We start from the raw sequence: 114,843 nt of genomic DNA, 5'->3' as shown, positions 1-114,843 counted from the left end.
CGGAAGTTGAAGAATAATGAATAACCGGGAGAACTTTACGGCAAATTCCTGATATTTGAGGGAACGAGTACTAAACGAGAGCCTAGAGCGTTGCCATTGCGTTGCGCTGAATAAATTAATCTCAATGTCTTTGAAAACGGACTGCGACTTAAAAATGAACTGCAAAATAACCTTTTGAAAAGCAGCCTTTGATCCCATCACTGATTAATATGTTCATGCCCATGTGCTGGATTTGAACTTTGTGAAGAAGCAATCGGGTGATATTTACAGTTTGTCTGATGGGTTGCTATTTTCCCTAATTAAGGAAATCTCTGAGGGCTTTTGTACTTTTTGTGTGAAGATTTTTCTCACTGACCGGCCAGGGGTACTGCAGTCCCTTCCATAGCCTAACACATCACAAAATCACGTTGTCCCAGATGGAGGGACATTCGCCTTCACTATCTAGAAATGGGTATTAATTGTAGGCTAAATACAGTGTTATATATGATTTGCTACACTTGCTTACATGCTAGAAAAATTCACTTGAATGTATCTCAAAATCAGGGGGATGTTACTTGAAAACAACTTTTCTTCCTTATTTCTGCCTCTGTCAATGTCCCCACTTGGTTGCCCCAACAAACATGCTTGATGAAATCAGTAGTTTATCTACCCCAGTACTTTGTGTAGACACTACCAAATACTTCAAAAAACTCTTCAGTAGTATTCTGACTATTGAATGTTGTGATGAGCCTTATAATTTTAGATATAGCAGTTATGAAGAACTCCTTTGATGTAGCCTTACTTTCTGTGATTCATGTTGTAGTTATCATTTTGGCAGTCTGTTTTCTGTTAGATCATCCTTAAATGTAGTTGCTGTCAAATTTGTCGGGGAGAGGTCAGGGAAGGAAATCTATACCTTGGAAACTCATCAATTCTCCCTCTCCTGGTGGCCCTCTGTCTTTCTGACTGCTTTTTATATAAAAGCATCAGTTGCCGTGGCATTTCAACTGCTGTCAACCATAAGGTCACAGGCACCTTACCTTCTTGTCAAATCAAAATAATTGTATAGCATTTTGTCATTTTCCTTTATGTCTCTTGAGTTTGAGGTCAATCTCTTGAAAACATCTGCCAGGAAAAGTATACAAAACAAAAAAACACAATCCAAGAGTTTTTGTGTGGGGTTTTTTTTGTTTGCTAGCTCTTGTTCATTTTTTGTGGTTTTATTTTTTGTTTTGTTTTATTTTGTTTATTTTTGTAGGTTTTTTTCTCTGAAGCAGATTGTGTGTGAAATTGAAGATTTGGGGAAAGGGCTTCAGGAAATTATTTACCATTGTTCTTGTGTTTCAGGGTCTCTGGTTTATACTTTGATACAATTCAGATTGTTAAATCTGTAGATTTTAAAGGTTGAGATAGTCTTTAAACAGTTTCCATTTCAGATACCTGAAGATACTGGAGAGATGGAAAGCAAGTCTACAAGATTCTCACCTCTATGTGGTTGGCCATAATATTCTCTACTACAGAGATCATGTCGCAGAAAACACTTGTCTCTGCTTTTTCAAAAACAAAACAAAACAATACCAAAATAAACCTGCTTATAATTCTTTCTAGACTTTTAAAGACTTTTTTGTTTGTTTCTTTTTCTGAACATCAGTTTCCAAAATACTCAGTTTGTAGTACTCAACATACAGTGTTAGGCTGTTCTGTACAAACACATATGACAGATTTCTCATAGTCTCTTCCTTATTGTTCCTATGCTTTTTTCCACCACATAGATAATTAAAACACATAAATGTAGGTAGGCATTTTTAGAAATATCCCCCTGGTTTCTAGGCAACGCTGAGGGAATGTAGAGATTTCCATTTGTTTCCTTTCAGTCAGCAGTCACAGCATCATAGAGATATCCTGTCTCCGAAATTTTTGACCACCAGTGGCAACCCATCCCAAAGCTTTATGTAGTTCTAATTGGTCTCACCGATGGGCCTGAAGTGGTTTTTGGTCCCCTGTGGTGTGTAAGAGTGTATGTATTTTGAGTGTAATTAAAAAGTGATGCAATTTTATAATGGTGTGCACATTAAGTCCCATAACATGCATTAAAGAACAATAAAAAAACCCCACCTTAACAAAAATGGAATCAGTTCTGGATTTTGATACACAGATCACTGCAGAGATCTTACCATTGTTGAAGAGTAACATGTCAAAACCTGCAAGATTTGTCCTTTCCCAATCTGAAAACAGTACACATAGCACTCACTGTTGTTGTCTGTCAGCAGCAGGGATTTTCCCCTTTCCCTTCGGATGCATTACAATGGAACATGTTTTTTAAATGTGCCTTCAATGGGAGGGAAGGAAAGCACCAGGAATATGAGATTCACATTTGCAAGTGTAGGTGGGCATCTGTCCCCACCCTGACATGGACTTAAGGAACAATTGCCTTCTTATCTACTGCTTCTGCCCTCTGTATTATCCAGTGTAGACACCTAACTGTTGTAAAAATGTGCAGTTCATATATTCACCAACAAACCCACACAAAGAGAAATATGTCCAAAAAAAGGGAAATACCCCATAAGATGTCCACTTTCTTTTGTATGCTTAGTCCAGACAAGTTTCCATTCCTCTGGAAAAGATGGTGTGTCTGGCAGGATCTCAAACAGTTACCTGCTCACTTGGGACAGAGATCTGTTCATAATGTCAAACTTTGCTTTTGTAGGATTTCTTGGAAAGTAGTTTGTGTGTACCCTGGAAAATTAATCTGTAGTTCTTCTTTGGAGAGTCCTCCTCTTTCAAGCCATTGATTTTCATTTATGATTGCTTTTCCTTACAGCAGTCAAATGAGCATACATATGCAGGCAGGAAAGAGCCCAAGGACCAGATCTCCACACTCTATTCAGAGTATTCTAGAACAGTCCCAAATTCATCACAATATGTACTTGATCATGGAAATAAATCTCCTGGGCTTACTTGAGTGTTTATTTAGCACAAGTGCCCCATCTCAGTGCAGATTGTCACCTGCCTATGGCTCTGTGTGTCAGTGTTCCAAATCCCTCGTTGCAGCTCTCAGAGGGCTGTCACTGAGTTGCAGCAATTCCCACCTGGCACATTCAGACCACCAACCTTGAAATCTGTTCCCCTACAACTGTGTGGAAATAAAAACATTTACCTAAAAGATTAGAGAACATGGTACCTACTAAATGTATTTAAACAGACTGGCTGAGCAGTTTTCTTTTGCTGCCTACTTAGGAAATTCTTGTGTTTAAACAACTTAAGTAGTTTTCAGACAGCTGGTGTGAGGGAAAAAATGGGTTTAATAGCTACTGAAATATGTTGTTTGCTTGTTTTGGTTTGTTTTGGATTTTTTTAAAGGATTACTTTTCCAAGAGGAATGGTAGGTTCTTTTCTGCCTTTTGTTTTCTGCATGTTCTTTGGTCATATGGTTCTTCAAGTTATTTAAAATCATGTACAGTCTTGAAATATCATTGCAGCTTTCTAAATGAAGGAGAGTTATGTGTTTTGACAGGGCTGAAGACTCCTTCGCTTTTTTCATGGCAATGCATTTAGTTGTTCTGTTGTGTATGGCAGCAGTAATTGTAGATTGTTGTAAAGCTAGGGCTCCAGTGGGAAGGATGATGCAAAAAAAAAACTTCAGAGGAGATGATCCATGTCTTAAAAACTATAGTTTTTAATACCTTGTGATTTAGAATGCAATAAGGGAGCTAACCTAAAATAGGAGTGCAACTATAGGAATATGTAATGAGACAAAGTTTCTATGAACACTGTATTAAACTTCCATAAAATTTTTCAGCTTAGAATGAAAAGTCTCCTCTGCAGCATATATAGAATAACAGCTACAAAAACCCCTTTAGGAAGCTGCTGTGCAGACGTACACTATACAACTATTTTTTCTCTTTCGATCTATACAGAGTTTTATAATGCAGCTATACTGTCAGACAAGTCTATTTTTAGATGTGTCAAAGAATAAACCTGTACAAATGAGATGTTATTCTCAGCTGTAATGTAATATCTAGTAGCTGGGGTGACTCAGGATCTGCTTATTTTTCTCCTTATATTGTGTAATTTTCTGTTTATCTGCTGTTCCCATGCAAGTTTGCAGATGGAAGGCTTCTAGGTGAAAAACTGTCCTTTAGTAGTGCTGACTGCTGAGGGCTGTTCTTTTCTCATTACTTCAATTAATTTAAGTATTAAAGAATGTAGACTGGAATAACTAATGAGATATATTGGAATTTAAAGGGAAAAAAGCCCATGTAAATGTCATCATTCTGTTGTCTTGACCATAAGAATTTTTTTTTCTAATTGATTTACCTACTGTGATACATAGAAATGCTTACTCGTACTAATTAATGAGAGACAGAATGATTTTTTTAAAAAATATTTCAGTGAAGATTAGAAACTTATTACTCAGACATATAAAATTATACAATTTCAGTAAATTCAGTGAAGCTATTCCTGCTTAGGCTGGGTGGATCATCTCTGTCTAGCTAGCCCATGTCAGGCAGACAGAAGAATGTCGTTGTGGCATTTTGTGTGGCCCCTCCACTTTCTACTACAGCATGCTCAAACTTACCTGGCAATGTATTAATCCATGCACATGCTTGAATAAATGGGATCCTCTGTGCTAAAGAGTTCTTTCAGCTTTGTCAAGGTCAAGAAGAGAAATTCTCAAGGGTATCTTTAGAATTTTCTACAAAAGCAGACAGATACAGTATGATTTTCAAAATCCCTTGGATACATTTTCAATATCTGCATGAGTGTGAAAAACAATTTTACTAGAAATGGACTTAAATTCCTGCTCAGAAAATTTTGGGGGTATTATTTATCCTTAAAAAGGTACTGTAATGTTTACACATTAACTTCATTAAAGCCTGTGTGTTTATACAAATTAGAAGAAGAAGGAAACAGGTTGAGAAAACAGCTGGCATGCAAAATTTCATAAGTAATAGCAATTTTGGTCATATTAAGCACTTCTAATTATTTGTGAAAGAAAGCAATAGCCAAGAAAATGGCCAGAATCAAATGGAGTGTGTGGAGTTTAACTACTGCAATGAAATGCTTTGAGTAATTTTTCTGTGGAATAATTTTATTAATACTTCTTAGGAAAAAATCTTTGGAAGAATTACTGTCAGTACTTTCTGTTATATTCTTTAGGACTCCCTTTCATTTAAAAGTTATGTTCCAAGGAAAACATCTACTATACACTAAACTTACATGATTTTACTGACATCATAAAATTTCAGGAATATCCAATGTTCCCATTTAGACAGAACCTGAAATGTACCAGTTTAAAATTTGATATACACCCATTTTTGCCCCTCTGTCCATTAACATATTAAATGCATCAGAAAAGAAAGGAGCTTCAGTTTGATGGATGTTTCACAGGCCCAAGGGCCAGGATGCTCAGGGTCTATTTATAGCTTTGTCAGTGACACATGTGACCTTGTGTGCAGCAATTTGGGTGTCTCCGTAGGCTGCAGTCCGAATCACCTTAATTCACAGTTGGTAGTAAAATTGGAGGCATCTAGAGTTAGTGCATTTGTCTGCATTTTTGATACATGCCTTTTTGCACTGTGCTTATGATCAATAGGAACAGAAATTACATCTATCCTTTCAATAATAAATATCAGAGCAGCAGATTACATTATATGGATGAGACCTATACACAGAATAATGTTTATCCCTAGATAATGTCACAGAAGCCAGTAGGGCCTGTGATTTTTAATATTAAACATGAATATCTGTAGTGGAGTCTAGCAATTCCACATAAGACTAGGAGAAGATGAATTTAGTCTGAGCAAGCAAATCAGTTATACAATATAGAAAGAAAGAAAAACACAATTAGGATGGAAAGTCTTTTGTGTTATAATGATTTATTTAATAAAAGACAACACCATCATGTAAATCTCTTCTGTTTAATCTTTGTCTTAAATGTTGCACGTATTTCTTCTTGCAGCCCTCTTTAAAAGTTTGCTCAAAAATTCAGTTCCATAGAGGAATACAAAACCTTTATATTCCTGATCAGTGTATATGCAGTTAATGTTGTGTATTAGTCTCAGGTGGAATTAGTCTCATGCTCTTCTGTTCACTTTTCAGAAGTCAGCATTCCCATTCCCCCAGTTCATGTTTTCCTTCATATCTTCTAGTAAGATCTGCGCCAGAGCTTTCAACCTGCTTGATATAAATTTTATTTTCTAAAACTTTCCATGCCCATTTAATATTCCTATGTCTCGTTCTTACTGTGTCATCTGCTTTTCATAACGACAGGTCTTCTTTCTCATCCAAGGCATGCCTCTGCACTTAGTGCTGCTAATACCAATTGCTTTCTAATTTGTACCACACAAATCTGCAGTATTAGGAAATACTCTTCAAATTATAATATATATTGGCAATACCTGTCAGTTTCTGTCATTCCCACATCCCATAATTTGCACAACTAGGTATTTTACAGAATGTGCTATGATAGTAGCAAAAAATTTTCAGGATTGGTTTCCCAGGATCCTCACTAATAACGTCAATCCTTGCAGTTTACCTATCAAGAAAACGTGTTTTGTCTCCCTTTTAGCTAAGTGCATCTAAAAACCCCTCAGGTTCTATTTGATTTATAAACCTATTGGGTTTTATTGCATTTAATGATTACTTCTGCAAGTCCTTTGTTTTTGCTTTCTTTAAAACATATCCTTGAAGAGTACTGAGGTGAAACCAACAGGCCTCTCCCTACCTGGATAATTTTCCTCCTTTCTAAACTATACTTAGAGTGTTCAGAGTTTTCCAGCTATTTAGTATCCCCTTGAGCTTGGTTGCTTTGTTTGGGCAAGCCATGTTTCTCTCCCAAGTTTTCTCTTTTCAGTTTATTTAGTACTATGGAAGGATTTCTGGAGAATCTTCACTGTGCTATAAAACTTCATAATCTTGCTATGTCTGATAGATAAGGACATAGCTCTTCATCTGTGAAGGGCTAAGACACCTGACAACTGTAAGGCAACAAACTCTTCAAGAAGTACCCAGTGCATTAAACATTGATATCATGGATTAGAAAATATTAGGAAGTTCTTTTTACCTCAGTGAAAGTTATGGGAAAAGAATTTCTGTTCACTTTACTGCAGATGTAGTAATTTCATTCTAAACAATGTGTTCTAATCACATCTCATAAGAAAAGGGGTTTAAGAGATAGCAATTTAAGACAAAAGTTACTTGACTGATTAGAGCTTAATGCAAGTTTTAAGTAGCCCTAGTTATTCTTGATCTTAAAAAAGAATAAAAATTAGCAATTTTTTAAGTGGAATAAAATGTCTAAAAAGGATAAATAAGTTAAGAAAATTAATAATAAAGTAAATAAGAATATAGTTAATAATAAATAGTAAAGTTAATAAAGTTAATAAGTAAATAAAGTTAAATTAAAATTTAAAGTTAAAATAAGATTGGGGTTTTTTGGGGGGGCGAGTGGGCAACACTGGTAATTTTCACTTGAAGATTTGACTAGCCATTTCTGTTGAATTCCAGAAGATTTTGAGGAATACATTACTGGTAACTAACTCATGTTTTCTGTGTTATGACTGTGCAGTGTTACTGATTTGAAAACTCATTTGTCATATAATAAAATGTATAGCTATATTGGTTTTCTGTTGTCAGTTCCCATGGCAGCCTCTCCAGCTCTAAAGATGGTATCAGCTGGCAGACTGTTCTGTATCCAATGGCTGCAACTGCTGGATTTCCTCCTACCACTATGTGTTTGTTTTAATTACATCATCCCTTATGCCAAAACTGAAATATTACTCATTTTGGAAAACTTAATGACAAAGAACTGCAATCTTAGAGAATATTCAGGCACAAAGTCCTAGTCCCTGTATCTCAAAATCTCGTTTTGGTTTGTGTTCATTGCATAACTAAAGAAAAACCCCACTTGTTTAAATATCCATCCCAAGTCAGTGAAGCAAAACAAGGTTCTATGTCCCATGAATATGCTACAACTCTGAAGATGAAAAAATATGTTTAAAAGACAAATACTAAATATCACCTCATTTGTTTTAGACCTTGTCACAACTTAAGTGATTACTGCCTTCAGTGTTTTTGGCAATTTCCTACAAGAAATGGGCAAACAATAGGTTTCCAGCATTTCTGTAGTTTACCTTGAGTGAATGTCTTTACCCGGTTATGAGAAGCAATATTATGTTTAAAAGCACTGAGCATAGTGCAAAAAAATTTGCTTTCTAATTAGATAAAGTTGAAATAGGTATTTAATAATCATACCTGTGTTTAATTCAGTTTTGACCACTGCTTCTCAAGACATTGGAATGGAGATAAAAAAGACAAAGAGCATTATGGAAGTCAGAAAAAGGATGTTGAGGCATGAGTTTAAATTGACAGGTATAAGTTTCTGTTCTTACACAAAATGAAAAATTAAAGAGCCTTTGTAATTTATTCTTTTTGGACTGTTAAAAAATCAGGAATGAGATATTTATTACAATTAAAAGATGATGCTATACTGCCATAAATTGATATGAAATTGCTAGCATGTATAATTTATAGAGGTTTGTGGTAATTGAGGAAGAGAGTGGTTTTGTGCAAAGAATTCGTATTGAATAAATTGCTGGAATTATAGGTGTAATATCATCAAGCAAAATGATAATTACAGTTATGAGTATGTCTTGGTTCTTATACTATTTCTTCAAAAACAGTGGTTTTCAGTGTACCAGTCTGGGTTTTTAGGTCATAAAATTACCTCTTTTTTCTGATTAAGTGGTTGTGTTTTGTAAAACCTCATTTTCACTTTTCACTGTATTGAGAATTCACATGCAATTAGATGAGGTGCTAGACCATTCCATATATAATTAAATAATCTGTAAATGCTATTATAATATTTCTTCTAAAGGGTTTTTATTATTCACTTAAGCTAGTGGACTGTTTTCAGATACTGAGCTGGAAGATGATAAGGAAAATAATGTTAGTCACATTATTTTTCTACTTGAAATAGCAAGAATGGGCACTGGAAATGGCAAATTATTGATCTATCTAGCAAGGACCTGTAATAGCAAAATTCCATGCCTCTTTATATGTTTAGCAGCATCTAATGTTAGTTGAGTCCAATTTATGCAAACGGTTTTATAACCACAGCTGCTCTGAGTTCCAGCTCAACATTCAGAAAACTTGTCCCGTAAATTATCACCTGTGCACTACTTCTGAACTCAGAGGCCACCATTACAACTTTGTGCAGATAGAGAATTATGATGGTGACAGAGCCTTCATTCCATCACCTTTCTTTACTCAAAGTGCTGCCCAATAGAGTGCTGTGCTAAATTCTTTCCTTCTTTAATTCCACTACCATGGTTAGAGCACTGATGCATTAGGTGATGTATGCTTAAGAGATCTGCAAGATACCTACCTAACTGTCATTGCCTCAGAGTTGCTTGCCTAAATACCTTTGGGAATTTGTGAAACTATTTATTTGAGATAATGAGAAAAGAAGGAAAAAAAATATCCACAGTGCTTTCAGACTGCTTATCAGAGTTGTACATGCCTTTTTTAATACAAGCAATTTTGACCTGACTGTTTAATAATGTTAAGTCTCTGGGAGCTAGATATTGCCTACATCACATTAGTTTATCTAGTAAAAAGGCAGATTAGAATTACTTAGTGGGATCTTTATAGACAAATACAGTGTAGAGATGTAAAAATACATAGTGGTTTATATTGTTCCTTTTAAACAGAAGATCTCAAGGCTTTTCTATGCATTACAAACAGAAGTAACTGCAGCTGGTTTACAGCTGTAAAGGTGCATTCCTGAATTACTCCATAAAAGGCTTGAGGGAAGTGTTCATTCAAAATGTAAATTTATAAAGGAGGCTACCTACATTTGACAACCTGCAAATGTTAGCTTAGTAAATTAATATACATTACATTTTTCTATTCTTCAACGTGAAGGTATGTAATCTTCAAAGATATATTATAGTTCCCAAATCACATAAACTCTTCTTTGCCTTTATATTACCAGAATACAAATGGTCCAGAACATTATTTTAATTATACACAGTGACACATTTCTTTAAATGGGTAGCTGAATGAAATGCATGTCACCTCTTGGTCTGTAGGCTGTAGCAGATCTGCTAATCGTGAGAAGTCACTGCCTATGGGTTGATTCACAGTGAGGTTCTCACTTTGCTGAGAATATGCCATGTGTGAATAGCACTGCATTCTCTTGCCATGTTGCACCTAAACTGTTGTAATTCCACTACATCTTCTCCCACAAAATACTATGAAATGGTTAATGAAATGGAGAATGGTAGTTGTTCCACAAGGTGACGTTATGTATTAGGATGAATCTAATTTTTTCAGTGCTCTCTATTTGCCAAATCCACTAGATTCCCCTCATGGATTTGTATTGGGGGTTTTCTTGTTTGTTAGTTGGTTTAGGGATTTTTTGTGACTAGATGCTTGTGTATGCATAATTTGTGTAGAAACTCAAATTGGGATGCACCTACTGTTAAGCTATGCATCTTCAGAAATGCAGAAAAAGCTTTTTCCTTGTGATTATATTAAGACAGTCATGAGCTGTTTTCATGATTGTTATACTGCCTGACACACTGTTCCTACTATTAATATTGATGATTTCTAACTTACACTCAGAACACAGCCCTCAATCTTCCTACAACAGAATAATAATTTATTGATTTGATTTTGCATGAAATATCCTCTTTCAAAGTAATTTTCCCCTGGGAGTTCCTGCACTGAAGGTGGCAATGGTGTGCAGATTAGGCGACACAGGCAAATCCAGTGTTAACCTTCTGAACAATGGCTAAACTAGTGATTGCAAAAGTTCTACATCTGGCTGAAAAAATGCATGTCTGGAACTACAAGGTTGAGGAAAAACGTTGAACAGTGTTGGAGTGAAACTCAATAGAAAGCCTCATCTCATTCCTTATTCCACAGCTCCAATCTCAATTCCATTACTTTCACATTTTGGGAGCTGCTTTTTACTACTCGAGCCATGTGAGAAAGATGTTACTGAATTTAGAAAGTAGTAAAGCTCTTCTGAGTACTGTAAAAGTGATGATGATTAATGCAAGAGTTGTAGTCAGCCCTTCAAATGCTCAGTAGATCTTCTTTCTTCCCTGGCTGTTGAGTGTAGAAAAGAAATAGGCATGATTGAAAACTATAGGAGGACTGGTCACAGTGAATGGTGTTTGTGCAGACTGTTCCTCCCTACTTCAACTGTTCTATAGCTGCATTAATCACCACTTTTAATAGGCTGCTGGTACGATATATTGCATTGCAAAACACTGAAAGGAGCAGCTGCTGGTAGTGGAATTCTTGATTCTAAGGAATGTGCAAGTTTTCAGTCAAAATGAGTGGTAAGACATTTCTTCTGAGACCAGCATTAATGTCTTTGGTGTGGATGGCCCCTGATCCTGCCCCACTGGCTGATGAGGCCACTGTCAGGGCTGAGGGAGGCAAGGTCAGAGTGCAGGATAATTGTTCTTCCATAGCTGCATTTGTTCTACTGATCCTGCTGAGTAACAAGCACGTATGAGGCTAGGCACCAACAGAAATAATCTGAACTCTTGCCCAAGACCTCTGTGTCTTCTAAGTGCAAAGCTTTGTAGGTTTATTTCTTATATCTGAAGGCTTTAAACAAAGGAACATTAGTGCAACAAGCATATACATAAAACTGTGGGGGTTTGGCTCTATTTTTCTTTCCTTTCTACTCAAGCAGTGCAATTATGCACCTTGCATGTGAAGGTGTGGTTTAATATATTTATTCCACTAATTTATCCTTCGTTCTGTATTCAAGCTAGGGAGTGTCTCCCACCTATTTATTGTTACCCTTCTCATGTCAAAGCCATCTATGATCTTTCATTTGTGTTTCAAGTGTTGGGGTTTTCCCGTTCCTTTCTGACCTCCCCACTAACATGGTTGCCTATGATTCTGTCACAATGCTCCAGATATTGATCGTCCATCATCTGCTGCCTCTCATTTTCCCTTTCTGGATATTTTGTGTGCTACTTTTCCTCCGTGCCTGCCGCTGCGTTCCTTCACAAAGTGACAGTGCCACTGCACTGGCACTGCACTGACTGGCAGGCGGGACTCTCGCACGGGCACGGACGCTCATGCCCGGGGGGCTCACAGCCCTGTTTCCCAGCCCGTGGGTAGCAGAAGGCCGGGGTGCAGAGGCTGTCCCTGTCCAGGGTCCTGAAAGCTGGCTGGGCTGCCTTCTGCCACCTGCCTCCGCCCCTCCTTTCGTGGCTCTGCTCTGGTGTTAATGGCAAAGAAACTGAGGTATCTTCGGAAGCTAACTCCCAAATTTCCTGTTTAATACGGAGGAAAGATGTCAGCTGGGTAAGATAGGGTTTCATGTATCTATCAAGTAAGAAATCTTTGAAAAATGATGTGAGGGAAGAGGATAGTACTGCTTAAATTGAACTTGGTGGCTTGTTTTTATTAATCAGGCTTGCTATTTTTGTCAGATATCAGCCTTTGATCTTAGGAGAATTCTTCAGGGACATCATGGAAAAACTGAGAGCCAGATTGTAACTCTCTCATGAGCATGATGCAGGAGTAATTGAACTGAAGTCAAATTAAACTAATGTGAAACAGATGTAAGTGGGTTCAGTCAGACTCAGTACTCTGCAGCTTTAGTTAATATTTTCTTATAAGGCAAAAAGAAATCTACACTATACTAATGCTCTAATAACGTGTGTAATTTTTCAAAAAGAACAAAAAAGTGAGGGAACTACTACACTAAAGCCCCTTCTGGCCATACAAATGGGCTGATATAAAAGGTGTCTGAAAGCAGGAGTCTGGCTAATGAGGAATGGCTACCAGAAAAGAGCCAAGAATGGTGAAGATGATTACAAACTGTGAACCAGGAACCCCCTATCTTCTTCTGGCACTTAGATGATTGATGTGTTAGGATGTGAGAGGCAGGATCATAGTGTATTCTGTTTAGTGTCACTGGTTAAAGGAACTGCAGACAGGCTGTGGTACCATCCCAGCACAGTTTGTTGCTGATGTGTAGTTTCCTCGGGCAGATTTGCTGTTTTCATTGAAACCATTTCTGCCAATCAGTAAATTTTCTGTTCTGAGGATTAATCAATGAAATAAGAAAAACATAGCACCTCATGATGTATCTTAAAAAGTGATAAGAAACTCCATGCAATAAAAGACAATAAAAATTACACGTTGCCTTTCCCTAATTAGTCCTGATTCTTAGTTAACTCTCTGATTCCTAATGACACTAAACCGTCTGAAAACTACTTGAATAAGAAATTTTCAGGTTATCCTAAAGAGGAGGTTTTAAATGTTCTCTTTGACAGGAAGCTTCCCAGAGAATAAAGAAATTATAAAAGGATTTTGCACTGGATCATGTCCAAATTAATAGTACTGCAGAATGGATCAATAGAATATAAAGAACAGGATGCAATTCACTTGAGTTGCTCTCTTGGTCTCAGTGTAAATAACAGCACTCCTGTGCAATGAACTGAATCAAGAATAATCTTCACAATTAGAAATACCAGATTTCAAACAAAGGTAACCATAAACTGAATAGATATATACACAAATGAGTACATTGTTAAGTCTAGACAAAGACTGTCTAGACTTCCATCTAGCCTTGTCTCATTTCTTCAGAGCATCTAAGAGATGGAACATACAAGTTACAGATGATTTCTGTCTACTATCAAGAATCAAGTTATTTTCCCATTCCTGCTCAGTAGATTTAAGTAGATATAAGAGGTATTTATTCATCTGTTTTTCTATGGCTTTCCTTGAATTACATCAATTTCACTTCTAAATCACTCATACCATATTACTAATGAACAATAAAAGGGCACATAGCATTTTATTCTTTTTTCAATTAGATGGCTTGTAATAGAAGGCCTTTTATCTATTGTGTTGTGACTGTGACAGGCCCTGTCCTGTAAGGCACTGATTTTCAACCAACTTCATCTCTGAGGTCTTTAAGTCTGAACAGTAAACCCTGAATGAGAAGTAAGAACTTAGGAAGACCAGTCAAATCCTGAAAATTCTTGTCCAGGTATTAAAACAGGTTTCTTTTTTCTTGGTGGTATTTCATTTAAACATTAAATACTCCTGAATCCACTTAGCTTATAAAAGCTGACAGAGTAACAGCTTGAAACACTATAGCTTCAAGGCACCAGTTCTCCCTGTCATAAGGATATGACATCACTGAGGGGTGAAAGGCCTTTTATTTGCATAAGATAATAGTTATGTTTCTATGCAGCAGCTGTGCTGTCAGTGAAAGATGCCAAATTTATCTCTGGAGTAACCCCATTGATTTTAAATGAGTTACTTCTGGAATAAATTGGCCCACTCAATAAAATTGCAGGTTTGAGGCATTGAAATAATTGGGCAAGTTTTCCACAATCATACCATAGTTAAAAAAAATTGCAAAACAATTACATGATGCATTTATGTACCTGATAGACCACGACTGATTTGCCACAACATTTCTCAGTCATATAGTTGGAGCAAGTATGTAGAGTTTACAGACATTTTTTTGGAATATGGTAACATTAAGGGGATACAAGAAACATGAATATGGTATTGTGTTATCATTATCTATTTAGTTTTACAGTAAGCCAAACAATTGTGAGGTGTCTCCATCATGTCATTTTCATGACAATTCCTCTTTAGCCAGAAACAATCAGGATGCATTCCTGGTAATAAACCTGAAGAATTCACCTCCAGACTGTAGACTTCTTGCATGACTTAGCAGGAATTTAATGCTGTCAGCTTACCAGTGGGCTGTTTCAGTTTGGTTATCTTAGGTGAGTTCTCAGTGGACAGGTGTCTGTGGCAGAATACACTTCATCAGCTAACTGCTGATAGTTATGCTGGAGGGACAGGGTAGTGCCTGGGTTAGGGTGACACAGTTGAGTAATATTTGTCTTTATGTTAGGTTTTCCCTGGTAATATACAAGGAAGATGCCAGTAAGCTGGAAACTTTTGAATGCTAAGGAAAAGTTATTTACACACACATATATATTTTACATGTGTGTGTATAAATACATGAGTAGTTCTTTATTGATACATATTTGATAAATGGACTTGTTGGGGGTTCAGAAAGCTTCTGAAGCCTTGTAGGTTACTGTAACCATAATTCAAGCAATTACACAGCACAATTAGCAAAGTCTACCCTCACTTTTGTTCCCACTCAGTTTGCAGAAGTAATGTCAACAGAAATCCCGAAGTGTGTTCAGAATGCATCGTGGTTTCCTTGAAAGGAAATACCTTCTGCTACTGATGTCATCATTGCAATCATCTCAAATTCAATCTGACTGAGCAGGCTCATTATCATTCTCACCATGTCCTCCCTTGGAGCAGCCTCTCCCTCCTCCTCCTGTACGGCACAAAACAAGAGCCACAGGGGTGCTCAGATCAGGGGAAGGAGAGACTCCTAGCACCTCCCCCAAGAAAACTTGCTGCATTACTTCCATCTAGTTTCTTCAAACTACATGCTGCTTTACAGGACCTTGCACACCAGCACTAAATGAAAGTGTGGATTTCCCAGTACTGATTTCCTCTTCCTGTTTAGGGTTGAACAAAGACTAGGAGAAAGCATGGATTTAGTTTCACAATGTGGATATGAAAAGAGTGTGCCAGTCTTTACAGTAAGAGTTTCCTGAGGAGAGTCACACATTTTGACTTTGAGATTGTTTTTGCTTTTTTTTTTGCCAGAGCAGATTTCTCCTTTTTGGTCTTATGAGGTTAGCTCAGAGGAAACCTCGAGCAACAGATAGAAAAGAAAACCAGAAAAAGGGCAGTCAAGACAAAAAATATGGGAAAAAAGCAGAGCAGAAATTATCACAGGCACCAGGTTTAGATCCCAACCACATTTCCTGAAAATTTGGAAAGTCTATGGACCTCTGGACAGATTCTGGTATGGGTCACTGACCATGACTTATGAGAATTTGTGGATCTGTCCACTAAACCATCCCCTGTACCCACAGGGGATCCCCTTCACACAAAGAATTGATTTCCACTGTGGAAGAGAATAGGCAGGACAGGGTTAACATCCCGCAGTTTTCCTTCAGGCCCCCAGAGGGGCTGGGGTTTTTTGTTTTCCTGGCTAAGGGAGGGGAGCTGGGGCATGTATTGTAACTGGAACTGGAGACCTTTCTGGTGTAGCTAGCCTGTTTTGGGTTTGAGGGAAAGCCTGGAGGATGAGGAAGAGGAGGGAGAATGCAGATCTGGAAAGAAGCAAGTGCCTGGTAATTGCACAAGTGTCCTCCGTTTCCCCGAAGGCCCCTGACAGCTTAGGGCAGCTTCGAGCAGCCTCCAGCCTCCTGCCCCCTCCCTGCAGCTTGGCCACATCTCACAGCCCCGCTGTGCCAGGCGTTGCCTCGACGCGAAGTGTCTGTCCCTGTCCACGGTGCGGATCGGGGACAGAAAGGGGTGCGGCGGTGCCCTGGCTTTCGGGGTACCCGGTCCTGGTCCCCAGAGCCTTCGGGGGCTCTGACGATCCCCTGCCCTTCCCCTCCCCCTGCGCTGCAGAGCCTCTGGATGCTGCCGTACTCCTGCCATGTGCTGCCTCCGCCGCTTCTGCTGCTCGTAGCTTATTCGAGCGTGTCTCCGGCTGCAAACTCCGCCAAACAAGGCTGCGTTCCCCTCCCGGGAAGGATTCCTCGTGAGTACCAGCCGGAGCCTGCCCCCTCCCTAGGCACCCGCCACTGCCTCTTACAAAGGGACTCGCAGGCTCTCCCCACCCCTTTTTTATGCCAGTGCAGAGAGGGGCTCCGTGAATTCCCTCCAAAGCTATAGGGTGGCTCCCTCCTCCTCCTTCTGTTCTTCCTGCTCCGGCTCTCCTGGGCGAGCCAGGCGGCTGCTGCATTGAGCCGGGGTGGTCCCAGCCTCGCCCCTGCCTCGCCCCAGCCGCGCCGCTGCGGGTCACGCCCCATGGCTGACTTTTGCTGTCCCTCTAGTGCCCGGGGCTGAGCTGAGGTGCGCTTATTTTTGGGGGATGGCTGAGTCCAGGGAGCTTGTGCACGTGTGGGAGGTGTCTCTGGGGGCGTGGGGGTCTGGACGACTCCCCGATCCTTGCGAGCCTGCGTTCTCTCCAGCCCGGGTCCCCCTCGGGTGGGCGCAGCAGCGGGGCCGCGCTGCAGCGGGGACCCCGCCACCCTGACATCTGCAGGTGGACTGGGCGAAACAGCTGCGGGAGCCTCCCCAGGAGCCAGCAGCACCCTAGACCCGCTGCCTACCTCAGTCTGCTCCGTTCCTGCTCCTCCAGATTCTCTCCTGTCCTCAGTCCATCCCTTATACCCCTCTCTGTGCTGGGGTGACTGCAAACCCCTCCACTCCACTCCCCTGCCCGCCCCTCCCCACCTTCTTCGATTTATTTGTGTATTTCTTTCCTTGGCAACCACCAGTTTCCCTCTGTCAAACAGCGCAGGCTCCCTATAATTTGAGATTAATTTGTTTGACTGCAGCATCATACAGGAAGGTTGGGAATTTATTTAATTCTTTTTACTCCCTTTGCAAAAAGGAAGCGATGAAATTTCCAATTGAGACTCCAAGAAAACAGGTGAACTGGGATCCTCAAGGTTGGTGATTCTCTATTACTATCATTACTAGCGTAATAACAATTATTATTATTCCTTGTGTCTATTGACTTGTAGCAGACTATGTGACTCCAAAAGGGAGGAGGCGTTGGATGTTTGTCTGCTTCCCATGAGCACTGCTCAGTCTTTCTTGCTCATTCCTAGAGCAGTGCATTAGAAAATGCTGCTGAGATGTGGGGTTGGGTGGCTGCATGGCTAAAACCTCTTCTAGGTATAAGTTTCACAGTTTTGTATTTGATATCTCTCTTGCCTCCCCCTCTCCCTTTTTCTTGAGTATTTTCAAGGCAAACTTGGCTGGCATGGCAGTGATCTCTGGCTTGCAGCATTGTTTGTTTTATCAGTGGCTCCTTTGTTGTTTCTAGTGATCATTGTCTCTGCTAAATGGGTGGTACAGGAGTGGACACAGATGTGAGAGATTGTTCAGGGCTCCTCAATGGCACGTGTTTGTTGGCAGGAGCAGAATGCCGCAGCAATATCACCTTAGGTGTGGACAGAGCTTTAGTCTGGATGGTATAAAATGACACTTTAAATAAGGGAGCCCAAAGGGACCTTTACACTCTTTGCTCTGTCCTATTAACAACTGATCAAGCGGATAGTTTGATTAACTACATAGGTACATTTGGACTCAATCTTAGGAAATGTGTTTGTGTGATGGTGGAATGAGATTTACGCCAGTGCAGTGGTTTTCAATAAGATGATCCAAGTAGTATTTAAAAATAAACCATAGTCAAATAGTCTCCTTGCCTGACATGGGGAGGAGGTTCATCTGCATCCTACAGAAGTGACTGAAAAAAGTCTATTGGTAATTTGTACACTGGTGTGTCATATTTCTGTGCATTGGTACAGGAGCAGAACAACTTGAAGCCATTGCTGAGGTTTGCAGCAGAACTGCTGGCAGCCAGTTGCTGTACAGCAGTGCTTGCAGGAATTATGAAGTGATAACACGGGCTTTGATTGTTCCTCTTTATTCCACAGGTTTGGTTTTAGTGGTCAATTTGCCTGTCATCCTCCATGCCCTCACGTTTGCAAAATGAAACATTAGAAACAGTTTCTCATGTTATAGAAGGAATACGGCAGAACAATCTGCTGTACACCCAATTCAGGGTTAGATTAAGCCTTGGTACGTCTTTAATTAGGTGAAGGCTGAAATTGACACATCAGCCTCCTCCACCCTCATCTTTCTAATGAATACATGGGTAGTAGTGCTAACAGAGATTTGATTATTTAAATAACAATATATTCCTTATCCTAGGGTCTAAATCCTTTGTGGTGAAAACTTGGTCTACCCAGGTTCTTTTCTAAATGTGTGTTTGCTGCAGCTTAATTTAAATCTATTTTATGAATTGCAAAATGTCTTTTAATGCAAAAATCTTTCTCCTTCTTTTCTCTGACAAGGCACATAGGAGGATGTATGATGGCATTCTGTGTGCAGCTCCTTTTCTTGGCAATCAGCTTTAAAGCATATGGATCCAACAGGTGGTTGGCCACAATTTACTGATGTGATAAAATCATAGTAGTGTAGCAGTTAAAAGACCCTAAACCCAGCAGGTTTCCTCTCTGCCTGCTAAAATCTTCAGAATCCTACCAGTTATTTCCTCTCAGTATAGTCTCAGTATAGACTATATTTCCTCTCAGTAAAGTCTCAGTATAGACTTTATTAGGTAGACAGGAAGGATGCTGATGTATTGCCTAGAAGGAAGCAAAAAAAGTTATTTTAGTTATTTTCTAATTCTCCAAGAGACTCAGAAAATAGATAAAATTTGGTGTAATGGAAAAAAAAAAAAAGACAGTTTGGCAAGGAAAAGCTTCCAAAGTCCCAGTCCTTTAACCAACAGAGGAACTGTGCAGTGACATTGTACTCACACAGTCCCACTGAAGAATTATGAGTGTAGAAGACAAAGTAGATCAGAGTTCTGTTATTTTTGAAACAAAGATATATTTATGTAAATATAAATGTTAGCAATGATCTATGTGAAATAACTAAAAACTCTAAAATGAATTTGATTTACAATCACACATAAAGTCTGTTCTCTGCACATACAAGAATGATGTTATGTTTTGCATCCTGTGTGGTATCTCTGGAATTAAGAGCTGAAGTAGCTTTTCTCAGCTACAACAATGTGTAGAAAGTTGGTGGTGAAGGGCTGCGAAGAGTTCTAAGTGTTAGAGCACAGCTCATGTCCAGTTGGCCTTCTCACTCTAATAGCAGGCTCATTTCAGAGTGCATTTTACGACTGTGCCCTGTTCTGGTTGTCAGTCAGAAGACATACAGTTTCCATACTTTTGTCTGGTAGGAATTGTAATAACTTGTGCTGACAGTATTTGGAATAGATCAACTGATGCTCCTGGCCAGCAAGCTAGCAGCCCAAGGACATAAGTGAGGGCTGTGGCATCTCAAAGACTGTTTAGACCTGATTATTCCAAGCAATATTTTCTAGAAACTGTACGCATTTCCAAAGGCTGGGACCCTTTTTTTGGAGATATGGCTGGATTGGAATTGGTGATATTGCTGGTTTGAACCCAGGTCAGAATGATAGTCATTGAAATGAATTAATGTTCAACTCCATAATGCTAACTAAACTATAAATATTTACATAGATAAATAAATTAGGGGTTGCTCGTGACTCTCTTCTGGCATAGAACTGGTATTCTCAGTTTGCAACAGTAAAGATCAATATACCATGGAAAGACTTTGTGGAGAGAAGGTGTTTAAAAGAATATAATTGACATGAAGTATGGTCTGACAGACAGGTGATGGGAGACTGATTTCTTAGCCATTAAACTGGTCCAAGCAAGGCTTGGAGAGGAAACTGTGATGTTATCATGTTGTGTATTATCTTCATGAATCTTGGGCATAAAGTATATCTCTGTGTTATATGTAAATCCTGAGTGTGTTTTCTATATAAACGAAAGATTTCATAAATCTGGAAGTATTAAGTCCTGATTCCTACAGTGAAGTCTCCATACTAAATCAGGCAATCAAACTATATGAAGCCCTTAACAAACAGATGAAACTAAACCACAAAAATCATTGGAACTTGGCCTTAACAATCCAATGTGAAATATGCACCAGAATTTGATATATATTGATTAAAACTCATGTAATTAATATTCAGAGAATGAATAGGGTAAGAAATGACTAAAAAAACCCCAAGCAGGTACTTTAAGAATGTTTTAGGGAGCACTGGACATGTTGAGTAGGAGTAAATGATATCACAGTACCTGGCCTTACATTTTAAAAAAACAAGCTTGCTATTTTTTGTTACTGGTGGAATCATTTGATCTGTTAGTCTCGCAATGTGGCTTCTCACATTTGGTGCAAATCTCATCTATACTTTCCAGAATATAAGAATGGATTTTTATCAGCATATGAAGACTTTGATTCTCATAATTGTTGTTCATATTTCTCCTTTCATGCAGTCTTCCTGCTGTTTGTTACATCCACCTATTTTTTGTGCTTGAATTAGCTCATAATATCTTTGCACATGTATTTTTATATAGTACCTAAAAGAGCATGTCCCTCATCCTCTCTGAGACATCTGGATGTTACAGAAATAAAATTTTTTTCCCCTGAAAATTATCTGCTTAAAATTGTTGCTTCTTTGTAGGAAAAAAAAAAAATTGATGAGACAGTTTCAAATATGCTTAGAAATTATGCCCAAGTGTGACTATCTTTTAGGGTGAGATGTCTTTTTCAAGGGAAGGATGTCTTGTGATGCTCATAGCAGGGAGCAAATGGAATTCAGTCTTGTTTGTTCCTTTGTGCCTACAGTTTCTGCTGTCATTATAGTGATATAGATTGTCAGAGCGTTTTGGATATCCAGCTCAATGTTTGCCTCAACACTAAAGTTTTGGAACTCTGAAGTTTGCATTCAAGTTCCTTCATCCTTTCACAAATGCACTGTTTGCAGTTTGAAAGTCTAAAATCATGTATTTATTACCATCCTTATATTTAGCATGGGAATTAATGGTCTGTGGGAAATTCAAACTGTGGTTGAGAGTCTGGAGTTCCTCTTCAAATTTTGCTACTGACTTGCTGTTTAACCTTCAGGAAGCCACTTACCCTTTCTTGTCTTCCCTTTTTCCTAGACTGGAAAACAGGAATATTAATACTTCCCTAATGCACAAGGGTGTTGTGAAATATAATTAACTTGTTTAGAGCAATCTAAAATCTACTATTGAAAGAAGAGCTTATGCATTGCAATTAAATGCTAAAACAATTAGCAGGGAGCAAAACAGCCTGTCATCATACACAGATCACTTCAATTAAGAAATAAGGTTGTCTCTGCACTTTACAACTAGAGGAAACTAGTATCATTTATTCTTCTTTACAGCCACTGAACAGTCAATTGAGTTTCCCATTAGAAGTATCTAAACACCTTTGATATTCCCCAGCTGCTTCTTCAGAGAAGCTCAAATCTTCCATAGGTCCTTTTTCTGATGTTGGGATTTCTCAGATCTGAGACACCTCAATGAGCACTGGACACCTATGTGTGGGACAGTGAGCTGAGTCTCAAATGCCTTCATGCAGGTATCAGGTGTCAGGATTGGACCATCCCTTGATGACTGTTTGAAAAATCTTCAACATCTGTACCCAGTACAAATTCAATAGATGCTGCTGGTGAAGTGTTACAAATTGCTGCAGTACCTGCTTTTTCTGTTCCTTTGTTTGAAGAGACCAATGCAGGAGGTAAACTTGATTAGAAAGGCATAGATGAGTAGAATGAAGATGTTGGTTTCTGTCCTCTGTTTTCAAAGAGACATGCAAAAAGGAGTAGAATGCAGCTGTGAGTTAGACAATACCTTTCTGCAGTAGCAAGTTGGTTGTTACTAGCTCAGTAGATGAAGACTGTTCTGGAAAGATGTAATGTGTGAAAAATTAGGTCTGATCCCTGCCAATGACTCATGGTCAGAGGGTACTGACCCTGAGTTAATTGTACCACAATGTCATATTTGCTACTTACCCACCCATCTGATAGACTGGGACTGCTGTGCCTAGTAAGTATGGATTGTAGAACACTGCAATGTAATTAAATTTAAATCTGAAGGAGGATATAAACTGAAAAAACAGAACACACTCCAGGAAGTGCATGGTGTAGGCACAATTGTGCCAAATACAGTAAGGTGGAAAATTTGAATAGTTTGGAAAACAAATAGAAGAGAATGAAAAAAAAAATCAGAACTTTACTAAAGGCTATGTGTAACCTGCAGAGAAGCCGGATGAGTACTGTGGACACCAGTGTGGTAAAAGATAGAAAGATACAATTGAATTAGGAGGAGAGAAAGGCAGGCAGCAGACAGCTATTAGTTTTCTCATTGTTGTCTTTAGGGTGCCCTGGTTTTGGTAAAATGAAGGATTCAGAAAAATAAAATTAGTAGTAAGAAAGTGACAGAGCAAAAGACTTGACAGTAGCTTTCTTGGAGTTGTGAAGGAAGACTGAACTCCAGTCAAGGTAAGAAATATGGAGGGTCGGGTATCATTAAGATGTCATCTGTAGTGTGAGGAAAGGGAATGAAAAAAAATCAAAGGCAATAGGAAGCTGTAAGTGTAAGATAGGAAGAGCAATAGAATTGTCATCAGTTGGAGAGGTTAGGACAGGATTATGATTTCAGTGAAGAATACCAGTGCTCTTTTTTGCTGTGTATGTACAAGAGTAATCCGTTAATGGCTTTTGGACAGAAAAGTCCCTTGGGAAACTCTTGAAAAAACTGATGCTACCTGAAGTGATGGAGTTTGCTCTTGGGATGAAGATATATGATACCAGTTTTAATTGGGCAGGTTTTGGTTCAACTTTTGGCATTTATGTGGATTTATGTAGGCAGTGTGTGGACAACATCAGCTTCAGACAGAAGAGTGCATATGGATGGTGATACAATTTGATTCTTACCCTCTTTATTTGATCCAAATCTGGGACCTTTACCACTCACTTCAGTGTGAGCAAAATGCAATTTTTCATTTTTAAAGAGCTGTGTCGTTGCCGCAGGCTACTAAGTTAAGGGTAAGGGAGTGCGGAATTACTGGGAAAACAGAGGCCCTAGATTTTGTGCTCTAAATAGGGTAAGCACCTGGAGTGCAGAACTGGAAATGGGAAAAATGAGGTCCATATAAAAAAGGGATAAGCAACACACTAGTATTCAAGGTAAATTATTAAATACCTCAGTGTGATGCAAGTGCCTAACCTTTATTTTATAATAATCTCAGTGTAATAGCAAAGGCCAAAGCAGAGAATATGAATGCTGAACAGATGTCTGGTTTTTATATAGAAGTTTTATGTAAAAGAAGTGACATTCAGCAAAAGGCTAAATAACACCTTTTAAAATACCTTTTTCATAGGAATATCTCTGGTCTTTGTTTTCTGTAGGAGTTGAAAACATCCTGGGACCTGGCCTTTGTCAAACAGAGGCTGCTTATATCCCAGTTCCTGAGACATTGGTTATACTTCTGTAGTTTGTCTATAATGTAATCGGAAACCTGCTCTAAGATGAATCTGCTGACTTTCATAAAGTGAAAGTGCCATGCAGTTATCACTGATTACCCCAATGAGATAAAATAACAGGTGAGAACAGCATATATCCTACACCCTTGTACTTCAGTGTGGTAGTACCAATCCTTTTTAGTCCATGGACCACTATTATTCTCCAAACATACTTTCTGGACTACTTTTCTCACAATCAAATATCAACTCAGACTATTTAAACAAAAATATACTTCAAAATTGAGCTATGTATCTCTTACCATGTTAATGAGTCACAGAATTTCGAGACTCTTTCCTTGGTTTGGGAATGCTGAAACAAAGAATTCAGATTTCATCTTTTTCTTTAATTGCTAATCAATCCATATGCTATTACAAATCTTACTGTTGGCAAAATGTCTCAAGCACATGTGTTAATATGCGTTATCCATTTGTCCTAAAATATGATGAGCGTAAGAGAACATTGGTGCAATTTTGAGTTTAGGGTAGAAATTTCAGTGTGGGTATATCATGGTGTTGGAAGTTGAAATGAAAGCTAGTAGGTGATAGAATCTGTTATCAAAACCTATATGTGGGAATAAAAAGGTGGAAGAGAATGCACAAGCCTGGCTTAATTTTATTTTTCTGCTTTTAAAATGGAAAGGGAACATCCTGCTGGAAACTGGAGTTGTGACAAGAGGTGTGACATATAGCATATATGAAAGGGCTTGAAACATGCTGCGCGTAGGATCTGGAGTCCTGAATAGGAGTAGTAATCAGTTGCAAAATCTGGGTGTGGTTCAATTTCTTTTTTGAAATCCAGACATACTTATTTCTAGCATTTTGTGAGAGTTTGGTATTTGAAATTTTAGAAGGTATCTGAAAAGATATAAAGACCTAACAAAGAGAGACAAAATAAGTTGCTTCAGGAAATATGGATTACAAAAGACTGGATACAAAGTGTGACAGGGTCAAATCTGCTGACAAAAGTGCAGAAAATGCTGAATGAACAGAGTGTACCTGTGGTAAGGCTGAAAATGCTGTGAAAATAAAATGAATGTGTGGACCTAAAGATGAGTCTGTCTGCCTTCAAGTAGAATTCACTGTTTTCAAGCACATGTTCTTATTTCTGACTCTTAGAAGTAAGCATATATCATAGTTCATATTTTAAAAATCTCTGAAATATCTTTGTGTTCTCTATTGGTGCCACAGGCATGTATCAAGCTCTTCTTCTGTGACCCAAACTAAATCACATTATAAATAATCTCATGGACATATTACAAAATATTTTTAGCTCATGAATTAAGTATCTATCTTAGATGGTGATCTGTTTATTTGACTAGTCTTTCATTGGAGATACAAGCTCTGTGTTTCTCATTTTTGTTCCTCTGTTTTGTACCCAAATGGATGCATTTAATATAGCTTTAAATTACCTCAATTCTTTTTCTGGTAGTCTGTGTATTATGCAGGACTGTGTGATACTTTTTTTGCTGAAGACAATAGAGTGTTTTGCTGGCAGAGGATGACAAAAGCCAACACCCTAAAAATATTCTTGGAAAGCAATACAAGTTATTATGGTATCACTGTCCTACAGGATCATCACAGTGCCTTAAGCACCAGGTTTTGAGTACCTGGGTTTGTTAGAGCCATATGTTCATATCTCAGCAGGAATGACTCATCTTTTCTTCCCTAGGAAGAAAAAACAACATGCCACTGACTTTACTGGATGAGGATTTTGGATTTTGGCCCCTTAAACTTGTGCCACTGAGTTTTTGAAGTTTCTGTGATATGTGATTGAAGGGTGTTTGAAGTATTTCTTACTTGATACTGCAATATAATAATATTAGTGTGATTTGAAAACAGAAAATACATGCTGACAGCTTGTCCAGGGCTTTTAACCTCTTGGATTTCAGCTTTTCATCTTAGAGAAACAAAAGATGGTCACTAACTACTGTGTGTGAAAGACCTTATTGATGAAAGAATTATGAAAGAAATAGTACTGCAGAAGCTCCCAGCTGAATTGCAGGAAGGAGCAGGAAGATCTTAAAGATGTTCTTCTAGGTTAACCCAGATCTTTCACAGATTACTTAAATGTTAACATTGCTAAGTTTGGATTGCACAAGAAAGCATTGGACAGAGAGGCCTTGAGTAGCAACAATCAAACCTCAGAGTCACCTCTTCATGAATGTCTGTTTATTGGATTACAATGATATACTGACATGTAACTTGGTGATCTGAATTTCTCATTGCTACAAGATTTTTTTTTTTTTTTTTTTTTAGGTTTTCTAAAAATCTGCTGACATTTAAGGGAGTTTAAAGCAGCTGAGATATTTGTATAGGCCTGGTATATGTGATAATAGACCTAAGGGAGACTCCTGCCTTTCTGGAGCACAGCTTTAGGCCGGTTAGGTTATCCCATAACCTCTAACTTGGCAGTGGTATGGGCAACTGAATTACACCATTTGAGTGTGACTTAGTTGGAGAATAAAACAGCTAAATATAAGTAGGTATCTGAAATTCTAGGGTATTCTAAGTTCTAAGGACCTTCTATGGTTTAGGGAGCTATAGACAAATATGCTTATTGGAGCCAGGAGGATTTTCAGTTAATGTCTGGTTTAGGGTCAGCAGAGTCTCTCTAGGCTGCACTGATCGATTTGACCACATCTGTATTGACAGATTAATGGGATATCATCCAAGTTACAGCCAAGAAAATAAATGAGACAAGGGTTGTTTCTGCTGACTTACACACTGAAAGTGTAGTAGAAAAATGTGTGTATTAGAAAGAATTTAGAATAAGAGGATATAAAAATGCCTGTGCTGAATAAATGTGTTTCAAACAGCAGCTTTTTAGTCCTTGTGAAAAATATTTTCTGCACAGATTAATTTTGTCCTATCTGTCCTATATGTATTCTTCATCCTGTTCCAGAATAGATTTTTAAAGTATTGGGAAGATTTCATTCACTTTAAATAAGAGAATTAATGTGTATAAGAACTTGAGACCACAAAATAGATTGGGTCCTCAGGTTATGCGAATAATATAGCTTCAGTGAACTAAAAAACAGCCCAAACAATGTGCTTCTTACAAGATTTCTGACCATTGCCACATGGACATGGAAAGATCCACTTTTATTGCTGTTGCACAGAAAATGTGAGAAATTATCACTTAATTGAAATGCTAATGAAATTTCCTTGAATTTGAAGTTTTTTTCTATAGATCTTAATCAGTAGTCAGACTGGGGGACACACTACTAGCCTGATGTCCAGTCAGTGGTGCTGCTAAAGTCCTCTTCTCATGACTGAGATGAACAATAAATTCCTTCACTCCACTGTAAGGCTGTACCTCTGGCAGACAGCCAGCATCAATCATATTTCAATGTAGATTAGATAGCTTCCTTCTAGGAAGGCCAGCACGAATCTTTGCTTTGTTGTCTCTGTTACTTGATTGTTTTTCCACTAGGTTTCTTTTAATAAGAAAGTCCTTCCCTTTTTACACCGGCCTTCTTATGCTACATTCCAAGACTTAGGTTTCCTTGACTATTTGGTCTAGTCATGACACCATTGGCTGAATTTCTTTTCTGAATCTGTGAGATAGAATATTTGGAAGATCCCAGCAGAATCCCTGGCCCTAGATCATCCTGTGAGTACTTTGAAGAGGAACACGCTGAAAACCTGTGGTGGGAGATTCAGACTCTTCCTAAATGTTGCTGGAACCCTGGGACATTACCTATTGACGAAAACTTAACAACTTGTTTCATACAAAGCACAAAATGATGTAATGAAAAAATTTGGCTTAGTCTGTAAAAAGAAGATTATGGATAAATATCAGCATCACTATTCAATCTGTCTGTTGTTCACTGAAGGATGAAATCTGCAGAAAGCCAGAGAGCAGCTGTTTATTCCTTGGTTCTTGTACCAAACTGACAAAAAATCATTTTTTCTATATGTTACCTAATGAGGAAAAACAATGGTCTTTTCTTTTGACAGGAACTCTTTTTCATAAAGTCATCTCTAGACCTCAAGATCTTGAGCCAAAAGCACTTGCTTCCTATTTGGCAGGGCAGAGACCTGCATGAACTAGAACTCTCAATTTTAGCAGGAGCAAGAATTATTGCTAGGGAAACAGGTTTTAGCATGATCTATTGGTTTTAGTCTTATTTCGGGAAGAGAAAGGTGAGAATTTTTCATGGGTTTCTCCGTATTCAGTTTCTCTATAAATAGCCTCATAAAGCTGATAATAGCTCTGCTGCCAATGAGTGTGTTGGAACAAACACAGTCACCAATCTTGAATCAGGAGGGCTCCATATTTGGGGCTTGCCACTGTCAATCACTTCTAATCTCCCCTCAGTACTTCCTGCTCCTCACTGTAATGCTCTTGTGCTCAATTTTTCATTCTCCTGAAGTTCATTGATGAGCCCTGTCACACATGGACATGGGCTCAGGTGTCGGGGGCAGTGGGAAGGGTAGTGCTGAGAAGAGGAACTGAACAGGGAGGTAGGGATGTGCTAGCACCCATGCTGCCAGCGCGGTTGGAAAGCAGTGAGGGACAAGAGCAGATGGATGGATTTGGAGGAGGGCAGGGTAGAAGAGAGGTCAGGAGAGAGAGAAGGCAAAAACAAGGGAAACAAAATCCAGACTGCCCTCCAGCAGTGAGTGTACAATCTCACTCCAGCACAAGACAAACCTCTATCAAGTATTCGTCTGGACTTGGCAGCTCTGTAAGTAGTGCTACAAATGGTGTCAGCAGCAGTGCATCTTCCTGCAAATGCCAGTGCTAGCTAGGAACCCCCCTGAGGACTGCTGTCCTGAAGCCAAACTAGAAAAACACCCTGATGCTTTCAGCTGTTCCTGGAGTTCATGTCCTGCCTTAGCACATCCATTCTTTTGACCAGTGAGCTGTCACGTATGCATTAGAATAGCACAGTGCCTGGGAGAGGGAGGAGGGAGGGGAAGTATCCCAGCATCCCATGACCATGACTTTTGCAGATTTTTTTTAATGTCAGTGGATAAGTCCTGGCAGATACCTGCTCAAGCCAGCCTTGGGCTTCCTGACATCTGCATAGCCTCAGCAGCAGGAGCTTTAAGGCTGTGTTTGCAGAGACTAACTTTTGGGCAGTCTGTTTAAGTTCACGAGCATGCTCAGACTGCAGTTCTGACAGAGGAGAGGCTGGTTCAGAATCTGAAAGTTCTTGTAAAAAATCATCTAGAGCAGCTTACACATGGTCATCATATTTTTCCTTTATAACCAACAAAAGAAAGAATCTGGTTTATGGCTGTCCATTAATTTTGTAACAAATAGAACGGCATTCTGTAATGTATAGTGGGAAAGAGCATGTCCCCTAAAAGAACTTGAAAATTGCTAATACATTGATGAAATGCCATTGTACCTTCTTGATGCACATATGAAAAAGAGCTTGTTCAATCAGCTTTTGAAATTACTCTTGAATTTAATTAATTTGCTAAGTTCTCTGTGGCAGTGTTTACATGAGGCAAACTGTGCACACATACAGTGTTGGTTTTTTTCAGTGTCACAGGGGTTTATCTATTATTTGTGAAATGCTGTGAGATTTGGCACAACTGATACAAAAAGGAATGTTGAGGTGTGATTGACTATCTTACATTAAAGGGGAGGAAAAGGATTTCAAGAGCATTTTCCTGCTAGGAGTTGAGACTAGATTGTCAAGATGGATGATTTTTATTTTTGTTTTTTAATATATCTTTATCATTTCATTAGTTGGGGTTTTTTTACAGATTCTGGATGTTGAATACAAAAATATTAGTCTGTTTTTCTCTGTTACCCTTCACTGGTGGCTTTTCTTCTTGGATTCACAGGGATATGCAGGACATGAATAACACTGACAGTTTCTGGCAGGTGATTTTATGCTCTGTTCTTAGATACTTCCAATAAAGAACATTTCAATATATTGATGGCTGTTCCCATGCTTAGCTCTCCTTGTAGCTAGACTTTTTCCTAATACATATTCCTCTACTTCCTTGTTACAGATTTCCTGCGCTGTTCTTAAGAGATCTAGGAAAGAATTCGTCACTCTCTTTGGTTACACCATATCTTATTTTTATTTTTGAGATTACACTTCACCCTTTTACATATAATCTAAACAGCATTTTTGTTTATGTTAAGCAAATGCTTTGGAAGCTGCAATGGAAATTGATGTGGGATGTTGAAAAGATGACTGCATTGACTATTAATAAGGACATATACAAAAACTAATTTAGGAACTTACTGGCGTTGTGAGATTTTCTGGGGTTTATATGGTTAAGGGTACTTAGATTTTAGGCCTTCAGACTTCTTATTTCCTAGGCCACCACTGTGAGTTTTCCCTTTCCCTCTTTTGAAAGCTCCTGTGAGATGCTTGAACTGCCATTCTTCCGTGCTTTAAAACATTCACAATTAGAAATGGCACTGTCTTTCAGAAATAGAATAAGTGTGAAAATGGTATTCAGACCCTCCTCTCTCACTACACTTTCTTGACTAAAATTAAATTTGCTGAGGCATACATTTTTCTATCTCTTTAGGGACAGTAGGTTCAGAATTGCTAAAGTATAGAATAGCAGAGTTTTACAACAGCCTCACAAAGCAGAGGGACATGGAATAGCTCAGGGGAATGATAATTGCATAGACTTTTTAATCTTTTGCATACTTGTTAAACTTTATTACAACTAGATTAATAAGCAATCCAACCTGTCAGGTTTACCCAGCACCCAATTTCAAGCCATTTAACATCTACAAGAAGACTGAGGTTTTCTTATACTTTTTTAGGATTTTCAGAGGCATCACGTTGTATTGGTACCTCATTGGTTACATATGCATGGACTTCCTGCCAGCATGAAAAATTTAATCAATTTGACATTTAGCTTTATGTGAAAATGTATGCTGCTGGCATCCATTTTTCTTAAATGTGTGTAGAAAGTGAGTGAAATAAAATGCTTATGTTTGAGAAGGGAAAACTAGAATGAAAGGTGATAAAAAGTGAAAAAAATCAAATCCACTCAACAAGACAAATGAATGTTTTGTTCCAAATTGACCCAGCTCCAGTAGAGAGGGAGAAAAAAAGCATTATTGTTGGAAAGATGTTTTCTCCCTCTGTAGCTAACTCCTGTCCATCATTGTGCCTTAAATCCTGATCTATACATTGATATTCTTAGTGCTTGGACTGATGACATTTCCATGAAATCCATATGCAAGTAACTGGTAGGATTTAGAGGAAAAGCATTGCTGAACAATGCAATCTGAGTTTTGTCCTCATCTTTATTGCACTTGTGCAAACTCTCTGCCATGGGTTGACCTTCCTTGGCTGGCTACCAGATGCCCACCTACTCTCACTTCTCCTCCTCAGCAGGAGAGGGGGAGAAAGTAAGACTGAAAAAGTTTGTGGGTTGAGATAAAGCTAGAGAGACCAGTTAGAGATTGCCATCACAGGCAAACAAGACTTGACTTGGGCAAAGTTTATTTGATTTATAGCTAATTAAAATAGATTTGGGTGGTAAGAAATAAAGACAAAGGTTAAAATACCTTCCCCTGCTTTACTTTTTCCTAGCAACTTTATTGCTTAATTCCTGACTCTTCTTCATCCTCCCCACCTCACATGGTGCAGGAGGGGTAGGGAGTGGGGGTTTTTGGTGGGTCTAGCTCCTCTAGACTGCATCTTTCTTCTTATACTTTTTCCTTGCTCCTGCATGAGTCCATACTGTGGGGCTGCAGTCCTTTAGGATAGACCTCCTCCAGCATGGTCTCTCCACAGGTAGCAGCACTTCAGGAAATATCAACCTGCCCTGGACTGGGATCCTCCACATACTGCAGTGTGAATATCTGCTCTGGTGTGGTCCTCTCCATGAGCTCCAGGGAAATACCAAATCCATCATGACCTCTTCCAAAACTCACAGGCTGCAGGAAAATATCTCCTACAGCTCCTGGAGTGCCTCTTTCTCTTCCACTGACCTTGGTGTTTTTAGGATTCTTTCTCACACTGTTTTCCTCAATCTTCAAAGTCTGCACAATATTTTCCTTTTCTAAAGTATGCTTTCACAGAAGTGCTACCAGCTTCCCTGATGGGTTCAGCTATGTTCTGTAGTGGGTCTGTTGGAATCAGTAAGAAATGCATGTGTCCAGAAAGGGGCAGCCCCAGGCCTTCCACAGAGACCACCACTGTGGCCACCCTGCTCCCATCACCTTGCCACCTAAGCCAGGTATTTATTTCTGTCAGGCACTTGCTGCACAGGTAAATTGGAGCACTACGTTTTCGTAGTAGGACAATGGAAACTGGAGAAGATTCCTTCAAGATTTGTTCTTTGGAAAAAAGCTGGTTTCAGATAGGAGTGATATTGTCCTTCAGTGGAAGGTAAAATTCATTATTTTTACTTACTGCATAGCTAAGTTCCTGTCTGACACTAAAGAAGCTCTTTGGAAAGAGACAAGAGGCTTAGGTTCTCCTTAGTTCTGATGATTTACAGTGCCACCAGCACCACCACTATGTGAAGATTCTCATCATTAGCAAGCTCTTTCTAAAGAGATACCTTAACTCAGACCATACTGATTTCTTAATTTCTACCATGTTCCAATTTAGGCTGCTTATTTTTTTTTTATTTTTGTCTAAACTATAGTTTTCTAATGAAAAAGAATGAAAAGCATTATAAAACAGTGCCTTTTTGCTTTTTCATAACAACTGTGTTCCAGATTAATTAAGTAGCTGGGGTATTCCAAGAGCTATTAATTTGTATGTTTAATTTATAACTGATGCAGCGGAATGACATGGGGTTTTTTTGTAAGCTTACTGAGAATCATTATTTTGAGCACTAGAAGGGAATATATGACAAATGGTTCAGAAATTACAGAACCCTTTTGGTATGACGTGCTTCCCAAAGCTGCTGCCAGGGGTGGCAAAACAATGGTCAGATACAATTCCCTCTGATACATAGTGCTGACATTTCTCTCCCCACCAACAGAGACAAATCAGTATTTTTTTTACTATTATGAGCTTTTACTCTATTTCATTAACATTACCCTATAATAGGAAGAAAACAGTGCCTTTTTTCCTTATGCAGATTTGTAACCCAACTTACTCCCCCCATCTCACCACCCACTCAGGGAAAGGGGCATTTGAGAGGAATCAATGCTACTTTTCTTCTAACAGCCCATTCAATCTATTTTGTTTAATGTGTATTGCCCTTTGTGCCTTTACCTGTCTCTCATACTCCATGTAATGCCTTGCTGCTGATGACTGCATTTGCAGCAGACAGCTGAGATGTTGCTGAAGTCAGCAGCACTAATGCTGCATTAGAGAATCCTCTTCAGGGAAAACAGTGTTAGATTTAACCCAGGGGGGTGTTGCTGCAGTGAAAAGCTCTGTGCTGAGAGCCACTCTGTGTTTTCCTAACAAACAATATGTCAAGCTTTGCTTTCATGAACAGTAAATGCAATAGTAATGCTTCTCACTTGAGTGGCAGTTCTCAGCAAAATGCTGTAGAAACAGTAGAGTGAAATTCCCCTTGTGTGGCAAGCTTGTGATGACTTCCACTGCTCGATTTGTGTGCCTAGGGGATAGGCAGAAGGACCAGGGCCAAACTGGTGTAAAACATGTCAGCACTGATAACAGTTTTCTTGATCCATGGCTGTATGAATTCAGTGGTCCCCAGACAGCAATTCTTATTATTATTCCTCAATCCAGAAAAACTGCCACAAGGATACTAGTGTTCTGTCCCATATGTAATCGTAGCCTGCAGGCAGGATTTTTCTCCCATTTCTTGATCACAGCTGTAATGTCACCTGTTAATTAGCCGACATCATGCAAAGATGCTGCACAAACACAAAGGCAAACATGGCCATTGTCTACTGGGATTTTTGTTCTAAAAGCCAGACTTTTTAAACCAGCATCAGATTTTTGAATGCCCAGTTATAAAAATTCAGCATTCATTGTGCTGGTTAAATGGGTGCTCTCTACAAAACCTGTTAAAAACCACAGCAGAAAGAGATGAATGGGGGGTGAGGGGGAGTGAAATAACAAGAAAATCAGGTAGTGGAAATTATTTGCCATATTGTCTAAATGCAAAATTTTGATGGTTTAATGATTATTTGATAACACATGGACAGAAACGTCAGTGTTTCAATACTTTCACCTCCTGTTGGACCATCCAATTCCCCTCATTCACTGATCTACATGCATTTTATGTTTGTGACATATTCCTGAGAAATTCCTATTGGTAATAGCTTAACAGACTGATTGTGTCCTCTATTTCTCTAACATATCTCTTATGGTTGCTATGATTTCCAGGCACAGCCCTGCTATCCTAACTCCAGCAGGCCTTATCTGAAGGAACCTGGGGAATCTGTGGGAAAGATTTGAGATTGGAGGCAAATGCTAGATGTCCACATCCCCCAGGAATTTCTATTTGGAGATGAGCCAGAGCCTTGGAATGAAAGATTAATATTTTATCCACTGGTGGGCTGCTCATTTCCCTGCCTTCTATATTGTTCAGTCAGGAAGCCTTTTAATCTTAAATTCAGTGTGTGGCTATTTCAGAAGAGGAACTGGGGGAGGAAAAAACCCTGTCCAGTTTAATTGAAATAAATGACTTTGAAACAATTATGGTCAGTGAAGTCCCTTCATCCTTTATGATCCATTCTAAAGAAGGTGGATCCACCCTACAGTTAGTGGTCAGTTCAGGGAAAATGTAGTGGACTTTGTTAACACCTCACAGAGATTTCTGAGCTTTAGTGCATGAGAGCTCTGTCCTGCAACTTCTTACACTTGACAAAAAATTGTATTTCTATATTACTTCAGGAAGGAATGCTGGCTTATTAAGTAGTGCTACAGGAAGGATGTAGAAGTGTCAGTAACCCAATGTAGGATCTTGTAAAAGTGTAGGGAAGACTATCTGCTCCAGAATTTTCTCAGTAAAACTGGACTACATGATGAGATTATTTTACAACTCTAACTAAATTTCTAGTTTAACATAAACATAAGAAAGGCTTCATGGGAAATTTGGATGTTTGACTATGAACATGTCTGAAGCATGCATAATTTTCTTTCTTTAAAGAAACCTCCAGTTATATTATGAGGATTTTGGGAAAAAAATGTTGGTACATACTTTTAGACATGCATCAACAAACCTTTTTACTTGAGCTATTTTGTTTCTTTCCTTTGATGGCACCACTAAAATAGGAGATGAAATATCCAGTTTCATTTGTTATTAACTCTTGTTCCAAGCTTAAAGCCTGGGCCTGAGTTTATGAATGTGTAAGTGCATTTGGCCTTTATGTAACTCTGTGTTGAATCCTGTGAAAGCGACATTTTTATTAGATGCGTCTATTATTCTCTCTTTAAAATGCACATATATTGCTGTGTCCCTGTGTAACAGGCACACAGAAATGGGGAAGAAAATGAGGGGCTGCATAAGACACTATTAAACCTGACTTAGATTTTTTCACAATAGAAATTGTGGCACCAATAACACAGAGAAGGGCATGCTTAAAAAAAAATTATTTGGTTTAAATTGTTTAAGGAACTCTCCACCAAAACCAGGTTTCTTTGTATCTCCTATGTTCTTAGCATATTGAGTAAGATAGTTGCTAGGATAGAGGTCACTGTGACAGAGACACATTTTGATATTTTCACAGTCAAAAGTCAGTTGAACACAGGCTGTCACTGAAGACAGATAAAAAAGTTGTTGAGTACCCCAGCTTTCTCTTCATCTGTTGTTACCAGTTTGCCAATGTTGTTTTTCAGTGGGCATGTCTGACTTTCCTTTTCTGGTTAACATACCAGTAGAAGCCCTTCTTGTTATTGTTGGTATCCCATGTGATGTTCAGTTTCAGCTTTGCCTCAGCCTTCCTTACCCCATCCCTTCATCTCTGTACTCTTCCCAGGTTACACGTCCTTACCTCCACTGTCTGTGCATTTGTCTCTTTGTCTTTCATTTGACCATCAGTTCCCTACTCTGTCTCAGTTACACCAGTCTCTTGCCTCCCTTGTCCAATTTCTTGCTCCTGGGGATTGCCAGGCTGCCTTCCTGCAGGAGTTATTCCTTTCAGCTATTTCCCTGGTGTTTCCCTGTGGCTTCTGTTAGGACTCATCTCCCTAAGACTGCTGGTATGGTCCAGGATGGCTAGCACAGTTCAAAGTCACTGCAAAGAGCCCTCCCTGGCAGCCTGTCCCTCCATCTGTCCATTTTCATGTCTTCTCACATTTGCCAGGGACAAGTCTCATATTGCCCCTCTACCCACTCACATCTAGTTAAAGCCTTGCCAGTGAGCCCCACTACTTCCTGAGCAAACCAGACCATTGTGTTCCTGTGTAGAACCAGACCATTGTCAAAACCCCCCAAATTTTGATCACGACACCAGCTGTGAAGCCACAGACTCTGTCCATTTCTTCCTTGTTGCTGCCTTCAACTGTAACTAGAGAGGAGACTTTAACCTCCACCCCAGATTCCCTTACCAAACATCTGAAGGCCCTGAAGTGCTTTTTGATCACCCTTGGGCTATGTAGGGGTCCATTTCCCTGGCCCTTTGTGTGGCACAGGGGGACGGGCAGCGCTGTGAGGGCCGTGCCAGGCCCGGCCAGGCCGGGAGGTGCCGCGGTGGTGATGGCCGTGCCCCAGGCCCCAGGGGCAGCGCGCCCTGCCGAGGGCTAGGCCCGGCCAGCGCCTCGGGCCCTCTGCTCTCCCCGGGAGGAATTGCCTGCAACTTTAACCAGTTAAGATGTACTCATCTTGATGATGAGTAAGGGTTTTGCTTCCTCAATTCCCATCAATTTTAGCAGAAATTTGAGGTATTGAAGCTCCTGACACGTGAGACCTGGCAATGATGTATGCCAACAGAACAGCAGGTAATTTGGTGATCTCAGATGTGAACAACTCTATAGATCCCAACGTTGCAATTTCATTTGTAACATTAATATCTTCAGTTTAATTTTGAAGGTTATCCAAAAAATCAGGAATTTACCTTTCTTTTCTCTCTGGCATCCTTTTACTGGGATAAGGCCTATTTTGAAACACTGGAGTGCTCCTTTGAGGGTTCTTGTACCTATGAGATTAGCTGTCAGCTAATATAGTGCCTGCATGTGAATGGATATCTATCATTGCTTTCACTGAGGCTGATTGAGTCTTCTTTGATATGATTTAACAAACATATGTATGAGGCTCTGTTTGGGGAAAAGCCTGTTCTGATAGCAGCTTGTTTTGAAAAAACATGAACAAATGAAGTAGGGATTGTTCTGCATTTATTGTAAACATGTCCTCTTCTCTTTTGCTTTATGTTTGTCCTAAACTGTGGTGTAAACCAGCTCTACAAATGCAAGAATTTATGTAGCCCTTTATTTTTTTAAGCTTTAAGGTATAAAGCTCTGCACATTGTTGAATTGCCAGTGTAGTTGATCCTTCAATTTTAGTAAAACTACCTGTTAAACTTCTGGAATTTTATGTAGCTCTTATTTTCAGAAATGGACTCTCCCAGGGAGCTTGTAGAAAAGTAAGCACTACTTTATCTTTTTTGCAGTTGATGACACCATGATTTAAAGGTAAATGGCAGCACTTTTGTGAGAGTTCAGGTTCACAGAGACAGTGTTCCAATTAGAAATCAGGGTTTATGACTTCTTACCATGTGCTGAAGTCACTAACCCCACTGTCTTGTAAAGAGTGGGATAGCTCCTAGATGGAATATCTACAGTCTTCTTCCAATACCTAACTCCTGCTTAAAATCACTGCAGTATTGACTGCAGTTGTGCCTTGTGCATTGGCTTTGTAAGAAGACCATTTCTTCTGAGTTACACATCAGTTGCTTAATTAGCTTCTTTAGTACAGTCTTCCTGTGAGTTTATTTATATAATATAAAATACTTTAGGATCAACAGTTCTACATTCACTTAGGGTAGCTATTACTAATAGAAGAAAATGAAAAACGAAACCAGTTCTTTTTAGAGATAGGCAAACTGAGCGCAGTAATCGACTAAGCTGTTTAAGTGACAAAATATTTATAAGAACATGTTATATTCTCTACTGTGAACTTCCCATCTTGTTTTAAAATTAGTACAACACATTTTCCTTAGAAGACAGAATCAACAGGCCATGATTTTTCTGTAAGGCTGTTACTAACACTTTGCCAGAAACATTATTTGAATAAGAAAAAACATTTTTACTAGCAGAAGGAAAAGAAAACTCACAAACACTGTTTTAATGGTACCAGCTCTTTACTTCCATCTTCTTGACTTATTTGTGTCATATCAAAGGCAGGCATTGCTTTCCACTGAGAGGCTCACCCAGTCTACACTGGACTGTGCCAGTTGTGCTAAGGTGGATACCTGTTTCAAAAAATCATAACATTGTCACATGAGTTCTGCTCTCTTCTTAGCATGTGAGCCTTAGATCCTGATGCTAAATAATCTGAAGTGTGAAAAATCAGTCCTCAGGCTTGCAGATTTTGTGTTGGTTTACAATATACACGGAAGTTATGGGCTCTAACTAATTAAAATTGTATGAATTTTATGGAATTTATGGAAGCTATGTTACACTGAGTTACATCTGCTCAGCCACTTCTGTGAGTACTCAAATTTAGTTCAGTAAGGAGATGCTATGACTCAGGTTTAAGATACATGTCTATAGAGAAAGAGAAGTTCTAAGTGCTTCATACAACCCCAATATTTTATGTTTCTTCTGCATAATTTTCTGGTGTTTCCTGTTGAAGTTCACTATATTTATCACCATAAGACTTTCAGGAGACTTAGAGAATAGATACACTGACAAAATAAATACATCTTACAAAAAGTGTGACTTTTTTCTAATACTATTATTCTTTTTCCTATTGTTACATAAAGTTTTTATAAGTCACATGAAATACATCTGTGTGTAAGAGAAAATATCCTTTTAAGTTTGATATCACCCTATCATGGTTAATAAGTGTTGGGAACTGTAAAGACATTTATGATGTTCAAACTGAACAGCTGTGCCACAGGGTGTTACAAAACAAAAAAAAAGGAATCAACCACAAAGGCTTTTGCCCTGATCCTGGATCTTTTCTAATCTCTTTGGTATCTGGAACCTCTAAATCATATATGAAATAAAATATTAACTGTAAGTATAAAGCAACTATAGATTTCTGTAGTTTATTGATTATCAATTAAGCTGGAAGCTCTATCCTCCATGCAATGCTTCAGAGTTTTATTGCTTGTAGGAAAACATGACTGTAGTATATTCCCAAGTTCTGAAATTACTCAGTATCATAAAATTTCTGTTGGGAAAGAGATGTAGCCCACTTGAGAATCAAGGTATAATCCTGCTATATGTCTAAATTTTAGAGAATGGGGTTACAATGCCACTCTGATGGGATGTTGTAAATCTTTCTGCTTTAATTTCTAAGTGAAACAGCACAGACACATTGTGAATAAGTTCAGAGAATGCACCTAAAGTAGCTGTATTTTAACTGTAATCTGATTTAGGTCTGATATGCAAAAAATTAATCTGGTTTCAAAGAAATAACAAAGCAGTGGCAGCTGCACCATGGTAAGATTACACAGGATTTTGGTTTAAAATGAATCCAGCATCTTCAAATCCTACATGTGGTACCATTATATGCTGAGGAACCTGGCCTCATCTTGCCACTGGTAGCACTAGCAGCACAGAGTGGGAAAGTGTGATGATGGAACACCTGAAGTATTTGGAGGTGATCCAGCTTTGTTTTACATGCCTTGGTAGCTTGACACAGTGGTCGGAATATTAAGTCCAGCTGGAGGTCAGGACTGATTAGCTCTGACGTATTGTAAAGGTCACCTGGGCTATACATTGTCTCAGGCCCAAGGTGAGAGTTCCACAGTTGCTCTTGGTGTGTAACTTTGACCTCAGACATTTCATATACTTTGGCTGACACATGATTTATACTAAACTTTGTCAAGCTTCCAGGCTTTAAGGACATTTTCATGAGTGATGCTTTTGTGAATCCAGGTAAATGGTATGTGCCAGTTTATGTTAGTGAGCCAAACAGCACTGTGGTTTGCAAAGAATTTTCCATTTCTGTCAATACCAGGTCAGGTGGTGATCAGTGTTCATTAGCAGTTCAATTTCTTAGCACTATGAATACAGTTAGAATTATGATCTAAGTTTATAAATCACTGCCAGGGTCCTTCACCAGACACCAGCATGTGTCATTTATATGCTAGCTGGTCAGAATTTCCATGTTAATTATGCACAAATAGTTTTCTGCATATTTCCGAACTTTTTGCACATGTAACTGGCCTGTCCAGTTCTAGAGGTAATGGGTGAAAGTCTAGAGGTAATGGGCAAAGCAAACCCTTGAGGTGTCCCTTGAGTATGGATGGACAAAGAAGACATGGAACTTTCCAGATGAGAAGAACCATATCTATATGAAGAACATGATTTATGTAAAAGTCTTAAAAATATTATTTAAGATTTTTTTAATGTAAATCAAGGTCATACCTTAAGAGATTTGATTTTGAATAAGGCTTTTTGCTTTGTGTTTCAGCGGCTGTTCCCCCAGCAGCGCCAGCTCCTGAGCCTGAGCCCAAAACCATCAGGCGTTACCCATCTCCACCATTTGCCGTTTCCACCCGAGCCACTATTGTTGCTGCCATGGAACGCGCTTCTCAAGGCCGGCACAAAGTCATGGACTGGAGAGCAGTGGTGGCCATCTTTGTCGTGGTGGTAGTTTACCTGGTGGCGGGAGGACTCATCTTCCGTGCCCTGGAGCAGCCCTTTGAAAACAGGCAGAAGAAAGCCATCGCGTCAGAGAAGGCTGAATTTCTTCGGGAGCACCTTTGTGTTACCGAGCTAGAGCTGGAGACACTCATTCGGGTAGGCCATGTGAAGAAGATCATTCTTCTTGGAAGTTAGGAGAAACAGCTCAGTGGTTTATTGACCAGCTGAGCTGGTGGGAAGCAAAATTGTTCACAGAGGTCTTGGAATAGGCAGTGTGAAGAGCAGGCTCTTTCCCAGTCATTTTAAGGTCTGAGAAGCAGAAACTATGTGCCCAAAATATTGTAAATATAGAGCCATAGAATTATTATTATTATAGAGCCATAGGATAAGCTTGGTTTGGAAGGGACCCATCAGGATCATGGAGTCCAACTCCTGACCCTATGCAGGACACTCTGAGTCATACCATGTGCCTGGGAGCATTATCCAAATGCTTCTTGGACTCTGTCAGGCTTGGAGCTGTGATCACTGCTCTGGGGATCTTGTTTCAGTGCCCAGCCACTGTCTGGGTGAAAAGCTTTCTCCTGATATACAACCTAGATCTCTCCTGACTCAGATTCACGTCATTTCCTTGAGTCCTGTCACTGGTTAAGAGACTGAAGAGATTGGTACTTGTATTCACTAGAGTTATGAAAGATGTGTGCAAAGAAAGACAGAACCTAAAATCTGGAAAAAATTTTCGAGATAGGTGACAAATTTGCGATACTTATGCCCTCATCTCTGCAAGTTGTCTTAAGTTCTTAATTCTTTCTTCAAAATTAAACACAACAACCAGAAGGGCACATAGAATATGATAGGTGGGATTTTTGAAATAAATACTCAGCCAAGAATTTTGAACTTACAGATTTACTTTTGTAATTTTTAAATAAATGAAGGAGGATGAAGTATACAAATCAAAGTAGAAAGTAATAGTCATTTAAAAGCTGTGGAATTTTTAGTCAGATGCATTATGAAAAGTTTTAAAATCAAATTTGAAGGAAATTATTGTGAAGTATGCAAGGATAAGTGGAAAATATAATAACATGCAAGAAAGGTCTGTCAAGGATAGATTTATCTCACACTGATTAAAACTCTAGACAAGGAAAGTATTATGGATCTTACAAGACTTCAGTAGACTATCTTCTGGGATGCTATGTAGAAGCCTATCAGTTAGCCTGGATAAAACAATGATTATATAAGAAATGTGACATACCTAAGGAATTTATTCAAACTTCAGCCTCATATTTCAGATCTGAATTTTTGTCAGCCTTCCAAAAGTGCAGTGTTTCCCTTTGGGGTGTTGCACCAGAGCTCTGTTGTTGATTTCAGGCTGTTTGAAAGAACATGGAGATATCCCCTGAATTATTGTGTCCATCTAGTCAGCTGTGTTAAAAAACCCTTTCTGTAGGTAAACCAAACTTATAAGCTTATTTCTTTTAATAAGATACTCCAATATCTCATTGAAGTGTTAGAAAGGGCCTTCTCCTACTTTTCAGCCTAAACTTCTTTGCAAAGAGATGTGTTCTCTCCCTCTTGTGCTCTGTGTTCACAGAAGACAGGTCAGTTCGAGTCAAAAACTGTGTAGCTGTACCTGCACCTTTGGGAAGCTTGGTGCTACAGCTAACAAGACAAATCTGCTTTAGCAGGAAATAGTATTGCTTGGATCAGGGATGGCTTGGATCACATTCTGGATCTGTCTGCAAAAGACACAGGTGAACATGTTAGGTTGGCAGAATCCAGGGATATTGGTTCAGATGTGTTTGTCTTGGCAGTGTTGCAGAGATCTTTATTTCCTTCTACTCCTTAGAAATAATGATTAAAGGTTGTTTTGAAAACACTAAAAGCAAGAAGCTTTTCTTCCCTTGGTGGGATTGTCACCAGTAAAACACATGCAAAATACATTCTTTCCAACCAGAAAGCAGAACTCACATAAGGTACAATAAACAAAGCACTTTAGCAGATTGTACCAACTGCAGTAGTAACTGCCTTTATTATCTAGTCTACATTATGTACCAACACTAATTCTTTATTTTACACAATATTTTTCTTCTTTCACCTCAAAAGTGGTGATACTAAAATAAAGAATACATGTACTCTGTAATTAGAAGAGATATTTTGGACAAATCTTAGAATCTTTTGACATTTCAGTATGTCCTCAGGCATTACAGTGCGCAACTGGAAGTCGTTGAGCAAAAGTAAATTAAAATGTGTTTAGCAGCTTAGGATGTGAATGTCTTAAGGCCAAGTGATGTGAAATATTGAAATAGATTTGTCAATTAGGAATAAGTTTTTTTTGATTCTTCTGTATGTCTGGGGTTGAAACCAGCTCCAGGAATGTAGTTGGGTGTGCTTATACACAAAACTGATTGTAACTGATTCGCACAGAAGAGCAGTGAATGAACTTACTTGAAGATAATGTTAATGCTGGGCTTCCACAACTTCATGTCTATGATCCCAGAAGTGACATTCCCCTGGCTGGCCCAAAACATTTCTGCATTGCACCAAGTGCTGCAACTGCCTTTACAGCTGTCAGTTCAGACTGATGTGGCAACCTCCATGGGTGCCAGTTGCTGTGCTGTGTGCCATCTAACACTAAGGCAACTATTCATAATTACTGTTATTTGGTTACCTGAAAGCCCTTAAATGAACACAGATCATGTTCTGCAGAATGACTGTGTTGGTTCATCTCTGTGCTTTGGAGAATATGGAAAATACAAAAAGGGAAACCTTAGAACTAACTTGTATTATTTTACTGTGGGGATGGCTCTGGAATAATCTTTTCAGAAGACCAAAGGAGTATCATGGTCCTTACAAGACTAATGATGAAGAAATGTGTCTACCTTTCCTAAATTTCAATATTTCAAAGGATTCTGCTTTGCAAAACCTGTAAGAAAGATGTACAGCACTGTATGAGGAAGCTGTTAAAATTTAGTGGGGATGAGAGATCCTTTTCACATTTATCTCCAAAAACCCATTGCAAATATTAGCTCCAATAGCACAAAAGTGAATTTCTGAGTCCAGACTTGGAAATTCATTCATAGACTTCAGAAGAAATACAGTGATGAAAGCAGTGCAAATTCTTAGGAAGATTCGAAATATTTTAAATTTGTATTTGACTGTTGGATTTTGGTTCAGATCTGTCAAATGCGAACACAATGACAGGTAATTTTTTCATAACAATGTCAAGTGTTTCACAGTGCAGTCCAAATTTTCTAAAGCCACCTGAAGTAGAAGTTCTTAACTGCAGATTTTTAAATCCCATTTTTGCATCTGAAGATATTTGTTGCAGTGAAACCAGTACACTGTTTAAGGCTGTAGGCGATCTATAGCTTGGATAAATAATGAATATCAGATTAAGAAAATGACAACATTACATGCATGTTTAATCTCAATACTTTTGAGTTTTCAGAGTTAGAGAAAAATGAAACCTAAAACATGCTAAAAGACAATGAAACTTCAGATTCTTCAAGTTAGCTTCTATTGTACCTATTAGATTGAATAGCAGAAGATAGCAGGACTTAGGTCACTGGACATAGAGTTGAAAAGAAAAATAACATTGTTAGATACATCTGCTAACATACTACAAACCTGTTATTTTTGTTTTTATGTGTTAGAAAATATTACTAGCTGGGCTCAGAACCAAGTTATCCTGCCTTTGTAGTAACTCACACAGAAGGTGTGTAATGGGGAGGTTAATCTTCTCAGAAAGATCAGATTTTATCTATCATTAGGAGAGATAGGAAGACAATTTTTGTGTTTTGGCAAAGTAATTCCTATGGGCCTGATAAGGGCATTCATACTCTGTTTCTATATGTCGTGCACTGTGTATGAGTAAAAACTTCCGTAATGAGCCCTGCTTTCATATTAAACCTTGCAAAATTACACAGGATAGAGTGGCTTGCTACTTAAGAACTTCTACTATTGTCAGGCTGCTTTCTTCTTCCTTGTCCATCAGGATTTTATTTAGGAGTGTGAGTGATTATACAGTATATATGTATATTAAAAAAATCACCCACCTGGTAACTAAGTCATATTATTAATGTTCACTAATGACTACAGCAACCATTAGAGCTAGACTGCAAGCTGCAAAGGAAGCAGAGCTGAAAATAAGCTAGTCAGGCTTTACTGCCTGATTATATTAGTAAGAATTCATATTTTGGATAGGCACTTAGGATTAGTGTTCTGAACCAGTTTTACCCTGAAGGTAAGTAAGAAAGGGAACAGCCTGCAGAGATACTTAATTTTGCTGTTGCTTGCTTGGTTCATTAGTGTCATGAGCCAGCTTTTTTTTCCAGGCTCTTTCCATATAAAAGGAAAAGAATTTTCCTGTGCTAGAAGAAAACTCTAGATAGAGCAGGCAAAACCCAGTACTTTGAATTAACTATGGAGAAGACTTGCATGTTGGTGAAGACAAGAAGAGACTGTTTGAACTGTGAAGAAAAACAGTGCTAATTATCTGATTATTGAACCTTCCACCTGTGCCTCTGGAGGTTATCTTGTTCCAACTTCACTTCCGCCCTATCTTTCTTTGCCCCTATTTCTCCTAAAAGGATAGGGAAAAAGGATTCCAATGTCTTGGGTCCTGTCCTAGTTGGTGCAGGCACCCTGGTCTGTAACGTCAATCCAGAGCTGCTCCAGCTGTGCAGGAGACACACTGAGCCTAAGGTGCTTCACAAGTCTGCAGCTGTCCCATAGCTAGGTTGCTTTCAAAACTTAGCTGACATCTTTAGCAGGGACCTAAACCTTTTGGACTTAGTTCTCTGTGCATATCCCTTGTTAAATGCTGTAGGTCTACCCTCAGACACAGTGCATGCATGACTATCAAATCACTCATCTCTTCCAGGCTGATTGGTTCTTAAAGTCCTTTGTGGGATAGGTAGAAATATTTCAGGAATGGGCTTTGAAAGTTGTTACTTTTGATTAAACTGTAAAAAACCTGCTGGCCTTGGTCCTTAGAAAATGCTGTTGTGGAAAAGTGAATAAAGGTGAATTTATAATGAGGGTCCCTAATCACTGTGTAAGGGGTGGTGAGAATAAGTAGAGAGTTAGGGAGTATATTAAAAAGTTATTAAAGAATTACTTATTAAAAGCTGTTTGCTAATGAGAAGCATCCTAATAATCCTAATTGAGAAATATCAGAGCATGAGAAGCAATTGAAGCAACTCTTTGTATGCTTGATAGAAATCTGCTTGGAAAAAGAATTGTAGAGGGAGATAATAATTATTGGATTAGAATGATCTGTGAAGAGGAATTAATAGAGCTAGGCAAAAAAAGGACAAAAATTTCCTTTTCCTATCAAATTCCTATCCTTGATAACACATAGGGTAAGACGTCTTTGACTGTCTCATCACTTGAGAGTAATATTACTCTCATCCTTGAAAAAGATTTTTCTTCTTCATACTTGGGATCTTACTGGAGAAATTACAGAAACATGAACAAATAAACCAGATAAAAAACTTAGTTCACGGAGAAACCAGAAACAGTCTGTTTTGCTCTTCTCTCTCCTCATCAGCTGCACTGGCTTCCAGCTATCTTGTTTCTTACGTAAGTGGAATTGATGAAGTGTACTTCAGACTGAGATTCAGTTTGGTTTCCCTCTCTTTGGGAATACAGGACTCAATTGTCTCAGTATCACCACAAATGCCGGGCTTCTGCTCTGGGATTTGTCTTCAGTCCCATGTAGACCATGTCACCAGACCATGACTTTTTTTCTTACAGAAGGACTGTACTGTGTTGATACCAAAGGGGCTGAGAGAAAAACACACATCTATGCAATGATGGGGAGAAAACCAGAAAATTATGATCAAAAATACAAGTTTTTAAAAACAAATAATATCAAGTACTTTTATTTACTTCATTAGTTTTGTCATTCTCTTCACTCCTACCTGTCTCTCGGCTTTAGTACGCATCCATTACTTGAACATCCAGAAAGACAATTTCTGACTTTTGAGGTATTTCAAATTATTGCCTTCCCTGAAATGGGTGGATTTCAAAAGAAAAAATTCACCATAGGTTGGTAGTCATTCAGTAAAGAAGATTGCACATTCAATTTATAAACTATACTGAAAAAACACTGTGTACTTGTATACTGTGCTTGTAGCTCCTCCGGAGAAGGAAATAGAGATTGGTAAAGGAGCAAGTGTGAAACAGCTTTGGGTACTTTCATGACCTCTTACTGCCAACAATATTTCAACTATAAAAGTAGATGAAACTACTAGTTTAAAATATCTTAAATATGTGAGGCTTGTTAACACTTGTTAACCAAGTGTTTAGCACTCTGGAAAATTAGCTTTTTTTCCTACTCTGAGATAACCCTGAGGATGCCTCTCTTCAGGTCATTGTTGCAAAATCTATCTGAAGTTTCAAATGGAAAACTTGTAAAATTTCGTGGTCTGTGTGAACTGGGAGAGTCTTGCCAGTAATAGTATTTTTTAAATTTTGTGTCAGTTTCCATCTAGCAGGATGGTTCTGTGTAGGTGGACTTGTGGTGGTAGTAGTAAGGCATCCTTTTCTCATGCATGAGCTGAAATTGGTTAAGTGCTCTTAGCTGCAGGCTGCTGGCTGCTTTTGTTTTGCTGCTCTCTTTTTGTCCTCCATTGCTGTATGCAAAATACAATGTATTAAAAGACAGCATTGGAATAGTTGGATATTTATAAATGAATGATGTCAGTGAAGATTTAAAGAAAAAATGGATTTTTTTCTAGATGAGAAGGGCGTCTGAGAATCTCAAAGCTATCTAAGGCAACAGGATACTCCTTCACTTCAGGGGTTCCTGCTTGGCCCTGAAATACTTGCTAAACTGAGTAAACTTAAGTGTGATTTAAGTGTAATTAGCTTGCTCATTCACACACTCAAAGGGAGGGCAGACAACATTCCTTGGCAGAAGTAACCAGGGTAGCTGACAGTGTGTCATGGCCTATTTAAATGGGCAACCTGTCTGTTATGCTGATTTATGCTGTTCTGCATAAACCAACACCACCTGCAATATGCCAGCAACTGGTAGAGAAGCCCTTTCAAAGGGTTTGGTCCAGAATACATCCATTCTCTATATACCTAGTTCTTGAGATATGGACATGTGCTGAGGAACCCTGGCTTTCTGCCCATATGAAATGAAACCAATGAAACCAGTCCAGCCTGGAGCTTGCTCGTGCTGTAGTTTCACTATCAGCTTAGCCTGGCATAGTAGTAGCTCTGCTTTTAAAAAAGGCCATTCCATACCAATCTCTTTAGATGTAGCTGTCTCTGTTCTTGCCCATACACCTCTTCTCCCACTCCTTTCCCTTTTTTGAGGCAATGTGATGAATAACTAAAGGCTGGGAAGTAGATTAGCTGAAACTTGCCCAGGCTAAAAAAGCAGTAGAGGAACATTTATGACCATGAAGTGAGTTGGAAATATAGGCAAAAAAATGAGTGATAAAAATGGAAGTGGAAGAAAGAATGTGATAAATAGACCATTGGTGGAAAGAGATTAATGAGGAGGAAAGTGTATCCTGAAGGTAGGGAGAGAAGTGGTGTTAAATGAATGTGTTTAAAAGTCAGTGCTAAACCCATAAGAGACTATGAAGTTTTAGAGAAAGACTAAGAGAGAACTCATAGACATGACCAGGTAAGAAGTGGGGCAATGGTAAAATAGAATGGCTAACCTTGCTTTGCACAGGGACTGAATAGGAAAAGGTGAAATAGAAAACCACCATGACAATTCGCAAATCACAGGGAAAAGAGAACTAGTTAAAGAAATGCAATAAGAAAAGTCAAATCTGTGTTGATATGTGGGAATTCCATGTAGAACAAAGCCAAAGAAAAAGACGATGCAAGAGGTAGCACTTTGCTTCACTTGTTGAGCCCAGCAATAAGTTCCCTGAAACTACCAAGGCTAAAGATTGGTGGCAATATTTAGGAGGAGGAGCAAATAACAGAAAGAGAAGGAGAAGGTCTGGCAGTAGTGTGAGCAGCTGATAACAGCAACATGAAGTGAGGCTGGAGCAGAATGGGAGGAAAACAAAGAGCTGGAAATATTAGGAGGCAGAAAAAGAGAAGCTTGGTTCCTCTGCAGTGATTTTATGGAAATTAGACTCAGTTGGGAACATTTGGAAGGGGGAAAGACAGACATTTCTGCTGCTGTTCATGAGTGAGGTCTGAATTTCTCTGTGTTGAAGAATAGCTTGTATGAGATCTAACAGCAACCTGAAAATACCTGCTGAAGGGCATCTCAAAAGTCTGCTTAGAGCAATTCAGGTGAGTATACTGGATGCCGATGAGAGATTCATTTCTTTACTTTGTAGGCTGATGTGCTCAGCTCTGTCTTCCTTTGGACTGTGAGGCTGCAATGAAAAGTGAATGTCTATGTCCCCATGAGACAATATGGTGCATTTTTAGAAATTCCCAACAAACATTCAGGAGGCTGATATGTCTGCCTGGTTTGATTCAGTATTATGTGGGACACAGAACAGTGACCAGGAAGCAGTATAGCTACCTCAGCTTCTATCCAGAATATACTTCATTCAAGCACTGTCTGGGAGTCTCTGTATCATGTTGTATTTGTGGGCATGAGATCATGTGTAGTGTGGCAACTGGGAAGTTTGAGCTGATCACAAAGTTTATTTATGATGTTTCCATTTGTTCATTTCAAACAGGGTATATATATGCCATATTTTTTTATTTTGTTAGCATAAAATATAAATTTCTTAATCAATTACTGATTGTCTTGAAATTTAAATCCTTGGCTGACTAGCTTTAGTTGATTTCAAAAACACTATTTGTATTTACCACCTTTCTAGCTGCTTCTAACATGAGCTGTTCCCAATGAGGAATTCTTCCTTTGGCAGTAGGTGCTGCAAGAATGATATTTATGGAAGAATTTATGGTGTTGGTCCTTTACTTCTCAATTGCTTTGTATCTTTTGTCATTTGTTTATGCATTTTACCTTTCTTCCACCTTAATGGATATTCAGTTCAGTTGTATGTTCAACTTATGTGTAGAGAAGAGGCTATACTATGAGCACATAATAAAAACTTAAATTGAGGCTGTTTCCATAGTCCTAGGAATTTCCCTTTGGAGTCTATACCAGCTAGCATAGGATACAGTAAGTCATGCATGATGCTGATTCTTTGCATTTGCTTTGCAGCGTGCTGTTGATGCTGATAACGCAGGAGTCAGTCCCGTTGGAAATTTCTATAACAGCAGCAGTCATTGGGACCTTGGAGGTGCCTTTTTCTTTGCTGGAACAGTCATCACTACTATAGGTGTGTTTATTGTTTCTTTTTTAAAAAGACACAGTCACATTGATAATGAAATAAATTTGAGGAAGGTAGGCAACAAAGAAATAAAGTAGATGAAGTATATTTCTCTGTTAGCAGAAGACATGACTCCAGCATGTGTCAAGGGCTCTGAGTCTTTGGGTAAGGGTCAGAAGCTGTCTACATAAATAAGGTAGAATAGTAATGCTGAGCTGAAAACAGGTAACACTCATGCAGGCTTTATAACTGTTCTTGATATAGATTGAAGCAATCTGCAAGCAATTGCTTGAGAACAAGCAATTCTTTTCATACCCTCCTCCTTTCCATAACTGGAAATATATTCTCATAACTATTACATCCTTTTAAAAATTCTTATTTGCTTTCACACTAAGAATTGGAAGGAATTACACAAATGATACATTGTATAAAAAACCCCCCTTTTTTTCTTTCTAGAATTCATGGCTTTGATTATTGACACATTTCTCTGTATTAAATGAAGAGTACACTGAACTGCTCCATTCACTTTTCTTGAACCATTTATTTTAAAAAGATAATTATTCAGGCCCTTATCATCTCTCTCCCCATGCATTGTGTCCAATATACTTAGTATTAGATCTCTGAATGTTGGAATTACATATGCTAAGGGTTTTAATCTCTCCTCTCTAAGCTAGTTCCTCTCTTGAAGAATGTTCAACAAGCTTGGATTTCAGAAAATGGTCTGAAGAAAAAAGAAAATAAACCAACAGCATTGTTGATATAGTCAATCTGCAGACAATTATACAGTAGTTTTATAATTTTAAGCTTGATTTCAGTGCTGTCATAATAATCAGATCAAGAGTTCTAATTATTTGGAAATCACTGGCAAATTGTTGATTGTTATTTGCGTTTTCTATGAGCATTACTCCACTTTCAATATTGTATAAACTGCTTCTCCACATTACAGCTGTGGTGCATGCACTGGTGACTGTACAGATAAATAATTTGATAATCACATAACCCTTCAATAAAGTATGAGAATCTGACTAAATTCTGTAGGCTTTTAAAACAGGTAATACAATAACAACAAAAATAAACCTGTGGCAGTTAAAGACTTGCTGTGGTGATCATCTCTAACAGTAGAGTTAGAGATGCCTTTGGCTCTGCCTTTTCTTTGCTGTCAGAGTGAGGGGGAAAGAGTGATTGTATAGAGTATTCCTCTATATTAAGCTACATTACCATGTATTTTTGATGGTAGCATAAAACCAGAGGGTGGCAAGAAAGAAAAGATTTCTGATTCATACATAAGAAAACCACTCCTTAATATTTGTTTACTCAATAGACCAAAGTGACAAGCTTTAAAATTACTCATTAAATAAATGCCACTCTGTAGGCATAGTTCATGCAGGCATATTCATTGACATCTGCTATTTAAATAATTTTGAAAAGACCTGGTATTTTTGCCCATATTTGTTGTAAATTCTCCATTGATGTAATTTTTATAAATCTCATTCTGCATAAAATCTGTGTATTGTGTCCGGGCATGAAAATGGTTTCAGTTTATGCACCAGAGGCCTGTTAGGCCTGTTCTTAGGCAGAAACTCAGATTACCTGATCAGCCTCAGTCCAGTGGCCCATGGAGCCTGGACTTTCTTGGAATTTTAGGAGACATCTGGGATGATAGATGCAGCCTGAAAAGGACAGTAGGTTATGGGACATGCATTATTGTGTGTCAGCATAGTTCTTTCAGCATCCCATGACAAAGAGGTATATCTGGTGCCAGTGATGCCAACCCAGCAGGAATAGGACCTGACACTTTCATAGATTTCCTCCTCTCTGGATGCTTTATGGATGCCTTAAGATTTAGCTTTCATATTTTCCAGATTCTGTACTGCATTAGTATGTAACTCTGAACTTCATATAAAGTCTTAGCAAGTTCCCTTCACAGTTCAGTTAGGCAAAACAATCCTTTTCCAGCCAGAGAACCAAGGACACCCCTGCAGCTTCAGGCCCAAAAAATATAAACACCAGTGAATTGCGGAGAGCAATTTGGGAGGATGAGACTTCATAACCTGAAGCTGTAACTGGACAATTAACCCAAATATTAAATGGACCAAAACTCATTAAAGTGTGAAAACTCATGACTCAGGGTCTATCTTGGGTGTAGCCACGCCTGGGCTCTTGTACTGCCCAAGGTGAATCCTTTGAAGGTCTTTTAATAAATACTACTTTATTCCTTTAACACTGTCTAGCCTCTGTTCCAGGGAGCTTCTCAAGGCATCATTATTTCACCAGTGATTTGTGATTATATGGTAATTTTTAAGTGATTATGTATAGTGAAAATCAAAATCTCTATGGCATTTCAATTAAAATAGCTGATCTTAAATAAAAAGGTGCAAATATCACTGTCACAATTCTTGGGTTTTTTCTCTTTAACATTTTAACAGAAATACCATGTCTACTGGAGTCATAATGCTTTATTGAAAAGAGTTCAAGGGCAAATTTGCATGGTGTGAATACAGTTTGGAGGCTGCAGTGCAACTAGTCAGTATGATGAGGGGCTGAGGAAAGTATGAGCTACCCACTGAAAATGAGCCTTGTCCACTGAAAACGAGCTTGTCCACTGAAAATGAGCCTTGTCAGTTGAATCACACTCCTGTCAGGAAACCATTGGCACAGGCCAAGAGGAGCAACTGCATGCAGGCACCAGGCCAGCATGGAAGGATTTTTGTGCCATGGCATCAGCTAGGTCAATTATGCAAACTGCAATTTTAGAAAGACAGAATCTACGGAAAACATGGGTAACTGAGGCTTCAAGAAAAATGGAATAACAGAGGGTGGCTTACCCAGGAAATGACATCATGCCATTGAAAGTCCATTAATAGGAATTATAGCTGGAATAAAGGTATGCCTGCAGGAAGAGCAGTTTTTTAAAACTGATTAGATTGTTTTCTAAAAAGCCACGTATAAGTTCTGAGAGTCTGACAATTGTTTTTCTCTGCAGGGTATGGGAAGATTGCCCCAAGAACTGTTGGTGGCAAGGTTTTCTGCATCTTGTATGCCCTATTTGGGATTCCACTGTTTGGCTTCTTGCTGGCTGGGATTGGAGACCAACTTGGAACCATCTTTGGGAAGAGTATTTCAAAGGTGGAAAAGGTTTTCAGAGTAAGTTCACTGACAGTTTTTTGCTTGTGTTGTATAGCCTGCTCTTAATTTTGTTGCTATTACCTGCAGCATTTTTTACATGTTGGACACCATGAAATGTGTTGAGATGATAGTTAATATCTTTAAGGATCTCTGTAGTCAGTGGAGAGAAACAGACTTCTCTAGATGATGATGCAGGGGTTATAGGTCAGACTCTGAATCTCCTTATTGATGGTATCTCCTAAGTTAGTTTCCTTACAAGGAATCATTGTAAAAGAGTCGTCAAAACACTGCAAGTGCTCTAGATATATACATCTATTCACTGAAAATGGAAAGAAGGTAATTGTTCCCTCAAGGAACAGGGATGTGGTCCTGACTGTGTTACTGATACAGCTAAAAAGAAAAGCAGGAAAGCAGAGTTGCTGTTGTGAATGTAAACCTGGGAAGAGAGATGGTTGAGTGATATGCCTTCACTGCAGGGTGACGGATGTGTTGGTGTAGATCTGCAGCTCTACCACAAAAACTGCTGTAATGTCACTGGCTGAAATCATAATCATTCTCTGCCCTGCCTACCAGGAAGATGTCCTACCCTAAATTTTTGTGTAGACTTCCTCATGTATAATTTCCCTTTATGTTGCCAGTACCCTCTGTTTTTGAGTCTGAATTGCTGCAAGCAGTTCTTTTGCAAGCAGTGCCACAGACCTGGCAAATGCTGTTTTGCTAACTTGCTAATGGTTCACTTCAGGGATTCTCTCTTTGAGGCAGAACTTCTAGAAGTGACCTGTGTGATACTTCCCTTGGAAGTGGCATAACTGAAGGTAAGTCTTTCCAGGGATGGAGTGGATGAGAAGCTGCCCAAGCCGGTTAGTTTAATAGACATCTATTTCTAAAACATTCCCATAGATGAGAGCAAATTGGTTGTAACTGTTTTTGGAAGGAAGTAATTAAGTATTAGACTGAAGAATGAGCACTTTCCATTTTGATTAAATGACTTTTAGATGTCCCAGACTAGACATAAATAGTGTATCAGAATAAATGTAGAAAAGTGACTAGTGTTTATCGGTGAGTAAGCATGTATATGCCTGTCTGGAGAGCACTTCACATTATATTTTCATTTAATGAAAAGAATCTTATTGAAAAGTGTCTCAGTTCAGTTTGGTGAAAACACAACTAAGATCCCTAATTTATTTTTTGTTTACCTTTTTATTACACCTGCTTCACTTCAGTGGAATCTCTGAACAGTCCAGCCTTCTTCTGCCCAAAAAAAAAAAGACAATCTTGAAGTCATGATATGGATTAAAAGTCAGAAAATCTTTGATTAATTGTCAGCTGAGTGTTGTATTTCTGAATGACATGGACAAGACCATTAAACTGTTGTTATGATAGTTTAAGATTAAAATAACTAGAGAATCACTGAATAACTGGGGCTGGAAGGGATGTCTTGAGATCATCTAGTTCAGCTTCCCTGCTAAAGCATAGTAAATACTCAAAGTATTATAAGATTCACAGATGAGTGCTGATAGCAATGTTTAATCCAGAATATTGCCATTTGGCACATAATATGAGTTCTTTTGGTATTCAAAGCATTCCTTCATTTTCTTGAGTCAATACAGTTGCTTGTTGCTTATAGCCATCCAAAGTATTTGTTTTCCTCCTTGGTATTTTGTCAGCTTCCAAAGGAATTTAGAGATTGTGGTCTTCTTGTTTAGCCAAGATGTGTGTTTATTCCTTTTATTTCGATTGTCATAAAACCCCTACATTCCATTACATCTATTATTTTGTGATTTGGGGAACAACGTTATACATAATTTCCTTCATTACTTTTACTAATGAGTTTCAGTTACTTGAAATATTTCTGATAGTGTTTAGAATTTACATGCATCTCAGTAAATAGTCTTAATACCAGTGGTTTCACTTTAGGTGATTATTTAACATTTGGCATATGCAGAATATAATTTATTATCACATTATATTTACATTGTTAGGCTTCATAAATGTTTGTACCTAATCAGATGAAACCTCAAGTAGAGTAACAGTTCTTGATTTAATGCTGAGCATTGAGCAAATTTTAACTCAATGTGTAACTCTTGTTTCTTATTTTGTAACTGTCTCCTTAATGAACTGAAATTCCGCATGTTTGTGGGTGTAAAACAACCTGTTACCACCTGTAAAGAGAGGACATAAAAATTAGGAGAGTAGTTATCAAGAAAGTAAAAGGAGCAAACATAGGCTAAAAAGACACTGAAAAACATAATAACATGTTGGGTGGTGTGCCTGACAAATCTTCTGAGGGTAGCTGAGTGCATCAGTGCTCTAGAGAGAGTACAAACTATCTACCTGTATTATTTGTCCTCACAGGCAATTTGGGACAGTCCAGTTTCTTGTGGAAAGAATGGAAAGTAACTTAGCATGTGTATAATGCATCAAATTTCCATGTTCATATGCCTCAGCACTCTGCTTCTGTATGAGTCCAGTTGCCTCTGTTTATGCCCTTCACTCTTCGGAATGTTGCAGGGCTGATGTCAGGGCAGTGAGAGTTCTGGAAACCCTTGCAACTTTGTCATTGCCTGTACAGGTGGAAGGGACTTGAGGGCAGCTTGATCTTGCATTGAGGTTAGGATCATTTTTGAAGCTCGGGAGGATGCAGTACGCACACACCGGCACGTGGGAAGGAGAGGAAGAATTTTCAGTTGTCAGCGCAGTCCTTTCACCCAAAGCATTTCCCTAACAGGTATCTTGCTCCCTCCAAGTGTGTATCTGTGAGCATGGAGCCACACTAGGGACAGCTTGCTTCTGGCATTCCTCAGCATATCTGGAAAGATGAAAGGAGGATTCCTCCCAGAGGATGTGTGCTAACGCATTTCTGCTGCCTCTGACATGACCTGTGCAGAGCTCCACCAACCTTACCTTAATTAACTCCACAAATTATACCTTGGGAATCCCAAATTTAGCTACTGCAGTAATCAACATTCTGTCGGAATTTTAAGAACAATTTGAACTACATAAAGTGAGAAAGAGATCTGCTCTTATCAAGTACACACTACCCCAACAGTATTGACAGAATATTTCAGCAGAGGAGCTGGGCACATGCCACCACTCATCTTCTAATCCAAAATGTTACCATTATTTCAGTGTGTAACTAGCCAGGAAAACAACTACACATTTATGAGTAGGTAGGGCTGGAGGTACTTCATTGCAAAATAATGCTTTGTAAAAAAATAGAATTTTTCATGTACCATTTTAGGAAACAGAGGCACTGGCAGGAGGATGCTATCCCAAATACCATGCATTGCATAGTTTTTGCCGTCTGTCCTACTGGAATGGTTGTATTCAGTGCAAGTAAATAAGCATCAACCAGGTCAGAGATGTAAACCAAGCCTCCCCCACAAAAGCCCTGTCTTCTCAGCTCCTGGTTATTCCTGTATGTTCCATATTCAATAATCTAGGGCAAAACCTGGGTTCTAGTCTGTTTTCACATGCATGCAAATGTGATTCCCTAGAAAATGAATATGTACAAGGCCAGACACAACAGAAATGAAACATGCATTTCAAGGTGACATAATGCCATAAAAGCAGTATTTTTATCTTTCACAGGTTGTTCATAAGATCCCTCATGTATGTATGTTTCTATAATAAACAGCAGAACAAAGCCCCATTCTCTTGGCATGCTCTGTACACAGTGTCTGCAAGCATCTAAAGATAGAAAGCACTCCATAGGCACAGCACACTGTCACAGAACACAGCAGCTGCCATTATCATGAGTTAAATATAGGCTAATTTGGATCGTCTTTTGTCCAACCTTGGACGAGTGTTTAGATTCTCACCAGAAGAAGATGGGTTTAGCATAACCCAAATGATCTTCACTTATCTTGCAGTTTAGTACAGATACAGGAATTCAGCCTGGGCACAATGAGTTTCTGAGAGCACTCCAGGGTTTTCTGGCTTCTGAGGTGAGGCCCCTGTGAGCAGTTCCTGGGCTTGGCTGCTGTTTCACTCTGGTTTCCAGCAGGACACAGAGGACAGGTCTGGCAATAGAGCTGGTAGACTGTGAATTGCAGTACCAGGATGTGAGCAAGCAGCCAGAGACATGGGTGGTGGCAAGACTGCACCTCTGACAGCACACTGTTTTGTGCAGAAAGGCAATGCCTCTGTGAACAACTTGTGCTTCACTGAACCAGGGACTTGTCAGAACAGACACGTCTGCTACTTGACTTTCAGGTTTTCAGCTCAGAGAACATGTTTTGCTCTAGTTTTTAGAGACATGCTATGAAAGTGATCTACACTTAATATTTTTCTGAAAGATAACTGTACACATCACCTAACCTTGGAATTTTCCTAGGAAAAGTACTTCTTAATTGGCAGATAGGGATGGGGCTGGTGTAGTCACATTGAACTGGTGGAAAGATTTCTTTTAGCGCCTGTCAAAGCTCTACCTTTCCTAAACTCTATTGTTTGTCTTTCTGAATACATCTGATCAACTCTAGTTACTCTTTCACTTAAAGATTCAAGTTCTTTTTAGAGATTTTTGGCTTCTCTGTTCTCTTACTACAAAGGTGACAGGAATTCCTTCCCCGAAAGTGAATGGAAAATACAATCTGGGAAAAAAAAGTAGTATAAGACGGTAACTGTGTAAAGGAGGAACACTTAAAATGCAGTCTTTTTTCATAGTCTCCCCTCTGTTCCTGGATTTGCTCTGTTCAAGACAATCTCTTTCATTTTGTTTGATTACATCTCATTACTAGCCAGCATCAGTGTGTTATTACATCAGCTACTAAAGCTGAGCATATTAATTTATTATTTATATTTTAATTTTTTTTTTAATATAGTGTTCTTCACTGTAATTTTATGTAAGAAAAAAGGCAGGATTAAAAAAAAATTATATTCACATAAGTTCCACAAAGTAACTGCCTGATGCAGTGATCTATCTGCCATCTGCTGGCATCCTGTCTCTGAACAGAGCTGTCAGGACAGGGTGTGAAATTCAACCTACTGTTGCACATTCACATTATTATTCCAAAATTATACAAGGTTTATGAGCTGAAAGTTCAGGGTTCAGACCTCAGCCTAACAATTTGCTGAGTCATTTCCACCAAAAAAAAGGCAAAGAAATATAAAAAAAATCAGTGACTAGAAAGGTGATTTACAAACCCAGAACAACTGCATGTAAAAAACCAGCTCATGATCTGTTCTTTTGCCTGTCACACCTTAAAGGTCCTTCTAAGAGTCACATTTCCCTGAGCAGGGTTAAAATAGGGGTGCTTGTAGGCTTGATGGTGAGGGTTGTGACTACATTACAGGTGGTGACTCCTCATCAGCCAGAACCAAATTTGTCTCAGAATTCTGTTTTCGGTTAAACCACTGTCTTGAATATGCTGGGTTTGCTCTTTGGGTCACACCCTCTGTTATATCTGAGCTGCAGAAAAGTATCTCTTTCTGCACAGACCTAAGATAGTAAACTAGCACTAAAAAACCAATTAGAACATTTATGAATCCCACATTTTGATATTTTAGGCCCTCTAACTTTGTATTTAGTTTAGTTAGTGATGCTTACAGCTATTCCGTTTCAAAGAATACAACTTAAATGTAGCAGATATTTTGTTAACTTGTTTCTTATCCTCTGGTCTTTGATGGTGAGTATTTTATACCAGGAATGGCAAGATCAGATACATTCAGGTACAGGGAAGTTATGTGGAACGATCTTTATTAACCCAGTTTTGCACTCTCTGGGTGGGGGAATATAGGTGCAACTCAGACATGAGTTGAAGGAGGGAAGGGAGGAGCAACGCATTATAAACTTGGCCTCTGTAAATTTAATGAAGTTTATGCCATCAACTGTTGTCCTTTGTCTGCTCCAGTGTTTGAGAAAAGTCTATGTATACATGGACATTTCTTCTTTCTCTTATTCAATGTGGTGTTTTGCCTCTTTTTGTTTTCCCTTGGGCTGAGTACACCTCAGCCATAACAGAGGTTTAGGATCTTTTTTTTTTTTGTGGGTCCGTATCAGAAATCCCTCTTTGTGCTTTCTAGTGAGAGGAAGAAGATTGGAAAAGGGTATATCAAGCCTAGAAAATGTCTGAGCCAGTGTTCCTATATTTTCATGACGCAGTACTCACATTATGACTGCAGCAAGATCCATGCAGAGATTTACAAAAATGACATTAGAGAAAGCTACTGCTCTGTGAGAAGCTTGTTGCATATTCCATTTGGGTCTAGAAAAATACTCTACAGAAATATGGTTTTATGGGGAAAAAATGATGTTAAAAATAACTTAAATCCTTCTTTACTCTGACCTGTGTCTTGTATGAGTTCAGGATTGTGTCTCCCAAGCTTAATAATAAATGTGACTGCTTACAGCTTTTAATATCTGTCTTTCCTCTGGTACTGACTACATTTAAAAAGCAGAGGATAGATTCTGCACCTTCTTGTGCAGCCATAGCAGCATTCCATATAAAACATGAGAACTAAAATAACACTGAGGCACCAAGAGGTTAGAATGTAGGGGAAGCCCATATCTGGTAGAATGGTTCAGATAACCCATGGAGGTGTCTGAAATGTCATCTATATTTTAATATATATTATAAATCTGCTGCTTGTTTTCAAGGAGTGTTGTCTTCTTCACTGATGTGGTAAGTAGGTCCTGGCTGGCAGCAAGCACCCACACAGCCGTTTGCTCACTTGCCCACAATGATGGAGAGAACATGGGAAGAGCAATGGAATGTTCTCTAAACAACCTCATGGGTCAAAATAAAGACAGCAAAGTCACTTACCATGTACTCTCACAGGCAAAACAAACTTGACTAGTGGACTTGAAATTAATTTATTGCCAATTAGCATAAAACAATTAATTGCTGAGTTGAGTGTTTGGAAACAAAATCTCCACACACATTCAAAATGCCTTTCTTCCCCATTTTTCAAGCTCACCTTCACTCCAGACACCTCTCCTCCACTCATGTTGTTACTGTGGGTCACCTTCAGTCCCTCTGGTGCAGCAGTAAATGGCACAAGGGTTGGGGTCAGAACACAGTGGTTTCTCTGTTGTTCTGAACTCTTTTCCTCTGTTCCTTTGCTGGTCCTCCATGGGCGGCAGACCCTGTAGTACAGGTGTTGCCATGGAGAAGTTCCCACTCACCTGACCTTGTTATTCCCTTGTTCTCTCCTCTTTCCCTTGTCTTCTGCCTGTCCAGCATTCCTGCCCTTTCTAAAACACACTTCCGCAGAGGTGCCACCATGTCATCTCAGTGGCTCAGCAGCTCTTTGAGGGTCTGTTGGAGCTGACAGGAACCAGCAGTGTCAGAGAACAGAGAAGAACAAAATATTGTTCTATTTTTCTTAGGTGTTATGTTCAAGTCAGTGATATTTAAAATGCATTTAGTATCAGTCTCATTTTGAACATGAAGGAGCTCGGACAAGTTACAATGAAATCCAGAGTGACTGTTATGGGTAGCAAAGAGGTTGATATGACCAAGTCACTGATTACCAAGCCAGTGCTGTGCCAGTCTTTCCATATAGCCTGCTGAGAAGGGCATCACACCCTACTGTGTATGCCAGGCTCTGGACCAGGACTGGCTTGCATTTGGCTGAGCTGAAAGACAAGCAGTGTGAGCTATGACTGCCTGCACCATCCACACTAGCTTTGCAAACATATTTTGACTAAGGACATATCAAATGTTTGTGAGCTGATATATGTGATATTCTGGTTTATGGCTTTGGTACAAAGACTGTCATTCGTAGTGTTAAAATATTTTGGTCTAGAGAAAGTGATTTAGAAGACAAGCTGTTTAATTAGTGCATGGGCAGAGACAATCTGTTCTGAGAATAGCTGGCAGCATGGGGAAGGGCAAAAAGTTAAGAGTAAGTGAAGGGAACAAAAGAAATACCAAAGAAATGTGTTTTGTTTGAAATGTGTTTTCTCTGCTCCAAAATACAGAGCCTTTTGGAGAGATGAGGACAGCATTTTCCATGCAGGTATTTTACATTATCTCTAAAAATATGCCATTGGTCATCTAGCAAAAAAGGTAACCAGCTTGCCTGGAGCCTTGGGGAGATTTGTCAGGAATTCAGAAAAAGAAAAGTTTGGAAGACAGAAAAACCATCTGAGCTTACTGTGAAGCAGCAAGTGTTCCAGTGCTATTTTTGGTTTAGTAGTACTGAATACTGGGGCAGCTTTCTATGAAATGACAGGTGACACTACAGAATCTTGGAATAAGCTTATATGAAATATGCTGTTCATGGAAATATATATGCTCCACATATTTAGCATTTATTCCAGTCTGATAAATGACTGTAGCCTCTTTTGATCCCCATCTTAATGCCTCCTCCTCCTTTTTCATAGGAATATATATCAACTGTGTGGTCTCAGTTAGCAAATTTAAAAACACTGTTTGGTGCTTTTATTGTCAACACTCAGGTCAGAAAAATTGTACCTCAGTTAATTCACCTGAAGAAAGCAGAAAACATAAAATAATCCACTACACTGGCTTTGATCTATTGGGCCAGAGAGAGGAAAAAGAAAGTAAAAAACTCTAGGTTTATTTTTACTCCTGAATTATTAGGCAAGACCAAAACTACTAAAACCTCTGTATATATAATACAAAATGAGGAAAAAGTGAAGCTGCAGTTATTGATGGAAAAGATGGATAAGAACTAAATCCCACTGATAAGGGTGTGTTCATTGCTCTGTCTGTCTTATCCCTCTTGGCACTAGAGCAGATTAACAGGAGGTCGTTTGAATTCATGTAAGCAAGATGACATCAGTAATGTTAGGCCGGTTTAGCACTTAGCCATCTCAAGAATAAAATAAGTCCCGTCAGTGGAAAATGGTAATGACCCTGATGGGTGCACAGAAAACTCTCAGTTCTTACATACTTAGATTACTTCTTTAATGTTTTCCAGATTAGTTCCAGGTGGATTTAAATTGGTCTCATTAGCTGACACTAATTTACTTATATTTGAGGAATGTCTTACAAATGATCTGCTTCATCACTGTGGAAAGAACTTGTGGGTAAACAAACTTAAAAAGAAAAAAATTGGAAAACATATCTTTTAAAGGTGTTTTAATTTTACTTAAACAACTATAAGATTAGATCTCTTTCCTGGAGGAAGAGGTTTGTTCCTGGAGGAAGAGGTTTGTTATTTTTTCTTTTTGACACCTATAAAAATTCTGTATTCATGCCACAGATGGGTTCAGATGATTTCTTAGCCTGGCAGAAGTTGCTCAGCTATTAAACAATGTTTTCCTCCAAGCTGAAAATACTGTTTAAAAGAGAAATTTGTGTGAACTTATTTAGACGTCCCAACCCTTTGTATTATGTAATGTGATTATTTATTTATTTATTTATTTATTTATTTATTTATTTATTTATTTATTGTAATAATGACTTGGTGTAACACTGCAGTTGATTAAATTTTTGTAGTATGTCATTATTACAATGTACATATTTCATTAGTCAGTACAATTATGCCTTAGCATTTTTATTAATCTGTAGCAGTTAGACTCTATTGTGAATTTCCTCTGAATGCATGCCTAACTCTAAAAAGACCCTCCTTTTCATTTCAGTCCTGCATTTCATGTGTTATTGTTCCTTAAGTAATTCTTTTTCTGAGTCCTGCTTTTGTGCTCTTTTCAGCAGCTCCAAAAATGCTGTGCCTGGTTCACCATTGCTTTCTACCTTCATTTGTACCCTCAGCTGCTCTGCTTTTGTGTCAGTGACAAAGGTGCACAATAACCTTGAGTCAGGCCTTTTACAGATCCTTTTATTAACATTGTTACCATTTCTACTTAAAAAACCCAAAAACCTTTGGCTGAGTTTATCGCTCATGGACGAGGGGATGTCCTGACGTTCGTTACTCATTTGAAGGCCATTCTTTTTGTTCCTGTCTCTCTCCTGAGACAATTCTGACACATACTGAAATGCATTTTATTTTTTGCTTTGTGGGGACTGGAGGAAGAATTATTATGCACAACTTTGATGTCGGGCAGGTCCAAATTACTTTTTGTTCAAGGATGTCCAAGAGACACTTGTGTCCTAACTTCCACAAGGCAAGGTTACTGACATTTCATTTTTACATATCAGGAAACTGGAGCATTTAGGAGAAGTAAATGAGTCGCCTTGGTCAAACTAGAAATTATACATCAATTTGGTTGAAGTCTTATCTCAATGAAAAAAGGCAGGGTGCTACTGTAGGACACTATGTAACATCCATGTGATCTGTTCTTTTCCTTTCACTACTCATTGAATAAGTCTGAAATCCTGCCATTGTGAAGGTGTGTCCATACCTCCTAAAGAAGATAGATTGTCCTTTGATATTTTAGCAAAATACTCAAAATGGCTCTTTGGAAAAAGGGACAATAAGGAATCAATTCATATCTTATATTTTTGTGTTGCTTTTCCCATTAGTACTTGGCAGTTTCTTCCATGTCTTATATTTGGCATTATATTACAAATCTTATTGAACTATTTCCATTCATCTAGACACAGAAAATAAACACACACCCAAATGAAATATTAAGTGTAGGGATCATAAACAGTTTCAGAACTAAAAGTATGAAATATCCCATATTTATGCTACCTGGTTCTGAATGCATCCCAGATCAGAGGAGTACTTAATGAGGGTCTGAAATGCTCCCGTTTTAGGGTAGCACAGTATTGCTCACAAGCTGGTTAGATATTAACCAGTTCAGGCAATATCCCTTCTGTATATTACAAAGATAACTTCTGAGATCTTATTTCCTGTCTAGGCAATGCCTTAATCTGAAATGAAATCTCATTCCTGGGTTAAGGGAGATGCTTGATTTGAAAAACTAATTTGGAAATATGACTTACGTGACCTCCACATTGCTTTTCCAGAATAGAGAATTTACACTGCCACTGAAATGAATCCACAGTAAGGTTTCTAGTAATTTACAGGTTTCTCATGAAACTTTATTGGGTGCTGAGTTTATTCACAGCAGAGAAAATCTGAAATAAATCTGCCAGAGTCAATTGTGTTAATCCAGGCTTGCATCAATATTAATAGAAACAAAATCTAAGTATATATTAAATAAATTGAGACTTTATATGATTTAGGAGTGTAAAATATTACAATTACACTGGCTATATTTGAATTCAGTTTATAGAAGCCAGTAACACATACTCTTTGTTCATGAGCTTTCCAGTGTGGATTTACATAGGTAATTTTATCTCAGGCTGTTTGGTATTTGACATAAATCCTTTTTTTCTGGAGTAAACCAATAATACAGTTTTCTAGTTTTGAAGAGGAGATTTAACCTTCATATTTGTGAATGAAAGCTGGAAAACCTGAGCCTAGAAAACCCAAAGCATGAATTATTTCTCCGTAAAATTGCACCTTTTCAGTGAAGGAAAAGGGGTTTATTTTAATTTTAACCTTGGTCCTGTTTGTTGAATGCTTGGTGCTGGTGAGGCAATGTGGGTGTACACATACTTGTATGGAGGTGTGAATGTGCACTTTTTCTTAGGCATTGAACCTGATATGGAGCATATTGATGCCTTTCTGAAGCTCGGGAATGTTTTTCCAGGTGGTGTTTGTAGTAGATTAGTCACTTCCTAGTGCATAGAAAATGGAAATCATGATATACTGGGGCCAGACATGGGGTTTACTCTTACCTGGACAGGACTCTTACTAACAGGGAGAGAGGGTTGTCTTCCACCCAACAAGCTCACAAAAGGCAGAAAGAGACATACGAGGGACACCAGCATAACTAGTGAATCATTCACAAATAATACAGTTCCAGAAATCCACTCAAACTTTTTTTTTCCTGTTATTTCCTTTTTCTAGAATAAACAAGTGAGTCAAACAAAGATCCGGGTGATCTCCACCATCGCATTCATCCTGGCAGGCTGCATTGTCTTTGTGACCATTCCTGCATTTATCTTCAAACACATCGAGGGATGGACAGCCTTGGAGTCCATTTACTTTGTAGTTGTCACTCTGACCACTATTGGCTTCGGTGACTTTGTAGCAGGTGAGCAGCTTTGAGCCAAGATGCTCTGCACAAGGGCCTTGGTTCTTAGAATTTGCTTTCTGGAATAGAGAGGAGGCTCTGCACAATGTGTTATGTTCCAGTGAAACCATGCCAGGTGTTTCTGTTGGGATTTCTGTGCAGTACAACACCAGGCTGATTGAAGGTCCAGGTGCCTTGCATTATGCAGATTGTGAGCCTTCAGCAGTGTAGATAACGGGAGCCTGGAAAGTCCTGATTATCCTTTATCATGCAATGAATTATGCAAAAGTAAAATTCCTTTCCCATTGAATTAAAGATTTGTATTAGTCCATTAGTGCTCAGTCTGGGGCTGACTGCAGGAGCAAGCAGCCCAGATGATGAATGGAGGAAGCTTTTACAAAGAACGACTGAGCCACGGGTCTGCAGAATTCTCTGGTTGGATGCAGTAGTGGGCTGCTACTACAGGAGCTGCAGCATTATAAAAACCTGCATTCTGTTTCCTAACCTTGGCAGAAATTTTGACATTGCAGTTGACCTGTTAAGGAAAACTCTTGCAGGAGAGAAGGACTAGTGGGGTATGTATCTCAGTACTTGGGGGAGACCCTCCAAGATTAATTCGGTACAAGCAGGAACTATAAATGTCTGCCCATATACAATTTCCAGAGAGGGAATTGAGATAGCTGGCTGGAGAGATAAGAGAGACTTTTTTTTCCACACAGCTTTGCTAACAAAAAGGTGGTTGAAATAAGTGAATTTTTTCCCATCAGTGCATGACCTCCACTCCTTATTCCTGTCAGTGGTCCTAATTAAAGGTATTAAGTTGCCTGTGTTACAGTCATATTGTGCATCTTATACACTATAAACAGAATGAGTTAAAAACATCAAATAAAACTACAAAATTTTCTTTGTTGAAGGACAGTAGACAAGTCTTTTTGTAGAGAATACTCTAATCTTCCTTTTTTTATGACATACTGGCATAGAAGACATGAATTATTGAGGAAAAAAAGTCACTGAACAAAGAAAGACCCTGATATAAAAAAGAAAGTTTTAGGACCATTCAGTTACAGAAGTGATTGTGTGAGCTTTGTCCATTTTAACCACTTAGATGTGTAAAGGAGTTAACTGATATTCTTTGAGGTATCACAGTGTGAAATAAAAATATTTTACAATATTTTTTCTTAATAATACAACATTTCAGTATTGTTTAATAACGTGATAGTAAAAAAACCTCTGAATATTAAATTGTTCTATATGCACATGATTAGGAGAATATAATCCACAGCTGGGTGGCTACTAACAAGCAGGATTTTCCAAAAATCATATGGAAGACCCGGAACAAGACAACTTCAGAGGCATTGTTATGATAAGAGTTTAAGGCAGGTGATCACCAGGAGGTTTGAGATTTATTGCTGGTTTTGAGAGAGATTTTCTGCCCCTTTTATTTTCTGCCACTTTAATCTCTCAGTATCTCTGTTCCTTCAACAGCAAATCAAAAATACTATATCCTAATGGTTAAAACAGTGTCAATGGAGCTATGCTGGTTTATTCCCCTAGAACAAATCCCAGCTCCTGGGAAACTGGGAGGTTTTTGTACTACAGTTGGAAATAAAATTGTGCATGGAGCCTGAAACAACACGGTGTCTGATAGGCTGAAAAAAGTGGTCTCATGCTTTCTCAGTCACCTGATTACTCTGCAAGATAGATCCAGACAATCTGTTTCTAAGTGAGCTTCCTCAGGGACATGTATGATCAGAAGAGGCTTCTTGTACCATAGCAACAGCAGTCCCTACCTCCCATTGTTTCAGACTCTCAAAGACTGGAAAAAAAGAGTGTGATTCATGCACTCTATGGGGAGAGATTAACATCAAAACCAATGTTTGGGTCCCTGCCAAGTCTCAAATGTCTGACCTTCCATGGGGGTGTTCAAACACTGTAACTACAGTCATATTGAGTCTTGATAAAATTAAAGAGTCACAGAAATGTCTCAGATTGCAAAAAGCAAAAGGGGAAATGCTGAACTGTGTTGTCTGGTGATTTTAACAGGAAAAAAACCTATAATCTCTCTTGCAGTCATACAGAGGAAATATGCAGACCTCTGCCTGAGTCTCCTGGTAGGCTTGCTGTTTGGGCAGGGATTCACACAGGTACCACCAAGGGGATGTTCACTTGCATTGAGGGACGTGGCAGTGCCCATGGAGCTCTGCATACTCTTTCCTGCTGACTCTCTTCCACTCAGGGCTGTGCTTGCCTCTCACTGGCTCATTCTTGCAGTGCACATAGCACTGTGATGGGACTGAGAGTCTCAAAAGTGTGGTTGCTTTCTTTTGTAAAAATTTTTGTATTTTACTCTATAGCAGGCAGCAACCTGGCCCCTACTTCACTTATGTGGGAGTCTTTGTAGTCCATTAGGTTTGCCAAATGTCTCACTTCTTGTTTTGCCAGCTCATCCAGAGAATTGCATGAAGAACAATAAAGTATATTTGTTGCATGATTTGATCCATGTCTCCTATGAAGTCACTGTCCAGAGAATGCATCCCTCTGAATGATACCCAGGACTGTACAGCCTTATTTTGAGGGCTAATGCATGACTGGCTTCTTGTCAGATACCCTGATTTGGAAGAAAAGGCTATATTTCTTTATTCTGCACACAGATCTCTCAATCCTGTAGCTCAACCCAAAAAAGTCTTGAAACTCTATAACTTAAAGGGGGTTGATCTGTAAATTTTTTTTTAACTATGAGATTGCAGGCAGTTCAGAATAAGACCAGCTATATTAAATTTTTTTCTTGGACAGATGTTTGTGCTGTTGCAAGTACTATCAAAATAGAATTTCAGAGCTGCTTCAGCATAGGAGCAGTATAAAGGAAAGTATTTACTGGGTGCTCTGGCAGGTCACATAGCAGGAGAGCAATAGGTAATTTTGAAGACAAATTAAAACAGACTGGGGCCCTCCCATCTGACAGGCTTTTTGTCTTATTATCAGAACTACAGTGCTGTTGACAAGAGTTAGGAATTACTTTTAGGCATTTTTCAGAGTTGCAGATATTTTGTAATGATTTTGGCACCTCATGATTTGTATGTAAAATTATATATTTGTTTCAGGAGGAGATGCTGAGCTGAATTACATGGAGTGGTATAAACCCTTAGTGTGGTTCTGGATCCTTATTGGCCTTGCCTACTTTGCTGCCGTTCTGAGTATGATTGGAGACTGGTTAAGAGTCCTGTCCAAGAAGACACAAGAAGAGGTGTGATCAGTAATTTCTCAGCAGTTTGTCATTTTACAAGAGAGATTTAAGGGCCTGATTCCTGCTTGTCTAAATAAGGATGCTGCTCTGCATGACCAGTGCTCAATATGCCCTGTGGTTTACTGTCTGCCTTTGGTATACAGTTAGCTCTGATCCTTAGCTCCTTAACAAAGGAAGACAAAAAAGCCACGGAAGCAACCAAGGCTGTTACACCTCAATCAGTACTCAAAAATACACAGAACACATCAGTAGGATTGAAATTCTGGAATGAGATGCCAGCCTTGACTCTGAAACTAGCCATGAAATTGTACTAAATATTTCAGTGTCCTCACCCTAAAAATTAGGAGATTTTCCTGTCTTTTCCTATGCCAGGGAATGTGGTTCTGAATAGAAGTTTAGATTCAGGTCCCTTACTGTGTACTCTGTTTTAAAAAGGTGAAGAAACTGAGCAGTTAGCATCAAGGAGAGCATGACTAAATTCACTCAGAACATGCCCTCCCTGATTCAAAGAGGATGCTGCTCTAGTTCCTATTTTTCTATTTTCTCTTTCTATTTTCCCCGCTAATTTGAGTGTGGATATTTTCCACACTCAAATAAGTGTGGAAATAAAAAGGCAATTGCCATGCCTCTAGACCTGAAGCCTGCGTGGAGGATGTTAGTAATATAACTTCAAATTTTAAGGCAACCTCGGTTTACTAGGAAAGTTTACCTGGCAGGGTTAACCAAATAGCAAAATTTGGTAGGGGGGTATTGCTGTTTCTAATTTTTGTAGGCATCTGCACTATCTGAGGCCTGGTGCATCCCCCATGCATCTCCATTAATAAAGGGGACTACAGAGCCTGTGGCTGTTCCCTTGATCATCAGGCACCTACAGGGAGGAATCTGGTCTTCCACAAAGATGCATTCTGTCACAGTGCTAAATGGACACCTCCACATCTGGCCTGCAGAAAAAAAGATAACTCCTTGTGGGTTATTGGATGCAAAAACTTGAGTTCAGGCTGCAGCAGCACAAACAACTCCTTGACTGTGGTGGGCTCCTGCAGACACTGTACTCCTAAATCTGTTCTTTAGCTGAACTTTGAGAAAGGCCTGTTTTAACTGAAATATTGCTTGGTCATTTATCTTGATTTTTCTCATTTTGGAAGTCATATTTATTTAGTACAGCCATCGCTTGGTGCTTTATTCTTAGCCATTATTCTATCCTCCAGTGCAAAGGAGTAACACAGACAAAGACAGTAGGACATTCAAGGATATGCTCATAGTGCCCATACAGAATGTGTGCTGAAAACTGCTTCAGACAGTTTGACAGTGTGGTATTTGGACAGTCGTGCAATGGAAATCTTCATTGAAAGCAGCTACATTGGTCCCTGAAAATGAACCCTAAACTGGGGGAGTCAGAGGGCCACTTGAAATAAGCTAATGGGTACTAAACATTAACTGCTCTGTGACTCAGTGGCTCTGAACAGGACCTGCAGTGGGACTAAACATCTACATCCATGAGCAATACAGGAAGACACATTCCTGTACTGCTGCACTGGTTGTGCAGTTGTACACCAATCTGAAGTGTATTGGTTTAACTGTATGTGATTAACTTTGCTCACTCTTGACCATCTACTGCTGATATTATTCATCAGGAATTTTGTTCTTAATCAAAGATGGATTAGCATGAACATGTCCCAACATGTAACACAGCTATAAAATGTGTGGGGTGGCAAAGTGACACACGCAGATGAGTTCTATGTCGCAAAAGCCATCAGCTGGTATGTTTAGAGTTGGCCCAGTGTAAGCCCTTTACTACTGAAGTTTGGGACCAGATGGATGCAGTGGAGATGGGACCTCTTCTTAGTTTCATGCCAGAGAAAAAAGTGCTACTGTTCTACAGGAAAGATTTTTCTTTTTTTTTTTTTTTTAATTAATTTCTCTTTCCTCCTGTTGTGAAGGTTGGAGAAATAAAAGCCCACGCAGCAGAGTGGAAAGCAAACGTGACGGCTGAGTTCAGAGAGACGCGGCGGCGGCTCAGCGTGGAGATCCATGACAAGCTTCAGCGGGCAGCCACCCTCCGGAGCATGGAGCGCAGGCGCCTGGGCATGGAGCAGCGGGCCCACTCCTTGGACATGCTCTCTCCAGAGAAGCGCTCTGTCTTTTCTGCCTTGGAGACAGGACGCTTCAAGGCCTCCTCTCAGGAAAGCATCAACAACAGGCCTAACAACCTGCGCCTGAAAGGGTCAGATAAGCTCAACAAGCACGGGCAGGGGGCATCTGAGGACAACATCATCAACAAATTTGGATCGTCTGCTAAGATGACCAAAAGGAAAAACAAAGACCTCAAAAAGACCATGCCTGAGGATATGCATAAAATTTATGAGACCTTCAGAAACTATTCTGATAGAATACTGGATGAAGAAAAAAAGGAAGAGGAGACAGAGAAGATGTGTAATTCCAAGAATACTTCTAGCACTGCAATTCTGACCAACTGTATCGAGCAGCACTCAGACCTGGAAAATGGAGAGATTCCCAATGAAGCCAAAGAAAGGAAGGAAAAAAACAAAGACCTATATTGAGACAGAAGTCAAATGTAAAAGATGATTGACTTGAATTAACGATGTTGGTGTTTTTATATTCATGTATATTGAGACACGTGCCTTATACAGACTCCTTATTCAGTCTGAATTACATAGCATCCAAGAATATTTCACTGTGCCATAAAGACTCAAGCTTGCTCTGCCAAAACAAATCAGGAACACAGCCCTGCAGAATGGCAACAGAAAGCTACGCACATGGAAATTTCAGCCTGTATAAGATTACCAGGGCAAGAGACAAAGGAAGGGATTGGACCATGGCAGTATCACCAGAGGGCCCCTACCATGGTGTGATATTAGACAAAGGGCAGCTATGCAAGAAGGGCCTATGAAAGGGATGAAAAGCAGTATATCTTTGTAATGGAGTATGCATCCATAAAGCCTTCCCCTGGTGATTAAAAAGAGGAGAAATGATTGGAGTGAACTAGACACTTTCAGTAAGGCTTAGTTTACGTTTTGGCACGTGATCCAAGCTAGATTTTTTTTTTCCTATACTGGAGTCAGATGCATTACCTTTCTAAATGCCAAAAGAATGTCCATGGACACAGCTGGCAGCTGAGTGCTGGTTGGAAAATCAACATAGACATAAGTAAGGGTTGGATTGCTCTTTTAATTAAAAAAAAAAACCAAAAAAAAAAGTAAAAGAAAAAACAAAACAAAAAACTCTGTGGGTATTTATCTTGAGTAATGAAAAAAAAACAAAAAAAAAGAAAACAAACAAATGGATTTTTTTCTCATGTAGGAAAATTCAATGTAAAGTCACAGCAAGAAAGTGCATATGAAGAAAATACAATATTTCATATTATGTTGTTTAAAAGAAGAGAAACATCAATTGAATGGTATTTGGCTTAAAGTATAAAACAGTGGGCCAACTTTTTTTTTTTTTAAAGAATTTGTCATTCACACTTTCCTCCACTAAAAGCCCCTTCTATTTTAATTTTGTAAGACTATAAGGACAGAAGGGAAGCTGTATCTTTTGCATGTCAGCAAACTGCTGTTCTCTAGCTGAATCTGAATTTTTAAAAATAGACAGAAAAGAATATATGTGATTCAAATGAGGGCCAGGGCTGCCATAGAATCTCAGGGCTCTCTGCTCCCTTTTGCTGGGTTTGGTTTAGACATAAGCTGCTGTCATAGTCTCAGAAAAAATAAAAAGGAAAAAAGAAAAAAACAAAAAAGAAATTTAGGAAAAAAATATTGTGGTTATCTTTTAAGTGCTTATAGCTTTAAGTGCCATTAATGCTGTCATATTTTATAACTTTTTAAACAAGTATTTTGAATAATTTGGTTCATTTCCTCTCAAGTACTATCTTTGTTGGAAACTTGCTATCCCTTTTATTGATAGAAACTAAACATGAGCTCTCTGCATTTCTAGACTAAAGTGAAATGTAACTAAACTGCGGGCATTTTTAAAAATCCTTTGTGCTGTCTGAGCATATGGATATGGAAATAGAATTGTGTTTTCAAAGAAAATGCTGCAAAATAATTAATGGGAATTGCAAAACCTACTAAATTTTTATAGTGTCAGCCTGTGGGCTACTGGGTGGGCCATTGCAGATAGAAGATTATGCATGCTGGAAATGAGATACACATGATTGTACCAGCAATGCTTTCCCTGAGCTTTCACAAAATCCTAAATATTCTTGCAATTCAAACTGTAGGCTTATAGGTAAGGTAAGCATGGATGTTGATTGCAGAGACTCTTGCCAGCTAGTCAAACATGCAGACATCCACAGGTCATGCAGACACAGACTTTTGGAATTGCATGCTGATGTCTACACACACAAAAGTGCATGTATGATTCTCTGATACTTTCTGAGATTTTATGCACAATAGGACAACTCAAAATCAAACTGGCCACCAGAATTCAAGATTGCCATGGCTATGAATGGAAGCATGGAACTGTGTGTGCAAATTTCAAGTATTCATATTTGCATATCTAATAACTCTGCTGAAATGGCAGGAGGGAGCCAGATTCTGCAAGTGCAGAGGAGGAAAGAAGTTTTTTAGTTTGTTCTGTCTGCTGGTTACTTCTCTTTAAATGTCTTATCTCTAATTTCATTATCTGTCTGAAAATCAAGGAAGAAAAAGAAATGTTTGAAAAATTTTATGTCATTTGGGATTGCTCTAACTCAGTAAGATCCAAGAGAAGTTGAATTCTGCTTCCTTCACCAGTGAATCTCTTGAGGTGTGGGACTACACTCTGGATTCACCTTACCAGAGACAGGGCAGTAGGCCCAGTCCCTGGAGAAGGTTTCACTTAACTCAAGATCTGCCGTGGCTTCTGGAGACTTTTGTGCCAGACAGCCCTGTGCTTGGCTTCACAAACACGGTGGCTGGTGACCATCCCAGGATCCCATGCTCCTCAAGCCCCAGGCAGACACCAGCAAGGTGCAGGTATTCTCAAGCCCTGGGGCTCTTTAATCCACCTGTTACTGCTGGTTTTGGGCAGGCCTTGAGTTCCACATGTGAGCAAATGTTCTGGAGTCTCATCCATGAACATCACTAATTCTGTAGTGTCAGGATGGATGAAGCATATCTGGATGTAGCAAGGCTGTTCAGATCTGGTGTTTTATTGGAAGGAGGTTAGGAGTGATAGCTACAGTTTAGATTTGTGTTTGAATTCCAGAAAAGGTTCAGAAATGCTGAGATGTACAATTTGAGTCTGAGAATTGCAGTAATTCCTTGTTAGATCATCCTGTGCTTTGTATCTGTGAAGGATCTGGTGCCCAAAAACATCTCATCTGACTCTGAAAGCATGCAATCTATTCAGCTTTGCAAATAATTCTCCTTGGTTATCAAATGCCAAGATCAATATCATGCATGCAGCGTTGTCTGTTCTTCAGATGAGTTCTTCTCACAAGAAATGTTTGCCTGCAATAGAAAAGTTCTGCATAGTCACACAGACATCTGTAAGGATATGAGAGATGCACTTTCCATATATGAAATATAAAGTTTAACCATTGCCAGGGAATTTGTTCTGATTAAGGTCAAGGAAAGTAAAGTCTGTCTTATAGGAATTGTCTGTGTGAGCAGGGAGTTGGACAACAGGCAAATCACAGAAAACAACTCAACATGGAAAAGTGAGGAGGCAAAATTTGTTGGGCAAACTTAGAACTGTTTGCTCTGGTGCAAGAGAAGGACAATGACATCTTGGCATAGATGTCATTGATGACAGACTTCTGAGTCCTCACTCTGTCCCCTGTCCATATTCTAGGTGATGGTGGGTGGGTATCATTCTAGTTTCTATTTGGCCATGCAATGCAGGAGCCCCTGGCTGACATTTTATTAGCTGTTTCTTCAGCATCCCCTGGTTTGGGATATAATAGTTCAGGGACAAGAGGTGATGCTCAATAAACTCTCAGTGAGATACTGAGCATTTGATGACCTTTTATATGAAAACAAAATGCTCTCTTTCATTCCTCTCCATTTCTGTGTCTGTGAAACTTGCTGAGAAAGTTGCCAGGCTATGACAGGAGTAAATATTTTCTGCTAGATGATTGTCTATCATTAAATACCTCAATATGCATAATTTTTATTATAATGTGGGAAGTGCAAATGGTGTATTTCATAGGGGCCAGACAGAAACATCTTGACACCTAAAATGACATTTCAATGAGATAAATTGCTTTTCCCCTTTTAAAGGGCATCCCTTGGTTTTAATTGTCTGCAACAGCTTGAGAGAGAATCTCAGATCAAACATCAAGTGTTTTTATGGCTAAAATTCTCATCTTCTGTAAAAAACTATAAAAAACTTGCCATGTTATTTCTAGTGAGGCTATTCCACCATTATAGAAATTTTTTAGCAAAATAGTCTGAACCATATCCAAAACATCTTTCTTTAAATTAGGCCATTTCCTAGCAGCCAGGAAATAAGGCTGGGTTGCTGAAGAGTGAGTTACTGACTTAATTCTCTGATCCTGCCCTGAGCATAACATGACTTGACATGGGAATTGGGACATGAAAGAACAAGGAAACATTTATTTTCTGTAGCTGCAGCCCTCACACACAGAGGATGACTCAGCTGCTGTATCCTTATAGCCTTCAGCTCTGCAGTCCCACTTTCCACTGCTCTGTGCAGGAGAATTCTGCTATGCCACTTTGGGGATCCTTCTGAACCATTAATCATCATAAGCATCGGTGAACTTGTGCAGCTACTGGTTTTCAAAAGATCTGTAATTTCATTACCACCTAATAGGGAACATTATTTCTAATAAATCCTAGAAATAATAGTAAATAAAATACAATAATATCCCCCCACAGTGATTTATATTCATGGAACCTGATTTGGATTGTGGCCATGAGATTATAAATCACCTGAGCTTCTGCTGCTTGGCTTTAGGATGTCACTAGTACCAGTCTGCTTCCTCCAAAGCCATTAATGGACTATGCCAGAGACTTTCTACAAAAATCTCTAACCCATAATAAATGAAATTATGTCTGAGTTCAGGTTATTAAAACCTTGTCCTGAAAAGCCCTTTATTGAAGTATTTGTGTTTATGCTGTACATGGGCTGCTTGTTTGCCAGCTTTGGTTTTCTCAGGGGTTTATTTGTGTTGTCAGGTTGCAGATGTCTGCTGCTCTCAGTTATCCCATCATCCACTAGAAATAAATTACAGGTAAAGACCAAGCATCATGTTATGTTGTATACTAACCTAGAGCAGAGAGTCTCCTACTAAACAGATATGAATCTGAAAGGTGACTGTTTCAATCACCCATTTACATTTACTTGTTCTATGTTTTGTCTAATCTAGACCAAAATCTGCCCCTGTAAGTCTGTGCAGTAAAGTGAAGCTGCCTTGTTATTTTTAAGCTTTTTATAGCAAAGGCCTGCTGTTATAATTCATCTCTACTGTGCAATTTATACTTACTGGAATGGCATTATATCAATACTAAACACAAATAAGCTAAGCTTCAGAAACAGTTCCCTAGGCATTTAAATATCAATGAAAACACAAGGCAAATCAACACATATCTGTGGAACTCAAAAAAAGGCTTTTAGATTAATGTATGAAATTGGTTGGCTAAAATGTGTCACCAAAAAAAATGTAGATCTGAAAATTCCTTTGGGTTGCTGAAATTTTTCCAAGGTCCCCATCTCCTTAACTATCATTAACAGTTACTCTCCTTAATACCATTACCATTACTCTCCTTAATACCGTTACTGAACTGGACTGTATTTTTCCTCCTGCCACTGCAGTTCATAACGTTAGTCTCTGTTGACTTGTGCTGTTGAAATCATGGAGGAAGCAGTTGCAAAAGCTAATTTAGAGTTGTCCTGATGTAGCCAGTGCATAATCTGTGAGCTGGATCATGCTGGGATGGGAAGGTCACCCTCAAGGCAAGCCTTATCCACCCCACTGGTGGGTTCTTAGGAACCAGCTGAAGAATGGCCCCATGCTGACACTCCTCACGTGGCTCACAGAACTGGCTCTTGCACACAGATTTTCTGGTGATGCCTCCTCGCTCCATGCAGGTAGATGCAAACTTCTTGTGCTCCCTCCTCTCTGGTTACAGGTCATATCTGAACTAAGTCTTAGCAGGAAATGACAGGGCTGCTGCTTTTGGGGGAAAGTGGACATTTCTATAGCATTGAGCCTTTTGAGGCAAAGAGGAGTTGCTTTCCCTTGCTGATCTTCAGAGCAAAGCAAAGGCAGGTGATACTTGGCATGTGAGAATACTTTTGTCTCCCAAAAACATTTTATCGCCAAAGTCCTTTTTATTGTGAGAGCTGGATGCTCTCAAGAGGAAAGCTTATGGTGCCTGTTGTGAGATGTAAGCTGAGCATACCAGCTTTCAGCCTACTTTTTAGCAGTTTCTCAGATCCTGGATTCATATAGTAACTTTAATTAAAAAAAAAAGCAGATTTTGTGTCTAGATCACATCTTCCCAACAATTTAAATTTATCCAGGGCAGTGTATCAATGTAGTTTTAGAGTGTTTCTTTCCCAAGTTCTAATAGAACTTGATCTAGATCCTGGACAGTACTGAGAAACCAGTATTAGTCATTTTCAGCTTTGTGTTTAAAAAGGAAGTTTCTTAAAATTTGGGGAAACATTTTTTTGGGATGTTGTTCTAGAATTTTTTCCTGATCAACTTCAAATTATACTGTAAACAATCAGTAAAACCACTCACAAGGGTATTCTATCTACTTTCTTGTCTCTGTTCCTCTTTCACTCTTTCTGTAAGATTCAATGGTGCTTTAGGAAGGCAACCTCAGAAAAATGAAAATTTCAGAAATGTCATTACCAGAGTGCAGAGCAGAATGTGCTTGTACCAACTTGATGAGTTTTGCTGCTATTGTCTTTATTTTATGATGTAATGTTTTGAAAGATTAAAAAAAATTGCAACAAAGACCATCCAGATGAAAACATTTTCCTTGGTTTTTTTTTTCCTTCTCTTGTCTTATCATCCAGCAATGGGAGAGGAACTGTAATTAATCTCCTCTTTTGTGTATCTCTAGAAAACAGTGCATCCTGTAATATCACTTCTGCTGGAAATTTCAGCTTGGTTTTGGCCCTTCTACATTTTCTCCTTGGTTGATGCTCCAGATTCCCGTATTTCCTGGGTGTCTAATTTGGGAAGCCATAGTGCTGGACTGGTTTCAAAAGAGGGACACAAATTTCCAGCCATACTTTTATTCATACTTAGCCATTTCTGCATTTAGTGACCAGTCAATAGGGAAGCACAAATCAGAACTTTGAGGAGGCTCTGTCTTTCTTTCCCAGTTTCCTTACACAGAAATTATTTGCCAGAATGACTGAAAGAAGTTATGGATGGAGAGATGAGGTGAAGCTTTTTGACCTTGGGAAGCACAGACCAGGTTGGGGTTGTCTTTTATTGTGAATTATTTTGTCTTCTTGTAGCTTTTTCTAAGTCTGTGCTGACTATTTTCTATATGTGGCCTCAGATTCCCTCACTGTCTTGCTTTTCCTCTAGCTTGGGAAATTGCAACACAGGCCAGTCCACTCAGAGGGTACAAATTATTGAGCTATGTTTCCTTTTGTCAGCAAATTGGGGTGATAAAAAATCCCATCACAGTCCATCATAGTGTGTATAGTGATCCCTCATGGCTGAGCTTTTGCTTGACTTTGAGAAAAAAAAAACAAAACCCAACAAACCTTCTCTGGACTGAGCAAAACCATCTCCCTATTTGTGCTACGTTTTATATGCTGTTTGTTCTACTCAGTCCATCCTGGTGCTTGTTGTGTATTAACTGTGCAAGTCAATACATATTTCTCCAAAGCCCACCTCCATCTCCAAAATTCTCTCTCTCTTCCCTTATGAGTCTCTTAATTGGACCTACTTTAGCTACCCTGTATCACTCCTATTTTTTAATGAAAAAATGTTTATTTGCATTTTAAAATTTATGCACAGTCTGCCTGTTCACTTGATTTCCAGGTCCAGACTATCAAGCTACAGCTGTTTTCTCTGACTTTGTGACCTATTGCCTGGGATATAGAGATGGTACTTAATTTTCTGGAGTCCTCCAGCAAACCGACCTATTGAGCAACTAACCAAGTCACTTTTCCAAGAGGTGATTGAGAAAGACAAAGAAAAAAAGAAGAAACCCCAACAAGCCAGCAAAAACCAAAGGGTGAACATGTGGCAAATTGTGAAATACCTTTTATTTTCTCCAAAATCTGTATGCAGGTTGCTGAGGGTTGCATTAAGGTTCTTGCTGAAAAATGATTTTCTCAGTACAGCCTGCTGTTTTGCATAATGCAAACTATTTTTGAAACAAATTGTTACTTGGTAGAAAACCAATTAAAGTTGCTTTAAAAACAGTAAATTAGTACATAATAATAAAGTAACATAGTAAAAGTGAATAGTTCAGGAAGGAGTATCTCACAGAGATTTCACAACACATTTTTTGGCCTGGCAGTTGTCACTGCTTTCTAGCAAAGCTTTAGATCATTTCCACGGGGCACCCTGGAGACTTTCCCCACTGTAGGAGACTGCCTCTGGGTCATCCCATCCTTTCTGGCACAAGGGGCTGATGTTTTTCTTGATGGAGAACTCTTTTTACAGTGCCATATCTGAAGCAATGTAAATGTCTTTACCAAACCAAATTTAAACAAGATTGGATGGATGTGGTATTTTCCACAAGGGTCACAGGATGAAGGAAGAGATGAGAAAGTTGACTCCATGTTTCAGAAGCTTGATTTATTATTATATGATAGATATTATATTAAAACTATACTAAAAGAATAGAGGAAAGGATTTCACTAGAAGGCTAAGCTAAGAATAGAAAAGGAATGAATAACAAAGTCTTGTCTCAGACAGAGACCGGCCGGCCAGGTGATCTGTGATTGGCCCTTAATTGGAAACAGCCTGATGAGGCCAATCACAGATTCCCCTGTTGCATTCCACAGCAGCAGATAAGAATTGTTTACAGTTTGTTCCTGAGGCCTCTCAGCTTCTCAGGAGGGAAAAATCCTAAGGAAAGGATTTTTCATAAAACATGTCGGTGACAGATGGACACCACTGGTTGGACTTGAAGCAATCAGCTAAATGGACCTGTGCCACTATTTCCCTCCAAGTACAATTATCTGACTGGGAAGAGTAAAGCTGCAAATTAAGATTGAATTACATTCCAAAGTATGTGGTGGCTGTGAATCTTGGTTGTGCATATGAAGAACTTGCTTCCCCCTTGCATGAATATCTGGGCAGAAAAAAAGACACCAAAAATTCCAAAAAGGATAGAGGCTGGGCCTGCACATCTTCCTACTAGGGTTTGTGGGGAAAAAAACACCCAGTGTGTTCCAGGGCACAAGCTGAGAACACTATGATTGGAAAAGAAACCAAACACATAAACTGAGGCTGTTTTGCAAAGAGTCATTAAATACAGAGAGGAACCTCATGAGATCATTTTTGTGATGTCAAATTACAGACCTGAGAGTGACTTTTAAGATGTCACAGCAGGAAAAACGAGAGCCCTGGCAATCATGGTCACATCTGTTAAAGTGTGGAGAGGCTGGAGCAGGGCTAATCAATAACTCCTCCACAGTGAACAGAGCAGCAGGTGTTTGAGGGATTAAGCACAAATGAGTGATGACTGTGTGTTTTGTAACAAGGGGAATAATAGGCATGAGCAGAGTAACAACAAGGTTTCAGGTGAGCCTTAGGTGCCAAAAGATACAAGTTGTGCTGTCAGATTTACACCAAAGTGTAAATCCTCCAAACATGGGTGTCTGTAAAACAACAGCCTACTCAAGTGCCCAGACTCTATGCTAGAGCAGGTCTGTCTAGTGGGGAATTCATGCTGTGCTGTGAAGCCAGTTATATTCTTTCACTTCCACTTCTCAGTCTGATGTAGCTCAGTCTGGCAAACTAAACATATTTTGTCAATCTAAGAAAGAAAAAAACCCAACTAAATACAAAATAGCAACAAATTTCCCCTTAAAGGCTGCAATTGTCACTTTTCCCCCTTGGATTCCTTCAGCTGCCTGCTGAGAATGATTTATAACAGCATTTATAATATTGTTTAGAAACATTAAGTCTTGCTGTCTGAAGAAGGGTGTATGACTGTATTTTTTATGAGAAGGAAAAGAGGAAGAATCTCTGAAATCCGGGCTTTTCCTAGACTGGAAAATAAAATTTTTACTATCACATCCTGCAACGATGGTGTCCTTTTTAGCAGGAAGTTATTTTATATTTCACAGCTTAACAAGAGCTTTAAATGAATAATTTCATTCCTGCTTTTGATTGCTTAAGTTTCCTGCCTTGCTAAGCCCTCACTAATCTATGAAAACAGGTGGCTTCCTCTCTGCAGAATGGACCTCCCTCCCTCAGGCTGATAAATTGGCCCTGCCCACTTGCAATCCTGTATGAAGCAATCCGAGCTCATTAGCTCTCATTTGGCAATTCCCAAAGAAGACAACTCAATGCAACAGCAAAGCAGTTCAGGCTGTGCTTGGCAATTTCTCTTGCCCATCATTAGTCACACATCCCTCCCTGGCTCTCTTATTCCTTCTTGCCTGCTCCTCTCTAACATCTGTGACAAGGGACTTGCCTGCAGTAATTTTAACCCAAGTTCCCTGTAAGTGGGGTGGCTGATGTATGGGTTTTCATGTGTAAGGTCAAGATGTGAAGGCCAAGAAAATGGAGATTCTTCCTGTAAATATGATAGTGACCATCATATATGTGGTCCTCAGGCTCTTTGTCTTAAGCCATGACCATCTCTGGTGTGTGGATCTCTGTGTACTGTCTAGGTACACTTATCTGCTATTAACGCATCCAGAACAGTTCCATTAAGCACACAGGGGATAGGGAATTGAGTTCAGTGGGGTTGCCTTCAGGTGCTGAAAGAAGTTCCAAAGAAATAAAACATTATATGTTGTTGTCATCTTGTTGTAAAAGTGCCATACCTTCTTGGTGATTTCCTATGGGTACCTCCCCACAGCACAGCTAAAAAACTCTTCTCAAATAGCCAACTCACTCTTTTATAGTATTCATCTTTATTGGACACAGTTGTGGCCTCTTAAGGGCAGGCTTCTTCTTGATCTTTGGTAATTAGTACAGCTGTAACTCTCAGGGGTGAGATTGCCTTCTGCACTATCTTTATTCTCTTACATTCCATCCCCCCACAATATGTCACACCTTGTAGCTCAGTAAGAGGAAATATTTAAGTCTTTTCCTCTCTGTGTCTGGTGGTATTGCTTAATTATTCAATCAGTTTGTTGGTCAGTGTCATCATTTGAGCCTGGCGCAATGCCAGCGCCCCCACGAGAATACCTCCTTCCCTGGCATCCACTGCGAGATGTGATCAGAGACAGAGCAAAGCAGGCTCCAACTTAAAGCTAAAAGGGAAAAAAAGACTTTATTAACCTAAACTACAGGAAAAAAAACCACACAGGACACATAGAACACAAGATGAAAACCTTCCAAATTCTTCCTCCTCCCCCCACCAAATTCCAATTCCATCACCACCCTTTAGATAACCAATTCTCAGTTCCTCGAGAAGAAAGGAGTCCCTCTTGCACCACATTCCTTCCATGTCCAGTGCTCTCACCACTGCACATGGATCAGAGCTGCTTCTAGGGTTTTTCTTTTTAAGGATACTTTGCCCAGTTCCAAAAAGAGCACAGTCCCTCTCCTTTTGGGACACCTGTCCCCCCCAAATTTCACCCCCTGGGGCCAGAACAGAGATCTTCTTCTTCTTCTTTGAAGACGGAGGGCACCACCACCACCCTCCTCACCCGTCGTCTCTGTTCACACTCCTCCACATCACTGCACTCTCTTGGCTCTGAGCCATCGCCTCCCCCTAGAATGCAGTCTCTGTGTCACAGGAACACCAGGGGTCCTGCTGTGGCTATACAACAAAAGTCCAGCCCAAAGCCACTCCATCATCTCCTCCCACCTAGGATTCTTCTCAATATCCTCTCAATCTCATCAACTTCAGGAGGAATCAGCATTTGCAAGGTTCCCATCTTCCTCAGAGGGGTTAAAAGTCCCAGGCTCTGCCGGTTTACTTCATCGACTCCCACACTTGGCTGCCCTGCTGGGCACCCCCCCTTCTCCTTCACGCCGGGCCACTATCACAGGCACCACAGGCACCGGCTCTGTCTCTCTCTCCCTCTCTCCGGGGTGGGTGGGGGGGGAATGGAGGATGGCTGCCCGAAGCCCTTGCAATGTTCTCCTCCACCCTTGGGCCCAGGCCTGGCCTACCTCTCTCCGGCCGCATGGCTCCCCTCCCCGCCCGCCCAGCTCTGGCTGGGCAGGGGGGTCTGCTCAGTCCCAAAGCGGAACTCAACAGGAAATTCCCCTGGGAGATCACAGCTTTTAACCCCTGTGTTCTCAGAGGCGTATCCATGCCCTCAGTGGACAAACCAGGTGCCAATATTAAATCTGAACACCGACTGGCTTGCCCACACCATCACAAAAAACTTCATTTCCTCTCAAACCACGACAGTCAGTCTGTACAAAGAATTAAAAGGAGACCCACAGGTGCTTATGGGACCCAGAAAAGGGACTCTGTTTTACAGTGCTGTGGTTTGGAAAGGAGACCTCTTTGGTCTCATTTGAGTCTTCCTTGGGAAACCTCTTTGGAGGAGGTTTTCATGTCCATTAATGTAATCATCAATAACTTGCATGGCAATCAGTGTGTATCTGGAGTGCAGAAATCAGAAAACGTTGGCTGAAATGCCAGCCTGTCAAGCCACAAATCCAGATGAGTCAGGGTCCCTGGGCCAGGCAAGGATGTGAATGTGTCACAGCTGTGGGGACACTGCAGGGCCAGCTTTAAATGAGGAGTAGTGCAGAGCAGGCAGAAGTGGGCTTTCTTCTACTGTGGTCAGGGCCCTTCTTTGGCATCTCTGGTCCATTTAGAGACAGAAGTACTCACTTTGTTCCTGAGTATTGTAGCAATCACAACAGCAAAGTCTTACCTTTTCTCTCCATTAGAACAAAAATTCTGTTGTATCATGATGGGTACTAGGAGTAGTTTTCCAGAGACACAAACTCTGCTAAATAATAAGATTTGCTTTTTAAAGTTTATTTTAGGAAAGTAAAATAGGAATGGATTGGATTAAGGGATGCTATGTTTGTACCAGACTTGAAATAGGGATTTGATCAAACATTAGAGGCAAAATTGCACAAGGCTAGCAAAATACTATGACAAACCTGGGCTAAAGACAGACTGGAAAAGTGATGAAATCTTGGTAAGACTGGAGCTCAGAATTACTGATCTTTCAGTTCAAAGATAACCTCTGCAAGACAAAAAAAAAAAAAAAAGGCACCATTTGTGGGTCAAAGCAAATTAAAGTAATATCTTCTCAGTAAAATACAAAAGCCATAAAAGACCTCCAGTCAAACTCAATTGAAATGAATTATCTTTTCAATCTGAAAGCAAATGTCACATTTCCATTTAAAATGAACTATTCCCTGAAAGTTAGAGGAGCCATATATTTTTTCAAAGGAAAAAAAAAGGCTTATGAAGGCAAAACAAGCCTTTTTTTTTCCTTTTTTTTTTTTTCTTTTAGATGAGTTACCAACATATAATTCAACTGAATTTGGTTTGTCAACCCAAATGAGAAGTCAGATGGTTTAGCCAGCAGGAGGCATATATGGCTCAAGTAGGAGCCATATACACTTTTTCTCTTTTTCCTTGCCAGGTGCAATATTTTTTTCAGTGCCCCCTTTTTTCCCTCCCCCAGTGCTTTTGAGCACCAGATGTTACCAATGCAGATGTTACCAGTCCTTTGCACTGTGCCCTCTGGTGAAGCTGACACTTGGAAGATGAGGGGTCTCTTGGTTTAGATATGGCCAGCTGTCCTGGCAAGGGGAAAGAACAGGAGCTTCAGGCAGAACAGATAATAACAGGAGGGATGAGGAATGTTCTCCTGAGTCAGTCTGGCCTGTCAGGAGCTCAGGAATGGGTTCTTCAGGCACCCCAGTGCCTTTTCTGCTGGAACAGTTGTGCAGGAAGTGGGGGCTCTCATGTTTGTCTCCCCTGCTGTCCTTCTGTCCACACTTTGGAGTGCTCTGTGGAGTACATTTTCCTCCAAGCTAGACACTTAAAGCTCTTCTGGAAGCCACTTGTATGCATTAGACTTATCCATATCCATCTTTATCCATGCCCATCTTCATCATCCAGAGAAGTCCCTTATGAGCAGATACCCTTATGGAAACACAGCTGTTACTCTGAGCAGGAATCTCCTTTTCTTTTTCTCCTTTTTCTGTAGTTAGCTATAAGCTCAGGTAGACTTAACCCTATACCTTTTCTTCTTTTTCATTCTACAAAGGAAGAAAAAAATTGTGTTGAAGTTCCAGGGAAAGTATCTTTTTTTTCACCAAATCTATCACCAGATTTTAGTGGGAACTGAATTTGGTTTGCACTTTCGTAATCTGAATTAAACACTTAAAATAGTGCAACACATTTTGCTTTGAAACTGGGAATCTGTTGCTTGACCTCACTTGTTTATACTTCACTAGATTTCCTTCAAGTTGTACATAATTATCCCTAAATAGAGTGGCAATCTGTGCTTTTTCTTTAGTGCATCTTTTCTTCTATAGCCTGGGATTAGTTATTCTTTTGTTATGTGATTATTTGATTTTTTGCTTGTTTGTTTTAAGTGGCCATAATAATGCCCCAGTCCCTCCTCTGGCAACTTTATAAAAAATGCTACATTTTTAAATGGCTCTGTCAGACTGAGGTCTTGAAGTCTTTGATCTGGAACATCACAAAGTTATTTCTTTATTTCAATATCTTATTGAAGGTCTGCTTATTAGAAGTCTATCAGCCTTAAGGCTGTTTCCAGCTGAACTTCCTGTCATGGCTGAGCCACTCCAGTATCCCAGTGAGGCCCAAGTGAAATGCAGAAAAGCCTTGGTGCAGTTCCTTCTCCCTTGGTTGCATTAATTGTGCTGGGCTAACTGGGGTAAGAAGTAGAAAGTATTTAGTCTTGGCACTGCTTTACCATGGCTTGGAATACACACCACAACATGGATAGGTTCAATTACCACCTTTATATAGCAAATTGTCAGAGTAGAGCCACACTATCAGCCCAATGTTTACCTGCTGTTCTAGAGATTGAGTCACTTTTGTATCATCTTAGTCCTTCCTGGGGCAAAAATAACATTCCCAAAAATAAAGAGGGCAGAACATTTAAGGCTCATCCTGTAACTTTTCAAGGTCTATTATGAGTATTGTAAGTGAAAGGATTTGAAGTGAAAAAATAATTGCCTTTTTGCCCAGCTCCAAAAGACTACATTGTGAAAACCTTTATTTCTGAATTCAGTAGCCTATTAATCATGGAACATAAAGCTTTTCAGAGTCCCAGTTGTTGCTCCATAGATTTCCATACAGTAAATGTTTAGCTCAATTCCAAATTGAGGAAGTGGCTTTGACATAATATTATCAAAGGACATTTCACATAATATTAGCAAAGGACATTACAGTCCTTTATGAGAAATGTGGAGGGACCAGGGGAGCAAATTTGAAATTTTACTTCTTATAAAAGTCATTTAAATTTAATGTAAACATTTGTGAACCTCTGTGAGCAAAGAGGGATGGAGACACAGTTACCCTTCAATCCCATGAGGAAATATTTACAGCCATAAGTTGCAAAGGCATTGAAGCAGCACTTTCAAAGGCCTCTTTATGCACTGCATTTTCATGTTTAGCTGATGACTGAGCATGGCAAAGCCAGTGTGACACTTATCAGGGATGGGGACTGGTCCTGAGCACAATGGGGACTTCATTACAATATGGCAATATATCTCAGAGGACCCTTGCTAACAGAGATAGATAAATAGGGCTGTGCATGTCCAGTATCATAAATACATGCTATCATGCCATGCCACTTCAATGAGTTTATCTGTTTATATATGCATCAAAGGGAGCAAGAAATGTTTAACTTGCTTCAGTGAGCTATAAGCAGAAAGAGAATAGATGAGAGCTGAAGGGTTTGGAGCACACTGAATTGTATTTCATTCAGGAAAGCTTCTGAATTATTGATTTTGTTTTCCTTTCATTTTTTCATTTCTGAGTCACCACATTTGTGTTAGTCAGCCATAGTCTTCTGAGGTTATTGCACTAATTTAAAAGTGGCTTCTAAGCATCATGCTAGTTCAAAGTGAGGTGTGCCCTTTTTGCCTGAGATGGTCAGCAGCCAGTGTGGAGAGATTAATGTGGATTCCTGCCTGTGCAGAGAGGCTTGACAGCAATGCCTCCTTTCTGCTGTCTCCTAAGCAGGCACAAAGGCAAAAAAGACCTTTGCTTAATGAATCAAATTCACATGTGTCATTTAGAGGTGTTCACATCTGCCTCTCTCAAACAGACCCAAGAGGCTTCCTGTCTCCCTCCCTCTCTTAGGATTTCACACATTTTTACTGAGGATTAACTTCCAAAAGGCCTTGTGCTGTTTCATCCAGAGGGTTGTCCTGTCACTGTGCCTGACAGGTGCTGATTTTCTGTCATGGGGACCAAAGCATCCAGGAAGGGAGGTCTGAAGTCAGTAACAAGCCAGGAGAGGGAGTGACCTCTCCAGCTGAATGTGGACCTGGCACAGGACCTGGGACCTGCTGTCCCTTGTGGCAATGCTGTTGCTGTTGTGGCATTCCAGATGCTTTGTGGTAAAGTGGTTTTAGGCAAACAAGGAGATGACAGGAGATGTTCTGCCCTCCATTACTCAGTGTAGTATGTGGCTTCTGGCCCCCCTTTCAGTCCTCAGTGCTGATGAGCTGTGGCTCTGAGGTGTGAGATTGCCCAATGAAATAAATGCTGGGCTTCCTTCAAAGCTCAGGGCATCCACAGAAGAAAGAGATAAAGAATTATCTGCATGCAAGTGTCACTGGCTCTGGGAGGTCTTAGTGTTCACCCAGACAGCTGAGTGATTCCTGATGAGCCTGCAGATGATTCAAAGGACTCTGGAACCCATATGGCTTCTACTTACTTGTTCTAATGCATTTCAGTCTTCACTGTACAGTAAATATAGAACAAGCAGATGGCAGGAAAACAGAATCAGCTCCTGAGGTGAAATGATAATTTTTGCATGGATATGCATTTGCCTGTGCTGGGGTGTGTCTGGGCTTTATTGCTAACCCTTGAGAGAGCAGTCCTGGGTGGTTACTGGGTGTTCCTGCTCTGACCCACCTTGGGGTGGCAGCTCCTCCCCACCACAGGCTGTCCCACCTGCCCTTTCCATGCTGTGTCCTCATGGCTCCCACAACAGGGACAGAGAAGAGAACAGATGCTCTTACAGTCACTTGAAAAATGCCTCTTTTTTCAGTGTGGGGAAACCCCAGCCATTGTCTGAACTCAACAGGAGCACAACAGTGAAGTAATTGGTCCTTGAACCATATCTTTTAGATTATTTATTTACCTCCTTTTCACATAGCTTTTCAATTATTTTGTTATCAAAATCTCTAGTCAACACAGGTCAGGTTGTGCTGGTTTTCATACACAAGTCTTTGATACTATTTCATATTGTTTATGATCAACTTCAGTTAAAAGAAGGTCCTGGGAACTTCCTATAATCTCCCTTTATTGTTTTTTCCTCAGATAAAAAAACAGAGAAAAAATTCCTTCTCTTGTACTCTGAATACTTTCTAGAGCCCAGCACCAGTTATTTAAGAATTTCTAAGTTACTCTGCCCACCAGCTGATGGACAAAAGCCTTTTGCCTCAGGCTCCCAAGCCATCTCTGCATACACAATATGTTCTGCTCCTTGCTGCTAATTACATCACAGCTAATTGCAGTGCTGGTGCTGCATAAAGTGCAGCAGGGGAGAGCTGCCCCTGATCCTGGGGAAGGTCCCTGAGCACCCAGTTGGTGTCTGGACAGAGATCCTGCTGGGGTTAGAAGGGAGGGAGCATTGCCAGATGTGCTTGTGGGCATCCTCCTGGTCAAAGCCACTGTGCTGCTGGCAGCCAGCACCTGTTTAATTTGGGAGAGCCTCAGTATCACAAGGCAGTGCTGCCAACACTTCTATTCCAGGGGAGGAAAGAGTGAGAGCCTTTCTCAGGCATTTGGTGGAGCCCTTCAGAGAGCAGACAGAGCCTCAATTGTAATTGATGAGCCTCCATCAATTATTTGCCCCAGCCTGAAAGGGCCTAGTGCAGTTTAAGCTGTCCCATCAAAGAGGATACTGGGGGAGCAGGATTAGCACATCAAATCAAGTCACGTGCTTTGCCTGCTAAAAACTGTGAAGACTGAATTAATAAAAACTCCTGTCTGGGAAATCCAACCCTCAGTTTTCAGCTGAGGAGATTTAATTACTACCAAGTGTCTCAGACCCCCTGCAGCAGCACAGAGCATCCATGCCAGCTGTGGGTGTGCTGCTGCACTTGCTCTCCCCAAAGCTGCTGGGCCTGCATCAGCTTGGATGGTCCATCTGATACACCCCAGGCTGGTCCAGGTGCTCCTCCTGTTTAGAGAGGAAGAGGGGAATGGCAAGAGGAGAATCTTCTGGTGTTCTGGGTTAGGAGAGCTGTGTGCTAGGGAATTGAAGAAGTCAGGAGAAGGAACTGAGGATGAGAGATGGCTCTGACTGTGGGAGGTAAAAGACTCGAGTGCCCTGGGCACTGTTTTCAGCACAGCTATTTATAACAGTGATGTTACTGGGAGCAACAAAACCAATGCATCTCAACAAGAGAACTGAGACTTTTCCACAAGTCAGTGAATAAAACCTAATTTACATTTTTACTGTAAAGTTCTGTACTGGGACTCTCAGAACAGAGGCTGAAGATCCTGATGGTCTCACATTGTTCTGTGTTTGAGCTACCAGGGCTCCATGCACCTGGAAGCAAATCTGTGCCTTTACCCTACTGCTCAGGATGAGTGCATGGAAATCACCCAAGCCACTGCTGCTCCAGCCAGCACACAGGACTTCATCCACAACACCACAGAAATGCCTCCACTTGAGAAAATCACCAATAATTGCTGTCATTTTCCCTGGGGAAACCATGTGGCTGAAACTGGCTGAGAACTGGGGAACAGCCAGATGGTAAAATTACTAAGTTCTCTGGGGAGGGGAGCAGCTTCTCTGCATGAGCATCTTGCCATATTGGACTCCTGTTTTGCTAATCTTCACTCTCTGGTGTTTTTTGGACTGTTCCCTGACTGAGGTTAAGACAGAGCTACAGCATTCACCCCAAAGTTCAGTGACTGTAGCTGGATGTGGGAGGGAGAGCTGCTGTTCTCTCCTCTGTGTTATCTCCCCACCTGCCACTCTGCATAGGGATTGCAATCAGCAGAAACCAGGGCACTCTGCACATTGCACAGACCAAAGGCATCATCCCCAGGGCAGATTGATACCTGCTCAGTGCCTTGCCTGAGCAGGGTCATAAACCCAAACACTTGAAAGAAGCCTGGCCATACCCCAGTGGTTTGTAATGGTGTGTGGTCCTCAGAGGTTCAGTCCAGGACAAATAAACACAAGAACACTACCTGAGAAGCTGGTTGTCTGTTTGGGAATCACAGCATTTACAGCATTTTAGAAATGTGCTTCAGCTCTCCAAACCAAGCAAGAATATTGCTGTGCTGGGCCAGACCAAGTGTCTCTCTTGACTTCTTGTCTCACTAAATTCTCTGTAATATTTTACATGACAGTACCATGGGATACAGAGGTAGAAGTGGAACATGCATCAGATCCTTCTCCTCCTGCTTTCTGCTTCTCCTCTGCCTCCTTCTTTGAGCTGCCAGATGATAGAACTGCATGTTTTTCCTTTCCCACTGAGACCTCCTGCTGATTATTACTATTAGCAAAGCACCCTGGCTATACTTTTCTCCTCCTTGCTGCATTTTAGCAAAGGTCACTAGTGTTAATAATTGAAACAATCATTTTTATTAATGCTTATCATCCAGATGGCTCAAGGCAGTAGAGCAAAAAAACAATGGAAAAGAATTTAATTTTTTACTCTGATCTTGCAAGTAGCAGGAGCTGGAACTTTGGAAGATAGCACAGTGAGAGTGAACCTTTTAGTGTTAGAAATCTCTGTCAGAAGCAATTCCAGGAGAGCAAGGCAACCCAGCAGCAGCTCTATAATAGCTAGGACAGGTAAAGAGGAGCAGACCTAGAAAATGAGGGTGAGGGCTCTGTTACAGGCACAGAAGGCTCCAGTGTGTACATCAGCTGGTGCCAAGGAAACACCCCAGCCCTGGAAACCTGAAGAGTGCTTGGCTTGCAAAGCTGTGGGAGTGCCTGTGTCTGCACTGTCCCTGTAGCTGCTCCTGCCTGTGATGCCAGGAGAGAGCAGCAGGACCTGCATCCCTGCTGCCATGAACCTGCCCTGTGTGCTTGGACACGCTCAGGCAGGTCCAAATCTACATCACACACAAGCTTGTTGTGAAGCTACCTTCCCTTATTCTTCATTTAAATCACATATGGGGTCAATTTTAATGTTTCTTTTTTCCTCAGCCAGAATTTTATCAGGGATGGATGCATCTGGTTCCTTGGGAAGTGAAACAAATGGTGAGGAGATAAATGTGCTGCTCTCTGGAAATTTCCTTCCCTGTGGGAAGCTGTCTCTGATTGTAATGATCCTATCTGAAGCCAGATAATGCCAAAAACACAAAATGAACTTGAAATCAGCCTTCATCACTCTGAAATGTCATAAATATCTAAAAATTTTGGGTTTATTCTTTATGTGAGGTCTTGCCCCAGACACTGAAGGACCAGCCTGTTCTGCAGACTCCAACCTGAAAAGCCTGCAGTGGCCAAATGAGAGTCCTCAGAGCTGTGCAATGACCATGGCACTGGGGAAATCTGTGTACAATTCCTTGCCTTGCCACAACTTCGTTTGCTTTGCTTTTTAATAGCTTAAAAATTCATAATTCTCAAAAATTCATAATTCTCAAAAATTCTGTCATGGGTAAGAGATTTTTACTTGAGACCATTAAAAGGAAGGAAAGAATATTTTTATTTGGTTTTAGTTTTGACCACTTGAGAAAAAAGCGTTAATGCTCAAAGCTACATACATATCACTGATTTTGTTCAGGTAACTTGCCCAAAGGAATTTATGGGCCTATAGTTTCAGATTTGTGTTCATAGCTTTGATGTTCAGGGGTTTCTTTGTCTCATGGCTGTTAAACAGCTTATTTAAAGACTTTGACTTCATTTTTTTTTCCTTAATCCCAAAGCAGTTATTAATTCAGTTACAAGCTTCTTCTGTTTGTCAAAGTTGAAATATTGTGCTGATCCCAGACATGAGCTAGGGACACAAAAGGAAAGGAATCAATGTGCCTTTTCCTCCAAAGAATTCCACAGAACTGATTTTATGTCAAATGTATGGGAAAATGTTAATATGTGAAAACAGGGAATTGAAATATTCTAGCAGCAATATTACACAAAAAATGCTGGAGGTAGAATGGTGCACCCCCTTAACACACAAAGACAAGCATCTTCCTGCTGGAACCATTATAAACTTGGCAACATTGAGAAGTACTAATGTATGTCTTGGCCTCTGGTGCCAAACCTCAGCCAGGCTGCTGGGCTTGCAGAGGTGGGAGGTGGCCAGGGCAGGAGCCTCAGGGACTGACCAGGAGCCCAAGGCCACAGGGTGCAGTGCCTGGGCACAGCCCACCAGCACTGCCTGACCACTGATGGGGACTTTGATCATTGCAGATATCACAGGGTGCAGCTCAGCTGCCAAAGTGCTGATAAGTGAACTAATCCTACCTCCAGGTTTACTTTTGTGTCCATGGTTACCTAAGCAAGTCAGATCTCATTCTGGGGTCCTCTTAATGTACAGGTGAAAACCTTCCCTCTAGGGCTTCCTCTGGCTTGAGAGCAATTCCCTTTGTCTCGGGTCAAAAGGAGCAAAAGGATGGAGCTTAAGCTTAAGAGTCCTATTAAACCTTTAGTTTATAAATCACCCCAAAAAAGAGACTTTGGGAACTCTGCCAGTGCTGGCTACTCTGTAGCATTTCCTATTTGGTATTCCTATTAGCAGCAGAATTCTGCAGGGTAAGAGCTGCAGGAAGCATCAGCCTGGGACCTGGGGCTCTCATTTCTGCCCAAGGCACAGAGCAGATGGGCAGTAAGGGCAGAGCCCAGAGCTTGATTTCTGCTCATACTGTGCAGGGCATCTCTTCACAGAGCAGGCATAGTCTGTTTGGACAAGAAAGTATCTGGTCTATACCAAGCTGGGTCCATGCTGGGCAACATAAATTTCAGAAGTTGTGGGAATTTAAATCTATGTAATGATGCAGAAGAGTAAAACAGACCACCAGAAGCCTTCAATAATAATTTTTTAATGACAGACTCTAAGCCTTCTGCAATTACTCCAGGCAGACAGGACAATTTGAGTTATTTTATTCATGTTTTGATAATGACTCCTCCCAGTGTAAGGGTGTCTTCTTTTTGTCTATCACCTAAAATTATCAAATTGAGATTTGGTAATAAACTAAAAAATTAGCTGAGAGCTACGAAATATCAGTGCAGGCAAACTGCCAGCCTACTGAAACCAGAGCACAAGAAAAAGCACTAAATTTGCAATAAAACAGGTGACTGACATGTTTTACCCAAAGTGTAGGGAGAGGAAGGATGGATTCATGTATTATATTACTAAAGAATTAGCTATATATTCAAAACTAATGTTCCATATATATGTAATAAATTACATTAAAATTTGTTATTTTTTTCATTTATGTGTAAATAGGAGTACCCAAAATCAGGCCTTGGTATTATTTCCCCCTGAATTTCATCAACTGCTTGAATAAAAAGACAGTTATTGCAAAACAGATGTTTTGACCAAATTCTTATGAAGCGTGTTCAGAAGGTCACAGTCAAAATCCAAAAAAACCCTCTCACTCCCCAAGGCTTTCCTGAATGTTGATTAATGGCAATATTTACTTTGATGAATTCTGCAGATGTATTCTGCTTTTAGTAATGACCAGAAAAAGGTGATTTTGGGGGGAATTAATTATTTTGTGGTGATAATAATTTGTCCATTCATCTAAGCTAGTAATTAATTCACAGGAAGTGTATCCTTAGTATTTAAGCAGTGGTCATATAAATTTAAATTAAAATTACTTTGGGAAACCTACTTCAACATGAGTGACTGTGGGAAAATGCTACCCTTAGCTCCAATCCAGCTGAACTGCATTCCAAGGATTCATTCGCAAGGTCCTGTTATGGGCACGTGCTCCTGGCATCCCTGCAAAGCCACAGATTTGTTGTTGTGGCTGACATTTTCACAAATTTACAAACTTGGGGAAAACAGGCCCAGCCAGTTCTGGAATGCTGTAAGAGCTCAAATACAGGTTATGCTGGTCTGAGTGAAGCAACAGGAACTGGGTTGTGCAGACTCTTCTGTGCTGACCTTGCCAATGCTCCTCTGTGTCATGCATGGCTTTTTAGCTGCATCAAAAGCACCATCTCAGATTTGTATCTTGAGGTGATATGGTAAAGGGGTCTTTGTCCTAAGTGGTAGATGTTATACAGAAGTTCTTGAAAACTGCCTCTGAAATGTGTGTAGCTTCTATGGATATATCTTTTTTTTTTCCCAAAAAAGCCTTTTTCTCATCTTTAACAGCAAAGTTTCTAGAAAAGAAAAGTTGGATGGTTATTCTTTCTTCAAAAAGTTTGTTCTTTGTTACTTGTAAAGTTTCTTCTTTTCCCCCTCAAATAGAATCATATTTCTTACCCCATTTTCTTTATAGAATCTTTTCTTTTCTCCTCTCCTCATGATATGATGTTAAACTGTTCAAAACCCAGACAAAAAATAGCTTGTGCCTCCACTCCAGCAGAACAGAGACATACTGTTGCAGAATGGAGTAAAGGTTAATCCCATTTCAGTTCTGGACCACCAGTGTGCTGACACAAGGGTGATTCAGAAGGGCACTGCAAGAGCTGTAGATATTTCTGTCTGCAGAGCAAGAGAAAAGGAGCCTCTGAAAAACTACAGAGGGTGGTGAAAACACTGATGGTGTTGACTTGCTTGGGTCACAAATGGCTCTGTTTCTGAGAACAGGGTCTGTGGCTTTGTTCCCTAAGAAATTTTGCAGTTTGCTGCAGGGAAGAACAGGCTGTCCAGCACAGCCACCCCACCAGGTAAAGGAGCAGCTTGCTTATGCTCCTTCTCCACCCACCATCAGTTGCTGTCTTTCTCTCATCAAGGTTCCAAACATGCAGCAAGCAAGGCTGCCCAAACAGATTTGAGGGAGGCTCTTTAACAAGCCCTGCTAAGTTTTACCCTTTAGAAACTATTTCACATGTATTCTAAGTCAACATTGAAAGAGCCTAAAAAATCCCCCTAAAGATCAATAAGGAATGCTACTGTCTTATGGTAAATATTAAAATAAAAGGCAAATTCAGGGTAAATTTTGCTGAAGTTCAGGTTTTCTGCCATAGAATGCAGTTGGTCAGATTTTAAAGAGCCTTCTTGAGCAGCCTTTTTCATCTGGACTGGAAGCAGAAACTCAGGAGAGGCTGTGTCTCAAAGTGAGCTGAACCTGAGCTGTGCATTTCATAGCACAGCAGTGATTGCAAATGTCCTCTGAGGCCAAGCATATTTGAATCTCCTTTTTATAAGTGCCTTTTTTGCATGCAACCTTCTCTGTGCTTAGGTTTTCAGTGAAGGATCTGACATTTTCTCCTACATTTCACCTTTCTCCCTTGTTCTGGCCCTGCCCAAAGAGGGCTGTTCCAGCTGGCCCCAGAATTGATGTGCTCACCATGGTTGTTCACCAGCTCACCCTTCAGAGCTCTGCCTGGACAGCACCAGGCAGGCCAGATTTGAAAGGTTTGCTCTTGGTTTGGGTGCATGCAAACACTTCTCCAAGGGCCAAGCTGCAGAGGATTTGGGTACGGTGACTGCAAGTTTAGAGATGCTTCTGGTTTCTGGTTTTCTGCAGGGATGTTCAAACCTCAAAAGCTCCCCACTTACACATCAGAAATGAATGCACACTGTGTGAGGGGCCAATTTTCTTGTGAGTAATAATCATTGTTGCACAAGTCATGCTGTTCTTGTTTGAAGGATTTAATTCTGAGGCAAGCAGAAGGAAAAGAAGGAAAAACAGGAAAATATTTTTAAATATCTATAGCTAGCAGAGAAAGATAAAAGATCAAGGAGGTTTCAGTGAAGTTTCATATTTAAATAGCTTATGAAATCCAATACATTTCTTGTTAGAAAGTGCCACTAAGATTTAGAAATACCAGCTGATATGGAATGGACAGATTCTTAAACATAGACTGAACACAGGAAAAATATATTAGAAAAAATTGAATTGAAATTCAATATTGCAGGTGTTTCCATGTTACATAAAGCAGGGAAATGGGAAGAGCCTCAAAGTCCCTCTTACAGTTTTGGGATGAAAGATCATTGAGAAATGATCAGTGTTTCAGGGGTCAGTGCCTACCTCAGGTACACCATGTCTTCTGCTCTGCCTGGCTGTGCATTGCAGCAATACTTAGACATTATTTTAATTAGAATTCTGCTTTTGTAGCAGAAAAGAACGTTCATTATTTGGTTGTCTGTTGAGGACTTTCCTCTTCAATACCAAAACTATTGGAGAGTGTATTTGCTTTCTCAGTAAGGAGGGTGTGGCTTACTGCTGGAGAACTCGTGTAGTGGAAAACAACTTTCAGCAGCACTGAAGAATAAGTACATTGCTGAAGAGAGGGGTTTTCACATCTTTACCAACTTTAAATGTAAGTATACATTCTCAACATTTTGCAGAGTTAAGTACTGCATCAACCTTTTCCAGCTATCCAGAATATAAAATTATGCTTACCTATATCACCTATATCATGCTACTCTGCACTTACAGTATCTGACAGCATCTCTTAAAAGTATAGGGAATTATTTAAGGGAAAATCCTGACTTTCTGATGGAATACACTGCAAATAGATTAGTTATTTCATTAAGTTATTCCACAGAGTAAAAAAATTGATGCTCTTCACTTCTCTGCTGGTGGATGAACTGGTGGATTTCATTATGGGATAAATTCCCATGCCTCCCTGCAATCTGTAAAAATCACATTCCAAGTCTCCCAGCAGAAACTATGTGCAAGTGAATATGGTTTTGTCTTGCCAGCCTGGAGTGCTGGTACAGAACTCTAATAAATGTATGGTTAATTTCATTATTTAAATATCATTCAGTTGGTAAGGAATTTGCATTCCGAGGTCCTCCTTAATGCCATTTGATTGCAGTAGTGATCCAGGTAAATTAAAACAAATGAAAAAGCCCCAAAGGTATCTCATTAAGGCAAATCATAAGTCCCTCTGGATCATGTCAATGAGTTATTTACTACTTCATGCTTCCAAATGTATTTATTAGCAGTTTACTTTCAACATGTTCTTCAGGGAGCTGTTTTCTTTACTAGTCAGCTGTTTAATTATATATTTTCTGTATGTCAGCAAGTGATATCTTCCTAAAATGTTACTGGGTAACACAGGACTGATACATCTGTTTGAATTGGCATGAATGTAGGAAAAATCCCACAACGTGCTGGTAAGTTACTTCACATGACTGTTCCCACTTCTCTAGTGCAAAGATACTGCACTCTAATTTAAAAGATTTGCTACTTTAACAGTTGAGCTAGATGAATCATAAACTTGCTGCTTTGAAAATCTGTAATGGTATTGTAGAATAAATTTTACATAAAATAAAATTTGGGTTAGGCACTGTTTGAAGTCTAGATGATGTTGGAATCTGTATCTACACTGCCTTGGGAATGCTGCCTTGTGCCTGTTTGCCTTGGGTTTGCAAGACGTGCACGAGCGTGGTACCCAGAACCCATCCTAGTGCTGCCTACCCCACTGGGCCTTGCATTTCCAACAGTGTGCTCTTCTTGGGACTTGGTTGTGCCTCATTTGCCTGCTTTGAATGGAGCTGGTTGCTGTCTGTCTGTCCCCAGGAGGCCTGATAAAACAGGCTGTCACCCACGTCAGTCCCAGGTCATGTCCCTGCTGTGCTGGGGACAGCCTCTCATGGGGATGGACTGGCCCATCCCAGGGGCCTCGGTGGGCAACTCCTCAGCTTCTTCCCCACCTTTCCTTCCAGGAGGTAGGACAGATACCTTCCTGGGAACCAATTTCATTCATCTTCCAGAAGCTGCCTAAACTTTGGTTTAGTCCGGCTCCTCCTTTAGAAAGTTTTGGTTTTGGAGATAGTCTGTCGATATCCACTGAAAGGAGCCTCTTATCTAGTTCAGCATGCAGTGACAGAAAGAAAAAGTCTGGATGAGGTGGGTCACACTCAATGCCAGGTACCTTTCCTGCAGATACAGCATTTTGCACGTCTGGAACAATTGCTCCAGTTGTGGGTTCCCAAAAAAAAAAATTTAATCCAAAACCATCACTAGGAGTGACAACCAAATTCCAAAAAATACACTTGACTATTTAAAGCACACTTTCCACAGCTGGGTTCAGTCTGAAAATTATGGAAGGCCAGCCAGGCAGTGGGAAGAGAAGGATATCTCTGCAGCTGTCTATCTTCTTTACATCGCTGTCAAAGGGAGATGAAATGAGCAACAGAAGCCATGGATCCAAACTCGTTGCATGACTAAACAGTTGGGTCATGACTAAGGCTGTTGTGAGACTCCACATACCAAACTGCCAACAATTTGTACAAGGCTGGACTGTGTTCCTAGCAAATACTAAACCCACAAATGTGCAGTTACCAAATATGGCTGGCTTGCAAAGTTCAGCCTGTTTTATTCTAGCTGTTTTGTCCCCATGCTGCCCACTCACATCCTCTGCAGTCTCTAACCCGTCTGTTGTCTAGAAGGATGAGGGTTCTGCATGACTTCTGAGATAACAAAACCTTGATTAATAGGAAGATTATTGCGAGGATTTATTGTATAGAAGGATTTATTTTATAGGATTTATTTTATGGAAAGAGCCCCCACGTGCCTGCTTCTTCCAGATTGAAGGCAGTCACTTGAGAACCTCCTGGATGCTGGGCAAAAAGAGAACTGGAGAATTGATCCAAGGGAAACTTAGAATGTTTTTGATCTACAAATGGGCATCTTAAAAAAGCACTTTTTCTCTTTCTCATTTCACCAGACCTTAGTTCTGACTTTCATAATTTCATTTTTTTCATCAGTGAAAGTTTAAGATGCTTTTGTTTTTCTCCCTTTCTGAATAGAATTTAGCAGACTTGGTGCTCTCTTGGTGTTCAGAGACTGAACTGTGGACAGAATGGTTCAGACGAAAAGTCCTGATGGCATGGTGCATGAGGCAGAGCAGAATTCTCATGAAAATTAATTTAAAGAAAATTAAATCTAGTTCAAGAACAGTAAGCATGCAGGAAATCCCTTTTCTGTTTTCTGCTGCCCAAGTGGATATAGACAGGCATCTTGTAGAGACCAAGACTGACACCAAGACTCCAATATCTTGAAATCATGAAGCAAACATGCCTGAAGTCAGAAGGCAGTGAAATGAAAGCTATGTTTGTTTTAAAGCTATGCTTATTTACATTCATTTTAAAGCTGTGTTTATTTCAAGTTGAGTTTGGTGCAGCAAGCAGGAGTTCACCTGCTGTTCTGAAAGGAAGTGTCACACAACATTCTTGTTTGTTTAGACAAGATGTACCAGATTCAGGTGATGAAAAACCCAAAAGACAGCCCACATGAATGTGTTGACTTTATGAACAAAGCATGCAATATATTTCAACACTACATTAGTCACAAATATCCTGTGACAGACACATAAAATTCTTCATGCATGTTCTCACCAGAGAAAGCAAAAAACCCCATAACCAGTGGTCAGGTCATGCTGTAAAAGTTTTTCTTTTGGTTGTAGACATTTTCATGAAATATCTTTTCTCAATGGAAGAGACCAATGGAAAAAGAATGACTTAAAATAATTCCTATTTACAAAGACTAAGCACTTAGATATTTATTATGTGCTGTTTTTCTCAGTTTTGACTCTCATCTACCCCTCCCACTGTCACATCCAGACTATTTTTGCACAGTCTTAGAGCAAAATATTGGTAGAGAAGAAAAGCTTTCCCTGCAGACATTTGGAGAATGGCTGGCAGAGGTGCCTAGTGAATGGGTGCAGGAGAAGAATCTGAGTAAGGAATAAAAATAGCTGCTGCTCCATAAAAGCTGTGTGCCACTAAAAAATCATGCATACAATGGAGGAAACAGGAGTTTCATTAAATAATAATTTGAAGATTTCTACTCTTCCTGAATTGTTGATTGGCAGATTGCAAATCTTTGGATCTCTTAATTAGATTTGTGATTTTCCTTACTGAATAATTCTCAGGATGCAACTTCTGTGTAATGCAATAAATAAGCAGCTGACTGAGTGAGTTTAGCTATGGGAGGTCATGTTCTGTCCTTTCATTCATAACACAAGGTTTATGGTACATCTTGCACTGACTGCCAGCAAAAGCAGAAATATATGAAATATTTCCTTGGAGAACACTTGGGCTAACACTGATCTTTGAACATGTAACAAATACTGCTTGAGGTCAAGACCACAACCTCTCCAAAAGAGGGTTTGCCTTCAAAAAGTCTTTGGGAATGGTAGGTATACTCAAACCAGCAAATTACAACAGTTGGATTATTTGATGCAAACCCTTTAGAATGATCTTTTGTCTTCCTTTCTCTCATCCTACTACAGTAGAGTGGGGAAATGCTCTGCCTCAGTGAATGCACTAAAATCATTACAGTGAACACAGCTGCATTGTGCAGGCTATATGAGTAGAAATGTGTGAAGGATGGGGGCCAGGGCCTCCTAGACTCTCAAAGAACCCTGAAATCAGCACCTCCTTATCTCTCAGGTGGATGAATATTATTTCTTTCCACCTTCACCTTTGGAGTCTAAGAAGGTCATGACAGAAACCAAGCTTGATGGTTCTTTCATGTGTGCAACAGCAGGTGATGCTGTGAAATGTGGTCTCTCAAAACCCTGCAACTGAGTTTCCTTCCGGACCCATGCTCAGACTTTTTTGGGAGTTATGATGAAGAGCCACATGGCCTAACACCAGGCAGGCTGTGAGCAAGGAGACAGCAGTTTTTTGGACTGCAAGGGTGAATCTGAGCAATTATGAGGTCATTGGAGTGGGAGCTTGCTCCAGGCATTGAGCTTGTTATTCCAGTTCATGCAGTGAACAGGCACGTCCAGAGGTACACCCACATTTCTGTGAAAAAAAGAAAGAGATATTAGGTAAAAAAACCCTTTGGTCAAAACCAAGGCCCTGTGACCTCAGTATCACCTTATACCCATCACCACCAGAGCCTCATGAACCTCAGGTTTGAAATCCTGAGCAATGTGGTGATGACACTCTACATTAGGCTAGTACCTAACCATGTCAAACCAAGACACCCAGGCACACCATGCCCCCACAATACCCCTGTCAGCCAAAAGACTTTGGAGACATCCTTATCTAGAAGTGGCTCCTTACTGACCCAGGTGTGTATGAGAGCCTACAGCACCACAGTTTATCACCTCTGGCTGCAAGGGCGGTCACATCTGAAATGACCCAGCTCAAGCTTTAATATAATTTTTAGTCCATCACTCTTGCACCACACTAAGGCATTTGTTTTGTGGTGTTTTAGAGGGAAGCTGCTGACATCTGACTCACCATTTCCTGCAGCATGTAGGTGTTTCTTGGAGCTCCATCAAACAGGGCCCATCCCGACGTTGCTCACCATGAGAGCTGGCTCTGAATCACAGCCACAGCATCACAGCACTGCTGGATGCATCCTGGCTACTTGTTTAGACTGAAAAAAGCACTTTACAGTACCTAAATGCATCTCCTGTGTGTCTCCTGCTTTGTAATATCTTTGGTTTTTTTTCACTTTGAAAACAGAGGATAAAATATAATTTCTGGTAGGACCAGAGGTGTTGCAGTGGACTAAAATGAAAATGGCCCCAAACATTTGATTGACTCTCTACAGAACTGAAAAGCAAAAGGATTAAATAAATTGTAGAATGCAAATGAAGCTTTTCCTGCCCATCATTAAAAGTGAAAATCATTGCAATAAGTAACATGGTTGTCATGGTGATCAAGTACTTGTTTATGGTAAAATATATCAGGCAAAGCTAAAATGTTTTTAATTTAGAGCTCAGATGACGGGAAACTGAGTAATGAAAGAAAGAGCAGAAATACATCTTGGTAAATACATGCAATTAATTATTTTTCCTATGAAAAATCATGTCACTTTGCTGTGTCTTTTCTGCCCCTTTCTTATCTTCATTCAAGTTCTGAATGGGTTTGTCTTCCAACAGTGCAATGACCAGGAAGACAGGTTTCAAGGAAAAAGGAAATGGGCACTGCTCACAGGCACATTCCTGGGAGTAAACAGACAAAAGGCCCTCTTATAGAAATGTTTCAGAGAAGAACAATTCTTCAACCTGAATGCTGCACTGTTCATTCTGTGCCCTGGTACCTGCAAATACGTAAGCACTCAGCTGAATGATCGGCAGCATTGCATTAGTTCAGCATTTCTTTCTCCTGAAATTGTCAGCTGATTCAATTGTCTGAGCACCAGAGACTAAAATTCAGTTTTCTTTGCCTAAAAATAGCATTCATTTAAAAAAAAAAAGAAAAAAAGGTAATGAAATATTCAATTTCCTTCTATTTAAAATGAGGGGAAAATCCTGTTAAGGGAGGAAGTGTCTGACAGACTAGAAGACAGTCTGCCACATGATTACAAATTGGTTGCATGTAATTGGTCTTGTTAAGCTGCAATAGGTCCTAGTACTGCAAGGAATTTTGTGAAAACATTGGGGCAAAGCTGCCTACCTAAATTGGATGGCAAATTTCCCAGAGACTTCAGCACCTCTGGGCTCAGCTGAAGACAACTGAAAACCAACACCCTCACCTACAGCTGTGCAATTCCAGATGGTATTTCATGTCCATGTCAGAGCATCTAATGGACTGTAAGAGGAGATTTCCATGCAGAGCTCAGTTATTGTAGTGCAGGAAGCAGGGATTTTGCAGAGAGCCTAAAGAACATCACAGATATCACCTTGTCTCTCCTTCTCTCCACCTCTGATTAAAGGCAATGAATGTGATAAACATTAAAAATGAATATAAATAAAAAATATATTTATACATTATATATTATATATATTTATCTATTTCTATATTATATAAATAGATAAAAAATGTGATAAGTATCTGAATGAATTGGCTCCCAGGGGAGACTTCGGTGGTAACAGCAGGGAAATATAACTTCTTTTGCATTTAATGATATTTTTTGCCACATGACACTTTATGCTTTATCATTTTAAACGAACTGGTGAAAAATAAGCTAGTAACAATTGTTAAAGATTAATGGTCAGAGATAAATCTCATTGAATTCAGTAGTAAGGCATATTAATTTTTACAGGCTTAAGATCAAGACTTTCCATTATACAAGCTAGGTACCTTTTGAAGAGGTCACTTTAGAGTAAAAGAGGAAAAAATGTTAAAAATTCTCATCCTATCAAAGAAGAAAATATGTGCTTTTAAGTTGAAAAACCTATCAGATGACTTTACTAAGTAATTTCATTTTTTAGCTAATTAGGTTTGCAGATATATTCCTATAGATCATAGGAATTGTCTTCATGGCATCATTAGTAAACACAGCATTATTATTATCATCATGAAAATAGATTTTGGATGAAATTTCCATCCCTTAATGCTTCATCAAGGCAGTATCAGTTTCACATTTATTGAAAAACAGTCCTTGGGCATGGATGAAAGTGAAGGCAATATTTAATTTTTTGCCTAAGAAGATATATTAAATCAGCTCAAATTATTTCAATAGTTCTATATTTCTTGCAAGCCAGAGTGTGTACCTTTTAAAAGAGCTGAAAGTCCCTCAGTGCAATGTCTTTGAGATACACAACTAGAAAGTAAAACATAATTAGATTAAAGCTAAAATTCATCCAAATGGAAATACTTGGCTGGTGAAAGCTTGATTCTGGTAAGAGCTGCAAGTATGCAGCCCTTGGGTAGTGGGACAGGAGACCTGTGTGACCATTTTAACCTGGAAAATTTTAAGGTGGCTTTCTCAGGAGGTGGTACACAAGCCAGACCTGAGAATAATTATATTTTTATTAATACTAGTTCTCCTGGCTACTCACAGCCCAGGCAGGACACGTGCAGGTAAACTTGGTAAGCAGCACAGACATCTGCTTTGTGCCACTGGCCTTAGCTGAGAAGCAGAATAAATGTTTACAAGTAATAAAAAGCTTGTCCTTTCATCTTGGTCTTCATGGCACTAAATGCCATGAGCTTTGTGGTGAGAACATCTGTTAGAAGGTGGACAGAGATCTCCTCACCCTTCTCTCATCATCCATAAAACCTTCTCTTGCACTTAGCAGGAGTTGCCTGCAAATTTTTTTCGAGCACTGCAGTCCATTGTTTTTCCCCATCTCTTACAGATTTCCCCTCATGTTCATCACTGAAATATCTGATCATATTATCACATCCCAGTCAGGCGCCAGTGGAGAAAAGAAATAGTGGAATAAATATGATTTTCTTTGTGTTTTGCTGTGTTTGAGGCTGCTCTTTTGTTATAACCATTTAATTTCATTATTCAATTCAGAGATGAAACAGTAGCCTGTGAGTTTCCACTGGTGTGTGCTAAAAGGGTATGTGATTTCCCTTCTGTTTCCCCTGCCTGCTTTTTAATTTTTCCACAGAAATAGAAAAGGATTCAGATTTCCAGCAAAATGGCAAGGAGAAAGCTCAAACTCCTTGAGTGCCAAGGCTCCTTTGCTGATGTGAAATCAGGCATGTTCCTGCCTGTCAGCACGGGCTGGGCTTGGGGCAGCTGCCAGCCTGCTCAGCCCCACAGCCACTCACCCTGCACAGCCAGCACTGCCAGGGCATGGAAGGGGCACCAGGAGACCTTTTCTTCCTCATCCAGGGTAAATCACCTTTCCAATAAAATATGGGTGCAGCCTTCAGAGTGCCAGAGCTTAGCCACAAAGGTTGGCTTATGCAGAAATGACAGAAGCTGTGACACACAAGCCATTGACATACGCCCTGGTTTTCTCAGAAGGATGAATATGGCACTTCTTTGGAGGCCTGGGCACTCCTGGAAATCAGGATTTTTATGGTGAAGGATCCATCACAAACCAAACCCAGGAATAGTAAGCAAAAATGCCACTTTGTAAAGTAATGAAAAAATAGGCTGGGATTTCAACAACTCATGATTTTTTTTTTTGTTTTGTTTTGTTTTGATGGAGTCCTTGCCTTCAGCATTTTTTTAGTGGCTTTCTGCTTCAGACCTAAAGTAAGGAAGTCTGTATTCAAACTTAACTAGATGTCTTCTGTTTACTCTTTAGAAAGGCAAATAAGATGCCTAAAATGTGGTAGCACATGTACAAAACAAAATTATAAACATTAAAAAGGACAGGTAGTAAGTCTTTGTTCAAACACTATTATTTTTTTGTGATGAGATTTTGGTGTTTTAATAAATGACTCTTTAGCCTTTTTATTCTGAAGAATACTAGCAAGACATAGTACTTCTCAGTAATTTCAGAATGCTTGAGCTCCTCAGAATATTTAACATATTCTTTTGGCAGCAGGCAACATGTAGGCAAGTCCCATTGTCTTTATTGAAGTATTATACAATTTTGAATAATCCTTTCAAAATACTAAAGGTTACAGCACAGGGAATTTCACAACCTTTTGTGGCATGTTTATCTGCACCTAGACAGTCCCAGACCATCTGCCAGGATTTTTTTTCCTTGATTATGGATCAGAAAAATTATAGTGACAATGAATAATTATTTTCCATGATAAACCAGGAGGCAGATTAATCAAAAGACTTGTAATGCCTGGAAAACAAGTCTTTGTCTTCTACTTCACTGGTTCAAATGCATTTTGAGCCATAACAGACCAGAAATCAGGCCCAGATAACTTTTGGGATACCTTAGGGAATAAGCTTGGTCATATTGTTTTGACAGTTGTGGCACCTCATGAGAAAGTGTGGAAGAACCTCAGGACAGGCTGAGTCCATACTACAGTAGCACTGAACATCTACCTCCATGGCAGCAAGAAAAGGACCATGGAAAAATGGAAAATGTGCAGGGTTTGGGTCTCTCATGGACACATGAGAACCTGGCAACCAGGCTGAGACTGCAGCTGCTGAGGAGCATCAGCAAACCACTGAAATACAGATGTAATAGAAGAGAAAGGGGGAAATCAGTCCTTGGTAGTGGTTACAAAAATAGTAACTATTTACACATTTAAATGTATAAGCTGCCATCTGCAGGTCCCAAATTGTTTTATGGATGCTGATGAATTAAGTTTCAATACACCCTTATGAGATATTTTATTCCCATTTTGCTCTGATCATGAATGTATGAATAAATGCACAGGGACATGAGGTGATGTGGCACTAAGCCCACTGTAGGTTTATGTGATATATTATAAAATTAGGCCTCATGGTTCCAGCTGTCCACACCACAGCCATTAGATAATTCAGTTTCCAAGGGCATCAGTTAATATTAATAAGCTCAAGGCTTGTCAGACTGTTCAGCTGCCCTCTTCATAAAGGATAGAAAGAAACAAGGGAAATTATTAGAACTTCTGTGCAACAACTATGTTCCTATTGATTGACTGAAGGCTAGCTAGGTTTATTTGTTTTCCTGGTCACTTAAAGTGACATTTCCCCATGTACAATGATCTCTCCTATCGCATCAAAAATAGAGGCAACAATACCACTCTGAAATTGTTAAAAAATTAACCAAAGGTTAGAGAAAATTATTGTATGCAATAACCAGCAATATCAACAGGGATTATTGAAAGAAATGATTCAGAGATTTATACTGAATTCTTTTTTTCTGAATTTGCACTGTCTCCAATGTATTTTAGGTTTAGAGTAGTTACAGACAAAATACATTATTGGATATACAAATCTTTATGATTTACCAAATAAGAAAGGTTCTTATTCTTTGAAGAAATTAATTCTGTGTAAAACCAAAATCAGTTGTCTTCCTGTAATCAAAATCCCTTTTCCTTTTAATGATCACTGCATGTATAAGGAAACTGTTATATCTCCTGGTTTTGATTTTTGGTTTGAAGCTTTTGTTCACTTACAGGTGCTGTCCCTGTCCTTTTGGATTGTTTTGTATAGGACACTTTGAAACAAACTGAAATCCAATTGGAACAAATAACTGGCTTTGGTAAAAGCAAAGCCTGCTGGTATCTTTTTCTTTTCTTTTTTTTTTTTCTTTTTGGTAACTGAAGTTTCAAAATATCTTTTTCACATTAGAGCAAGTTTAGAAAATTGGTAATTTTACAGAAAGAGAACAGTGCTTTGTCTGTGGTTTACTTTGTTCCCACTACTGTTGTTGCAGGTTTTGTTCTTTTCCGCCTCACATGCTGCAGTTCAGGGTTGCTGTCTCTTTTCAGAGCAGCCCTTTGAAAGACAGGTCTGATTGCCCATGCCAGTGTTCTTGCATTGACTTTCCTGCTGTTTACCTGATTCCAGGAGAGCATTCCCGACGTACATCACTCCGGAAGGAGGAGTGGCTGGAACTCAGAGCCCTGGGTTAGATGGCATGACTGGCAGCTCAGGAGCCCTTAGCAACAGCTCTGCATCTCCCTGACAGCTGTCACTTAATGCTTGATTCTAGACCCAGTCCGAGGCACTTAGGGGCTGTCTGTGTGCAGGTAATTAACAACAAGCAGCACGGACAGGTTCCAGGGGGATGAAGCTCAGCCTTCTGCACAAGCACCTTTGGCTGCAGTACATGAGGAGAGTTTATGCACAGTCTAGGTGAAAGCACTGGCTTTCTCTCTTCTTCCTTCTAGTAAGGCAGGGTTGATGTTAATAATTTTATTTTTAATTTTTTTTCTTTTTAGTTACACTTTCAGATCATTAGCTGGCCTATGCCTCTAAAAGCTTGATCAAACCTAGAGAGAAACACATACCTACTTCTAGAAATGCCTTTATCAAAGTCAGAGAAAGGAAGCAGGAACACAAATTATTGGACTTTTGAAACTTTTGACTTCTGTTTTAACCCTTTTTACCTGTAGATCTGACAGTTTTAAACAAGGCAGTACTTTTGCTTCAGTTTCTCCATAGCTTGGCAGGCTGGCCACTGAGAGAGCTGTCAGTCAGCTCTCAGAAGACTCATATGGCAGACATGTTAGTGTGCTTGAAACAGAGACCCACCCCAGGTCTTTCCTATATTTATCTTTTTCCACTCCTTTAGCCACTCATGTCATTGAATACCTTCCTTGCCTTTCTTCTTCCACTATGAGGGCCATTGTCATGGGTGCAAGATTTGGGAAACAAGCTCTTAGCTGCTGTGTTAAAAGATGTATTAGCAAGCAGGATTTGCTTGGTGAGATCAGTACATGTTTAACTGGAGAGAAAGCTTGCACTGGCCTCACATCATCATTCTTTGAACACCTCCTGTGCAGATCCCCCAGTTACCATGTCTGTATTTCTCTCTGCTTCTCTGTGCTGAAATGTTCTCCCATGACCAGTTGCATTAGCAGGTGGAGAAGCTGTCATTCAGGGAGCAAATGGGGGATGCACAGTGAAAGGATCTCAAAGACAGCTTCCCTTCATCACCTCTGCAAGCTGGACTAGCCCTAAATGAAGGCAGCCCTCTTTGTCCTGTAGGAAAACAGCACTGCAGCATAGCTTCAACATACTCCTTCAGCCAAGTAAATTAGCCTGGGTCACATGTTTTCCATGTATATACCAAAGGATTAAAGTTTTTTCCAAAGGAGACTAATTTAAACTGTATATTAATAAAATAAACCTTCAATGACAGGGATACTGCAGGGTAATTAGACTTCCTATGATACAGTAGACTTTACACTGCCTGCAGGGTTAGGCTTTATATGATGCATCACATAAGCTGATGAAGTTTTTTAATTAGTAAATTTCACACACACAACTAGAAGTATAATGTGAACCTGAAAAAGAAACTGATTAAAAAATTCTTCTCATGATTGGAGCTTGGCAGGAAGTTTTCTCCATCTCATGGCAGTAACTGGCCAGTCTATGCTTCATGTCTTCTTGGCTTTCTCTGTGGTTGTGTAGGATGGGATTGCAGCCTTGGACCTCTTTTGTCAAACAGATTCCCTTATGGGAAAGAACATGGAGCATTGACAATGTCTTTGAGTTCTCCTGCTATTTCCATTTTAAATTTTTATTTGTGCCTGTATGTATTTTATTATAGGTATAGGGTTGTTAGGGAGGTTTGGGGAAATGTTTTATGAGTGTGGGAGTAAAGGGGAATTGATACTCCATGGATCTGGCTGTGCCTACCATTGTGCAGTAATGTTTTTGAAGCTCATATGTTCACTTTTAGTCTAAACATTTCTACTGTTCCAGTACCTTTTTAATTGATCTGGAAAGGTTTTCACATCTTCATGTATCACAGAAAGCTTGTTTTGAAAGCAGAGTCTTTAAAGAGGTTTCAAGGAATGTAAAGGCAGAATACAAACCGAAAAGAGAACGTGAATGGTGAAATGTACAGCCAAGACAATTTCAGACAGCAGGTACAAACCTTTCTGAGATGCCATGGTATGGGGAATGCTGTGGTAAAAAAACTGCCCAGGACAACAAAGAAAGTAGCCATTTCTCAAGTAATTGTAGGAAGTGAACTTAGGAAGTGAAGTAATTGAAATGAGACACTTTTAGCCAGAAGGGGAAGCATAAATCAGTGGTGGGAGGAAAATGAAATGACAAATGGAGACAGTGCTGGGGAAAAGGCACTAGTACAGCTAAAAGGACAGCAATAACAAAAGATAAAATCTATAGCTGCTCTACAGAGCCAGTTTTGTGGGTAGAGAGAAACCAAATATCCTGGATGACATATTTTTATTAATTTAGACGGTTAATTTCTGCCTACATGCTTGCTACTTTGTTTTGATAGTGATTACTTACAGTTTTGGGCAGATCATGGAGAACATATTTGGAAAGCCTCTTCTGATGCCAGCAGTTTCTTTGATTTGATGGGCAGTGTCTATACCTACATAACCACCAGTACTTCTCATATATGTAATAATATTATTGTTTTGAAGAAGGTTGCTGTATGCTCCAAACATATTTATTCTTCAAGCTGACATTCTCTCTCATGGAAACTGGACTCCAGACTTTTTAACTGTTTTTGATCTGAAATTATTTCCGTTTAGATTGCAAAATGCCTTTCATGAAAGGGGAATGTGGAACAACAGAAGGCAAACTTTTCCCTAAAAGTAATTGTTACCTACAAATTGATGTACTGACATTACAGAATGTAAATCTGTAAACTTGTAAATCTGTCATAGATGTTTCACCAAAAAAACCAAACCAAAACAAAAAAGACAAAGCAACAAATCCAACAATATTCACATATTGAAAGGGTATTATTGAAATACAGAAAGATTAACCTGACACAGCTCAGATCTTTCATCTAAAAGTTTTTCTATTGCATGTTTTTAACACAATGTCACATAAAAGCAAAAACCTTTCATCTTCCTCACAGGAGTCTGCACAAAGCATTTAGCATCTACTTCAATATCCCTTACTGTGCAGAGCCTCCTGAATCTCAGGTGAATATCTCATTTCATTCACAGCCAGCAGTCATGCTGGGGAAACCAGCTCATCTATGCTTTGGACCTCTGACTCCTGCTGTAACTCTTCAATCTGTCTTTCTGTTTCTGTGTGTGACATTTTATGCCCTTTCATTCATTCTAAATAGTTTTTCTCTTTAACCTTGTGGTACAAAAACATTTCATTTTATTTGAAACTAATGGCATTTGGTAATTGGCTGTGCACTAAGTGGCAAAGGGCACCTCCAGTAATTTGCTTGAATGCTGTTTGAAACTGAAATAATTTGATTTTCAGAAAAGAGCAATAAGCATACTAACAGTGTCTTCTGAGCCATTAGCGTAAAGAGGCTCTCTTGGCTCTGCACTGTGTCTGCTTCAAAATTAATAATCAACACATATTGATGAGGAGGATGAGTAGTAAAGGCATAGGGGGTTTGAAAGTATTTTTCATAGCTATTTTTGTTGTCTAGGTTATATAGTCACCTTACTGTTACTTTACATTTCAACATGAAATCAAAATGTTTCTCATGTTGAAATTAGAGTTTTCTGGCCAATCCTGAGATCTGTATGCACACAAGGCAGAGAAAGAAAATGAAGTGCAAATATATATTTATGTGTGAACACAAAAGGGCATATGTACAAGATTCACTGTGGATTAAAAGGCAGTGTGAGCCCTGGGGCTGTGTATAGGGCTCAGAGCTGGACACTAAACCTTGTGATGCTTGAACAAAATGATTGAAAGTTATGGTTGACCATATGAACTTTACATGAAGTGAACAGTGTGTCCTAAGCCTCTCCTTCTTCAAAGTGGAAATGATGAATTCATTCCATGGAGCATTTTGGAGCCTTTAAATACATATTTCAGGCAAGGAGGACAGGCAGAACAGGGAGTCTTTCTAGCTTCTCTTATTGTCTTCTTTTTGCATAAAAATCTAAAGATTTATTTTGGTCAAGTCTGTCGTATTTAAGCTAGTCTTAGAAGGCATTATTGTCTAATAATACATAAGTTAGGTATATCTATTTTGGTAAATTACAGGTAGGAATTTCTTGCCTAAGCAGAAAAAGAAGGGAAGAAGGAGAGAGGCACATGTACCTGAGCTGCAAAAAGATCTGACTGACAAGCCCCACCAGAAACAGAAGAACTTTCTAGGTGTGTATTTTGATATGTAGAGCAAAATTTTTACCTCCTATTCCTCAAACCATTTCATTTTCATTCAGAACAATTCTTCTTCATTTACATGTCATTATACAATGCTGATGGTATGTTTAGTGACAAGAATCACATAAGCCTGCAAGTTCAGCAACAGTTCAACTAACAGATAGATGTTTGTTCCTTCTTAATGGCATTAATTTGGGTGACATTGGCTTTTAGAGCACATTATTCATACTCAATTATGGAGGAATAGATAAAGAATTGAAAGACACAATCACATCTGTGTTCCTGAATGAATGAAGAGTCTTTGTGACACGCTTATAGAGATTGAAGTGTCATCCAAGTGAATTAATTATAACAATCTGTTTCCCAATTCAATCTGGCAATTATTTCCTTTTCAGAATAGCCAGCTTTGATTTTGTTTACAGATTTAACACAAACTTTGCAACGGGCCCATAACCATGTCACCAATTCATTGCTTTTATGAAGCCCTAGGGAGAGAGCTGTGCAGCTGCAGAGGTTACAGCAGAACTGAGCCTGGGGAGGGAGGGGGGTGGTCTCCATTCTCTGCCATTGCTGCAGAGCATTGGGGCAAGTCTGTTTGTCTGTCTGTCTGTCTGTTTGCCAGAGAAGTGGATCAAATTTCTGAATATGGATCATGAATGAGGGACCCCAAATGAGTCTGGTACTCAGTCTTTCCAGCTCTGAATTCTTAGTATGTCACAGAATCACAGAACCATAGGATAAGCTGAGCTGGAAGGGACCCCCAAGGATCATGGAGTGCAACTCCAGGCCCTGCACAGCACCATCCCCAAGAGTCTCACATGTCTGCCAATGGCACAAAACATTTGTGTGGTGATAGTTTGACTGTTTTTCATAGAGGATTTTCATCTGTTCACGTTGAAGTCTATAGGACAAAAAAGGCTGAACTTGGCTCATGTTTGTCAATGTGGATGCACAGAAGTAGTAATGATTTTTTTTCAGACTAAAGTTCCTTTTTTAAGCTCATAACAGTGTCTTGTAATGCTTATTGCTATGAGATTTCTCTTCAAACCACAGCTGAATTTCACATGTGCTATCAGGGTGCCTTTATCATCAGCTCTCAGAATACACACTTTTGTGCTAATACTTTTCTGGACTCCAAATCACAATTTTAAACCAATTCCTTCCTATCTTTACCCACTTTTCCTTTAGTGGGATATCTGCAAATTAATCCTGCAAAAAGCCAGCACTAAACCTTGCCCTATTCAAGAAAAATTTGGATCATGAATAAGCAGAATCTGGATTAGCATCTCATTACAGCAAGTCTGAAACTGGCTCTTATATTTCTTTGATGTCTGACATAGTTTAACTGATGGTGATCTTGAGCCAAATGTTGGATTGATGTGTGCATATGTGGATAAAAGTACATAATTTCTATCAAAAGGTATTTCATGGCATTTTTCAGGAAGAATGGAGAAATGCAGGCTGAGGGAGGAATTTTTTTAATTGAAATATTAGGTGTCTCATGGTTATTCAATAAATGAATCCACCATGATAGTGCTGTTTCCAGAGAAACTTTGAAAGTTATTCCCTAGAAACAAGTTGAAGATAATTACCTCCTGCAAAAGTGCAATACCCTCACAGAATGGCAATGGCATGCAATGGGAATAGTGGCAGAGACAGGTTGCTTTTCCCTTTAGTATATCAGTCATAGTAATCAGCTGCTTCTTTCTTTGTCCTAATAGATGGATTATGAGGAGAAAGTGCCACTAATGTAAGAAGAGATGGTTTCTTGCCAGCACATGTCCTTTTTCTAGATGGTGTTGAAATATCTCTAAAAAAGGTGTAGTGTCTGTGCCAGTGTGGCACCAAGAGCAATCTCAGAGCAGAGGAGGTCCCTTGCCAGCTGCTTCCCACCACAGGGCAGACTTCCTCTGATGCCTCAGCCACAAGTTGTGTGCTGGGGTTTGCTTTATGTGCTAGGGGCCATCCACAGCAAATCACAGGAGGATTCAGAGCCCTTTCTTCAGTACTGTAGGAGAAAAATAGATTTTTAAAGGTGAGAGAACAGCATGAAGTGCTGCAGAAATAACTCCTTTAATGATTTGTGAATCTAATTATTATTGTGATTAATGATGATACCATGCTTAGAGCCATTAGTACAAATATTAATTAAATGCAGGGAAAGCACTTTTTTTATAGCCTGGAATTACACATTCTAAGGGATATTCATAAGTAGAAAGCTGCATTATAATAATATGCATTATGGTTGTTATATCAGTAAATTCTGCTGAATTTGTCTAATTTTTGGATTTGCTTATAAATCTTAATTAGCCACTGTGGAATTCAGTGCAAAAAAACCACAAAGATTACAAAAAACAAAATAAAATGTTTAGCTAAAACCTGTTAAATTATGAGAATGAATTCTGTCACTTATTAAGGAAAATAAGTTAATTGACTTTAAGTTTTACCACAGCCATAGCACAAAAGCACATTTTATTCCTGGTTTTCAATATTAAGAACAAGTTGGCTTTGTTGCCTGGAAGCAAGGGACAGTAGACCCTTTTGGAGATGCCATAAGTATATATAAGTCAAGGAGGCTACTCATTAGCAATGCCCTCCATCCTCTGAAGTTAGATGGAAAACTGGCTTCAAAAATCATGTGCACCCCATACCCCCCATCCCTCACATCCAGTGGAAACAATAAGTCTAAGAAAAAAAACTGATAGCCCAATGGAAACCAGTCCCTGCCACTGTTGCTGGAGAAATGGAAACAGAGAGGTCTGTTTATAGTGAGAGCTCTTTTTGCTTTTTATACATTTTTTTTAGGTCTTTCACTTTTTATAGAGAGAGGTCTGAAGATCCCTCTGTGCTCTTTGATTCTGAAATGCCTCAGCAATTCTGTATGCTAGCTTATAATGTGCTACCAATATAAAAAAAAAAAAAAAAAACCAAAAAACCCCACAGCTCTTAAAATAATGTTTCTCCAACTATCTCCTATGTCCCTGTCCTCAGTATTGAGTTACTGGTTTCAGCACTGGTGGCTGTAGCTGTGATATTGGGGGAGCAGCAGGAATGAAGCTTCAAGGCACAGTCTGCTCCCCCCTTCGTGTTGCACAGAGCAGTTAAAGCACACTCCTCTGCTGGCTGTGCAGGAAGGGGGGCAGCTGCAGCTCCTTCAGCCACTGCAGAAAATCTCTGCTTGCATTCAGGATGAGTGGCAAGGATTCAGTCACTCATGGGTCATCACAGTCTATCCTACTTATCTAGCCTGCATCTTTAAATGCAGAATATTTATGGGGAAAAATGGATAACCTATAGGGTTTTTGAAATAATCTTGCCTCATTTTAGAGACTCCAAGTGAGAGTGCTGCTGCCTTGGGGCTTAACAATATTTAAATACCACTGTTGTATGGAAATGGCCTTTTCAATATGTCAAACTGCACCTTCTAAGCCACTTGGACCTGTGATCCTTTCTGGATAGCCAGGCACATAAGCTTCTCTCACACATACACTTTCAATGTCTAAACATGTAAGAAAGTGATCAAATTACTCCTCAGCTTTCTTCTTGGATGATCAAATATCTTGAATCCTTGAGACATGCAATACATTTTCCTAGTGCCTGGATCTTCATTTGTGAAATTTAGACTGTGCAGCAGAAAGCAGTTCACATCTTTTAAAAATTGGCATGCACACAGCATTTTATCATACAAAACCACCAGCAAAGAGATGCTTCTCTCTTGTTGTGGACTCATCTGTGCTTCACTCCTAATAAATATTTATTTCTCTTTACTGATGTATTGACAAAATGTCATAAGTGTTGAACATGACATTTATTTAGCCTTAGGGCCACAGCACTAATTCTTTCTAGGAATTACTCTGCCATAGTTAGTGGTACTAACAAAGGTTTGGACTTTACCTCATGTATGGATTTCCAGTCAAACCAAGAAGAAATGCATTA

General features: G+C 39.5%; 1 protein-coding gene across 1 annotated transcript; it reads left to right on the top strand.

Moving 5' to 3' along the window:
* Positions 1-17,491: 17,491 nt before the first annotated feature.
* KCNK10 (potassium two pore domain channel subfamily K member 10) lies at positions 17,492-70,827 on the top strand. Its single transcript, XM_009101827.3, has 7 exons — positions 17,492-17,543; positions 40,496-40,824; positions 49,829-49,946; positions 52,921-53,081; positions 64,857-65,043; positions 68,124-68,266; positions 70,207-70,827. Exons 1-7 carry the CDS (start codon positions 17,492-17,494, stop codon positions 70,825-70,827), a joined length of 1,611 nt encoding a protein of 536 aa, XP_009100075.3.
* Positions 70,828-114,843: the final 44,016 nt, after the last annotated feature.

Source organism: Serinus canaria, chromosome 5 (genome assembly GCF_022539315.1).
Source record: "Serinus canaria isolate serCan28SL12 chromosome 5, serCan2020, whole genome shotgun sequence".
Lineage (NCBI taxonomy): Eukaryota > Metazoa > Chordata > Aves > Passeriformes > Fringillidae > Serinus > Serinus canaria.
The sequence above is the reverse complement of the archived record's forward strand: the minus strand, read 5'-3'. Positions and strand labels throughout refer to the sequence as shown.

Bases quoted from the DNA above. Each gene is read 5' to 3' on its own strand.
- KCNK10 (XM_009101827.3), top strand. From the start codon at position 17,492: ATGAAATTTCCAATTGAGACTCCAAGAAAACAGGTGAACTGGGATCCT. The intron at 40,825-49,828 runs GTAGGCCATGTG...TTTGCTTTGCAG, and splicing joins AGCTGGAGACACTCATTCGG to CGTGCTGTTGATGCTGATAA. The intron at 68,267-70,206 runs GTGTGATCAGTA...CCTGTTGTGAAG, and splicing joins CCAAGAAGACACAAGAAGAG to GTTGGAGAAATAAAAGCCCA.